Source organism: Petaurus breviceps, unplaced genomic scaffold, assembly GCF_028583685.1.
Source record: "Petaurus breviceps papuanus isolate PSGF00001 unplaced genomic scaffold, PetGlider_PUasm1.0 189, whole genome shotgun sequence".
Classification (NCBI taxonomy): Eukaryota; Metazoa; Chordata; class Mammalia; order Diprotodontia; family Petauridae; genus Petaurus; species Petaurus breviceps.
Genome location: NW_027185809.1, coordinates 7,893,046 through 8,015,672, shown reverse-complemented (window position 1 = coordinate 8,015,672; position 122,627 = coordinate 7,893,046). Strand labels below are relative to the sequence as shown.

At 40.6% G+C, this 122,627-nt stretch overlaps 1 protein-coding gene across 5 annotated transcripts; it reads left to right on the top strand.

The window, feature by feature from the left end:
- The first annotated feature begins 4,925 nt into the window (after window positions 1–4,925).
- MACROH2A1 (macroH2A.1 histone) lies at window positions 4,926–110,601 on the top strand. Of its 5 annotated transcripts, none has more exons than XM_069091876.1 (9): window positions 4,926–5,082; window positions 20,394–20,595; window positions 67,502–67,605; window positions 69,032–69,229; window positions 76,591–76,701; window positions 85,582–85,681; window positions 93,562–93,651; window positions 96,715–96,889; window positions 109,812–110,601. In XM_069091876.1, exons 2-9 carry the CDS (start codon window positions 20,424–20,426, stop codon window positions 109,975–109,977), a joined length of 1,116 nt encoding a protein of 371 aa, XP_068947977.1. In that variant the 5' UTR covers window positions 4,926–5,082; window positions 20,394–20,423; the 3' UTR covers window positions 109,978–110,601. The 5 variants fall into 5 exon arrangements, with proteins under 5 accessions (XP_068947977.1, XP_068947979.1, XP_068947976.1 ...); XM_069091878.1 differs by lacking the exon at window positions 85,582–85,681 and adding an exon at window positions 87,715–87,805 and having other exon boundaries at window positions 67,499–67,605; window positions 76,594–76,701; XM_069091875.1 differs by having other exon boundaries at window positions 67,499–67,605; window positions 76,594–76,701.
- The last annotated feature ends 12,026 nt before the right edge of the window (window positions 110,602–122,627 follow it).

Below are 122,627 nucleotides of genomic sequence, written 5' to 3'. Positions count from 1 at the left end.
GAGGAGTGGGGAGGGGAGGGCAAGGGAGAGAGGGATGGGGAGGGGAGAGAGGATAAGAAATAAAGGAGGCTTGGGAGATCTAAAATTGCATAGGGTTGGGCTAGATAGAGTAAGGAGCAAGGCTTTTGTTTTCCAGAATCCCCACTTTTCATGTGAGTTACAGAAAGAATAAAGAAAGAATACTTGAGCACAAAACCCATGAATAAGACATTAGAAGTTAGAGTATCCTAGATGGAGAAACTAGTAAAGAAGAGAATTAAATTAGCACTTCTTAGAAAGGGGCACTTGAATGTACATAAATGAATATTATTCAAAGTAAGAAACTAGATAGTTTCTTAGAGGGAAGGAAAGATTCTGTAACACAGTTTTCTGGGTGGAAAAGGATAGGAGGAAAAAAAATGGGCTGGGGACAGGGTAAGGGAGGCAGTGATCATAAGATACATAAAAGAAACAAATTGAAGTGCCTTGATGCTGATTTTAAATTTAATATGATAAAATTTAATGGAATAAAATACAAGTTATTGTAACCTTAAACACGAGTGGATTAAATGCCTTATTAGGGGCATTTTTGCTTTACTAAAACAAATGGGAATGATGGAACTGATAAGGAAACAAAACTCAATAAAAAATTTTTTGCCTACAACATTTTTAAAACACAGAGACACGTACAAAATGAAAATGAGGTACTAGAACAAGAATTTATTATGCTTTATACAATTACAGAAAAGGAGTTTAATTTATGATTTCAATAAGGCAATAATAAAAATAGATAATGTTAAGAGAGATAAGCAGGAAAACTACATTATGCTTGCAGGCACCATAGACAGTGAAAAAAGAAAATTAAATATATACACACAAAATAACAAAGTATCTAAGTTTTTAAAGGAAAAGCTAATGGAATTTCAAAAAGATATTAATAGTAATGATAACTATAGGACACTTTAATATTCTTGTTTAGAACTAGAAAAATCTAATAGAAAGAAAAACAAGAAGAATAAAAGCTGAGGAGATTGTTGGAAAAACTAGATTTGGAAAAACCTCTAGTAGTTTTGGCATATGGAATTGAAAATATATGTAATTCTCAGCATCATATTATTTACAAAAATTAATTGTGTCCTAGAGCATAACAAAAAATGTAAAAACACTAAATACATCACTTATAGATCACAACTCCATAAAAACTAGTAATCAATAAAGGAAACATGAGCAAAAATGTAGTCCTAAATGAAAGCTAAGTAATGACATGCTAAATAATTAATATACCCAAAAGAGGGAAAAGACAAAAACAGAAAACTAAAATTGCCAAAATAAAAAGTTAAGATGACACATTCCCTATTAATAGGAAATAAAATGGGAGTTCATTAGTCCATCCATTCATTCATTTAACAAGCATTACATATCTACTAGGTGCTGGAGGAGATTTAAAAAAAAGATAAATAAGACATAGTCTTTACCCTAAAAAGCTTATAATCCAGTAGAGGCAATAAGAGATATGGACAGAAGTAGCTATATACTTGTAATATAAAGGGATATATTGAGTCCATAGGAGAGATCTAAACAAAAGATTATTAGTGTAGAAGAGGAAGAGCTCATTCTAATCAGAGAACAGGTCTCTACCTCCTGGACAAGGCTGGACCTTGATGAATGGGTAGGATTTCATCATTTAGGGATGGAGGAAGAAATAATAACTACTCTTTCTACCTCATAGGATTATTGTGAGAATCAAATAAAATGGTAGATGTAAAAGCACTATCACAGAATGTATGAGTCATACAGAGGTTACCAGTTAGTCCAGCCCATTTCTATATCTCTCTCTCTCTCTATTTTTTCCACAGTACTTCTGACAAATGGCTATCTATCCTTCCTTTCTTTTTTTCTTTTTTTTTTTAATTTAATTAATTTGTTTGTTTCCTTTTAGTTTACAGGATTCAATTCCACAATTCCTTGAATTTCACATTTTGTCCCCCTGCCTCTCCTCCCCCCCCACCTCATGGCAGCTTATAGTCAAGTATAGGATCTGTAAATACTTTCACATTATACATTGGTCAGGTTATAAGGATGGATTGTACCGGCTGGAATGAAAAATGGTAAAGAGGACATAAAACCAAATAAGAGAACAAAAAAGATCAGGTATTTTGCTTCCACCTGGATATAAACTTAGTTCTTTCTCTGGATGCACATTTTTCTCTCCATCATGAGTCTTTTGGGATTGACTTATATCACTACATTGCTGAGAAGAGTCCAGTCTATCAAAGTTGGTCATCACACATACGTTGTGTCTGTAATTGTGTACAAATTTCTCCTGGTTCTACTCTTCTCACTCAGCATCAGTTCTTTTAAGCCTCTCCAGGTAAATATGAAGACTGCCTGCTCCATCTATCCTTCCTTTCAAGGAAGGGAAATTCCTGCTACATTTCTGCATGTCTTATCTATTCCCTCCTGTAAGTCCTCAGTCTGGGAGTCTAACCAATATGCTAAGGACTTTTTCACATTGTATGAATACCAATCAGCTATTCATCAAGTCATTCCTCACTCATTCTCACCTTACCTCCTTTTCCAGTCATATTTCTATCTGATGTTATTTCTGCAACTTTTACCAAGCATTTGGTGCTGGTAATGTTACAGCCTATTGATTTCTACCAAGTACCTCTCCATTATCCTTGAGGTGACCTGAAACTTTAATTCTTCAGAGACTGTGATAGGCTATGACCAAATAGAATCGTGAAAAGAATATTGATGCTAAAAGGATAAGTTTTTGTTTCCTGGAAAATGTTCAGGACATTAAAAATAGCACACAATTCCAAAAGACAACTTGCTCCCCTCCTTCAGTACAATTCTAGACTTAGTTCACTGTCCAATCACAGCTATTATTCAAGATATAGGTACTGATGGATCAATTTTATGAATTGACTAGCCTACGTCATATCATGGTCTTGATATTCTTCATCTATTGTTTTTTTTTTCCTGTGAGTAGTTAGGCCAAATTCTTTTGAGTGATTATATATCTCATTAGAGAACTCTGCTGTATTCCAGTGCCTGATGCAATCATCACATTAGCACCTGTGAAACAGAAACACCTGTTCTCACAATCTATCGGAAATACCTCTTTAACTAGTATTTTGTGAAGAATATATTTCATAACAGTAGGAAGTATCTTTGTCATAGCTACATCTTCCTATTTTATGCCTCCCTTGATAATAATAATTAGAGTGGAAAAGTTATCTGTCCTTACATTTTTCAAGCAGTCTCACATGATTTTAACATATGAACGGGAAACACTGTTGGAAGAGAGCCTTTTAGGTGACATATTGCTATACTAAATCAAATACTTTTTTATAGTCAATAAAAAATAAACACATTAGGATCTTGTATTTTTTGTGCCCTCCAGTCAATTATGTGTCTGTAGATGTGTTCTGTGGTGGAATATCTTTTGTGAAAGTTTGTTTTCCTCATCTTTCTAAGTGCTATAATTTGAGTGTCCATTCACATCACATAAAGATTTTGTAGAGATGAGAAAGGCATTTAGGTCAGTAGTTATTGACATTTTCTAGGTTGCCCTTTTGGAGTGATAATAAGAAGTAAAGAAGACTAGATGGCAGAGAGGTGACCTTCTAGTCAAGAAAACAGGAGTTAAATCCTGCATCTAACATATTGGCTGCATGACCCTGGGCAAATCTCTTACACTTTAAAAGCACCAGGCAACTCTGGGCCAATAAACTGCTACATTCATAGAAAGAAACTCTTCATCCCGCGTTCCTAAATGAAGGAAGTCAGTGGTCTGAGGATTGTCTCTCTCTCTCTCTCTCTCTCTCTCTCACACACACACACACACACACACACACACACACAGACTTTTCCTCAAGTATACGATGCCCTCTCTCCTTTCAAGCTTCTTGAGAATTTATTCCTCAGTGACCTTTTTGTATACTATGAATCTGAAAATCACAAGGAAGAGTGATTTCTTCCACTTCCTTTTTTTCCCTTTCCAAACCAGCCTGAGAGATGCTCAGTCTATAAGGCTTCTAGCAACCACCTTCAAGGAGTGCTCTGCTGTGGCACAGCGGAAGAACTGAATTTGGAATGAAAGGACGGGGGTTTGAATGCCGACTGCTGCGCGCTAGCTGTGCGACCTTGACCACTCAATCCTTTTTCTCCTCTGGGTTTGAGTTTCCTCCTCCACAAAAAGAAGGGTTGGACCAGATCTTCAGTCGGGTTCCTGGCAGCGCTAGATCCTCTTGTCTGCCTGGGGTAGGGTGAGTTGGTGATGCAGTCGTTTTCAGTTATTTCTGACTTTCTCCTGCTCTGGCCCTCGTCCCTTCCCAAGGATGGCTCTGGGTGAAGCTGACCTGTGTTTCTGAGCTGTGCGCCGGCACCCCCGCACAGACCCCCGACCTGAAGAGCAGCCGGGCCACAGTCGGAGGAGGCAGGCATCCGGGAGAAGCCCAGAGAAGGGCCTGAACAGAAGCAGGACAAAGGTGAAGGAATGGCAGCCTCCAGCACTGCCGGGGTGGCGAGGTGGTCATCTCCAGCGAACCCGGCGGGTCGGGCCCACAACCCGGGCAGAATGCAAGCTCCTCGAGGGCAGGGGCTGTTTTCTGCGGGCATCTTTTGTTTGCCGCCTCGGCGCCTGGCACAGCAGGCGTTCTATAACGCTTCTCGGCCGGAACCGGGAAGCAGCAGCAGGAGGAGGAGGAGGAGGAGGAGGAGGAGGCCCTCCAGTCTGCACAGCACCAGGAGCCAGGCTGTCGCTGCGCAGCCGGGCTGGGGTGCTCCAGGGCCTCGGGCTCGTACGTGAACGCGCGGGGCCGCGCATCGGGGAAGGAGGTGTGCATGGAGCGCGTGCACGGGCGCGCGCCGCTGGGGGAGGGGGGAAGGGAGGGACCGCCGCCAGCCGGACACGGGCCGAGGATGGGGATGTGACGAGAGGCTCGCGGTGCATTGTGGGAACTCCCACCGACTCTGCCGACTGGTGCCAGTTCACACGGCGGCTGATCGGAGAGCGAGGGAGCGCGCGCGAGCCCGAGGGAGGCCGGGGACACGCTGCTGCCGCCGCCGCCGCCACTGCTGCTTGGGGGCCGCTCCGTAAGTGATCGGCGGGGGGGGGCTGCGGGGGTCCGCGCGTTCCCGCCCCCTGGGGCGCCCGGCCGCCCGGCCGCCCCCTGAGCGTTCCCACTCCGCGTCCCGGGCGGCCCGGGTAGGGTGCGTTGTCCCCGACCCCGGCCGGCTCTGGGCGCGGGCCGGGGAGGGGGACAGGCTGCCCGGAGCCCGGGTGGGGGTGGGGGTGGGGGAGACCCCCGCTTCCTCCGCGCTCTCTTTCCTTGCTTGCACAGAAGCTCGCGAGGCCGGCCGCTTCTTAATTTTTAAAAATAAACCCGGAAACCAACTTCCTCAGGAAGAAAAAAAAGCAAGCATCCTCCCCCCCGGGCGCCCCCCCGGGGCTCTTCCCGCCCTTCGGGAAGCCCGGGCCGCGGGTGGGGGGAGGTCCCGCGTGGGGTGGAGCCCCGTGTCTCCGGCTCTCGGAAGGGAAGGTGCAGAACGGGAAAGAGGCGAAGAAAGGGGCTCCTCCCCTCCCCCCCCCCGAGCGATCGTGGGCCCGGCCTGGTGCTGAAGGTGCGGAAAGTTGCACTTGGAAGATGCGGCGGCGCGGCGCCCCGGAGTTCGGGGAGTGGGAGGGAGGGGGCTGCTGCGGGGGCCCCGGAACAATCCCGGCCGCGGGGCCGGGGCCCGAGGTGCCGCCGATCAGCCGCCCTGGCTGGCTCCCCTCCGGCCGGGAGGCTTGGAGCGCGTGGAGCCGTGGGTGGCTGCAGGGGCGCGGGATGGGGCCGCAGGCCGTGTGCCTTCCTTTCTGGGTAGTGGCGCTGACGGCTTCGTTTCTCCTTGAGGGAACCCTGCCGCGGAGCCCGGAGAACGGCGTCCCGTGGGCGGCGCGTGCTGGGCCTGCACGCTGGGCCTCCGCGGCCGACCCGCGCCCCCGGTCCGGGCCTTCCCGCGGCCGCCGGGCACGCCCCCGTTGCGTGGAGGAAGTTTAGCTGAAGACTGCGGCTGTGAACGCGGGAAGGGAGGGCTTTCTTTCCGGGCTTGGGCCCGCACTTTGAGGGCGCCCTGGAAGGACAGAAATGGCAGGGCCTCACAGCTCAAGGGGCTCCCCCTGCTAAGCTCAGACTCTCCCTGAAGCCCACTCGCGCCTGTGCAGCGGGTAGCTTGTCACCCAATTCTGCGGCCCGGGCCGCGTTTACCCACCTCACTATGGAAGCAAACCCTAACTTACTGTCCAGGGTGTATGGTGACACCCAAACGAGCGCCTCCGATGCCCCAGACTTGGCACCAGCCCATCTCTGCGAATCTAAAGCGAGTTTACGATGTCACGCCCCCTAAATTTCATGGCAAAGTGACAATGACTCTTTGTAAGAGCATTTTTACTCTTCAAAAAGTGTGCAGGATTCGAAAACGATGTGTTTCTTTCTCGGCTTTGCGCAGTGATAGTCAAACACAATCTCCAAAAATCTAGGTTTGTATCCTTAACTTAATAATAGAATCTAGCATTTACAAAGCACTTTAAGGCTGACAACAACCGTATAAGGCAGATGCCGTTATTACCCATTTTACAGATGAAGAAACTGAGGTTGAGAAGGTAAATGACTTGCACAGGACCACACGGCTGGTATGTTCAAGGCGAGATTTGAATGGAGTCTTTCTGCACTGTCCATTTCACCACCTAGCTGACACACATAGTCCTGGAAATGAAGGGTAAAGGAAGCATGAAATTATACCAGGAAGAGCTTAGACATTGAGACATCTTATTTTCAGACCTCAGAAATTGTTCGGTGCCATATAACAGACACAGACGGAGGATTTTAATGAATAGCAAGCTCAGTGCAAATCAACACACATGGCAGCCAAGACCCCCTAATTTCATCTTAGGAAACTCACAGTGCCTAGAACACGGGGTGCTAGATTTGGGCTCAGTCAATGATCAATCTCTTCTCTCTGGACCTCGGTTTTTTCCTCTATAGAATGGTAGGACCTGATCCTTTGGTACTTCCAAAGGTGTTAAGTTTTAGTCAGACAATATATTTCTTTTATTCATTTACCTAGAATGTATTGAGTGCCTGCTGTGTTCCAGACACCAAGCAGTGGATCCAAAAATGAAACTTCCTGTCCTCAGGGAGGTTACATTCTCTTTTAGTGCTAAGTACTACATTTTAGGAAGGAGATTAACAAGCAGGAGAGTGTTCAGAAAAGTGATTATATGATGAGGATTCTTGAGGTTATACCATATGATAATCATTTGAAGGAAAGGGAACAAGGACTTACAGCCAGCAAACATTAAGCAGCTACTTTTTGCCAGACACTGTGTGCATGTCCAAGGTCACGTAGCAAGTCAGTGGCACAAAGGGCCTACAACCTAGGTCTTGACTTGAGTCATATCTTTCTGAGCACAACCTATATACCTTGCCCTGGATAAGTGATGAGATGAAAAGTCATGATTTCTTTGTAATTAATAATTGAAATGACCATAACCTTTTACATATGTCCAGTACTTTGCACTGTATAGTTTTCATGATATTTTCACTTAGATTATCTCATTTAATCTTTGCAACATCTCTGTGACATATAGGCAGAATTTTGTCACAGTTGTGGGGGCAAAAGTGTTGTATAAACTTGAAAGCGCTATTGACTAGTATCATAGATTTAGAGCTTGAAGGGACCTTGGAGTCAAACCCCCTCTCATTTTATAGATGAGGGGGTTGAGTAAGGTTTTGACTAGCCTGTGGTTAATATAACTAGTATCTGATGTAGGATTTGAACAAAGGTCTTTCTGTCTCTAAGCCCAGTGCTCTACCAGCTACAACATCCAGCTGCCTTAAATATGAGTTATTATTAATAGTTATTGACTTTGAGATAGTAATTTTTTCGGGGGGAGTGGGGAAGGCAGGGTAATTGGGGTTAAGTGACTTGCCCAAGGTCACACGGCTAGTATGTGTTAAGTGTCTTAGGCTGGCTTTGAACTCAGGTCCTCCTGACTCTGGGGCCAGTGCTCTATTCACTGTGCCACGTAGCTGCCCCTGGTCAAGTTATTATAACATCAAGCTTGTTCATTTTCTTTACCTCTGCCACTGCCGCCAAGCAGTATAGTAGAACTTGCTTTACTAACAAAAACCAAAAGAAAAACCCCAAAATAACCCCCCCCCCAACAATAGCCTGATTGCTTTTGGCATTATTGCAGCTGTATCAGGAGATTGTCAGTTGTTTTACTGATCGAGGGTCAGTGGGCAGAGCACATAGCTGTAGAGATTGTAGAGTTTTCTGTCTCTTAGTTCAGAAGAATTCTCTGAAACCCTGAAAGAAAAGGGGTTATGGTGACCAAGTATTACACCCACTTCCGTATTTTGCTTGTGTTTTCCAATATCATCCCAGTTTCACTGAGACTGTTTGGTACAGTGAATCTGGAGGACCTGGGTTCAAATCCCAGCTTTGCCGCTTAGAATTTGTATGATTTTCAAGAAATCACTTTGCTTCTCTGTGCCTCAGTTTCCAGATGAGCAAAATTAGAGGGTTGGACTTCATAATCTTTGAGGTATCTTCCAGCTTGTGGTTCCAAGAATGTCTGCAAGCCAGTTTCCTCTATATAAGTTCACAAGCTTATGTCCTCTTGACTGATAATTAGAAGAAAGTCTAGGGGCGGCTAGGTGGCACAGTGAATTAGAGCACCAGCCCTGGAGTCAGGAGGACCTGAGTTCAAATTCGGCCTCAGACACTTAACACAAAACTAGCTGTGTGATCTTGGGCAAGTCTCTTAACCCCAATTGCCCTACCTTTCCCCCTCCAAAAAGCAAAAAAAAAAGAAAGTCTAGCTGTTCTGTGTGAACGGCTTATAAGAATCATTTAGTAGTCAAGAACCTTGGACAAGTATTATTGCCTGGGAATGATTTTTCACAGAAAATCTTCACTGTTCTGGGACCTTTTATTTGATGGGTTTCCTTTAGAGTGGATATTTTCCATTTTGTATTGGGGCACACCCTTCCCAAATGAAAGGAATTGGCGGACTGGGGATGGGGTGAGGAAATCACTTTGTGAATGACACATTTGCCTTAATTGAATGCAGCAAGTACCTCATGTGTAAGGCCTTGTGCTTGGGTCTGGGGACATGAACCTTACAATCTAATAGGGAGAGCATGGGGAAAGATAATACACGGCTCTGACTCCAGGGAGAATAGACCAGGTGACATTTGAAGTTATCTTGGGACGTGAAGTAAAATGGGGACTTTAAAAGATGGAGTTGAAGGGAGGGAGGGTTCGATGAGAGCCACGAGGGATGACATGTGTACAGGTGGGGACGGGAAGAAAGAGTGTGGGTAAGAGAACAGGCTCGTTCAGCTCAATCAGAGGCTCTCAAGGGAGTCCAGCATTCGGCTCTTACATTGCTAGGGAGTCAGGATCAGGCTGGAAAGTGGCATAGGCTAGAGTCAAGAGAACTGATTATGAGGCGAGGCTATTTGGGAATCTCAGGGATTCCTGAATTGGAATGGTTTTAAGGAGAATGGAAATGAGGACTAGAGGGATTTTTGTTTTCCTTTCTGGGTATTAATGTTTGATGAAAATTCCTGTAAGCAAATAAACATGGCTTGGGTGGTCCACACTGGTCTTACCCTCTCCTCTCTGTGGTAGATTTTCCAAGGCAAATTGAAGCTTCCTGTCAATTGGCTGATGTTCAGATGCACACTAGATTAGTTTTAAGCCCCAAATAAACAAATCAGGATGACAGATGTGTAGCAGGTAAAGTTGCAAACGGTGTTCTGAACTGCAGAATAACTTGGTTTTTGGATTATATATGTGTTGGGCTCACCTGTAGCAAGCACTTCATGGCTGGCTTCCAAAGGACTGTGGAGAGTTGACTGTAGGATACTTATCTAGGCAGCCTGCTTTCTAAGAAGTGTGTGTGTTTGTATGTGTGTATGAATGGGGACAGATGATATTCTTGATTGGTTGGAAAACTAGAGCAGGCCCCTATTTTAAGCCAATGAGAGTGACACTTTTTAACCCCAGCCCAGCGAGCGATGGTTATTGTACTGTATCCTCTGCCTCTTGGGAGTGACAACGGTGACACGGTTAATCATTTTGTATGATGGGAGTAAATGGAAGAGAATGTTGTAACAGGATTAGTGTCTCATGCTCCAGAATTAAGTGTCTCAGATTGGCCTTGGTGATTGAAGTTGATGGGAGGGTGACAAATGCTTGTGTAGAAAGTGGGCATTTATCCAACTCCATGAGATCATTATCCTGTGACAACATGGCTTTGATCTGAGCACTCGTCTTAGAGAATCTGTCATCCTTATAGTAGGATGTAATTACCTTTAAATAGCTGTCACCAATCAGACTCTAATCAATACTTTTATTTGTGGCAAATGTACAAGAATTAATTATTTGGCTAATAAAAAAACTTTATAATATATCTTTAAGCCATTTTGTAATTTGTTTTATTTGCTTCTTGCTACTTAGTTTAGGTCTTTCTAATAATGGAGTTAAATTAGCAAGTTTGAAAAAGCCCTTTATTTGGCTTTCTGTAAGAGAGAAACTTTTAAAAGATGTGCCTATTTGGAGACAACTTTAGGACATATTTTTGTTTCCTACATGGCTGGGGGAATCAACATATCTGGGTTCCAGGGGCGGCTAGGTGGCACAGTGAATAGAGCACCAGCTCTGGAGTCAGGAGGACCCGAGTTCAAATCCGGCTTCCGACACAACACAAAAACTAGCCATGTGACCTTGGGTAAGTCACTTAACCCGAATTGCCCTACCTTCCTCCCTCCAAAAAAAAAAAATCTGGGTTCCATTCTGACTGAGATATTCACTGTTAAACCTTAGATTAGTTTCATAGCTTCTGTGGGCCTCAGTCTCATGAATTGTAACATGAGAAAAGAATAATCTTTGGCCTACTCCTCTCTTTTACAAGTATGTGAGAAGAATATGTGAATGAGGCACTTTGAACTCCTTGAAGGAAAGTTGCTATGTACTTTGGAAGTAAAATTGCTATTAATGGATTCTGGTGTGGGCGTGACAGGCATTTCTCAATATGGTGTCCTGAAAAAGTCACACACATAGTATTGCTTAGAATTGGTATGTATTCCTAAAATTAGAAAAAGAAATCAGCTGAAAGAGAGGCATAGATGATAATAATTTTAAAGTGCTTCACACAGTGCTTGGCACATAGTAAAAGATATACATTATAATAATAATAAAGCACTGTCTTTGCAACAGCCCTATGAAGTAGGCAGTGCTGGGACTTGGGGCAAATTATTTAACTTCTCTTAAGCCTCAGTTTCCTCAAAAGTAAAAGGAAGGGTTAGGACCAGAAGATAATGTCTGAGTTCTTCCAGCTCTAAATTTAATCATTAATCGGTCTGTCAGTATGCATTTATTAAGCCCTACTATGTGTCCGGGAACCATCGACCTACTCTGTGTTCACAGATATGTATGAAATAAATACAGAGTAATAAATGTGCTCATGGCTGAAGGACTCAGGACAAGCTTCTTTAAGGAGGTGGTCCTTGGGCTGAGCTTTGGAAGGAGCCACGAGTTCTAAGAGGCTGAACATTCTGGGCATGGAGAAGAACCTCTTCTCCAAACAGCCTGTGCCCTCCAGAGGCCAAGGGGCAGGAAGTTCTCTAAGTATTCTGTCTGTCTGAAAGAAGAGAAGCTTAAGCAGCTGGCAGGGTAATATTTTGGTGAGTATCCTTGGACTTCCTACTGCCCTTGAAGATTTACAAAGAGCTTTACTATCCCATTTGAACTTCACAAGACCCTGTGAAGTGGGTGCTGTTTTTAGCCTCATTTTGTAAATGAGGAAAATGAGGCTGAATGAGGGCCACATATCCCGTGCATATATGAGGTAGGAGCGAATCTCAAGTCTTCCTGATTCTAAAGCTAGAACTCTTACTCCATCATCACCACAGGGTTGGCCACAATGTGGTAAATTCTTTTGAAAATAGCTTGCTAAAAACTCATGGAGACATGTTTATCTCCTTAGGTATTGTGGCATAGTAGAAAGAGTGCTGGATTTGCTGTCAGAGGACTTGGGTTCAGATCTCAGCTCTGCCACTTTCTGTTTGTACTACTTTGGGCAGCAAGTCATTTCACATCTCAGCCTCAGTATCGTCATCTGCAAAATAAGGGCATTAGATTAAATTATATCTAAGTTTCCTTCTAGCTTGAAGTCTGTGATCCTTCTGTATATATTAGGTGATGATCAGTATCATTGGAGGTAATGCCCATATTTATGAAATCATGGCTCTTCTGAAGTATTGAGTAAAAAGCATTTATAGAGCCCCCCCCCACTGTGTATCCAATATCAAGTCAGTTATGTAGAGGACACAAAAAAAGACATTTTATCTCTAGGATTTCATATTTCAGTTGGAGATATAATCAGTTAACAAGTATTTATTAGGTACCTACTATGTGCCAGCCACTGTATCAGGGATGGTATAAAGACAAAAGTAAAATGGTCTCTGCCCTTGAGGAGCTTACATTCTTTTAGGAGAAATAATGTATGTGTGTGTGTATCTGTATGTGTATATGTAGATATATCTTTATTTATGTGTACATATACACATATGTATGTGTGTGTATATGTGTGAGACATACAAGATAAAGGGTAATGGGAGGCAGGGATTAGGAGGAGCTTAATTTGGGAGACGAGCTTTGAAAGAAACAAGAGATTCTAAGAGGTAGAGGTGAGAAGTATAGCTTTCCAGGCCATAGGGCAAAAGCTTAGAGACGGGAGGTGGAACATCATGTATGAAGAACCATAAGAAGGCCTGTGGAGTGCACAAAGGGCAGCGATAGAAGACTAGACAGGGTGGAGCTAGGTGGTGAAGCTAAGGACTTTAGCCTTGATTCTAGAAGCAGTGAGGAATTCCAGTGGTTCCCATTGGAGCTTACTTACTGAGCAGAGGAGTGGCATGGTCTTGTCTGTGCTTTATGAAAATCACTTTGGTCTTGGTAGAGATGAGAGTCGAGGAGTGCCTGAGGTGTGAGTAGGTGGCTGTGGAAGGACGGAGAAGGGGCAACGTTAGCATGAGAAAATGAGAGAATGATACTAGACTGTAGAATCCAGTGTTGGAGTGGCTGCTTCGGACGGCTATCCCATAGTACGCAGGAGGGAAATGGAGTGGTCAGGGAAGGCTTCCTAGAGGAGGAAGGGTTGGAACTGTACTTTAAAGATGGGTAGGGGAAAATGAAGATATTTAAGAGAGAAGGAATGAAGAAGGAATAAAGAACTGAGAGTTAGGACTGAGACTGACAAGTGAAGTAAGGTCCAGAGTTTGGGAACAGGGTGCTGTTCGGTTGATTAGGTGGACGGGGGCCAGGTTATGCATGGCCTTGGAAGCTATTGTAGTTCTACTGACTCTGGGGCTCGTTCTTCTGTTCTGATGATGGGACAGTGTTTTTTAGTTACATAAATCACCTGATCTGATCTCAGTAGTCTAGTGCAGGTGGCAGAATGTAGCCTATTTTCCCCATCTGACCCGCAAACATACTGATCCCCTGTCTGCCACCCTCTTATTTGTGTGACCTCACCTTCCGGGGTTTCATCTATAAAATGAAGTTTGATCTAAGGACCAGAGAAGGTGAGTAAGTCACATGACTAAGGCTGTACAGCTAGAAAGTGGTAGAGCTGGCTCTGACCCTGAGGTCTCCAGACTTCTGTTCCAGTGTGTTTTCCTCTCTGGTGTCTGGTAAGGGTTGGAGAGGGTCGTCCAAAATACCCTCCCTCTACCTTTCTGTGTGAGATATACCCCTCAGGTTCCAACTATTCTGTGTTCAGTCAAGGTGAGTGATAATAAGTGTGCATTAGAGCATTTTAGGGTTTTCAAACCATTTTCTTGTGAGATACTGCAGGTATTATTTTCCTTACTTTACAAATTAGGAAATTGAGGATCAGAGAAGTTAGGTATCTTTTATTCTTGTCACAGCTAATTTAGTGTTAAAGCTGGAAGGGCTCAAATTTGTGGCTTTCCAAAACAATGGGGTGATTTTCTGTAATTGATTCACGACTAGGAAAAGTGTAGGGTCTTTGCAAAATAAATTCCTGGAAATGCTTTTTGTAAGTGATCACTTTGTTACAAACTTCTTCAGCTCCTCCATCTGACCAGGCGACAGACAAAACAATAGCTGGGCCAGACGGACAATGGCTATCACTGTAACCTAATGTCCAGTCACTTTCCTATACATACAACAATTGATGGATGTGTAGGAGAGCCGAGAGGGCTCTAGAGTGATTCAAGTGGGGAGGGTCATGAATTGCATAAAAATAAGTCTTAAGAAAAGCATGTAATTTCAGTTTGGAGTAGAGAGATAAACTAGGATCATCAGATTTAAGAGGTGGAAAGCACCAGCTAGGACCCAGGGGTAGGGAACCTGTGGCCTCGAGACCATATGTGGCTCTCTTAAGATTTCAAGTGTGGCCTTTTGACTGAATCCAAACTTCACAGAACAAATTGAGAACCTATCTAGGCTAGGGCTTCTTAAGCTGGGGTCCATGAACTAGTTTTTAGTGTATTAGATAGCAGTGTTTGAGAATAAGTTGTTTCCTTTGTAAGTCTATGTATTTTATTCATTTAAAAACATTTAAGTATGGGGTCCATATCACAGAAAAAGGCTAAGAATCTCTGATCCAGTACAATGCCCTCATTTAAGGGATGAGGAGAGAGGTAGGGAGAGGAAGCGAGTTGCTCAAAATGTCATGGGTAGCAGAACCAAGACTCAGACTCACATCTTCTGACCCTAGATGCTAGACTTGTAATTAAGATCTGGAGTCAGAGGGGCTGAAGGCCATTCATGACTTTGATTTCTTCGTTATATAAGTCTAATTAGTATCTTTTGTACATGCTCTGTAGGCACTTACTCTCCATAGGCACTTAGTTCTCATCAGTTGGAGCTGGACTCAAACCATATTACCCAACCTGATAGCATTCATGCTTCTGTAAAGCTGTTTGGGGAAGCAGCCCTGGGGTTGTTTGATGCTTTCATCAAAGATACTGTCAGTATGTGTTTAGATCAGTCTCAAAGATTTTGTAGAGATGAGAAAGTAGACTACATAGCTAGAATGTATATTCTGGTTACTCTTCTACAGTGACTAATTAATAATTCTATGTTAAGTACCTACTGTGTGTCAGGAGCTGTGCTAGGCACTGCATATACAAAGAAGCAGAACAGTTCTTTTCTTCCAGGAGCTTGTGGTCTATCAGCAGGAAATAATATCTATGTTCATAAATACATACAGAATCCGTGCCAAATAAATACCGGGTTATTTCTGGTAGGAAAGGCACTAGCTAGTGGTAAAGAAGGGCTGGTGATTTAAATGTAGAGTAGATCTGGAAGGAACTTTAGAGACCAATTAGCCTTCTGATTGAAGGGTAGGTAGATGGAATCCAGAGCGGGGAGGGGATCCATACAAGGTCACCCAGCAAGTTAGCCTTGGAGGAAAAAAAGAAAATATGCCCAAAGAAGGGCATTAAATAAATGCAGAAAGGTGAAAACACTGCCTTTATCTGTGTCTCAGTTTAAAGGGAAATATTTAAAAATCTGATAATAGAAACTTACTCTATAGATGCTTTGTTGTGAAACATGACCATAGAATAAGGGTGCTTGATTCTATGTGACTAATGTGGCATGCTGGTCAGACAGATGCCTTCTCTAGTTTGGTTTAAAAGTCTTGGAATGAAATGAATATAAAGTGGACTAAGCATGGAAAATACCCTCAAAATGCTGAAATTTGTCTACATTATACAAAATTGAAAGGAGTTAGAAGGTTACTGTTAGCATTTTTTTTGCTCTATACTAAATTTGGGGCCCTTTGGCAGTTTGAGGAAGCCTATGAACCCCTTCTCAGAATGTTCTTAATTGCATAAATTAAGATGCATAGGGTCACAAAGGAAACCAATTACATAATGGAATAAAATTATCAAAATTTAAAAAAAGTTCACACACCCTAGGTTAAGTACTTCATTTGATATGAAGGCAGAAGAGCTTTCTTTCCTAGATTGATTGCTGATTTGGTGTCTGAGAAGTTCAGCTTCAGGGAAGGATGTTAGGCTGAAGATACAGCAAGCCAATCAGAAAGATGCTATCTCTACATGCAAGAGGGAGAGGAGTCAGCACTGAATTTCATTCATGACAGGGGGGGTGCTTTGTTAGAAAGAAAGGTTATCATAACCCAACCCCCTTAACCTCTATAACCATGCATCCCCCTGGTGAGGGGTGATCAGTTTCTCTGAAACTCAGGTATATGGAATACAAAGACAGAAATTCTTCATACCCTTGTTCTTCTAGAGTTATGGGGGCCATAGTTTCTGAATCCTAAACTGAGACATATCTGAAAAAAGCTATTTCGTTTGCGACTCCTTATGTGAAGTACATTTCCGTTTCCTGAAATTGCAAGTGTACTCTAAGATCCTATAAGACAAAGGTTCATTGTCTTGCCTTACTGAATTGGAGCCTAAACTTTGAATATCTTAATTATTTATCTTAACTTTTTATGAACATTTAGCTAGTTTGGAGCTGTTGGCAAAAATTACTCATTCAGAGATAAAAAAACCCTTTATGCAATGTAAAAAAATTTTCATTTCTGTTAAGTCTGAATATATATAATTAAAATAGACCAGCCTTTGTTCTGGCCCACACACCTTTTCTTTGTCATATATTGGCCTTGACAGGCGGCTTAGCCATTCATTCCCTAGACCAGGTATAACTGTAAAGTTGAGGCAGAGTTTTTCAGGGCAAGCTGCTGGAAACAGATCCTGTGAATACCTAAGTACAGAATGAGCAAAGGACTTTAATTCTGGGGAACAAGGTATACTTCAGAGCATGTCAAGCACAGAAGTCTAATTGTTCCTCTCCTGAGCAGAGGTCATAGCTGTGATTAGCCAAAAGTTACCAGCCAAAAGGCAGCTATGACTGATTACTTAAGGTGGGCTCTGGCCTCGGGGATTGTTGAAGGGTGTTATGAGCTAAAGTCACAATTCAAACAAATAGCTAAACCAATTTCAGGAAATATTTATCACTTTTCCATATGCTTCTATTTAAAATACAAAATCACTTTCCCATTTTAAAAATTACTACAGTACTACATGACTTTTGGAAATTTCTAGTTGGGCTTATGGTTCCAAAAAGTATTTGCAGTAATACTACACAGAAGGTAGCAACTATTTATTCCAAACCAAGTTAGGATCCATAATATATGTGAACCGCACATTTCCTGCTTTTAGTAGGTAGAGGCACCTGTAAGTAGGGAATATTTTAAGTCACATTTATTTATTCAACAAACATTTTTATTAAGCATTCTTCACAGTAGCCTTGTGAGGTTGGTGGCTCAAGTTGCACCTTTGCATTGTACTATCTTACCTTTGTAACTCTGACTTTGTGACTTGAGTGCATTTAACTTCTCTGAACCTCAGTTTCCTCATTTCTAAAATGAGGGAGTTGGGCTAGATTTCCAGAAGCTCTAAATCTTGTGACCTGTCATTGAAAGTACTCTTGGATGGTGGTAAAGATAAAAAGTTGGCATAAGACACAGTCTACCTAGACCTCATAGTATTGTAAAGGAATGAGATGCATTGCATTTTGATAGACACTAAATATACACATTCTCATTAAACTGAGAAAGGCTTATGGTTATGAGAACAACCTTTCTGACAATAAGCCATGTTTCTGCTTTATCTAGTCTTTAGGGGACAGTTGACTCTTTGCCATCCTTTGGTGGATGGGTAGATAGATGTATTCCAAACAATACGGTCTGTTTCCTTGGACAAATACTTCTGGGGTTGATTTTGAACCAAGACTTGAACTGCCTTAGCTCCTGTCAGATTTGTGTGTCACAGAGCTCTGATTTTTCTAAGAATTAAGCTGACATTTAAACCAGGTCTCTCAAGGGACATTAGAGCCCCAAGGGAGAAGAATGAAGTATTAAAACAGATATTAAACATGTTGCATCATTGGAAAATGCCTGATACAGTGAACAGAGTGTACCTGGTAGTGCTGTTTATGAGACTGTAATTAGTGTTTTTTATAAACATTTATATTTCTTTGGCCTTCAGTGAGCTGAACTAACATAGAAAACTGACCCTCTGGACTGGTGGCTAAACCTTTATTTAAATGATGTTAGCTCCATTTCATAGATTAAGAAACTGAGCAGATAAAGGGATCATATGAGCTGCCAATAGCCAGTCAGTACTTCTGCTAAGAATTTGTATTCCGTGGCAGCAAGGTATAGTGGGAAGAATGCTGGATTTCAAACTGGAAGACCTAGGTTCTAGTCTTACATTTGCTATTTACCAATTGTGTAGATGAGTCACTTAATCTCAAAGTCTCAATTTTCTCATTTGTCAAATGGAAAAATAGTATTACACTCCCTACTTTCTCAAAGGGTAATTTCAAGGAAAATACTCTGTGAATTGTAAAGTGAACTACTTTTCTTGACACCGACTTTGTTGTTCCATCACATTTGACTCGAATGAAAAACCTGGGAGATAATTTCTGAGTAATTAATAATCTCTTAATTGATTAGCCTAGCTAGTAACCAATAAATTGATGGTCAGTGGTTTCTCTTGGTAACCAAAGATAAAAAACATGGAAACTGGAAGTCTTAATGTACTTTTGGAAAACACGGGATGCCCCTGAAAAAAGAAAGTCAACTCTGATTGGTGAGCAGTTAATGAGAGGGTAGGCATATTAATGAGGAGGTGGTCCATCTTCAGCTCCTTCTGCTGAAAATGTGGCTTGATCCTGAGACTCAAGTGCCTCCAACAATCTGGACAGGGGAATTCTTCTCTACCCAGAGCATTCTGCTTAGTTTTCCCCTTCATGAGCAGGCTTACCCTAAACTCCAGTAGGGAGGGAGAAGGGGGAGCAGTGGTGGACATAGGTTTAATGCTTAGGGGCTGAAATTCACCTAGATTAGCTTGTTTGCATTCTAAACAGAAGATCTCAAAGTTGGGTGGGGTCCTGCCCAGGATTGCTGAGCATGCTTCCAGAGGATTTGGGCAATCTTATCATCTACCAGCCTCATCTGTCAGCCTTCTCCTTTAGAGACTGCCTGACTGACTTCCAGGGGCTGGTCCCTGAATGAGGAAATATAGAGCAAAAACCTTAATCCTAATTTAGTAATTGGTTATTAATATATTAAAAAAAAATTTCCCTCACACTGGTTCAGGGTACCAAGTGCTTTAAGGAAACTAACAATTCAAAAAATATGAGTCTTCTGGGGGAGTATAGGATCATAGATTTAGAGTTGGAAGGGCCCTTAGAGGTCATCTAGTTCATCTCCCTCCTTTTACAGATGAAGAAACTGAAGCTCATAGAGATTAGGCACTTGTCCAGGATCACACGAAGTTTCAGAAGTGGGATTTGAAGTCAGGTCTTCAAATAAATTATGTTTATTCATTTAATAAGAACTTATTAAGGACCTACTGTGTTCCAGGAGCTAGGCTTGGCCCTTGAGGATACAGAATCAAAAGTGAAATCATTCCTGCCTTCGTAATATCTTATATCCTATTGTCCAAAGTCACATAAGTAGTAAATAAGTCAAGCCAGGATTTGAACCCAGTACTTTGGACTCCAAATATAGGACTTTCTTCTGTGTGACACTGTCTATAAGGTATGCTTTATGTAAGAACAATAATATTAACTGTCAGTCTTGCTGCTTTCCCCCACTTTGCTTCGCCTCACTGCTTACCTGATTCTTCAGTATCACCTTTATAAGGTTAGAGAAGTGAGAGGACCTGACTGCTGTTTCTCTCTGGACTCAGCAGGTATTTGGTAGAACCTTCAAGTTCAGGGTAGCTGTGAATTGAGACCTTGGAAGCTAGTTCCTCTTGCCACTTAGAGCCACAAGCATTAAGTTAGTCGTGGATTTTACGATTCAGTCATTCTTTCTGCCGGGGAAGTAGCCTCAAAATATGTATGGTCAGCAAATAGATAAGCCCTAGGTTTTAGTTCTGTGTAAATATAATGATTGAATAGAAAGCATAGAGAACCTAGCAAAGAAATCCAATTTTCTTTTTTAAGTATACAGTATAAAGGCACTTAAGGACAGTCACATCATTTTCATGGTAATATTTAAATGGAATGGCAAATAAAGTAAATGGATGTCACAGTGTCAGACGTGGAAAGTAGAATCATTTATTTAAAGGAGGAGGGAGCAGATTCATTCCAAGAGAATAAAGAGGACTTAAGTGTTTTCAGGTCTAGATGGCAGAACCAAACCCACTGTCTTTCATTTGCCTTCAGCTGGGCAGAGAGGAGGTAGATTATTCGGCCATGCATGTATATCCTGTTCTTGGTGGTCCCAGAATTGGAGTGGGTGATCTGATTGCATTTTCCCTTTGCCTTTGTAGTGTGCTGTTTCACATCCAGGAAGAAACAAGATGTCAAGCCGGGGTGGGAAGAAGAAGTCCACCAAAACGTCCCGGTCAGCAAAGGCTGGTGTCATCTTCCCTGTGGGACGGATGTTACGATACATTAAGAAAGGACACCCAAAGTACAGGATTGGGGTGGGTGCTCCAGTGTACATGGCTGCTGTGCTGGAATACCTGACTGGTGAGTCTGACTCAACTTGGATGTGAAGTGACCATCCAACAAGCATTCACACGACATCTGTTATGTGCCTGTCCTGGAACTCCATTGTGGGAGGCTGGGGATGGGGGTGGAGAAAGAGACAGGGGAGAAGAAAAAGCTCCAGAGTTTATCCTCAAGTTTATAGTCTGATCAGGGAGACAGGACTTTATGCACAAAGAAACAATCAGTGAATAAGACTTATATATGTTTAAATGCTAAAATGTGATACAAACATAGGTTCAGGAAAGAGGGAGATCAGTGTGGGCTGGAGAGTTTAGAGAAGGCTTGTAGGTGGAGGTGGACTTTGAGCTGAGCTTTGATGGATAGGGAGAATATAGATTGGCATAGAAAAGAGAGGAAGAGGAGGAGGGCATTTCAGGCTGAGATAGCAGCATCAACAGAGCCATGGAGACAGGGATAAGTGGGGTGTGTTTGGGGGACAGACCATTTATGTGGAGTGGCGCACAGGGGCATGTTGGGATAGTTGGAAAGAATGCAATTTAATGAACATTTATTAAGTACCTTCTGTATGTGAGACCCTGTAAAAAAAAGCCTAGGGTTTCAAATGAAGAATGCAATCTCTGTCCTCAAGGAGCTTGCAGTATGGATGAGGCATGTACAGAACGAGGATTTCACAAAGGAAGATGTGGTTACCACCAAGGAGAGCTCCAGACGAAGTGCTTGGAGAAAATCGAGGGATGGAACAGTAGCAGGAATCTCTTTAGGGGAAAGGATTCCTGTAGCATCCCACTAGTAAAAATTAAGCTCCTCAAAGTCGAGGACTGTTTCGTGTCTGTCTTTTTTGTATATTTTTTTGTCTGGACCTATGATTTCTTTAATAAGGGGAACTCTTATCTGCTAGTACAGATGAGCAGCTGTTGTACAAATTAATGTCTCAGACATTGACCATGGGAATAGAGAGGTTAAGTCCCTTGTCGCACTTATATGTGTCAGAGGCAGAACTTCAACCCAGGACTTTGAGATTCCAAGGCTGGCTGTTGATCATATTTTGCACAGAGTAGAAATGTAATACATGGTGATTGAATGTTTATTGAAATATTAGACTCACCAAGATGGGGTTTAGGTTCCTCAAATCTAACACACCCAGTTCTCCTGGAGACATGTTTTTGTTGTCCCCACTACTACTATTTTTGGCACTTGAGAAATACGGCATCACTGCTACAGGCTAGTGCGAACCAGCTCCTGCATAAAGTGCTGCACAAGGGGAGGGTCAGACCCTCTAGAGAAGACTAACCCAGGGGGAGGAGCAGCGGATTGGGAGCCAGGAATTGCTGGGAGAGTCACCCTTTGTCCAAAGCAGGAATCCTTTTTGACTTTCCTTAAGAGGGGTTATTCAGTCTGCCCAGATACATCCAGTGATGAAGAATTTACTACTTTTCAAGGCTGCCTATCCTCTGAACTTCCATCCTTATCTATTATAGAGGCAATTATTTTTGCTTGGTGTAGAAGCAGATTAACATAGTGGGTAGAGAACTGGCTTTGGGGTCAAGAAGAATGAAGTTTCAGTCTCACTTGTGACACATACTGTGTGTATGACCCTGGACTCTAAGATGATAAGTTCCTTATCAGGTACTGATCTACATAGATAAAGGGAGTTAATTGATCAGGAACTCCTTAACCCAATGAAATTATAGGCTAAGATGAAAAAACAGTACTGCAGCTCCTGCCTCACAGGGTTTTTGTGAAGGGCCCACATTCACCTATGTATAAGTGCTTTGAATTAACAGTCAAGTTTTAAATAAAGAAGATTATTAGATCGGTCTTAGGACCTTGGAGATCATGTATACATGATCCTCTCATTTTACAGCACTGAGACTCAAAGAAATCAAGGGACTTGGTTTGGGATCACAATGCAAGTTACCAGGTAGTCTATAATGGAAACCCAGGGTTTCTAACACCCAGAATAGGCTCTAAGCACTAAGTACTTGCAGAATGGTGTGAGAGTGCTTTGTAGCCTGCAGCATACTTTCAATTCACTTCAATTAAAAAAGCTTTTTAGATCTTATTTTTATTGATATCTTTTATCTTTACATCACCTTTGTTTCTGAACATACCTTTCTTCCTCCTACTCAGTCCCTTCTAACAAAGGATGAAAGAGAAAAAAAAACCAACTAGTGCATCAAATATGCGCAGTATATGTAATAATCCACAATTCCCCTCGTTCTCCCTGCTCCTTCTGCAAAATGGGGACAATAATATTTGCCTTAAAGATTTATTTTGAAGAGCAAATGAGATACTCTGTCATGCACTTTTCAAACTTTAAAGTGCTCTGTTAGCTATTAATTAATATTATTAGTTATTGTAATAGACCATATGCAGAGTAAACATAAATTTGAGCAGCTAAGGCGCACGAACACATGCCGGACACTAGGAATGACCTCATGTAGAGTTAGGCCTTGGTCAGTTATCATCCTGTTCTCTTCTTTCGTGCAGAGTTCATGAGCACCTTGCTGTGACAGAGAGCAGTGGGGGGCAAGGAGGGCCATTATTTAATGACTAGGCTTCTGACATTGAGAATCCTCTTACATTCTTTCATCTTTTTTTAGTGGGATGTTGGAATCTTGGGTTAAGGAGGGTGATGATTCACCTTCAAGCTTACATTTTAAATTCCCTTAACCAGAATGAAAGGAGAATCATAAATTTGGAATTGGAAGGTAACTTTGAAATCATCTAATCCAACCCCAATTTTACAGATACGGAAAGAGGCTCAAAGAGATTAGTGTTTGGAGTTCTCTCTCACTCTGCTCTGTCATTTTAGTGTCATTTAATTTTTGTTTCAGTGAGAACACTTTCTTTCAACAAATATTAAGTGTCTTATTATTTGCAAAGGCGTGTGAGAGGACACAGACGAACAAGACCTAGTCACTGCCCTCACAGAGCCCTTGGTTTAGTGGGGGTTGTAGGGAGGGCTTAAGACATGAACACAGATAAATATGCTATAAGGCAGCATGTGGCATGTCCCATATGAATGATAAAGACAAGAGCTTTTGGAACATAGAGGAGGGAGAGGTCACTAACTATTGGTGTTATTAGAGAAGGTTTCATAGAGGAGAAGGGGCAGCATTTAAATAAGTGGGGATGGAAGCAGAGGGACGAATGAGGCATTCCAGGCAGTGAGAGAACAGTATGAGCAAGACACATAAGGGAAGATAAGGCTTTCATGGTGGAAAGTGAGTACAGCAGTTTGGATGGGATATGGAATATATTCATTTGTTCATAAACAAATATTAAGTGCTTAAAGTATGCTGAATTACTGTGCTGCAGGAGACACAAAGTTTAAGTTAGCTATTCCTTCTTGGATTTTACAGTCTAACAGGGAAAGATAGGTAATTGTAACATACAGTATGACATAAGTGCATTAGAGACACAAAACAAGAAAAATAGTTGAAATAGAAATAGCATTGTAAGGTTTATAAAGCACAGTACACGTAGTATCCCATTTGACTTGTGCAGCAACCCTGTGAGATAGAGATAGATATTATCCCCGTTTGGAAGTGAAAGGAACAGACTTGGAGAGCTTAACTTGCCTATCTTTACACAGCTAGTAAGTACTGGAAGCAGGATTCAAACCCGTGTTCCTTTTGATTTGAAGTCTAGTGTTCTTTCTAGGACACCTGCCTTGTGAAGTTGGAGTGGGGCCAGGTGAGGGGAGGATTGAAGCCTCATAAAGGAAGATCTATGGTTTGGCTCTTGAGTTAGACTTTAAGGGTTGTTTGCTTTAAAACGAATCACCCCCTCCATGAAACCTCTTTCCTTTATCACCTCAACTCTAAGGAATTTTTTGTTAGGCAAAATGGAAAGGGTGGACATTCTCATAGGGAGCGGTGTGAACTAAGGCATGGAGGCTAGAGAGTATGAGTGTGTTGGAGGCAGGAGTTCTGATCCTTCTGGTTGGAGCTCAGAGCTTGTAGGAAGAGAGTATTATGAGATAAGTCTGGAAGGCTTAGGTATCACCCAATTGTGAAAGCCTTTTAGTTTTTTAAAGGAATTTGAACTTGAGTCATTAGGCAGTAGGGAGCCATTGAAGATTTTTAAGCAGAAGAGTGACATGACCACATGCATGTCCCTTAGTCCCATTCTAGTCTGTTTGTATGATCCTTTGATCCTGTGGAAGATTATTTTGGCTTCAGTGTCAAGGATGGATTGGAGAAGTAAAAATTATGTAATGAACAAGGTCTATAAGGAAGCTGTTGGATTAGTTCATAGGAATGTTAATGATGGAAGTGAGGGTGGGTCTAGAGAGGAGGAGACAGTTGGTGAAGAGGTAACATTGATAGGACTTGTTAACTGGGTGTGAGAGAAGATGACAGAGGAGTTAAAGATAAGGCTAGAGGAAGGTAAGGCTAGAGAACTAGGTTGAGGCTGGGTTGTAGACAGCCTATGGAGCTAGGACTTTGTCCAGTCATCAGTAGGGAGCCATTGTAGGTCGTTGAACAAAGAGGTGACAAGTGCATGTACCCCCTGGCTTTGGGAGATTTTGTGGGGAGGGAGAGACAGACAGAGACAAAGGGAAAAAAGGGTGGGGGAGAGGGAAAGGGAGAGGAAGAGACAGACAGGGGCAGGGGAGCATCCAGGATAGCTTGGATAGGAGGCAGCTAAAGGCTATGAATGCGAAGAACATTTCTCAAGCCTTATGCTATTGTGTTGTCCACTTTTTCCCCTGTCTGCAAGATCCTTTGGCAAGCACAGTGAAAGGGCCCCTTTAAGGATTGTTCTGACTCCTGCTGAACAGAAATAGTCGTCTAGAATCATGCAGCAGGCTGCTGAGTTAGCTGGGGGCATATCTGGCATTTGAACTCTGACTCAAAATGTAGTACTTTCTCCATTATAACACATTTTCTGCAATACATACAATAATAATGGATAATAATGGGTAATATTTTAGCAACTACTATGTGGCAAGCCCTGTGCTAAGTGTTTTGCACATTGTATTTCATTTTATCCTCACATTAACCCTGGGAAGTGGGTGCTATTATTATCCCCTTTTTACAGTTGAAGAAATCAAGGTAACAGAGGTTAAGTGACTTACCTAGGGTCACATAGTTAGTAAGTGTCTGAGACTAGATTTAAACTCAGGTTTCCTGACTCAAGACGTGTCTCTCTATATACTCTGCACTGTTGGCTGCCTAGTGAGGGATTTGTCAGGGGAGGCTTCTTAGAGGCCGTCTAGTCTAATACATATACTTATACTTTTATGTATATATTACATAAAATACTTATGTGGTCCAGATGAAGAAATAGAAGTCCAGAGAGATTAAATGATAGCCATAAGCTTTGTAGCCTCTGTCTAAAGTGAATGAGAATGAATGTTGGACTTGGAATCAGGCAGGACCTGAATCTATGTCCCATCTTAGTCAATCACTGGCTGCATAACTTGTCAGGTAAACTCTGAGCCTCAGTTTCTTGATCTGTAAAATGAGGAAAATAATTCCCATAGCACCTACTTCACTGTGTCACCACAAGGCTCAGATGAGATAAAGCCTGATGTGAATATTAGCACTTATTAATTGTTCCTCAGCGTCAGATGGTGTGGTGACAGGGCAGGTGTGACAACAGAAAAATCAGGGCAGAGGGTAACCTGGAGAATTGCAGTGGTCTGCTGGGCCCTCCTGCTGCTGTCTGAGGATATGAACACTGATGATTGGCGCTTTTAACTCATGGAAAGGCTGATCTTGAACGTGTCGGGGAAGACAGGAAATGAGAAATCATGGTTCAAATAGAGAGCAAACCTGAGATTGAGAGCAGTCAGGGTCACTAAGAAGAAAAAGACTCCATTCTCTGGGTTTATGTCAGTATTATCGGTAAATCTTGGGTTTTGGCCCGAGTTAGCCTCTTCAGGAAGAAAAAGTTGAAGTCTCAAAACATAGGATTAGATTCAGGTCTAAAAGGACCTTTTAGAGTCATTGAGGTTTCATGGTCATTGAGTTCAGCCCCATTTTCCTGAGGCCCAGATAAGTCAGTTGACTTGTCTCTAAGATCACATATGCTGTGTCAGTGCTGGAAAGTTTTATCATTGGTTGAATGTATTGGGGAAACCTGAGCATGCTCCATAGAGGTGCAGTGTGACTGAATCAAGATGTGTCTCTTCCCATCTATCAGCCTTAATTTCTTCATCTCTAAAATAAAAAGGATTTCACAAAATGGCCTTTGAGGTCCCCTCCAGTGCTACAAAAAAATTTAAGAACCTCTGCCCTACATTGATGAAATCAGAAGTGTGGACCCCCTTCCCCGCCCCCAATTTTTTTTAACCACTGGAGAGTGGAGAGTGCTGGGCCTAGACTCAGGAATACTTGAATTCTAGCTTCATACACTAGCTGTGTGACCGTGGGCAAGTTACTTAACCTCTCTCTGCCTCAGTTTCCTCGACTGTAAAGTGGGGATAATAATAGCACCTACTTCCCAGGGTGGTTGTGAGGATCAGACAAGATGATTTTAACTTGCTGAGCACAATGCCTGGCATATTGTAGTTGCTATATAAATGCTAGCCATTATTATCATTGTATTCTTGTTGTTGTTATGGGTAACCTCTCTAAACCTTAGCCAGCTCTTAAGGCTCAGAAAGTTACAAATAAGGTGGGATCTCTGCATCAGAAGAGGATATTTCCACACAGGTCCTTAATGTACATGTTCCATATCTATAGTTTCTCTCAAGCAAAAGAATATGGTGGAAACAGCAGTGACCTTGGAATCAAGAAATACTTGGTTCTAAATCCTGACTCTATCACCGACTAGTTTTGTGACCCTGAACTTCAGTTTCTTCATCTGTAAAATGGAGATCAGGACACTTGCATTACATACCTCAGAGAGATCTGAAAGAAAATCACACTGCTACTCCCTACAAAATTTTAATTTACGAAGTTGATATGTCTCTCTGGGCCTCAGTGTACATCATATATAAACTGATGGTGTTGGACTGGATTCTATGGTCCCTTTCTGCCCTGACGTTGTAGGATTCTAAAATGGAGATTTCCTGATTTTTAACAATTGTTCATTACACTATTTTTTGACTTTCAGGTGAAAAACATCTATTCCTGCCCTCCCCACCAGACCTTCTCTCTCCCCTCCCCTCCCCTCCCCCGCCCCGCCTCTCACTCTTTAACCATCTACTTTTCCCTAGATAGACTTCAATATTCATTTGTAAAGGAAATTAAATTCTACCCTTTTCTTCTCTCCTCTACACTCGTATAACAAACCTGGTAGTAGTAGTAGCTTTGGTGAAGTTCTGCATTTCAGTCATTAGTTTTTGTGGCCTTTCAAGGTTATATTGGAGAACACAAATAAATGACCTTTTTTATCCTCTTTGCACAATAGGTTAGTAATACAGAGTTTGCTTCTGATCTGAGTACATCAAAGATATATTAAAGCCATACCACATGAGTTCAGTCATAACATTGGATATGCAGAGTTTGAAGTAAGCTTAGAAGACATTTGGTTCAATGGCCTTATTTTATAGATGAGAAAACTGAGTCCCAGGAAGTTAAGTGACTTTCTCAGGGTGACACAGGTAGTCGGCATCAGAGGTGAGATTTGAACTCTGCAGTCCACTCCACATATAGACTGGAGCCAGGGCTGGTGATGTCCCTAGTTAAAGCGTTGGGAGAATTGTTGCTAAGAAATGGTGCTCTGACTGTTGAAGGTTATGGAAGGGACCTGAGACCACAGAATGTGAGAGCTGAGGGGCAGGCTAGTGCAACTTCCTCTTTTTACTAAAAAGGGAACAGGTCTGAAAAGAGGAAGTGACTTGTCTAATTATCACACACCTAGTCAGGCATTGGTGGACCTGTGACTCAAGAAGAAGTCTTTCTTTCTTTTTTTTTTTTTTTTAAAGCAATCGGGGTTAAGTAACTTGCTCAAGGTTACACGGCCAGTTATTTCTGGGTGTGGTGCTGAGTGCCTGAGCCCGGGATTCGATCTCCAGGTCGTCCCAACACTGGAGCCGGTGCTCTTACTCACTGAGCCACCTGGCCGCCCAGAAGTCTTTCAATAGCTGTCCCTTCCACATTGCTGTTTTCTCCATCATGTTTTCAATATGTAGGTCAGCATAAGAAATTAAATGGGAATTTTGGGGGAGTTTTGTGGAAACCACAGATGACATACAAAGGCCAGCAGAGGACACAGCCTAAAACCAAATACTTAATCTAGTTTTTACAATAAGAAACTGTAAACACTCCATAAAAGAAAAAGAAAAAATTCAGACTTCTTTGGCACAAAGGGAGGACCAAAAAATATAGGTCACGGAGGCACTGCGTCCCTAATCTCCACGATATGGAAGGTTTATCTGTACGCACTGTCGTACTTTTCCTACCACATCATCCTTATGCTCTCCTTCCCGTGAGTCTGCCTCCCCCAAGTGAGCTCGTTCTGTCTCTCAGCTAAGAGAAGTTGGAGGCAGCTTCAGTGAGTTCCAAGTGTTCTCAGTGCAGTCCCATTGCCCTTGGGATGTGCATGGGTCACCCAAGCACCACCTGTGTGTGTGTACTTTGAAGGCTGGTCACAAGGTAAGGGGGAGGGCCTGAAGCTGAAGGACCTGGTTTTGACTAATGGCACTGCTGTTTACCACCTATGTGATTGCTTCACCACTCTGCTCGGTTTCTCTGTTTTTTAACATAAGTGAGTTGAACTTGATGAGCTCTGAGGTCCTTTCCAGCTCCATATGACTGTGTGAATCTACAAACTGTTGCTAGCCAAGTAGATGTAGTCATAGCCATGTTACAGAATCCCTAGATGAACGAGAGGGAGGAATGAAAAGGATATTTAAGAGCTTGGGATGTTGGGTGACATAGTTAAAAGTCTCCCTCCTGGGGGGATTCCGTTCAGTTTTGTTGGGAGGGGCAGCAGTGTGGGCTGTGTTTGTTGTTCTGTAATTTGAGGCTAGGCATCTGTTTCTCCTCTGGTATGACTAGGCAAATCATCCATCTTGCTTGAAAGGAAAATACAGCATCTGGAGGGAACCTGTGTCTGGTGACCAGAATGCATCCTTCCAGAAATCCTTGTTACATGCAGATGGCTCTCTAGTCCCACCAAACCCTAACCTCCCAGATTTTTCCCAGACCTTTCCTCATGGAATATGATCCCTTCATATACCATGCATTATTGTCCATCTCTCTCAGTCACATTATGGTGTCTTGCTATTCTTTTAGTGCCCCTGTGGCATCTGCACCTTTCTCACATAATTTGCAGCCTTGCATTGCTTTTCCATGTCTTTGTTCATCCAGAACAAGATTCAGTTACTGTGGGCGAACAGGGACGATTGAGATGATATTCAGGGTTGTGGTCCTGGCCCTGGTGGTGACTTTTAAGGGTTTCTATCCACTCTATCATCTCTGCTTCATATTCTCCTGGTTGCTGTCCAGTCGTTCACTTGTGTCCGACTCATTGTGACCCTATGGATGATAGCATTGGTGCCAAGACCGTCCTTGGGGTTTCTTGGCAAAGATATTTCAGTGGTTTGCCATTTCCTTCTCCACTGGATTAAGGCAGAGGTTAAGTGACTTGCCCAGGTTACACAGCTAATAAGTGTTTCAGCTTGATGCTTTTTTGTAACATACTTCATAAAGCATGTTTCCTTTTTCAGGAAAAGGGAGCATTGACTTCAGTGTATTGTAGTTGAAAGAGCATTGAACTTGGAATCAGGAATCAAGCCCCAACTCTGCTTTTTTCTTTTTTTTAATAAACAGTGCAACTTTAGGCAATTTACGTCTCCTCTTGGTCTCAGTTTGTTCTTTGTAAAATGAGGTTCATGATGCCAGTCTTGTCTCCCAGGATTGTAGTGAGGCTCAAATGAGATTAGCCCTTTGGAACTGTAGAGTGCTGAATAATGGTAAGCTTTTAATTATGTTTATTGCTATTAGTCACTAAGCACTTATTAGAAAGCATGGAAGGTACCAGTTTGTGACATGTAGCCTGACTGACAGCTATTTGAGGTAGTCTTTCAATATGTATGTCTTGAACAGGTGCTTAAGATTAAGAATGAGCAGGGCCCAAAATTGGTTTAGCAGAAACAGAATCATGAGTCATAGCATTGGAAGGGACTTCAGAGAACATCTAATCCATACCTGAACCAAAATCCCTTCTGTGATAAGTTTACAGAGTAAGATCTCCAGAGGTGACCCATACCACTTTGATACAGCATTAATTATTGGGAAGTTCATTCAGTAACTGCCACCCTTGACCCTTTAGGACTGAACAAAGCAATCCATCTTCCACATGATGGTGCTTGAAATGCTGTTATGTCTCCACCTAAATCTCTTCTTTTCTAAGCTAAATATCTCCAATGTCATCCTTCCTCAGAGAGGTAGTTCTTTGGAAATTCTCCAGCTTTTCTTCAGAAGACAGGTGTAGGGTATAATATAACAGGAGTTTCCTAGGAATGTAGATTCAGAGTGGGAAGGGAGCTTAGAGATCAAATAGTCCAGTCAGTTCAATTTGCAGATGAGGAAACTGAGACCCAGAGTAGTGAAGTATGTAACCCAAAGTTACGATGTAAGTCGCAGAGTCAGGATCCAAATTTCAGATCCTTGGATTCCGAATCTCTCGCTACACGTCATGACATTGGTATCGTCTTTATCACTTTCTTTGCCCGGAAAATATGCTTTTCAGCATAGCCCAAGATCTCATGAACTTTTTTTGGCTGCCATTTTGCATTATTGACTGTGTTTCTCAAGGAGAACTATACAAGTTCTGTTAGAAGCTACATAAACCTTCTCAGTGATACGAATTTGTTGCTTCAGAAGAAAACCAAGCACTCTTTTAACAGTGATCTTCTCTGAGTGATGCTGTATGTCTGTGACTCATAGAGCACTATGATCTTAGAATAAATAACATTATAAATATCCTAAAGGGCAAAGAAAATATGCAGGCTGGGTTTAAGCAGGGTAATGCATATTACCAGTGGAAATATATGTAAGAAGTGGTGTAGAATAAGGGAAGACTTGGGATTTCATTATTATAGGATGTTCCAAAGTGAGGAAATGCCTCCTACCAATTCAGATTGGTATCTTCTCTGAAACTCAGTCTTAGATGCTTAAAAGTTAAATGACTTGTTTGGGGTCACAGTCAGTATGTGTCAGTAATAGGACTTAAATTCTATGTCAGATCTTCCTGACCTTAAGTATGGGTGTCTGTCCGCTAAACCATAACAGATATAAAGGGCACGTCTGTTATCATAGAGTTAGAATAAGAGAGGATTGATGGGCAGGCAGCCTGAGTGTTGCTGGGCTGCCCCTGAGAGCGAGATTACAGGAAGGTTTCTATTAAGAATCACAGTGATAAGGCATAAAGTTGTGGTTTTCCCACTTGAGGCAGTACTAATGAAATCATGGAGTAAGCAAAGTATGAAGTGTTTAGTGAATGTCTACTGTGTGCTTACCACAGTATTAGGAGTTGTAGGGGAGATTGAAGAAGAATGTGTCATGGTCCCAGTTCTTGAGTAATTTCTAGTCTAGTAGATGGGGTCACACATAGACTTGTGAGTTAATTATGACAGTATGGAATTAAATGCTAAATTGAATTTAATCAAAGCCAAACCTTGTGGTTAAGTCAGCAAGAACCCTTGTAGGTCAAAGAGTGCACAGAGTTAGGAAAATAGAACACAGAGATAGGAAAGTATAGAGAAAATCACACTGGATCTGTTCTGGATTTCAGTCTTGGTTCCCTTTCTTCTTGGGTGATCTTGGGCAAATCCCTACTTTTAGACCTGTTTCCTCAGTTTGTTGTGAGGGGGTTTGGCCAGATGACCTCTGATATCCTTTCCAGTTTTAAATCTACAGTCTTATGTCACTAGGATTTAAGAATCTGAAATTGAAAGAGATATAGTATTGGAGGCAGTGTAGTACAGTGCAGATAGTGATGGATTTGGTATCAGAGGGCTAGGGTTCAAATCTCATCTCCATCCTTTACTTCATATGTAACCTTGGGTAAGTCACTTAAGCTCCTTGGGCCCTTTCCTCCTTCTGTAAAATTTGGGCTAAGAAAGACTGGGGATGTGGACTAGATGATTTCTAAGGTCCATCTCAGCTCTAATGTTCCATGCTGCTCTGATTCATTTGTCTAACCTGGACATTATAGATTAATCTGTGAGTAATGGGATCGTTAGGGGAGTCTAGTACCAAGCTGCAGGAGAAAACCAAAGATCCACATATAAAGAGCTGTGTTTTGGCCTGTTTGCAAGCACGCTTTCATTCAAGGTGTAGCTGACCGTAAATCAGTGAGAGGCTTTTAACAGATGGACCAGATGAGGTCTGACTGTGTAGCCATGTGACTTACTTTAAAAATAAACAGACCAAAACTTGTATATCCAAATGAATGCCACCCTCTTGGGAGGCTGCAGATTCCTTTCTGTGCTTCTGACATTTGCTTGGACTACATCTGGACTCGTTTTTAACCAAACTTGCTATTACCAGCCCTCTCACATCATTCACCAGTCTTGGTTTTGAGTGACTTTTAGCTGCTTCCACAAATCAAATTCACTTCTGGATGGGTTTTGAAAATATTGTAGAGATTCCATCCTGCTCACCAATGTCTAGGTCTCAGTGTGGGTCAGATGCCCAAACAGTGAGACTTTTTGAGGCCACTATTAACACGGAGCAGCCATTGCTGGAGCGTCAGACCAGAATCCAGGCAGGGTTTCTAGGTTGCCTGGGCTGGGCTGGATTTAGGGAAGAAGAGCAAAGCCAAAAAGGCTTCTGCCATCGTATTCACTCATTCAACAAATATTTAGTAAGCAACTACTATGTGCTGAGAATTGTTCTCAGGGAAATGTAACTAAATCACAGCTCTTTCCCTCTCAGAGTTCACAGTCTGGAAGGGGGATAATACATATACTCATGTCAGTAATTACATTGTACAATTTCCTACATTATTCCCAACCAAGAAAAATTATGATAACTGCATTAGAGGGATCTACACAAAGTGCTTTGTGAGGTCTGAGGGGAAAGGTAATTGTTGACTGGGAACTAGGGAAGGTTTCATGGACAAGCTTAAACAATAGGTAGAGTTTGGATAGGCAGAGAGGAGGTGTAGAAGCCCACATCAGCAGAAGGCATGGGGGAGGAGGGAGGGGAGCAGGGATATTTCAGTGGGAGACAGAAGTCCAGTTGGCCAAGATTGAGGGATTTCGGGATCAGTGAGTCATATTAGTTTGAGTACTAAACTTGGAGCCGAAGAATTATTTCCTGCCCATGTGACCTTGGGCAAATCACTTTGGCCTTCAATTTCCCTAAGTACCAAATGAAGATCTCCAAGGTAACTTGCAGCTCTAATGATCGATGACATGTTTTGAAGGCAATTCCCAAAGTTGAGTCTAGAAATGAGCTAGGATAGCAGCATTAGTGTAAGTACGTGGCCCCTTAAATGAACGATTTTTGACTTTAGCATGACCAATGCTTAATTTGATGTATTAAGCCTTTAGAAGCCCTTTGCATATTTCCCACACCATACATTTATGGTTAAAATTTAATTCTCATTTTTGGTTTTGCTTTTTGTCTTCTCTGTAAACACAGTGAATTTCCCTTGTGTCTTCCATTTAGCTCTTCCCTTCCCCTTCTTTCTGTTGATCGTCCTTGTGATTTTTTCCCAAATCCCAACCCACTCTCCTTCCTTTCAGCACTCTGCACCCTCTGTCTTCTCTTTTGTATTAACTACTGAACGTAAGACTTCCTTAATGGGAGCCTAGTGTCCTTGGATAACAGAAGTAGTCTCTTCTGCAGCTGTCTGTAGTTAATTGACCTGAGTAATGTGTATTTTTACACACAGCTGATTCTTGACCCAGGGAACAATAGGTATCCCTTGGGTGATCTTCCAGCCACTTGACAGACTGGATGAGGTATACTTTTGAGCCTGATTTCATTTTGCAGTAAAACAGAGGAAAAGGTATTAATCATTAAAAATAGACCTTGAAGTCTGGTCTAAGCTAATAGAATGATCTTCTTTATTCCACATTTTAGCTTGCTTGACTTCTGATCTTTTAACTTGGGTCAGATGTTCTCTACCCTTCTGCCATCAGTTTTTCCGCTATTCCGCTCTTCTTCAATCAGGGCGTGAGAGAATTCTCTTGTCAGCACATCCTGCTTATACGGATACTTGTTTCAGTGAACATCCATCATTTCTGGGGATTCTGGTCTTGGGAAAGGAAGTAAATCCCCCAGGCTCAGAGAGCTTAGGGGTGGAAGGTATGTGTATTTGGCCCAGACGTTAGCTCTGAGACAAGAGGCCATGGTTAAATTTACTACCTCTAGACCCTAGTCACTCTAGTCTTTCCTGAATATGCTCATTGAATGCCACTTAACTAGAGCAGCGAAACAGAATGGGAACATCATTGGGTTTCCATGGTTTAATGCATTGGAATAGAAGTCAAGATATCTGCAATCTAGTCCTGATTTTGCCACAAACTCATTATGACTTCAGAGAGGAGAGGAAATAGGTCAGGAGAGATGAGGAGAGACATGGTGTGTATGGTAGGAAGAGTACTTAATTTGAAGTCAGAGAACTTAGGTTCAAATCCTGGGTCAGCTACTTATTACTTAGCCTTGAACAAGTCTGAATTTTTTCCTCCATAAAATGAAGGGTTAGATTAAAGAATCCCTAAGATCTCCTCCAACTCTCAAACGCTTCACTAATTTTTTTAAGATGGCATATATATCTGTTTATATATATGTACATTTGTATATGTATGTGCACGTATATACGTGTGTGTGTGCCTCTGTATAAATTTTGGAGCAGACCTGTTATTCTGTTAGTAGAGGGAACTCCCTCAAACTATGCAAGATTGATCCCTGTTTTGAAATTTATAGTTTTAGAGAGCTTCCTGGGGAACTTGGGAGGTTAAGAGGACTTGCTCAGGATCACATAGCCAAGATGGGTTAGAGGGAGGACTTGAACCCCAGGTCTTTCTAACTCCAGGGCTAGCTCTCTAATAGATGATCTCTCATTGTATGTGTATTTGTATATTTGTGTTGGTACATTTTTGTCTTTCATTGGGATGAATACTCCTTCCATCTATGTAACTTTAAATTCCTTTATATTGTAGTAAATGAGTTGTTGTGGTAAAAAATGGAGTGGAATGAAATGCTATAGAAAGTTCATCACTTGGCAGTCAACCTCATAGACATGGAGGAGACATAATGGTCATCTTATCCAGTCCTTTTGTTTTACATATGAGGAAAATGAGGCTCAGATAGCTCTTATGAACAGTTGAGCCGCTGATTACTCACACTCAGTTCTCCTGAACAAGAATCCTTCCTGCAGCATACTTAACCAGTAGTCATCTAGTTTTTGGATGAAGAAATCCAGTGAAGGGGAGGCAGCCTGCCTCTTGAGACAGTGATTCCATGTTGGGCTAGCTCTCCTTTGTTAGGAAGTTTAACTTAAATCTCCCTTTCTGAACTTCCACTAATTGCTCCTAATTCTGCCATCTGTGGCTAAGAACAACAAATCTAATCCTTATTCCTTTTTTTTTTTTTTAAAGCAATCGGGGTTAAGTAACTTGCTCAAGGTTACACGGCCAGTTATTTCTGGGTGTGGTGCAGAGTGTCTGAGCCCAGATTTGATCCCCAGGTCATCCCGACACTGGAGCCGCTACTCTTACTCGCTGAGCCACCTGGCCGCCCCTAAGAAATTGGGGTTAAGTAACTTGCTCAAGGTTACACGGCCAGTTATTTCTGCCTTATTCCTTTTAATATGGCAGCTCATCAAATGCTGTAAAGTAGCTACCATGACCTTCCTAAGCCTTATCATTTCCAGGTTAAATGACTCCAGTTTTTTTCAATTAATTTTTGTGTGGCTTGATCTCAAGGCTCTTCATCATCCTGGTTGCCTTCCTCTGGACATTCTCCAGTTTATCAGTATCTTTACAAAAAGAACTGACCACAGTACTGCCAATTGTATGACCATCACTTCCTTAATTCTGGATATTATGAGACTTAAATAAGCCTAAAATTGAATTCACTTTTTGGGCTTCCATATCACACTGTTGACTTAAATTGAGCTTGCAGGCCAATATGTTTACTGGTTCACATCCTGGATTGATCACTAACTAGCTTTGTGAACTTGGAAGAGTCACTTACTTGATTTGAGCCTCTGTTTCTTCCTTTTTCAAAATGGGAAAAATAATCCTTGCACTACTTCTTTCAGAGGCTATTATTAAGCTCACATGAGATCATTTATGGCAAGCGCAATGCAAATGGCAAAGCACCATACAAATGTGTAAAGGATTATTTAATTCTGGGCAAGACACTCAAACCTTAGGGGATACAGATGGTCACTGCTGGCAATTGTTTCCTTGCTAAGGAAGATAATCTTGAGACCCAGAAGAAAAGATAAAAATGGTTACCAGAAATCTTGCTGCCCTTAAAGGTGACATGAGTTACCAAGGCTAGAAATATATTCCAAGGCTCTGAAAGAATTAGATGTTGTAATTAACAAATTGCTCTTAGTGATTTTTGAAAAATCATGGAGAACAAAAGATGTTACATTATTGGAGTTGAAATCTGTGAATTGGGTGATAAGCTTTACCTTGATTACTGGAAAAATTATGAAAGTCACTATTAAAGTGATTGTTTCTGATAATTTTTCACAGGAAAATATTTCATATCAGTCATAGGAAGTGATTGATAGGAACCTTCATGAATTCACAAAAAAACAGGTCATGACCAGCTTACTACCTTCATTTCCTTTTTTGACAGTATTTTCACACATACATACACATATGTATGTGTGTATTAGATTGATAAATATGTACAGCTATCTATATCTTAGATTTCAGCAAAGTATCTTTCATTCTGTCTTTGTGGACAAGGTGAAAATGTGAGCTAGAAGATAGGACAGTTAGGTGAATTCAGAATTTGTAGATCAGCCAGACTCAAATAGTGGTTGTTTATGGGTCAATACCAATTTGGAGGGATTTCTTTAGTATAGTAACCTAGGGATTTGTCCTTGATGCTTATACTATTTAACATGATGTCAAAGAAGGCATTGATCACATGCTTATCAGCTTTACAGATTACATGAAGCTGGGAAAGATATCTAAATGGAGAGTAGAATCAGGATCCAAAATGATCACAGACGTCTAGAGTTGAGGATTGCATCTAAGAAGACGAAATATTAATAGGGACAAAATTTAATTTCTGCATTTGAGTTCAAGGATTTGACTTCACGAGGATGGAAATCATGGTGTGATAACAGGTCATATGCAAAAGATCTGGAAGTCTTTGTGGACCACAAGCTCAATAGGTGTCAGTTGTGTTCCATGATACTTTAAAAAGCGAATGAGAAATTAGACTGCCTTGAGAGACATAGTGTCCACAATGAGGGAGTCGGTAATCTTACTTTTTGTTGACCTGCTCACAACACAGCTGGAATATTTTAGAGAAGATATTGACAAGATGTAGCACTTGGAGAGGATCCTGAAATTGGGAGGATTTTCTCCCTAATTAGTTAGTAAGTTCTTTGAATGCTTCACGCAGAGTAGCTTGGCGATCCTTGACTATAATTGATATGCAGGCGTGATATTTTCTGCCAGTTATATTTTCTATAGAACTTACGTTCAAGACGGTTAAGAGGAATGAAAATGGAGTGGAAACTGGGTAGATGCAGGCCAGAAGAATCATGGGGCATGTGTGCGGATAGGAATGGCTTTCTATTTCTTATGTGGTTATTAGGAGAAAATCGCTGCTTCAAGTGATTCATTTTTAAAATGTTTTATTAATGCTTTGTTTTGAATGTAATCAAAACTGTCCCTGACGGCGCTCCCTGGATTTTCCCTTATGATAAATAAGCGCGTTTATACCCGCGATTCTTAGTTGGGCCGCTATTGTTCCTCGTCCTCCGTATGTTGCCATGTGAATGGTAGCGTTTGGAGACACCAAGGCTGTCATCCCATAGTGGAAGTAAAGGCGACTCTGGCCTCTAGGCCTCTGTCCTGGCTCATGCCCCTTGTCTTCCTTCTGAGAATTCACAGCTGCTTATTGTTTATCCTCTTTTCTTTTTTTAATTGGCAAAACCAGGCCAAACTTTTGTGACCAATGCAATATTCACAGTGCTGATGGCTACTGTAAATAGACCTGCATAGTGCTCAATCGCAAAATGTAGCAGACTCTTCATATAGAAGACAAAACAAAACATTTATTCAGATACCAGAAAATCCAATCCCCAAACCAGTAAGCCTATTCCATCATAGAGGCAAAGAAGTTAATAAGCCATAATAGCACAGAGATCCATAGCCTCCTTTAGCCTTCCCACAGACCAACATTTCCTCACAAGCCTAACTGTCTTTCTTGGGTGCATCCTCTCCTCCCTCCAGTCTCTAACTCTCTGACTCCCAGCTTCCTTCGGGTTATGCTCCACTCTTCAGCAAACTCTTCCTACCACAGGCTCCATGTGATTACATTCAGCCTATTGGGGACAGGGTATATCTTCAAAACAGGGAAGGTCTTCGAATTCCTTTGACTTATTAAGGAACAGGGAAGATCTTCAAATTTCCATTTCTCATGCCAGTAGCATGGCGTCTTAGCTCCCCCACATGAATGAATGAATAAAAAAAAATTATTATTAAAGACTTATTTTTATTATTAAAAACATTTGATAAAATTAAACATTAAATTAAAAATAAAAAAATTAAATTAAACATATTAAAAACATTTTCTAAACACTGGGAATACAAAAGTAAGATAGTTCCTGCTTTCAAGGAATTTTTGTGGGAGAGACCACAATTATATGTAAGTTTCTACTGAAAGTAAGATAGAAAGGGCTCATGGCCCTTAATGTACAGCCACAAAGCAGATGGATAGAAATGCTTCTTCCTTAATATAATTTCTTTTTATTTTTTTCTAATTTACTTATTTTTAGTTTTCAACATTCATTTCCACAAGATTTTGAGTTACAAATTTTCTCTCCATCTTTCTCCTACCCCCACCCCACTATAGTGAGCCTGCTGAATACCCTTTCCCTAAATCTGTTTTCTCTTATATCCTCCCCCATTCCCCACAAATTTCTAGTAGTGCAAGATGGATTTCTGTACCCTCATGCCTGTATATCTTATTTCCCAGTTGCATATAAAAAGGAGTTTTTTTTTTAACATTTTTTTTGAAACTTTGATTTCCAGATTCTTTCCTGTCTTCCCTTTTCACCCACCCTCACTGGGAAGACAAGCAATTCAATATAGGTTGTACATACGTAGTTAAGCAAAACATTTCCATAGTAGTTATATTGTGAAAGACTTTATTTCCCTCCATCCTATCCCATCTCCCACTTATTCTGTTTTCTTCTTTGACCCTGTGTCCCTTTTCAAAAGTGTGTGCTTCTAACTACCCTCTCCCCCAATCCGCCCTCCCTTCTATCATTCCCCCCTCTTATCCCCTTCCCTCCTAATTATCTGTAGGGTAAGATACCCAATTGAGTGTGTATGTTATTTCCTCCTTAAGCCAAATTCAGTGAAAGTAAGGTCGACCCATTCCCTTTCACCTTCCTGCTCTTCCCCTCCATTGTAACAGTTTTCTCTTGCCTCTTTTATATGAGATAATTTACCCTATTCTATCTCTCCCCCTTTCCTACCAATATATTCCTTTCTCACCTCTTACTTGTATTTTTATCCCTTCATATTCAACTGATCCTGTGTCCTCTGTCTGTGTATACATGTACACACATATACATACACTCACATATATATTTATACACGCATACATACATACATACATGTATGTGTGTATATGTGTGTGTATATATACTTATACTGAGAAAAGTCTCATGAGTTACAGTTACCGTTTTTCCACGTAGGAATGTAAATAGTTAAACTTTAATAAGTTCCTTATGATTTCTTTTTCCTGTGTACTTTCTCATGCTTCTTATATTTGAAATTTTCTGTTCTTATATTTGAAATTTCAAATTTTCATTAAGAATGCTTGAAAGTCCTCTATTTCATTGAATGACCATATTTTTCCCTGAAGCATTATACTCAGTTTTGCTGAGTAGGTGATTCTTGATTTTAATCCTAGCTCCTTTGACCTCCAGAATTCATATTCCAAGCTGCTAGATCTTGTGTTATCCTGATTGTGTTTCCACAGTACTCAAATTGTTTCTTCCTGGCTGCTTGTAATATTTTCTTCTTGACCTTGTAACTCTGGAATTTGGCTATAATGTTCCTAGGAGTTTTCTTTTTGGGATCTTTTTCAAGAGGTGATCGGTGAATTCTTTCGATTTCTGTTTTGCCCTCTGGTTCTAAAATATCAGGGCACTTTTGCTTGATAATTTCTTGAAGGATGATTTCTCTTTTTTTTTTTTTTTTAAAGCAATTGGGGTTAAGTAACTTGCCCAAGGTTACATGACCAGTTATTTTGTGTGGGTGTTAAAATATCTGAGTCCAGAACCGATCCTGGGTCCTCCTGACTCCCGGGCGGGCGCTCTTACTCATTGTTCCACCTAGCCGCCCCTAGGCTCTTTTTTTGATCGTGGCTTTCAGGTAGACCAATAATTTTTAGATGATCTCTCCTGGCTCTATTTTCCACATCAGTGGTTTTTTCAATGAGATATTTCACATTGTCTTCTATTTTTTCATTTGTTTGGATCTGTTTTATAGTATCTTGATTTCTTATAAAATCATTAGCTTCTATTTGCTCCAGTCTAATTTTTAACGAATTATTCTCTTCAGTGGGATTTTGAAATTCCTTTTCCATCTGGCAAATTTGGCTTTTTAAGGTATTCTCCTCATTGGCTTTTTGGGCCTCTTTTGCCATTTGAGTTAGTCTGTTTTTTAAGGTGTTATTTTCTTCAGTCAGGCTGTTGATTCACTTTACATGATTTTCTTGTATCATTCTCATTTCTCTTCCCAATTTTTTTTTCCACTACTCTTACTTGATTTTCAAAATCCCTCTTGAGCTCCTCTATGGCCTGCAACCAGTTCATGTTTTTTTTGGAAGCTTTTGATGCAGGAGTTTTGACTTTGTTGTCTTCTTCTGGTTCTGTTTTGATCCTCTTTGTCCCCCCGAAAAAGGATTCTATAGTCTGATTGTGCTTCCTCTGTTTGCTTATCTTGTCAGCTGATTACTTGACTTTTGAGCTCTTTGCCACGGTACAACTCTGCTTCCAGGGTAGAGAGAGCTGTGTTGCAAATTACTGGGGTTTTCACAGTTGTCAGAGCTATGAGGAGGGTGCCCTTTCTACAGTCACCACAAGCTCTGGCACACTGGTGTTCCTCACCCCAGGAGCACCATCCAAGACTGCAACCCAGATCCAAGCAGGTCAAAGCAAGAGCAGTTACCCTCTGAATGGTCACTTGGCTGCCCTGTGATCTGCAGGCCAGGAGCTCCAGAGGCAGCCATGCAGTAGCCGTTGTAGCCACCTCTAGTACAGGGGACAGGAGTTGGACCAAACTCTTCTCTCACCTAGTTCCAACAGAGTTCCCTACTGACCTTTTACTTTCTCTTTGGCTTTTATGGGTGGAGAAGTCTGGAAACCACCACAGGTGCCAGTGATTCACTCTCCTGAAGTCTGCTCTGGCCGGTGTGGACTGCTGGTGAGGGCTGCCCCGGGTCTGGGCCAAAGTAACTCATGCGGAACTGTGCTCACCTCCCAGCCCCATGTGATAGACCCTTCCTGTCAGCCGGCCAGGCTGCCTGCAGTGGGGGATTGGATTCTCTTTGTCACTTTGTGGGTTCTAGAGCTCTTAAATTTGTTTAGAGTAATTTTTTTACAGGTATTGGAGGTGGTTGGAGCAGGAACCCCAGCAGATTCCTGCTTTTAATCTGCCATCTTGGCCCCACCCCCAAAATAATTTCTTTAAAAAAAATTGTTTTTAAACTGAAGTTCCCCATAGCGAATGTAGAGCAGAATAAGTATTACATTCCATTTACCTGTCATAATTCAGTAGCCATTCCCCAATCGATGCTTGCGCACCCCCTCAGTTTCTAATTTTTTGTCAATCTGTTAAAATATTTTTAGTGATTCTGGGTCCTTTTGCTTCTTCTTTGATCTTTTTGGTAGAAGTAACACTGGGTCAAAGGGAATGTGCAGTTTAATAGCTTTTGAGGCATAGTTCCAAATTGCTTTTCAGAATGACTGAACTGGTCCACAACTCTACCAACAGTCCATTTTTTAACTAAAGTACCTGTTTAATCGTTTCTTTAGCAGTCCTTTTGTGAGTATAATTTTTATTGCATTTTGGTCCGTGAAAGATGTATTTATTATTTCTACTTCTCTGCATTTGTTTGTGAGGTTTTTATGCTCTAATTCATGCCCTAATACTTAACACTGGTCAGTTTCTTTGAAATTGCCATGTATAGCCCAGATATACATAGGCTTTTTTCTTCTCATTTAGTAATCTACACAAGTCTATCATGTCTAACTGTTCCAAAATTTTCTTTAGATCCTTCACTTTTCTTTTTTCTTTTTTGATTAGATTTATCTAGAAGTTAGTAGTTTTGCTACTCTCCCCGCAACTCATTTATCTTTTCTTTTAAATATCTGGAGTCTTTGCCATTTGGTCCATGTGTGTTTTGTATTGATATTATTTCATTCCCTATGATACCTTTTACATTTTAATTAAATTTAATTTTGCTGTTCATTTGTTGAAGTTCTTGATTGTTACCCCTTGCTTCTTTTACTTCAGCAGGAATAGAGTAGATTTTCCTCCAACTTTTTAACTCTGTATACTTCTTTCTAAGTGTGTTTCTTGTAAACAACATTTTACTAGATTTTCTTTTCTAATCAGTTCTGCTCGCCTCTGTTTGATAGAAGCATTCATCGCATTTACCTTCAGTTATTTTCCCTCCATTCTGTTTGCTTATACTTTTCCTTCTCTTTGTTTCCTGCCACCTTTTTATAAGAAAGAATAGGGTGGTAAGAGAAAAGAAGTGAGCTCAGCACCATTTTTCAGGGAATTGGCATATGTTCTACTTCTGTTCTTTTTCTCCTCATCTAGAGCCCAGTAACAGGTTGTTATCTGTTTTTTTATTTTAAACCCCTCTCTGAATACCACCCTTCTTAGTTAGAGTTTATTTTCAAGATTTCCTGAAAACTAGTGGATTCTCTCTTTTTCTCAGTTTCAGAGGCTGCATTGAATACACAATCTTTTTCTGTTTTACCCTCTGGTTTTAAGGGATCTGGACAATGTAATATTATTGTGGAATATATATGGGTTCTCACTCTCTCTTTCTCTCTCTCTCTCTCTCTTTCAGATAGTCCATTGAATCTTAACTGACCTAGAAAACTGATAAAGGAGAAAATAATTTGTTTTTACAATGGGATAAGTTACATTTTCTTCAATTTCTGAAGTCTTTTGACTTTGCCTTAATATTTCTTGCTGTCTCTTGGAGTTACTAGCTTCTACTTTGTGCGTTCTAATTTTCAGGAAGTTTATTTCTTGGGTAGGCCTATACTTCCTGCTTCAAGTTGTTAATTCCCTTTCCAGTTCTTTCTTTCATAGCTCTCATCATTTTTCCTATTTTCCCCCTAGTGCTCTAATTTCATTTAAAAAATCATTTAGGGGGCGGGGTCAAGATGGAGGAGTAGAAGCAGGACCTCCGCGGGCCTCCGGCTTCCACCTTCCCCAATCCTTGTAAAAGGGGCCTCTGCACAAACTTTGGAGCTGCAGAACCCACAAAATGACACAGAGAACCTAACGTCCCACTGAGGACAATCAGGATAACCCAGGATCCGGCAGCTTCTACACTGAGGGATTGAAGGGCCTGGAATGTGATATTCCGGAGGTCCAAGGAGCTGGGATTAAAACCAAGAGTCACCTACCCAGCAAAACCAAGCATCATGTTTCAGGGTCATTCAGTGGAATAGAGGCCTTTCAAGCATTCTTAATGAAAAAACCAGAGTTGAATAGAAAATTTGACATCCAGATACAAGAAGCAAGAGAAGCTTGAGAAGGTAAAGAGGGAAAAGGAATCATAAGCCACTGATGAAAGTTGAACTATTAACATTCCTACATGGACAAACGATAATTGTAACTGATGAAACTTTTCTCAGTATGAAAATTAGTTGAAGGGAATAGAAAAAAATACGTGTGTGTGTGTGTGTGTGTGTCTGTATTGGAGGGTATACGGGCGTAGTGAATATGTGAATATATGCTTACAGGTATACATAGATAGAGGGCACAGGACCAATTTAATAGGAAGGGATGATACTTAAAAGGGGAAATTAAGAGGTGAGAGAGGAATATAATGAGAGGAGATGGAGGGAGACAGAATGGGGTAAACTATCTCATAAAGAAGAGGCAAGGGAAAAGGGTTACAATGGAGGGGAAGAATAGGAAGGCAAAAGGGTATGGGTCAACCTGATTCTCACTGAATTTGCCTCGGGGAGAGAATAAAATACACACTAAATGGGTATCTCACCCTACAGGAAAGTAGGGGGAAGGGGATGAGAGGGGGGATGATGGAAGGGAGGGCAGGCTGGGGGGGAGGGAAGTTGGAAGCACCCACTTTTGAAAAGGGACGGGAGCAAAGTAGAGAACAGAACAAGCGGGTGGTGGGATAGGAGGGAGGGAAATATAGTCAGTCTTTTACAATATATCTACTATGTTATTGTTTTGCATTAGCCACACATGTACAACCTATACTGAACTGCTTATCTTCCCAGTAAGGGTGGGTGACAAGGGAGGAAGGGAATGAATCCGGAATTCAAAGTTTTAAAACCAAATGTTTAAGATTACATACACATATATACTCTTATTAATACTATCTTACATGTAATTGGGAAAGAAGATATACAGGCACTGGGACATAGAGATCCACCATGCCCTACTGGAAAAGTCTAAGGGGGTATGGGAGAAGATATGGGAGAGAGCAGATTGGAGGAGGAGATAGCCTGTCGGACTGCAGTTCTGGGGTTGTGGGTAGGGGAAAAAGGGGGAGAAAATTTGTAGCTCAAAATCTGGCGGAAATGAATGATGTAAATCAGAAGTTAATAAAGCATTTGAAAAATGAAAAAAAATCATTTAAACTTTTTTTTAACTTTTGCACCGTCTTTACTGAGAATTCTAGTTGAACTTGTGTCCAAGAAGTGTTTTTCTTTTTGGTGCTTTGCTTGGAGATGTTTTGGAGTCATTTATTTTCTTCTAGGTTTATATTTTGAGCATCCCTGTCTAATAGCTCTTTATGGTGGAAGTCTTCTTTTGTTTGCTGATTCTGCTAGCCTGCTTCCTGACTGTGGACTTTGTATTAGGATTGGGCTCTATATCCTTCTAGAGGGATTATCTGAGCTGAATTTATATCCTCTTAGGTTCTGCTTCTTTCTTGGGGTTTCCAGTGTTGCAGTGTTTCAAGTTCTCAGGGTTATCTCATGCTGGGTGTTGACAAGCTTTTAGTACTTCCAAAAGTGGTGTCATTGAGGACAAAGTCTAATCATTACCTTCCTGGTATGAACTCTGCAAGTTCCTGACCTGGGTTTGGGGTCTTAGTAACACTCCTTGATTGGGAGTTCCAATAGACCACTTCTGGACTCAGCCGTTATTCGCTAGCTGGAAGCTGATACTGAGTAACAAAATTGATCTGGAACTCCTACCTTGTCTTTTTCGTTGCAGGCTTGAGACTGGACTGGAGTCTAGAACCAAAACCCTGTTCAGTTCCTGGAGTCAGAGTCACACTTCTTCTGTTTGCTTTTGAACTTTTTTGTAACTCATTACAGTCTAGGGCCTTCTGAAATGTCACTCTTAGGCATAAATCCTCTCCTCAGTCCACCCTGGATTATGACTTGAAACTGGATAGTGAATGACCAGACTACCAGTTTGTACTTATTCCCCACAGCCTTGGAAGTTTGGGTCTGGGATTTCTGGCCCTGGTGCAGAGCCTGAGCCCTGTCTGAGTTCCAGTACACTGGAATGCTTCATACAGTTCCCTCCAGACCAGACTTCATCTCTAGGGTCCTGAGACCTGTCTATCTTTGTGCTGACCTGGGCTAGAAATATGACTGGCTGTGATTTTTTTTTTCTTGCATTTCCATATCAGGACTCAGTCTGGTACCTTTACTAGATCTTAGTGAAAGAGTTACGTTGGAAGAACCTGCCCATATTTCTTCCTGCTACTCTGCCCTCTTGTCTGTTCCCGTCCCTGATGTCATTTCCACCGACAAAATCATATCATTCTCTGTTGTTGAACCATTTGTCATTGGCTTTGTCTTCAGTAGGAGTGGCTATAGCAATTACAAAAGAAATTGCCAGATTTCCATAGGGGTGGTTTTCCAGGGTGATGGTTGTAGGCCTTGTTGCTATTAGGAAGCATTCCCATTCCCATGCCTCTTGGATTAAGGGCTTGAGGGGGGGACATGCTAAAGGTGGTAGTGGTGTTTTATTTCCCTTTAAAATTTGGCTTCCTCTCTCCTTCTCAGAGTACCTTGCTGTTTTCACCTGCCCTCTGGGTAGCAGTTGGAAGGAGTGGTTTACCTGTTGTCCACAAGTTTCTTGTCTGGATAGTATCTGTGAGAGCTGGTCTGGAAGCAAGAGTGGTGGTGTGGGAGGTGTTGCTGCTCATGGTGCTCTTGTGCTTGGAAATGCTTGGAGAGTCCAGCAGTGATATGCATATTTTTAACTTCTGCTCACCTCCTTCTTTACTCTTTACTCTAGAAGGCCCCAAGTCCACTGTGGTGTCTTTAGTTAGACTTGTGAATTGTACATGAAGTAAGACATCTTGGATATATAGTCTTGTTTGGAAAGCCGGAACTAAGTGAAAAGTTTCAAGTCTTTAGTGGTTGGGGAGGGTGACTTTGGCTTTTGGAGGATATCTGTCAACTGAAATGCCATAGTCTGCTTAGGTGTATCCACTTGAAGGTTTCTTTGTCTTATAACAGAAAGAATACTGATGGAATAGATACACGGATTCAAAAAAGAATTAAAATAATAATTTAGTACAAGTCTATCATTAAGAATTTAAGGGAAGCAACATCAGACACATTGGAACTAGTATGATAGGTTGGGAAAAAGCATTTGGTTTGGAATCAGAGGACCTAGGTTTGAACCTCAACACTGTCACTGTGTAAGTTAGGGCAGGCCATTCTACCTTTCTGCATCAGTTTTCTCATCTGTACAATGAAGGGGCTGGACTGGATTAGCTCTAAGGTCCCTTAAAACTCTAATCTCTTTTGGTCTCATGATCCTTAACCTGTCACCACTGGGAAGGATTCTCATGCCCTACCCAAAACAATCCCTCTTTGCTTCCCATCAGACAGAATGTGGAACTGAACAGACCCTGATCCAGCAGGAAAACTCATGTTCTCTTGGTCTTAGAAGCTGAGAAGGCGGCATTCCCAGGAACTCTAGAGGACTTGCTCCCTTTGTGGCCTGGGTGAGCTGCATCACTCCTTCGTTAAAGTTTTCCCTGTTCCTGAGAATACAGAGAAGCAATTAGAGAATGAGTAACTAAGGAGGGGAGGTCTTTAGGTGATAAATGCTGTGTAAATTCCATATACTATGATTATACTATCATATGTCTTTCTCCAAAAAAAAGAAATGTTTTAGATAAGAGTTTCTGACCTTGGACCTGACTGTGACATTATTGCTCATGTTATTAGCGGTCCAAAAAAAAGTAGAAATCAAGTGTTTACGTTTGTCAATGCTGTATCAGTGATAAGACAGCTGGTAGCTGCTGGAAGAGCAACCAGTTACCTTAAATGTTTCAAGAGATGGTCTTTCCTTTCTGCCAAAACAGCATGAAATGAGCAGTATTTTTTAAAGCAAAAAGGTAGCCAAGGGCTGAACAATCTAATTGGGTTGTAATAGTATTATCTCAGGTTGGTGTGTGGGAATCATTAGGGTAGAGGGTCTGCACTCTTAAAAATCTCCCACGTGCCTTGAACCATTGAAGATGATTATTAGAATTTATTTTTGAGATACCAGGTCCCTCATGAAGAGGAGAAAAGAAACCAGTACAAGTTTTGTGAGTAGTCTTTCCAACTATTGTTCCATCAAAATATCAACAACTAATAAAAATATATTTATTATCCTCTCTCCCTAGCTATTTAAGCCATACTAACATGTTAGGAAAACAAAACCTAAAGTTCAGACCTATAAATAAATACAGTTGAGGGGACTAGCCCTAAGGGGAATATTAATCATAGTCCTCAAGAAAGAGAGTCTTTTTCTTTTTTTTTTCTTTTTCAAATCAACAATTTTATTTCCCTTTTGAAAGCCTAAAAGTGGTCTTTAAAGGCCTCATAGTATAAAATATAGTTAGTGTGCTGCCTTGCCACACTCTACAATACCCTGCCTTTGTATTCCCTGTCCCCCAAGTTTGGAGTGCTATCGCTCCTCACTTCTAACTCCTGGTTTGGGGCTTTTTTTTTTTAATTAAAAAAAAATTTTTTTAATTAATTTGTTTGTTTCCTTTTAGTTTACAGTATTCAATTCCACAATTCCTTGAGGTTCACATTTTGTCCCCCTCTCTCCCCACCCCCCCCATGGCGGCATATAGTCAAATATAGGATCTGTAAATACTTTCACATTATACATTAGTCAGGTTATAAAGATGGATTGTATCAGATGGAATGAAAAATGGTAAAGGGGACATAAAACCAAAAAAGAAAAGGAAAAAGATCAGGTATTTTGCTTCCATCTTGATATGAACTCAATTCTTTCTAGTTCTTTCTCTGGATGCACACATTTCAGGAGAGTCTTCTACATGGCCTCTTGTTTGTCAGGGGTTTTTTGCAAAGCTGCATGAAACGACTCCTTTCTCCGTTCCTTTTCCTCTCTCCCCTCCCTTCCTTCTTTTTTTCTCCCTTTTTCACCCTTCTTCCCGTTTTTCCTTCCCTTCCTTTCTCCCCTCATTTCCCTTCCTTCTTCCTCCCTCTCCATCCATCCATTTATCCATTCATTCAGCAGACATTTGGTAAGCTTCCACTAGTGTGTAAAGCATGATCGTCAGGATTTGGGAGCCAAAGAAAGGAAAACCCTGCCCTCTTAGAAGTCATTGTCTAGTAGAAAGGTAAAATGGAAGCATAAGTAACATAGTATACTCGGTAAGGATATCAGTGAGGTATAAATATTTCTTTTTCCTCTCGTTTCCTTCCCTTCTCCTATTTCCTGTGCCTCCAAATACTCAAGTGATTTTTCCATTGTGCCAAGGGCAGGGAGAGAGGGGGAAACATTGTGTCGTTGTTGGCTGTGTTGATGGTTGTATTGTTTCTGTGGTACAAAGTACTGTTTTTTCTATATACCTGTAATATTTTCATTGAAGGGTATAATAGATGGCTACCAGCTTTGGTGTATAACTCTGCCTTGGGTTTTGGGAAGTAATGGTAGAGAGGAGAAGTAGGGAATATCTTTGTGGGGGTTTTTTTCCACCTCCACTCTCCTTCACTCCCTCTCCTTTGGATATTCCAGCATCTCAATAAAATTCGGATTTTACTGGCTGGATAACAATGACTCTGATACAAAATTCACTGCCTGCAAAGCTTCATGCACTACCTGGGAAGCCCAGGAACATTTGCAGCTTCACCAAATTGATCCTAGAGATATTGGTTTCATATTTTGGTTGAAATTCTGAGTTATTGCCCTTGGAGTAATTATTAGCCAAGGTTAGTCTTTGGTTAACAATTTGTCTGTTGATCCTTAAATCTGGATATTGACTACTAAAAGTCAGTATCAGTGATTTATGAGAAAACAAATATATCATCAGTGTGGTACCCATAGCAGCTGTTATGAATATGGAAATATATTTCCGGGGTTGAACTGCAAAATATAATAAACTCTTCCTCAAAAAAGAAGCCAAGATATTTATTCAGATACCAGAAAGCCAATTCCACCATGGTAACAAAGAAGTTTATACATATCACCAGTCCATGGAGCACCGACATATCCATGCCTTCCTTCTGCTAGGCCTCCCCACAAACAAGCTCCCATAGGCAAAATTCCTCCCTCTCTCACTCATGTTAGCTGTCCAGCCTCCCTCTCTATTCCACCCTTCCTGCTTCAACCTTTGGCAAGCTTCTCCCACCATGGGCTCCATATGACTCAAGCTGTGGGCTGGGCCAAAGCTCAAAGCAAGTCACATGGGCCTTTTAAGGGGCAGGGAGGATCTTCAGATTCCCTTAACATTACAACAAGTCTTCTCAGCTTGAGTAGTATCACTTTCTAACTGCTGATGGCTGGACACAGTGGATAGAGGGTTGACTTTGGAGTCATAAAGACCTGGGTTCAAGACACCTGACACATACTAGCTTTGTCATCACAGACAAGTCACTATCTTCCCTGTGCCTCTGGCAATTCTTAGTTTAGGGGAAAGCATTCTGGGTTTGGAATCAGAGGGCCTAGATTCTAATTCTGATTTTGCCATTCATACCTATGTCAGTTTGGACAGGCCACTTAATCTCCCTGGGCCTCAGGTTCCTTGTGTAAAACAAGGTGTCTGGGCTAATGGTTTCTAAGGCCCTTTCCAGTTATGGTCCAGTGTAGATGTAGACTGGCTTCATATTGTATCTGTTTCTTTGGTTCTTCCCTAATTTGAAGTGTCTTGGAATGATGGATAATACAGAGAGAGCACTGACCCTGGAGATACAGGATCTGGTTTCAAATCCTACCTTTGATGGTCCTTACTGAACTTCAGGGAAGTCATTTAAACTGCTGCATCTTATTTCCTCATCTGTAAAATGGAAGGATTGAACTAGATGGCTTCTGAGCCAAGTGTCTTTCAGCCCTAAATTTATAATCCTACTTGCAGTGGTCACATATTAAAAGAAGGGGCCACGGAACTTTGGGGTTAGCTTGGATCCAACCTCCTCGTTCTACAGATGAGCATACTAAGGTTTGGAGACGGTGGGTTACACAAATAGTACATCTTAGATCCGGGATTCAAAGACAGACCCTCTCCATAGCTAGTAGTTTTTCTCATGAACTGTAATCTTTTTTCTAAATTACAGTTTGCATTAAGTAAATTAGTGTGATTGGTTCTGGTTTTGGTATTCCTGGTCTAAGTCCCTCTGAGGGAGGTCAGCTTAGGGCCCTGAGTAGGCATCTACAAGTGCAAACTTCAAAAAGTCTTGGATCAGAGCAAAAGAGGTGGATGATTTCTTGGAGCCTGGGCTTCCAGATAGGAATGTCCTAGATGGCAATATAGCATGCTTCAGGGAAGCTTCTCCCAGACATTACAGGATACCCTGTGTTGTTCTCACTGATCTGGAAGTGAGCCCGTAACCATCTTGGTCTTGGAAGCCCACTTCCTTCACATATTCACAACCCATCCCCACTTTATTATATAGAATGGTGGTGGCTATGGTGTTTCAGCTTCCTCTTCACTTACATAAATGTTACTCTGTACGCTAGGGTATGATGGAGGAAACAAGATAAAGAGAAGACCCTGACCAGGGAGCTCACAGTCATAAGACTCACACACATGCAAGATAGGCAGTGATGTAAGATAGAATAAGTGATGAATTGTGTGGTGTAGACAACACGTGCCCCTGGAGCTCAGAGAAGGGAAAGGAGATTAGTGTTGGTTGGAGTGCTGGGAACGCTTTATTTAGAGAAGCAGCCTGGTGCAGCAGAAAGAGCCCTAGACCAGCAGTTAGGAGACATAGCTCTGCCACTAACTAGCTGTGTGATATAGAGCAAGTCACTTTTCTTTGTTGGGCCTCAGTTTCCTTCTCTGTAAAATGAGAGCATTGTACTGGATCTGACAGAATATGATTTTAGAACTTTCAAAAGAGGATCCTAGTAGGCAGGTGTGTAATGCCATGCATAGAAGCTTTCCAGAAGAATGCTACTGTGAACAGCTTTTAAGGTTCTAATTACACAGTATAGTGATCACTCTATTCCATAACAAATCAAAGCAAAACTTTCACAGAGAATCAAGGTATGGCATTCACAATATTACAACTTATCACAGAAAAATCACAATATAATATTCACAACATAGTCTCAAAGTAAAATAGTCACTCATATGTTAACTCAGTCACTTATCAGTAGTTTCAAAGTACATAGTCAAAGTCTCCCACTCTTGGGGCAAACTCTTGATTAACTCAGTGACTTATTCACCAATCAGTTACTAAGTATCATACACAAAACTCTCCACCCCTTAGGTTACTAGTAAACTATAATTCCATAATTACTCAGTACCCAAGGAGAAGTCTTTTCATCTTGACTTGGGGCCTCTTCTGAGATTCCCTGGATCCCCTTCCATGGTCCCAGATTCTACCTGGATTTACTAGACTGTCACCTGGGTTCAATGGCAGACAGCTCCCAGTTCCTTGTCCAGCTCTCTGGGTAGGTCCTGCTCCACACTGAAGTTCACAGGGTCTGGTCCATGTCAGATCCTTCACTATTGCTGCTCCACGGAATTCAAGGCTCAACCAAGCCACAAACAAAATCTCAGCATCTTGGTCATGCTTCCTCAGTCACCTGGGCTCCGGGCTGCTGGGATCCTGTTCAGAAGAAGATCCACCACCACAAGTTCTTAGGACTCAGTTCTCCATTCTTCTGTAGCTGTTCTGCCACCAGCTCTTGGTATCAAGGAAATTCTGACTGTGCCTCTCTGGGGCTTTTCTTATATACACAGCATTAGCTTTCTCAAAACCCTTTCAACCAACCCCTTCCTGTTACATCAGTAACAGGAGACTCATTCCTTCTGCTCCCCTAATCAGAGGCTTGGTCAGTTACTAAGTGTTAAGTACCTGCTACTTTTGCCAATACAAAGGGATCTTCAAATTCAAATTACATTACCATTACAAGGTGCAAATTACTTCTGGAATTTTTGTGACAGACAGGGAGATGTTATAGTCAGTACTTTTAGTTGACTCAAAATTATGTAATACAACAGTCATAAAATTAAAGATGGAAGAAACCTTAGAGATCATCTGGTTTAACCATATCATTTTACAGAGGAAGTAAACTGAGGCCTGGAGAGGTTAAATAAGCTGCTCTCGATTACCCAGAGAGCACATTTCAGTAGGACTGGGACTCAGAGCCAGGACCTCTGACTCTAAATCAGGGCCCTTTTCCATGTTGCTTGTTTCCCTGGAACCTTTCTGTTCTCCTAGGAAAGGGAGGGTTTGGATTTTGCCTTATAGGATAAAATACTAGACCTTCAGTCGGAAGAACTAGATTCAAACCCTAGTTCTTCTGTTTACTAGTTGTGTGGCCATAGGCAAGTCCCTTCTGCTCTGAGTCACATTTTCCTCATTTATTAAATAGAAATAACGCTTGTATTATTACCTATATTAATGAATAATTATCAGGAAAACATTTTATAGACCTTAAAGCACTGTGTAACATACACACATAAGTAAGCATGAACCAGAGAGTTCTCCATCCTGTCTCTCTTCTCATTTCTTTCCTCCAGCTCCTTGAATTCTGTGCTGGAAAGGATCACGCAGGGCTTTCCTGTCAGGAAAACATTGGATTGAGAGTCCAACAACCTGGACTCTACACTTACTAAATGTATGATTTATGGTGATACCCTTCCCCTCTATGGACCTCATTGGGCCTCCTATGTAAAAGTAGAACTTTGGACTAGAGCATTTCTGAAGTTTCATTCAGCTCTGGTTCCTGCTATCTTCTGAGATCAGCGGGAGAGCTGCCAGAGCTGCCCGAAGGAGCAGCTGGTGCGAGAGGAGAGGCTCAGCAGAGTGAGTGAGCCAGCCAGCCAGCACATGGGGACTCCAGCAAAGTTTCCATCTGTTGCATAGTAACCCTCCCTCAAAATAGAGTTTCCTCCATGCTTACTTCTCTTCAGCATTATGGGAAGCTTAACAGTCAGAAGAAACCAGGGCTTGGGTTTTAAAAATGACCGCAAGTGTCTCTAGGCAGCTTTCAGTGTCATCTTTTTATTAATGCTTACTAAATGTGTACGACCTGTGGGTGCTTATTCCAGGTTACATGGATGAAACAGAGGTGTATGGCATATAGTTTCTGTCTTCAAGGAGCTCATAGTCTGTTGGGGAGAAAAGACATACACACATAAAGAAATAACTAATATGGTACAATGGAAAAAAGCTCTGACTCAGGACGGGCTTTAAGTCTTGGCTATTCCTTTCCATCTTTGTGACCCTGTGCCAGTCACTTGACCTCCCTCAACCTGTTTCCTCATCTTTAAAAGGAGGGAGTTAGACCTAGATGACCAAAGTCCCTTCTGGCTCCAGCTTGTGCCAAGTACCAAATAAGACCATACAGACAGTGAGGCCTAAGGGTGTAGAGACTGCAGAAGATTGTGGAAAGATTTCATGACGATGTGATCCTTGAGAGATGGACAGACATTTAAGTGGGTGGTGAGAGAAAGGAACGGCATTCTAGGTCAGGAGAAATGATGTGAACAAAGGGATGGAGAGAGAAATGTGAAAGGTGTGGGGGCCCAATCAAAAGGCCAGTCTGGGTAACATAGAGGGTTCATATACAGGAGCAGTATGGAATGAGATCAAAGAAGTAAGGTGGCACTAGGTTGTGGGGGGCCTTGAATGCTAGGTGAAGAGCTTAGACGTTATCCTCTCAGCAATGGAGAACTATTGGATGTTTCTGAGAGGAGAGTAAACTGAGTTTGAATCCTGGCTCTATCACTTATCCATGTTACTACCTTGGGCAAGTCATTCAGCCTATGAAGGCCTGAGCTTCCTCACCTGTAAAATGAGGTGGTTGGACTAAATGACTTCTATCCTGTGATGAAAATCATGTTTCAGAAAGATGAATCTAATAGTGCCAGATGAGTTGCAGCCAGGAGGAATGTTAGGAAAGATGTTCATCTATTCTCTACCTTTTGACCATTGGGAGGGGAGAAACTGGAACAAGGGTGCTAAATGCCTAGCCCGTAGATTCTCCTGATTCATATATTGGAGAGTAGCCACATCTTTGGATCGGAAAGTTTCAGAAATTGCCTTCTTAATCACCAAGCTCATAGTGCTTCACAATGAAGCCCAGCAAACCAAGAAAGAAATGAAATTCAGAAGTTTTGTTAGAGACAGAGACATACCATGTGGTTAGTTTCCACTCCAAGGAACAAGATGGATGGGGAGTTTAAGACCAAAAGCTTTGAATGAAGGAAATGAAGGTGTGATCTCTGTCTCTGGAATCTTGCTGAAGTGGTAGTAAGGAGAGTTGCTTCTTTTTCAGTAACGGTTTATGAGAAATCCCGGATTGTTCTCAGTTTTCAGCAGATCTCTTTGTGTCGTACCTGCCCTTCTCTTCTGAGATGAATGAATGGCAAAAGTTTGCAGTTTGGTATTTCAGTAGACAAATATACAAATTAGCCACTTCCTCTCAAATGAGTTTAGTCTTCAAAAGAAAAAGTTGATTCTTAGGGACAACAGAGACCTCCCAGATGGCTAGAGCTCAAAAATATTTTCCTCAGACTAGCTGGTGTTGATGAGGTCACCTCCTCCATTCCTTTTCTTTACTAATAGTGATGGCATTTGCTGCCTCAGCAAATGTGGGGTGGGCACTAGCCAGTGATTGGCAGCTGACACCTGTCAGCTCTGACTCTCCCCTCATGAATGCAAGTTTGGCAAATGCAGAAGAAGGTCAGGGACTAAAAACCAAGACCCCAACTCTAAGGAATAACGAGCCTGCTGGGCCAAGACATACACTCTGTGTTCAATCAAGTCATGTCTGGCAGCACTTAGGTTAATCAGGTTCAAGTGCATTTTTTCAAACATATGTAAACCGTTAAGAGTAACAGCCAAGTGTAAACTATCAAGGCGAGGAAACACCAGGTTCTCTATTGCTCTCCCTTCTTCCCCCACAATGAGACTGACACACACTCTCCCTCTCCCTCCCTCCCTCTTCCGTCTTTCCCTCTTCCTCTCTCTTCCCTCCCTCCCTCTCCTGTGTGTATACCTGTATGTGTTATATATATATATATATATATATATATGTATATATGTATGTATATATATATATATATATATATGTTTGTGTGTGTGTGTGTGTGTGTGTGTGCTAGAAAATCAAGTCTGCCAATCTCAGATTGTGCTTCAAGGAATTCCTAAACACTTTGGAGATTTTTTTTAATGAACCTTTTGTTGTTTAACAGGCATTAAAATAATTATTTTAGAGTATTTTACTACAAGAGTTTTGCCAGAGTCTGATTTAAACTGACTAGTTCTAGTGCTGTGGAAAAGTTTGAGAACCACTGGACTCCATGACCTCTGTGCTCTCTACCTTTTGTGATAAGTAGGTGAATTTAGAAGTGGGTGGGTGATTAGGCTATGTTCACCTTCCACATACTGGTTATTATTGTTGTTATTGTTAGTAATAATTGGCATATTTATGCCTTTCAAGGTACTTAGGCGGCTTTAACATTGAGGCTAGTTGCTCACTAGCCCCACCAAGGACAGAGCAGGAGAAATCATGCTTCAGTTGATCAGGCATAACAAAGCCCTGGTACTTTCTTCAGTTCAGAGTATCACAATACAGGGACAGTCTCCTGATAATAAGAGCAGTGAACTAGCAGTGTTGTGCAGAATAAAAGACATGAAGACAAGAAGAAAGAATGTGACCAGGACCTCGTTTATAAGTGGGGGACAATTCAATTTGATCTTTGAAGATTTCCAAATTCTCTCAGTTGCCTAGAATTCTTTGGTTGTGTGGGTCAGACAGAATGAGGGGAGGTCATCTAGTCCAGTGATATCAAGTGCTAAATTGTACGTAAGGATTCCTATAGGTCACATATTAACTTAGGAAACTGCATACTAACATTATCTTTGTTTTTATTGTATTTTTATTTATTTTGTTAAATATTTTCCAAGTTCATTTTAATCTGATTGTAGCTGCACTTGGGAATGTTGCAGGCTGAATGTTTGACATCTCTGATATAATCTATTCACATATCATCTTCACACCTAAGCTTCACCAGCTGAATGAATATACATCCTGTTTTCAGGGACTTTATTTTTATCATGTTATTCTATACCTTTACCGTGCCAACCTATTGGATAGCTAGCTAAAGTATTTATTAAACACCTACTGTGTTCTGGGCTCTGCAGTCTTGAGAATAGAAATCCAAATAAAAAGACAGCCCCTTCCCCCAAGGAGCTTATGAGGATAGCACATAAGAAGGAGTTTAAAATGAGTTATTTGCTCAACCCACATCTTCTGACTGACTTCAAATCCAGTCATTCACTCAGCAAGCATTTTAAAGGTCTGCTCTGTGCCAGGTGCTATGCACCTTTTAAGGATACAAAGAAGTCGGGGGCCTTGCCCTCTGTATGTCCAGTGCTCTTCTACAGTACTGCAGTGAAGACCCAAGTCCAGGGTGTAGCCCAGAGGATTGATTATGCTGTGTGTATGCCCTAAGGGTTGGGTGACTTTGAGCTTGGAGTTAACTAGGACTTCATCTGTAAAATGGGGATGATAATAATTCAGCAACTCTCATGGAGTTTGTGAGGATCAATGAGGTTCTTTATATTTATATGTATGTGTGAGACTTCATAAATCTTCATATATACTTATATTTGCGTAGAACTTTGTAAAAATTTCACGTGCTTTATGCATGTAAGCTCTTAGGACAACAGTTCTGGAGGGGTCTCAGATGAGGCACGAGTACAGGAATGCATGTGGATCCTTCTTTAACTACTGAGATTTGGGAGAGTCCGAGGGGATTGGAGGAGACTGTAGTTAGGGGAGGCATGCAGGAAACTCTACAGTCACCCTCAGATTGGGGTTGATTGGGTTAAAACCTTCCGGAATTGTGTGAAACAATTCTGAACTCAATAAACTGCTGATGGAAGGTTGATTAACTTAAAGAAATACAATAAACAGATACCTTGTCATGTTGTTGGCTTTGTAGCAAATGCCTGTTTTCTCCTTGGGATTACAACAGCCTTTGCTTTTCTTTGATTTCAAGATGTTATTTTCAATTTCTCTTTTGTTACATGAGTCTCTTCAAACAGCTCTGAAAAGGCCCCTGACTTTTTCCTATTGGAAGGTCTGTATTTAAAAATTTGGCTTGGCCTCAACACATCACCTGTTAGTTGTTATGAGCCTAATTCTGCAAACCATGACTTCATCTCCCTAAAGAGAAGATAGACAAAAGGCTTCAATACAACAGATATGGTTTAGTTCAAGAAATTAAAAAAAAAAAAACACTAAACTTAAGGAAAAAAAAAAACCAAAACCTAAGCCTTTGGTCTCTGAATGAACTCGGAAAGTAGACCTGTCAAAGGTACTCACATTCTGACAGCTGGTTAGGGGCTGAAAAGGCTGCCAAATCACACTGTTATTCAAGGCTGCAGGAATTTTTTCAGAACAGCCTTTAAAATATCATGTTCAATGAGGCCAAGGGACATTTAGGCCAGTGAGGAATCTGTCAAGATTGCTGCTCTGGGGAGAGAAAAGGATGCTGTGTCTCCTAGGCCTGGGGTCACTGCAAATGATGCAGCTGGCAGGTCATGAAGTGTGGGTGAGCTTGGGCCAATATAGATTTTAAAGCTAACGGAGCTGAAAGGAGAGCTGCCTAAATCTAGTGTGCTTTTGCACAATAAGAATTAATGAGATTGAAGAGAACTTCTCATCTTTTCAACCTGTCTTTTTAGCTACAACTTTTCTAATTGGTAAACTTGCCCCCACCTTTTTATTCCTTTTAGACTTCACCCCAGGTTCTAATAGGTATGAAACAGCTCCGCGGTGGACATTTTTTATAGAAAATGAATAATTTTTCCTTAGCTGAAGAGTGGAGTAAAAATGACCTAATAAAGGTAGCCATGAACTTGCTATACCCCGCATGAGGGGTTCTGTTTTTGTTTTTGTTCTCTTCCTCCTTACTTTTCCTTTGTTCTTCCATTCAGGTTCCTTTTGTTCCAAGAAGAGTCACTTGTAACACCTGAGAATTCTTTCTCAAATTTTATCCAAAAGTTACTTACTCCATTAGTCTCTGCAAGATGAGGGTTTTGGTCTGTGAATCCTGGGGTATTCTTGGCTCCTGAGATTCTCTTTTGCCGTAATCCAGCTACAGTCAGGAAATTCAAATATGCACAAAACCTTCCCCAAAACAAATTAAGTGAACTTAGGAAAACCTTCCCCTAAAAGAGTTTGGGCTCAGTTCAAGTTTTAGGCAATAACTGAAGCTGGTTCTGATTTAATGCAAAACAGTTCACCTCCTGCTGAAAATCACCAAGGTTTTGGTAGAGTTGATGCAAATGGTATGTAGAATCATTTTGGGGAGCAGAATTTGGCTGTTAATAATTTAGTGTGCAGTTCAATGCCTGAAGTCTCTGTGACCTTGTGTCTTGTTAGAGCATAAAAAGGAGGGGCTCGCCCATTTGCAGGAAAACAAAGCCTAGAAACACCCTTTGCCGATCTTGTTTGTATTTTGTGTCTCTCTCTTTTCCTTCCCCCTCTGTCTCTATCTTCTTTTTTGACCCTCTCCTCCTTTTCTCCTCTTCTCATTCCTCTTTCTTATTTGTCTCCTCCTTCCATAATTTCTCTTTCTCTTTCTCCCTCTCTCTTCTCATCTCCTTTCTCTCCCTTTCAACCCTCCTCCTTTACCCCTTTTCCCTTTCTTTTGCCTTTGTGCCCGTTGTTTTTCTCACTCCTCTCTTTCCCTCTCCCTTCTCCCCCTGCCCTCCCTCATCCCCGCCTTTTATATTCTCTCTACTCCCCTCCTACTTCTCCCTCTTGGCCTGCACAGTGCCCTCCGGGAGTGAGAAGGGAATTGTCACATCATGTTGAAGCTGCCAGCATTTGGCATCTCCTTCCTTTTTTTCTACTCTTTTATAGGCTGTTTGCTGCCTTATCTCTTACCAGGGAGGCACTTTTACGTCCCTTTTTTTCTACAGAGTGCGGAAGGAGACTGTGTTAGAAACTTGGAAAGGACAGCAGATGTTTAGGGGTTTGTTTTGTTTGGGGTCTTTGTGCGCATTTTTCTCTTGCTATTGTGGAACATTCAGCCATCCATATAGGAGGAGGAGGGGATGGGCGTGGAGTGTGTTTTTGAAAAGGTGTGTCTTGGGGTGCTGTCTTGTGTGTCCCTTGATGAAGGGGTTGCTATAGTAACTGTCCATCTGGAAAAAAAAGTGCCCGAGTAAACAGTTAGAAACGCCATTGCACAGCTATCAGAGGGTAACTGAGTACTCTTTGTGTAGACTTCACATCACATAAAGGAGTTCCCAAATTCATGTGGAAAGGGAGAATCATGTGGGTAGGGAATATGCCTGCTTACTACTCTGACAGGCCGTTACCTCCGTTTGGACTCCATTTTGTATTATTTGATTTTGGATTCCATTTTGGATTGTGTTGTAGACAGATACGCAGTGTGAAACCGTTCCATGCTGGATAAGGTTCACAATGGCCCGTGGTAGTGGCTCTATTTATTTTGGAGCCTCAAAATTTTTGTTGTTCCTCTGCTTCTGGCATTTTTAGGAGTTAGTGAGAGGGTAGATGATGATCAAATAAAAGTATGTGATGTAAACTGTCATTTGAGAAGTTTGTGGGTGAAATGAAGAAGAATGGAACTGGAAGCAATCTAATAGATTATTTAGTCCAACCCCCTCATTTTGTATATGAGCTAACAAACAGATGGAGAAGGTTTAAGGAACTTTCCCAAGATTACAATAGTATGGCAGAGCTGGAATTATAATACAGGACAAATGATTCCAAACCTAGCACCTTATTCTTTTTCAGGTTCCCCATGTTGCAGGACTAAATGCAGGTCACAACTCAGAGATCCATAGCATGGTAGAACAGGAAGTGACCCTGGACAAATCACTTCTCTCAGCCTCAGTTTCCTGATCTGTAAAATTAGTGGATTAGATTTAATAGCCTCAAATGGGTCCCTTCCAGCTCTAAATCTATGATTCTTTTATTATAAGACTTGCATGTTATTTATTTCCCAGCTAAATAACTAAGATTCCATTCTCTTCATTTTGCAAAAGAAGGAATTAAGGCCCCCAAGGACTTACTGAAAGTCACTCAGAAAACAAATGGCAGAGGTAGTACTTGAGTCCCAGCATTTGTGTCTCTAAGGCCAGTGCTTCTTTATTATACAGGGCAGAAAGGACCTGTTTGTTGGAAGGAGAAGATGGAAGAAACTGAGAGGTTATAAACATGGAGTTGGCATCTATCAGTAGTCAGGAAGAAATGAAGTCTAGGGCAATAAGGGCAAGACTTAGACTTAGGATAGGAAGATGTCTGCATCTTACTCTGAGTTTGGAGGAAAGTCATAGAGAATAGGCATAGGAACTGTCAGAAATATGTTTAGGGGAGAAGGATGGTGTGTATGAGAACTTGCATTAGATTGCCTCCATTTTTTAATAAAGTAAAGGTCAAGGTCATTTATCCAAGAATGATGGGAATGGAATTGGAGTTTTGAGGACTTGGGGAAGGTCTGGAATAGGTGCTGTGTGATGATGTGTGCTAATGAGTCAACAAAAGATAAATAAAAGGATTCCCAGGTGTGAACCCTTCCTTTTTAAACAAAAAAAAAAAAAAAGGGGAAACAGATCTTTACGAGGGTAGAGCCGTACAACCAGTCATCATCAGAATAGAATCATCTCATTCCAAATCTTTCTCCAAAACTAAGGCCCAGAACCATGTGAATTCACAGTATAAGTTGTCTGCATAGCTTGTGTGAGAAAGGAGCCTCCAACATAGCAGACTTGGAAGGGAGCCTAGGTTTTCCCTGAATTTTAGGAAAAGGGGATTTGGTAGCTACTTTCCCTCTCTTAGAATATCTATATCCACTTCCATGGTTGGATGTTTTCAACTTCATTGCCATTAAATAAACACCATCATAAGTATTTCCCTAGTAAAATCACTGAGGCTGCTGAAGTTTCAGCAACAGGGTAAATAGGAAGGACAGAACAGACAAATGAGGATTGTCCCTGGATTCCATGGTGTCCCTCTTCAAGCCACTGAGCTGTCTTTTCTTACCTTTCTACCTTCCCCAGCCACTTGCTGGTCCCATTCTCATGAAGGAACTATTTTCATACAAGTACGAACATCAAGCTGCTCATTCCTATTCTTTTCACCTCTGGGCTTGACTTTCATTAGCCATGGTTACATTGGGTCCTGTCAGTGTCGGAATCAGTTGCTCTCTTTCTTGCATACAGTAATAGAGTAAAGAGGTAGGAGAAATTTTTTTTTTAAGCACAACTCTTTCTTCTCTAATTTCCCCCATAAATTCCTTTCTTTTTTCTGTGTCCCCTCCCTTTCCTAATTCTTTAAACAGTTCCAGCTTTGCCTCTCTGGGTCCTCTTGCAGGGAACCCCCTAATACTATTTACCAGACAGGAAAGAAAGTAGGACACCTCAACTTCCATTAACGGCCATTAGAAAACCGTAACTTCAAACTGAATTTCCTGCTGAAGGAACAGGGTTTAGCTGAATCACACTTCTGTGAGTGCAACATTTTCTTTTTTTTTATGACAAATACAGCATTCTTTAGGGGTGTGACGCTCCCCTCCCCCCCACGTCCCCGTTCATTCTTTGTTTAATTCTTTAGCTGTGTACTTGCTAGCCTAGCCATGCACAGAATCACAGGATAACAGATTTAGAGATAGAACAGACCTTTGAAGCTATTGAAGTCCAATTCTCTCATTTTACAAATTCGGAAATTGAGACTGAGTGAGGTTAAGTGACTTGCCAGATCACAGCTAATAATTGACTGAAGTAGCATTTCTATCCACATCTTCTTCACTCTTTTCACCACACCCACCTACTTATGCTGATAACATCCGAAAAATATTGGTGCTCAGCTCCTCCAGGTACCTGTTAAAAAGAGACAGAAGTCATCCACATCAGGGAAAGAGAGACAAGACAAGACAAACCCAATAGAAAAACCTTTGAAAAACGTCTCCTTGTTTCCTATCCAGGGTGACTGTACAGAGCCCAATAGTGGCAGGTGCCCGTCCTGTAATTTATCTAATTCTTGTTTGCTAACCCAAGTGTCAAAACTGTTACAGTATTTTATTTCACTACCTGGCAAATTGTGCTTAAGCTGCTTGGGACACCTCTGTCAAGGGAGCGAGTAAGTTTGCGTAATTGGTGCTTCACTTAATGAATGGAAGAGAAATATAGTCAAAATTGATCTGGCCAGGAAACTTTACCAGACTTTGTTTCAGCATATCTGATAAATGACTGGTCACCTGAAATTGGTTAAGTGACCAGAACCATTGCCCTTTATATCTTGATCAATGGAGCAGTTACATCATTCTCTACTTAACTGAAAAGGGACATGCTTAAAATGATTAGTGGACCTGGTGTGGCCTAGTAGAAAGAGCGAAGGTCGTAGAATCGGGAAACCTGGGCTTGAATGAATCTCTGCTTGGACATTTATTAGCAGGCAAATTACTGAATATTTTGGAGCCTCATTTCTTCTTTTATGAAATTATAATAATGATCCTAAGACTCCCCACCTCATAGGATTTTTGTGAGGAAAGCACTTTGTAAATGTTAAAGCAGTTAAAAAATGTGAGCTGTGAAAAATAAAGAAAACATAACATGTTGGTTGAATTGTGTTGATAAGGTACAGAGGAAAAGGCCTCTTCCAGTTACTCTATTGTAAATCTGTGAACTGAGAGGGACTTTCAAAGACTCTCTCCCTGTTCCAGAAAAGTAGAATCAGTGGGTGGCTAGGTGGCACAGTGAATAGAACCCTGACCCTGGAGTCAGGAGGGACCTGAGTTCAAATCTAACCTCAGACAGTTAATACTTACTAGCCATGGGACCTTGGGTAAGTCATTTAACCCCAATTGCCCTGCCCTCCCCCGTCCAAAAAGCAAAAAAAAAGAAAAGTAGAATCATGATGTCATCTTTTACTTTCATCTCATTTCATTTCTGTGATGTTCCTTGTGATGCTTCCATGATGATCCTTGCCTATTAAGTGTAACTCCCATATGGGTTTCCTGAGTGGTTTTGTTTTATTCTTGTGGGGCAGGTCTTACACTTAGGACACGCACGCACATAAGATCGTAGGATTACAAAGAAAGCCAATTACATTGATTTGCGATTATCAATTTTTTTTTAAGTTTATGGAGCTAGATTCTGATCTAGTCCAACTTCTTCATTTTACAGGTGAAGAAACTGAGCCCCCAAAAAGGAGAAGTGACTTTGTGACTTGCCTAGGGTCATAATATAGCTTTCAGGGCTGGAATTTGAATTCCTTTGAATTCAAATCCAGTGTTTTCTGTTACACTATGCTGCTCGTGGCAGTTCATTTACAATCATGGATGAGGTCCAGAGAAATCAAATAACTTGCACAAGGTCAACAAGCTCTAAGGAGAAGTTATAATATCCAAGCCTTCTGACTCCAGATCCAACATTGCTTCCACTTCATCTTGCAGAAATTTTGTTATTTTGGCTGTGAAATTTCTTACTGACCCGTGTTTATACAAAAAGGAATATTTGTAAACAGGCAATCTAATATGTCTTTCACTTAATTGAATGAATGAACATTCATCCATTCATATATTAAGTATCTCTTAACTTAGTGTGTGCAGATTTCTGTGTTGAGAATTATAAGTTAGGAATACAAAATTTAAATCAGACCTGGCCCTCCTACCCTCTTGGACTTTATAGTAGAGTAAGCAGGGTAAAACCTGTTCTGTTAACTCTGACATAATGATTGTGGATAGGTTCATTAGAGACGTGAAGAATTCTGAAACTCAAGGAAAAGTTTGTTAACAATGAGAAGGATTAAGAATAGCCTAACTTCATGGACCAAATAACATTCGCATTGGGTTTTAAAGAGTGGGTGGGAATCATCTGATGAGAGTAGGGACTTCAGGAAAAGAGAAGAGAGTATGAGTAAAGAACTGGAGTTGCTATAGTACACTGTGTTCAGGATACAAAAAAATAGCACATTTTGGTGGTATTGAGGGAAGTAATGTTAAAATAAAAGCTAATATTTATATAGCATCTGAGAGTCTACACATTTTACATAAATTATTTCACTTGATCCTTAAAAAAACCCACCTACTTCATAGATGATATATGTTACATCATGTTGTGTTATGTTAGGTTACTTTATGTTACTGTTTTATATTCCCATTTTTCAGACTGAGGAAACTAAGTTCAGGAGAGGTTATCTAATTTGTCCGGGGTCACACAACTAGTAAATGGCTGAGTCAGGATTCATATTTAGCTCTGTCCTGAGTGCGCACTTAGTCACCAAACTACCTAGGGAAGCTACAGCTTCTTGGATACTGGGTAAAGGAGTATAAATTTTACTCCATAGGAAATAGGAAGCCACATTTTTGAATAGGAGAGTAATATGACCAAATCCTTGCTGAAACATTTAAAAAACACACGTTTGATTATGTATCTATACTGATATGTCTGATTTTTTTTTTGCTTTTTGGAGGGCAATTGGGGTTAAGTGACTTGCCCAAGGTCACACAGCTAGTTTTTGTGTTAAGTGTCTGAGGCCAGATTTGAACTGAGGTCCTCCTGACTCCAGGGCCAGTGCTCTATTCACTGTGCCACCTAGCCACCCCATCTCTGATTTTTCAATTGTGAATGCTAATGTTTTTAAAATGTGGTCATCTTGGACTTAGGATAAAGGGCTACAATTAATGAAATGAAGAATAATATATACAAGGTTCCTGCCTTCAAAAAGTTTACAAGAGAAAGAAGATATAAATGCATGAAAATGTGGTTTTTCATCACCTGGCTTCTGATGTCAAGATTGGTCTTTGCGTTTAATATAAGTTCAGCTACCTCTTGTACATCATTTACATTATCATATAGTCATATTGATCTCCTGGTTCTCTTTGTTTTGTGTCAATTTGTAAAATTCTTCCCATATTTCTATGAATTCGTCGTATTTTTTATTTCTTAGGGCTCAGTAGAACCCTATTTAATTAATAAACCCCAAGTACTTTCCGAGTTGATGAGCATCTACTTTTCATTTTTTTTTTTTTAGCTTTATTGCTACTCTCTCCCTCCAAATGACAAAGGTAAAGAATATGTTTTTCATAATTTAGAAGGATACCTAATTAGGGGCAGCTAGGTGGTACAGTGGATACAGCATTGGCTCTAGAATCTGGAGGACCTGATTTGAACTCTGACCTCAGATACTTACTAGCTGTGTTACCCTGGGTAAGTCATTTAACCCTGATCACCTCCAAAGAAGAAGAAGAAGAAGAAATATTCCTAGTTATGGCTCTGCAGAATGAAGGACATTGGCATCTATTCCTAACACCACAGATACTGGAACTTGTGCTAGTGGCTTTTATAAATTTAGAATGCAAGTATTTAGTTTCCACTGAGGTCTTTTTTTGATACCTTTTCTCTTTCCTCTCTTCTCTTTCTTAACTCTTTCCTTTTCTGTCTTTTGAGCTATAGAACTAAGAATTGTATGTAGTTTTTATTTAGATTCCACCAATAAAGACAATTCATCTTTTCCAACCAGAAACCATTATAAACTTATTGACAGACTTGACATAACTGAGAATCTCTTCAAAAAGCCAAGTTATTCTAGGACTCATCATAAACTTGCTCTATTTCCTTGTTAATAGGGCCCTCTCTTTTTCTCTGAAGACAGGTCTTAAGTCAAGAACACAGAAAAAGGTTAAACAGCAGAGCTAACATGACTTCTAAAAAACAGTAACAGATATTTATAAAACAATAGATGCCTATTTAATAAATATTATAGTAATAATATGCTTGTAATGTTTATTTCTATTATTGTCATTATTTGCTATGATTTATGTGTAAAATTTAGGCCAAAATGCTGAGCACAATAGTAAAGTCTATATTGTCCTTACAAAGGCTGTGTGTGCTCATTCAGTCGCTACTTAACCTTCATAGCAAGGTCCTGGAAGATAATTTTCTCATGTTACCATGTTGAATGATAGTTGTTAGAATCAAGAAAGAATGAGACATTTGCTCAGAACTGTGAAGTTTCATGAGGTAGTCAAGCTTCGGTGCCTAATGGAAGAATTTTCTGTGTATGTCACAGAGGGGGTTTTTCTTCTGTGATACTCACCAAGAGCCATGTTCTTCTGCCTCTCCCCATCCACAGCAGAAATTCTGGAATTGGCTGGGAATGCAGCGAGGGACAACAAGAAGGGGAGAGTCACTCCTCGACACATCCTTCTGGCTGTCGCCAACGATGAGGAGTTGAACCAGGTAGGAACATGAGCCGAGGGCGCGTCTCAGGCAGATAGTCTGAGGAAGTTGTTCCAGCAAAAATCGTCCCAGTTTTTTTTTTTTTTTAATCATTTTGCCCTCCTCCAAAGCTTTTCCATGTCTGCAAGTTCTAAAGGATGGGATCTGCATCAAGGCTCACTGCTTTGATTTCTCTTTCATTTTCATGCAACCTCATGGCCTACAGGCCTGGGCTAATTTTCAGTTATTGAACCCACAATTTTAGTAGATTGTATTTAAGAGATTCTCCTGTTGAAAAACTTACTACCTGTAGTCTGAGTGGTGTGGGCTGCATTTTTATGTATAAAGCTTTGTTGTATTTAAATTTTTTTTAAACATTTGGCAATTATATTTTAATCTGGTTCTGTGCACTTGGGAAGGACCAGGAGTTTATACCTCTGCTGTGGTCACCTTGCTAATAATTAGCCTCTCTGGACCTAACTGGTCTGCTCCTTAGGCACCAGATGTGTATAATTTGTCAGGTGCCTCTTAGTCAAATCCTTCCTTGCCGACTGAAGGTTGTGCTTCTCTGGCTTAGGCTTGGAGATCTCGGCATCACCACCACTCCACAGTCAGATATTAAAGTAGAATTCAAGTATAGGACTCTTGAAGGAACAAATCCACACTAATAAATGATCATCTTTCCTACTGAAACGTATGATATACCAGACAATTCATGTATCGTGCTAATTATAGAAAGGTCTTGTCTTGATTATACAGAAGGAAAGGGAGGAGGCTCTGGAACATTGGTGTGTTGCAAGTGGCTCATACCTGGTCATGAGAGCCCATTGCTTCAGAAATTGGCCAGTGCTGCAAAATCAGGCCTTAATTATTATTTTCTTTTCTTGTAAACTTAAGAAAGTAATAGAAAAAAAAGTATTAATGTAGATTAATCTTAAAAATGTGTCATGTGTACCTTTTTTTTTTTTTTTTGAGAGCTGGTTATTAAATGTTTACCAGCATACTTCTAAAGTGAAGTGGAATAAGGTATGTGCAGTTTGAGGAAGGAAGAGTACAATGTAAATGTCAGTGCTTGGAACTGTGTGTATGACAGTGGGGCAAAGTGTAGCATTTATTAAAAGTAAGTTCTTAAAATCTCAGAATTAGAAGGAGCCTGAGAGATCTTGTCGTACAGTCTCCATTTAGGAATACATGACATAGCTTCCCTCATGGAGAGGTCACTGGGGAAAGAACACTTTTTTTTCTAATTCAGAAACTTTTCTTCTGGCCCCAGTTCAGTCATAGGGCCTTTCCCTTTTCTGGGCCACAGTTTTAGGTGATCCCTAAGTTCCCTGCAGTTCTGATTTTCCATGGTTTTAGGATCATGATCAGCTTCCGTATGAAAAAGTTGTCATTCTGCAGGCCTGGAAACATTGATTAATAATGTGCCCCTCTGATTTGCCGGCAGCTGTTAAAGGGAGTTACCATCGCCAGTGGGGGTGTTTTACCAAATATCCATCCAGAATTGCTAGCAAAGAAGAGAGGATCCAAAGGCAAGCTGGAAGCCATCATTACTCCCCCTCCAGCCAAAAAGGCCAAATCTCCGTCACAGAAGAAACCTGTGTCAAAGAAAGCAGGGGGCAAGAAAGGACCCAGGAAAACTAAGGTATGCTGTTCTGCCAAGCCACTGTGGGAGACATGAGCCTTATAACCCTATTCAACCCAACATGCATTTATTAAGCCCTTTCTGTGCACAAGGCACTGGGGGGGAAGCAACAGCAAAGTACCACTTAAACTGCAAGTATGTCCTCTAGACTGAGGGAGTCTCTTCTGAACTTTGGATGAAATAAATTTAGGGCAAATAAAAGAAAGTCCTGCTTTGTACAGTAACTGATACCTTAGGGAAAACTTTATCCCCAAGACTGGTTAGAGGCAGAAAGTCAAAAATGGGTTTAAGGAGTTGGACACATTTGTGACTGACGGAACTGTGTATGCCTTCTAACACCATCATCTCTCTAACCTTCACTGGTTATGTCATGTAGGACAGCCAGCCTCTTCACATCCTATCCCTTGGTGTCATGTTGGATACAAAATCACAAGTTGCCTATGGGGCAGCTAAGTGGAGCAGTTCTTCTGATCCCATATAGATTTCTGCCTCTGGCTGTGGCTATTCATGAATTTTCCTTCAAGCAATCTACATTCCTCAAAAATTAAATGTCCAACATAAAAGAGAGTGTGCTGGTTGATTACTCAAGGGGGGAAATTTACTTTCAAAGGAATATGTTGGCCCCTTGAAAAATAACTTTTCCCAGTTGTCACTACTCATTGCAGTGACTTTATATCTCCCAGTGAATGGGAGCATTCCCAAATGTCCCAGATGTTTTCTTCATTGGAATGTTATTACTCCAGCGTCGATGAGAAAAACACAAATGCTGCCCAGACATTTAGTGCCATGTCTTCCTACTCAGAGAATGAGGGAAAGGTCCTAATGGTTACTGGGGAGTGGGGTAGGTGGGGGGATGCTTTGCTCTTATGAACAGACTGTTCTGCTGGATCTCCTAAAATACAGATTATGTTTGTTCTTTTTTAATTTATGGAATAAAACAAGCAAATTAGAATGATTTGCCTTTTTCTTAGTGGGAGGGTTGGTGAGCATGAAAAAGTTTCTACAGATCTGAATTTTGGCTATCCAGACTACTTGTAGCATTATATTTTCTATGGGGAAATATCAAGCTGACTCCTCATGAAACGTAGCAATCTGCTTATTTTTGATCTGCCCAGAGAGGAGCAGCTAAAAATGTACTATAAGCACATTTGTCTTATTTTCTAGGTCTGTGACTTCCATTTTAAATCAAGAGGCCTCATGGGTAAAGGGGAAACTTTTCCCTTTGCCTTATCAAATGCATTTTATTGAGTTGGGCACCACAACACTTGAGCTTAAAGAGTGCATAAGAGGCATTCGTTCTAGCCTCCTGTCTCTTCTTTGGCCAATGAAAACAGCCCAGTACATCCTGCTGGCTATTATGTTTTGAAAATCTCTTCTCCCAACTCCTTGGCAACCTATTCTTCTTTTTAAAAAGTGCTTTATTGATGTCTTTTAAAAAAACAATCCTTCTAATAAGGGGACAATTAAGCAAAACTTACCACAAAGCAGTTTGAGAGTGCATGCCATATTCTGCTTCCTTTACCTCCGCCTCTTTATCTGACAGGATAGAACTGTGTTCATAGGGTAATCATTTATTCTTCATAGATTTAGAGCTGGAGAGGATCTTGCAGGCCATTTTGTCCCACCCCCCCTCATTTTACAGATGTGGAACTGAGACCCAGAAAAGTTAAGTGACTTACCCACAGTTACACAGTAAGTAGCAGAACCTGGGCCCCAAACCAGGTCCTCTTGCCTTGTGTACCACATTGCCTCCAAGTAGATAAATACAGCTAGGGGAGCACAGGGCCTGGATCTGAGATTTCGTTGGTGCAGGAACTCTGAGGGGAGAAAACCTCTTCTGAGTCATCTTGGGACCTCTTGCAGTTTATAGTTTTGGAAAGTGGCCCAAGACACTGAGAGTCAATGGCTTGTACAAGGTTACTCAGCCAGTATGTGTTAGAGGTGGCATTTGAATGTTGGTATTCCTAACTTAGTGACTGGCTCTCTACTGTGATATCCTTCCTTACACTATCAGTAAGTATAAAAAAGCTATTTCAAAATTCCCTAAGTGGACAAATCTTAATTTCTGTTTCATGGAGACTATATGGTTCTCTATACAAACCCAGAATGTCGGAACTGTAGGGGATCTTAGAATCACAGAAGATGAATGGGAGAATTAGGTCTGCTTCTACTTCCCCAGATGAAGATTGGTTACTTATTTCAGTTTCTACCAGCAAACAAGGTCTTTCTGCTTCCATCTAGAATGAGGTCCTGTGGAAGCCTAGACAGTAATGGCTGCCAGCCATTCCTACAACATGGCCAGTAAAGACTTTTTTTTTTTTTTAAGAAAAAAAATTGTGCCCCCTCCTGGATATCTTCCATAAGCACAGCCAATCTTTAGTCTCGGTCTGGTCTGCCTATCTAATTATCGGATCATAGAGCTGGGGCAGGAGAGGGCCTTGGAGGTCATCTGCTCCAACCCTTCTCATTTCACAAATGAGGGAAGTGCAGCTCTGGGAGTTTATTCAGTAATTTGCCCAGTGGGGACGTATTAACAGCAGGACTTGAACTCATGTTTTTGTAACTCTAAGGCCAGCTTGCCACCAACTACCTCATGCTGCCTGTTCTGTTATTGTTGTTTTGGGGTGGTGGGGTGTTGAAGTGGGGTTGGTTTTGTGTTGAGATGGGAAATGAACAGTTCATCTTTAACTTAGAGAGTTGCTGAGGACACTGAGAGGTTCAAGTGACTTGAACTACAGAGAGAGTGTGTGTGTGTGTGTGTGTGTGTGTGTGTGTGTGTGTGTGTGTGTGTCCTCACCTCTGCTGGAAGTATGCCAGAGCCCCACTCCATTCTAACCCTTGGACTCACTGTCTGGGTAGGGGACCGTCTCCCCTGACTCCAAGGACCTCGGGACCTTACCATCTACCCAGCCACTTCTCTTGCCCAGTGACTTCCTGACTTTTTTTTTTTTCCTATGGAGGGCAATTGGGGTTAAGTAACTTGCCCAAGGTTACACGGCTAGGTTTTTTGGTGTGTGTTAAGTGTCTGAGGCCAGAACCAAACTGGGGTCCCCCGACTCCAGGGCTGGCGCTTTACTCACTGCACCACCTAGCCGCCCCAACTTCATGACTTTTCTATCTTCCATGGACGGAACATGAACATTAGCTCCCCTTTATTTGTTGTCTCTCAGCTAGAATGTGAACTTCTTGAGACTAAGTTTCTGTTTGTCTTGCTAGTGCTTAGCTTCTCGTAAGCACTTAAGGAGTGCTTTCCCATTCTGTTCCATATATGCCCCAGGCAGGACTGGAATGGGCCCCTTTCCAGTTCCAAGACTGGCTTGCTAACCACTGCACCAGCTTGCTTCTTTTGTCTTCTGTAGAGTCTGTTTCCCTTAGAATTTGTTAATGTCTCTTTGAGTGGAGTCAAAGTAAACTTGGAGAAATTTCTTCCATGTAAAACTCATTTCTTTCAGGGCAGTGAGGTACTTCCCATAAAACAACAGTTTGGCAAACCTTTCCCAGACCACCTGAGAATTGCCCCAAGCCTTTTGAAAGGGAAACGCAATATTGAATAACGCACTAGAAGTTATTTCCAGACTTGAATTCCACTTCCCTCAGAAGTCCCCTAGGTGGTTCAGGGCTACTCAGGGATTCCATGGAACGTTCCATGCTTGTGCTTGCAGAGTATAAAATTAGCAGATTGAACTGTTTCTTCTTCTCTTCTCCTATGTGCAGTTGAGATGATTTTTTTTTTATGGGTAGGTGGATCCATTCTGAAGTTTATGAGAAGCATCCAGATCCACTGTTTGTCTGAGAGATTTCCCAGCTCTGGCCACCCGCTGAACAGCCTCCCATCAGCAGTGGGGCTGTGGTTGAGTGACTGGTCTAAGTTGCTCTGCACAGCAGTTTAATTTTTTTGTATTTATAGCTTCACTGTTGCGTGTTTAGTCCAGAGCGAACTCTCTTAGATTCCTGAATCCTGGAAAAAGCCTGCCTAAGGAGCTAAACAAAGTCTCTGGCTCTTTGTTGTGATTTCAGAATCCAGCCCTTGGTCATTCCCAGTCCCTCCCCCTTGACCTCCAGGTGTTTTTAAAAATTTATTTATTTTTTCCCATTGCCTTTCTCAACTTCCAGACCTTCCAAATCCAGGCATGTTTTCTTTTTGGACTAGGACAGAGGAGAGAGTGGTGGGGAACATTTCATGGTGGGGCTATATTTAGAGCTCAGAATTTCTACTAACCACACACAAATGATCATCCCCAAAACTCCACTTTTTCCTTGATTACAAAAGCAGGAAGTCTGTAATGGTGGTCTGTTTTTCTTCCACACAATAAAACACATTGTCTGCTTACTGTACCAGTATTTGGCTAACGTTAAACCCTGAGGGGAATTGAAATTGGACCTGTGAACAGCTAATTTTCCAAACATTTGTTTAATGTGAATTGTGGTGTCAGCTCCCAGAAATCAGTGGAAAACCCTGCTTTTCCACTCTTCCTGTTCCTAAAATACCTTGTCAAAGGATACTTGGAATGCCTTCTAACATTCCCAAACACTTGAAGGGAAAGGGCATTGCTCCTTATCAAGTGTCAAATCTTGAATACCAATGCACCATATTCTTTTTCAATTCCATGTCATTTAAATTTTTTTTTAAAAACTTCCAAGTCAAACAGCTGAATCTGTTATAATGGACTCCTGTAAGCAGGTACTGAAATTTGTCATCTATATATAGATGCTGTATTTTAATCTGGTTAGTTTCAAGCACTTCATTTTTTATAATTGTCTTTGAATTTAAGCATCATTATATTTGTGTGTGTGTGTGTAAACACAAATAGATCTGGGAAGATCTGGGTTCAAAATCTGCCTCTGAAATGTACTGACTGGATGACCAACCAGTAAACTGCTTAACCTCAATAGCAGTCCAGGGCAGTTCTCTAGTACTTTTTTAAGTTGTAGGTCGGATGCCACCTGCATTGAAAGGAGTTCTCTGCTCCAAGAATTCTTTATCCCAATGAAATTACAGATCTAATCCCTATCTATATGGGGACATGAATTGTATGTATAAACTTTATATGCCTATAAAGTTAAGGAAAGGAACTTACGGATAAGGAAGGATAAATAGCATTTATCTATTATTCATGATTATTCATGAGGAATTGATAATCTACTAATGTGAAGAGGGTTTTTGCCAGAAATTAGGGTAAAGATAATTTTCATTCAGAATCTTTCCCTTTACCCAGTGTAAAAAATCAGATATTTGCATCAGTTCTTCCTTATCACAGACTGATCAAGAACCTGGGTGATCTTGGTATAGTTACTCTTTTTTGGAGGTATAAATAAATATTCCAACCACAAATTTAAGGGATTAATATTTAGGTGAGGGTGATAAGAAAGTTAATATGACTCTGGAAAAGCAAGCACAGTTTCAGGACTTCTGCTGCCCCTTTGGTGCAATTTTACTCCAGAGTCAAACTCTTCCCACATGATTGACAACTGAAGTTGTGCCATCCAACAGAGGGAATCAAGAAAAGGGGCATTTGCTTTTTAAGTTTGTAAATCTAGACCATAGGTCAGCTAAACCTTTGAGGAGTTGAAACAAAATCTGGAATTGGATTTCAAAGTCACTTAGATTTCTTTATAGGATCATAGAACTAGAGTTGGAAGGAAGAAGGTAGAGAAACAGATATTTGTTAAGCTCCTACTGTGTGCTGAACACTTTAAAAATACTTAGTTTAATTATTTAAGCCTCACAATAATTCTGGTGAGGTAGGTGCTATTATTCTCCCCATTTTATAGTTGAAGAAACTGAGGCAAACTCAAGCCAGATTTCGAACTCTAGGCCCAGGCCTCTAGGGGACCTTAGAGGTCACCTAGTCCAGCTTCTTTATTATGAGGCTTTAAGTGTTCAAAGAGTGAATGGCAGTGTTTAGATCCAAGGTCAAAGTTTCCTTACGGCTGCACCACTGTCTTACCCTTTTAATTGATTGAAGGCCTATGAAGGAAGAAACTGACCCTTTTAGAATCTACAGTGCTGTCCCCTCTTTTGCATAGTAGATGGAAAGACTGATTTGGAATTTGGAGACCTGGGTTTAAATTCTGGCTCTACTGCTTACTACGGTTGGGCAAGTTGATCTCTTAGATCCTTTCCAGCACTAAGTTCTAGGAGCTCTATTATTTAACTGCTAAGCCTCAGTTTCCTCAGGGGATTAAACTAGATTATCTCTGAGTTTCATTCTAGCCTTAAGTTCTATAGTCATGTTTTCTGATAATAATAGGCTCTCATCCATTCTGTTCTCAAATGCCACCAACCTGTTCATTCAACTCTCAGTTAAATGCTAAGCAGAGTATAAAAGAGGCAAAAAATTACTCAAGAATCCATTTCTGTTTTATTAAAATTCACATGAGATACATGCAATCCACTTTGTACACATTAAAAGTACCATCTTGGGTGCTGTTCTCAAATTCCTCATAAACTATGCCTCTGGTGGGGCATTGTGTCCCAGCTGAGCCCTTGACTAACAGCAGACAGATCACCTGTGGAGCAGGTAATTAATATCTAGATTGTTGACTCTCCGAAGTTTGGGGATCCAGGCACCATTCACATCACCCTGCTTTACCTGTTTTGGCTGAGCACTGTTAAAACATCCCAACTAGAATTTGTAGAGCAGGAGCATTGGTTCAGGTGAGACACTGATTGGGGAGATCATAGGCAAATCACCGATTGTGGCCCAGAACAGAAGTGTAGATGTTGCCATAAAATGAGGCAAACCAGATTATTTCTGGGTCACCAGGAAAACCTGTGGGTACACACACACAAATCTTTATCTAACCTATTAATGCCTAAAATGTCATCAGATTCATTCATCTAGATCAAGGTTTTATGAAAATGCAAATACCAGGGAGAGCTATCATTTAAGTTATCAGTCAGTGACATCTTTCTGTGAATGAATTTATCACATACTTTCCTAAGAGTGGATTTTGATAAGAGGGAGGAAGCTGAGAGTAGGATTAAAGGCATGGGGCATCTGATAGAGACAAGGAGGGACACTGGTCCTTGGTTCATCCTTTGACAATCACTGGTAGTATGTCATGGGCAGAGTGGGAATAGTACTAGATTTAAAATCAGCAAATCTAGGTCCCTAATTCCAGCTCTGCCACTTTTTGCTTATGTGATACCTAGCCTCAATTTCTTTCTCTGCAAAATGAGGGGTGTTGAACCATATAAACCTTAAGGTTCTGCTCAGCTCTAAATTTAAACCCTATGATTACATTGTTCTGTTGATTTTGTAGTGAAGTGCTACATGCCAGCCTCAGCAGACAAATGTTCAGTTAAATGAGAACCTCCTCATATGCAGATTTAAACTAATCAACTCTATTTATGCAAGAAGAAGCAGGGAGAAGTCAGCAAAGCAGCCAGTGCAGATAGCACGACAGAGGGCACTCCTGCTGATGGATTCACCGTCCTCTCCACCAAAAGCCTGTTCCTCGGCCAGAAGGTATGCTAGCACTTTTCAAAATTGAATGAGCTATTGGACAGACGCTCAAGATTTTTTCTCTCTTGTACACACACACACACACACACACACACACACACACACACACGAGGCGTGATCTGTCTTGTTTTGGGAACTTTGGGGCCCTATGGTACCACCATGATTGAAGGAAGGACTAGATTTGGTCCCAGAGGAACTATAGGTGTCTGATCTGTTGGGAAAACATTGAGGGAAGCAGGAAGACTTGGAAATATCGGTGGGAATATTGAAAAAGAATGTTCAGGAAACTGGGGAGCTGTGGAGACAAGGAAAAGAGTGGACATTTCAAAGATAAGGGATTGAGAAGCCGATATGTATATTATGTGGTCGGCAGATCGTATGAGCTTCCTCCTACAGGTGGAACTCTGTCTAAAAGATAGACTGAGAGTTTAGCCAGAAGCAAGAAGAATTCTTGGCAGGAAGCAAGGGAACAGCTGGTGGGTCACTTAATCACATCTGGAAGAACATCACATTTTCCAATACAGTGGTCTTTCTCACCTAAACGGTGGTTGGTTCTTAAAAAATTGTGTACTGGGTAGTTTTCACTTCCTGACGTGTCAATTTATAAAAATCCTTATCGTTTGCTTTTTAATCTTGTGCAATGTATTTTCAGTTGTTCTGGTGATGCAGTTTTGCAAAAGATGCCACAGTTTGTAAAACATAATTTATTTTTATAACAAATAAAAATGATACCAAGAGCTTTTAAGCTTAAAAACATAATGGTTTTTAACACTGCCTTAAAAAATATAGTGAATAAAAAAGAATTAGTATTATATTCAGATCATTTCCTTTTCTGAAAATTTAAATGATACAATTTAAGGGTTGAATTTGACCTTTTTTTTTTTTAAACAAAAATATTTAATTTTGACATGGCATCATTTGTTAACTTTCAGTATTTTTGCATCATAAATGATTCAGTCTGCTTTATCATGCCACTGAGATTTCTCCTTTGAACCCTTTGTTTTTTTCAAAATCAAGTTGTACTTATTTATTTATTGTAGTTTTATGCTAATTGAGTGTTGTAAAACATAACCACAACAGCTTCTGTTTTGCAAATGCTATTTGTATTTTTAGTGCAATTTTTTTGGGGGTAAAAAAGGCATAAATTTTATATTTTAAGGTGTAAGGGTTTGAAAATTTTACTTAACATTTTTATTCAATTTATGTTTTGTATTGCATGAAGTAAGAAAGTCAACTGATTGGGTATAGTTTTATATCCTTTTACTTGTTCTTTGGGCAATAGATCCCAGCTTAATGTGACTCTGATACAAATTACCTTGATTGGAATGAGGGGTGAAAAGTGCTGCGACTCGAGCCCTGCCACCCTCCCCCTAGCTTGTACTAAGTCCTTGACCCAAATGGAATTTCCAAGACCTGGTAACCTGTTAAGTACATGCAGATATAGATCCCTTAGTGTTCCACCCCTGCCCCCCATCTCCCCAGTTCCCTTCCCCTGCTCTGGCAGCTTGTCCCTACAGCCTCTTCTGCTTGCTCCCATCTTTGCTGTTTACTTATAGCTAACCCCATTCCTGCTTTGTGTCAGAATTTCTCACCCTGCCTTGATGAATAGGGGAAAAAAATGCTTCACACATAGCTAAATAGAAATTCTTTATGTGTGTGAATGGTAAGGAAAAATTCTCCCTTTCCCCAACTCTTCTATTTCATAAAGAAATTGAGAATCTGGCTTGTCTGTCTCCTTCCTAGTTATTTGTTAGCTCCTTGGGTGAAGGGACTAGGGGGTCTTCAAATTTGCTTAAGTACAGTGCTTTACATGTAATAGCAAACAACCCAGTTCACTTTTTATTTTTCTTGAGCACAGTATGTAGGCTTCCATGCCCATAAAAGAACCAAGAGTTTCTTCTCCCATGTAAATGGATTTATTATTCAAACATTCAAAAGTCTGCTGAAGATGAGGAGAGAAAGAGGTGGGACTTGTATACGAGTCATTTAAATTCGTTCTTCCTTCTCATTTATGTTTCATTGCCAGGTTCCATAGAAATGTCTTTGCTATGAGAAAAGGATTCTTTAAACGGGCAAAACTAGTTAATGCCAATTGCAAAACAGTGTTCAGGAGCAGCCAGACAGAGTGCATGGCAAGCCTGTAACTTGTACTGTCACTGTTTAAACTGTTTGCAGACATTTAATCGACTATTATTTAGAAAATGGGGAAAATATAAGGAGCCTTGTTAGAATATAACAATGAAATCAGTATTTCTGTTTGACTGTTTAATGCTTGGAAAGAAAGTCCTTGAAATAACACTCTTCTTTTAATATATATTTCAGTTAAGACTATTGGATGCTTTAGGACACATGCAGGTAAAGTTTAGTGCCAGCACTCTATGCCACAGAACTTTTCTTCTGTCCAAATTTGGAATCTGTAGACCACGAGGGGCATCAGGTTGTAGTGCTACAGGGCCAGTTATCAAAGTAATGAAGACATGGGTTCAGCTTCTGCCTTTGGCATATGCTGGCTGGGTGATCCTAGGCAAATCACCTAGTTTCTTAGTGCTGTAGACAACTTTTTAAGATTTCTTAAATTGCAGGATAATTGTTGCATTGAATTGGTGAAGGATGTTTGCACACTAGGAATTCAGTACACTGCTGAAATCAGTTTCACACCAATAAATAATAAAATGCTAAGACTGAATTTACTATTGAGCCTCTCAGCAAGTGTTTTGTTCAGTGCTTTGAAGGTGTTAGAAAATTATCCTTAGCATTTTAAAGTTTTGTGCAGTTACTGAGTTGTACTCCCATAGTTTTCATAGAATGAATTGTATTTGGACTACCTCCAAATCACAACTTCAAAATAAAGACTGATCAACACAGGCAAAAATTGTTTACCATTTGTTTCTACGTATATTGAACATAGGAACTAAAGATACATAAAAGCCAGCAAGAGAGACCTATTATACGACCTTCTTATGAAGCAGTTCACTGTTAGACATGTATGGATAATACCATTTATGTGACACATTAAACTTTGCGAAACACAAAGTTCACAATTCTACATTAATTCTGAAGATACTGATACTCTGAGCGGTTAAGTGATTCGAGTTCACACTGACAGCAAATGTCCGAGCCTGTTATTAAACCTTGGAATTTCTGACGGCACACGTAGTTCTCGTTTCGCTAACCTGCACTGCGTCTGTGATTCAAATCATGCCTCCCTTACCCACTGCCCAAATATAACCCCATAAAGTAAAACAATATATAACATAGTTCATTATTAGTATGACTGTTCTCTACTCTGATATTAATATTATAAAAGGGTGCTATTGTTCCTGAAGGCAAAAAAGCCTTCATTCTCACCCCTTGTGGTATTATGCAAAGAAAGAATTTTACATTTAATAAAATTTTATTTTGACAAGGGATTTTCCGGTCATGTGTCCAATATAACAATTAGACAAACAACTAATACCATATATTCTGAACCATAAAACAGAGATAATTCTCATTGTACTTCAAAACATCATTAAAAATATCCAACTTTCAGATTTAGTTTGCCTTTTAATTCGGGCAATTTAATTTAGCCTTTTTATCCTACAGGCTAATTTTGGTTTTAGGAAAGATTTCAGAAGTATCACATCAGTACAGTTTCTATACATATCCTCTGTACTGCTCAAGTCCTATTTTTCAAGTATGTATCATGATTTCCCATCTGTGAAGAGAGAAGCTGGTGCCTCCTGCACATGGCAGGAGAGTTGGGCTACAAGATGCTGTTTGGTTGCTACAGTTCTCTGTTGGTTGCTAAGCTACTTAACATGAAAAAGCAAATGAGTTTTGGAGACTAGAAGTTAATTGTTCTTGTTAACGATGTTTTACTTGACATATTTAAATCCCTGAAATAATTGCTGTAATTATGCTTTAAGTTTTTAACAAACGCATATAAATATTGCATTGTAAAACTGTTGTGAAAATGAAGGCAGTGCTGTGATATCGAACCAATTATATGCCTTATTTTTGTGATTTCTGATGCAGTTGCTGCTTACGAAGTAGTCCCTTTGCAGAGTTTTTAAAATCTGATACTTCATCGCCAAAGAGCATCCAACATAGATTTCCATAAATTACTGTCAAATGATAGCAAATTTAATTTAATAATTTTCTTAGCAGAGTTATTAATACTTTTTCAGAACAGCCTAAGAAGTGATGAGTCATTTCTTACAAATCTTCCTGATGATCACTGAGCAACCTTTAGGACCCTCAACTCCTCAGTTTTCTCTTGTAGTACTAGACTCTTTTCATTCCAGATTATGGAAAGACTCGTATGTTCCCTTCCTGAAACTGTGGCTATTTCATCTGTTGTATTTGAAAATTTCCCTGAACAACCCAGACAACAGACAAGGCAATTTCAGGGAACTTTGGTTGTTGTGTCCATACAGAACAAAGTAAAAGCTTCTTATGTGGGAGATGCTGCTTGGAAACTCACAGAATTGCCTCAGCACTTCCATCATCAACATTGTGAAGGCCTGGTGGCTATTGGATATTTCATGATACCCCATTAGGCCTATTTATAAGAAGCTCAGAAAAGTAAGAGTGATCAACTTTCTCCCCACCATGGACACACATTCAGGGAGCCACTTCTTCACTAAGATGAACAAACACTACAGTCAAGTTGTATTTCCCATAATGGATTGAAAAACAGAGGCCCAAGAGGATTGGATTTTTCCTTTGGGGATGGTGGAAAATGTTCTACTCTGTGTGAGTAATGTAGGAAGACAACACTAATTTCACCTAAATTCCTCTTTCTCAGAGAATTAATATAAATCAGCACTGAACCAACATTACAAAAGAGTATTATCAGTATCTTCCATATCTTTTTTATTGATCACTCACCTTGCTTTCATAAAATCTGCATTTATATACAAAGGGTATTAAGAAGAAATAAAACTTTTCTATATATTGCAACCATATCTGCATATGGTAGCTTCAAATTTCAATACTCCTATGTAGATACCATTGCCTTAGATCCGTTAACAAGCTATTTCAAGATCTGTTCCAGATAGGCATGGTCATTGTCTCTAAGTAAGACCATGTGATTCTTAATGGGCAGAAAGCTTGTAAAGACAGTTTTCTGTCACTGTAATGGATAGATCTAGGATATTTAAAATGGTTCACTCTGTTTTCTACATTGAAGGAAGAGAAACTAATAAAAATATCATTCCATTTCACCATAATGTCTACAAATGTTTTAGTATTCATTTCAACTAATGTTTTATTTCACTGTCTGCCACCCAGCCCTGTTCTAGATGTTTTGGGGAGTACAGCTGAAGATATGGTCCCTCCCCATCAGGGAGCTTACATTGTAGTTAGGATATTTCTCTCTCTCTCTCTCTCTCTCTCTCTCTCTCTCTCTCTCTCTCTCTCTCTCTCTCTCTCTTTCTTTCTCTCTCTCTCTCTCACACACACACACACTGTAGAGACAAGTACAAAAGAATATTAACCTAGTACTCAGTTGAATATAATCTAAGTTCAAAAATACAGAGTGAAGACAAATGCTATGAGGTGGTCAATTTATAATTCTTATAAATTGACAAGGTCAATGTCATTTAGAACCAATCAGAATTAAAACCATGGACTCCTTGTACAGGCAGCAACTTTGAGAAGTCATCCATGGTGTCCTTCAGACATGACTTGACTTAAGCCCTGATTGCCCTATGAGAAGCCATCTTATTTTTTATAAACATACCAACCTTTTTATGTCATCCTTTCCTGGGGTGCCTCACAATCTCATTGGCAGGAAATTACTCTTCATGTCTAGCCTAAAGTTCCCCATGTGGCAGTTTTAAACTGCCTTGTGGTCCTGTTCTCTTCTACACAACTTTCTGGGGGAGTCCATTGTTGCCCATTCCAGTCCTTCCTAGGGTAATCAGAGGGTGGTCTTCTATTTTCTGTCTTTAGTTCTCTTATTTTTGCCTCCTACGTTTGCATTTTTTATGAAGGACTGACTGATTCATGGCTGGTCTGTTATGTGCTAAGGCATTGAGATCTTCTTGGCCATACCTGCTCATGCCCAGCCCACTGCCTTTGTTTCTGTGCACTGTTTGTTCTCTCTGGGTGTGTCACTTGTCTGCTGAATTTCATTTTTTTCTTTACAATGTGCCAGTTAACCAAGGTGCCTGCACCTCTTTTCATTTACTTCTTTCCTCCCTCCAACCCCTCAAAATAAGAGCAAAGAAAAAAGCTTTATTTTAAGGTATATGTTCTTTGGTCTGTCATCCAAGTACATTCGAGAAGCCTTGTTCAGTTATAATCCATAGTGATGAGTAATGACGACCCCCACATTGGCCAGATGTAAAGACAAACATCTCCACACCACAGCTGTAAATTGTCTTTGGAGCCTCATGGCTTCAGTTTGTAATTTCTGTCCCTTTACCAGGCCAGGATATAAGATTCTACCCACATTATATTCCATATTCTCAGCAGAGAATCCAATTCCACTAAATGTAGGCAGAGTCAGTCTCCCTAGGACAAAGCCATCTCAAGGCTGGAGGGTATTTTATAGCTTGGTTGAATTGGATCCTACATAAATAACCAGCTTTCCTATGAGGCATTTCTGAACACAAAACCAGAACAGTTTTATATAACTGGAAAAAAGTGTGAATTTCTAAGGATTTAAACATGTATGGTTTTAAACACATACAAAAATGAGTAATGTGATAGATATAGTAAAAAGTGCACTGATCCATACCATGCCAAATGAAGTATTTCTTTCCCTTTTCCTTTCTCCCCTCTTTTCTTCCCTTTCCCCAACCTTGAAACAGTGTTTCTTTGGTATTGGCTTAATTTGAGTTTTTTGGTTTTGTTTTGTTTTTTTTAAACAGCATTTGCATGTTGTCAGATTGCAAGACTCAAATGATATCATTTGGAAACAAGCACTCCTTGTTCGCAGTTGTGCATGTGTTTAAGGCACAGTAACCATTAAATTGCCTCCACATTTCCTACCCAATTGGTAGACCCATAGTTAACAAGTGTTAATCTTGACTTTCTTTAATGCCATTTGTTCCTATGCACAGGAAGAATCCTTCGGATGAATGAGTGAATGAATGAATGAGAATCATCCCAAACTTTTTTCCCCCCCCAAAACCAGGACCATGGGCAGCTGAAGTCCCAAGTTGCAATTCTTTATTTGAGGGCCACCCCTGCCTCCCCCCAGTCGCCACACATGAGTTCCAAGAAACACATTTGGGGATCTCAATTCAAGGCCATTTGGAAAAGTGTCTTAAACCACTAAATGTTCAAACTGAAAGCTAGTCTCCTACCTCTCTAGTTAGTAATTAAAAGTGATTCCCACTGTCAGATGGCTAGACTTGCCCTGAGCCTGGGTCTGGCATAGTTACATAGAGTGTTTCTACTACTGTCTTCCTAAGAAAGGATTACTCTTAGTCTAAACAGGGTCCTGATTTTGAGAATGTGCTGACTACTTCTGGGAATCATAAACCTGGGTTTATGTTTCTGATGCTTGGAGTGTGTTGGGCTTTTGTTTTGTTTTGTTTTCAATAAAATATTTGGCTCAATAAATTCAGAGGATTGAAGCCTAAGCAGCAGTTGGCCCTATTGCTAGCTTTCTGCTTCTCTGATAGGATTTTTACTTGTTTTCCCAGAAAACCAGGATAAGACAGCTCTGGCTAGAGTAGGTTCAGGGTGTATTGGGATGGACGTACTCTTTACCATCAATGGATCATCTACTTTTCTGGAGAGGCCCTACATTTCTTTAAGTAAATTGATGCCCACAGTTCTCATCATCACCCTGGCTAGAATATTTCTCAGCATCTTTTTCTGGCATTGTTATTTTGCTTTGGCATGATTTTTGTTCCTGAAATACAGGGCCAAAGAGTTAACATTGCATCTAAAAAAAAATCTTCCACTTAAATACTCATGTCTAACAAACAATAAATAGGAAAGTGACACTAACATCCGTAGGTCTCTACCGTAATTCCCAGCACCCCACTAGTTGCTGAGTTTACAGTGTAAAATTTCCCCTTGTACTTAGATACTCGATGTTGCCATGGAAATATGATAAAAGGATGGTCGTGAGCTAGAATATAAAGAAACTGATTTCTTGGGTAGAAATACACTTGCCAGAGGAACATACCCCAGAGGACAAGTCAGGACAGTGGTGCCCAAAGAATTTGGCAGATTTTAAGATAACTGCTTCTTGAAAAGGTGCTGTTTTTCCTTTTCCCCTTGGTTCTTCCTGGAGAAATCCAAAGAAACCTGATGAATGGGCAGGTGAAATTAGGTGTTTCTAAGCAACAGACCATTATACCTCCTAACTGGTCCCCTTTCTGAGTCAGAATAGGCTTCCTCCCGGATAGATGGGAATAGCACCTGAGATATATGATAGGTTTGTTTAACATGGCAGTGCCCACCCCATCCCTGACTAAGTCAGCCTGGTCCTGTGAAGCCACTAGGAGGGACAGGAATTCAGTGACATTGTGCTCTCATAAGGAGGAGAGATTTTGAGTCTCATGATAGTGATTTTCCTGGACAAGAATCTCTGGGATGACCAACATTGCCAAAGGCAATATAAGTATCCAGTGCACTTCAGACTTTGCTCAGGCCCCCATATTAACATCATTAATGTCTCTGTAAGGCTGGCAACTAAAAAAAAACCTTCCTTTCAGCATCCTGAGTAGCATTTGAGTCTTGTGTTTGAAATGGATTCATTTTGAGCACTGATCCTCCCCATCCCAACTCCTGCACCCATCACCAACCTTGTTTGTGGCCTGTACTTTGTTTTGAGTATTTGTTACTTCCATCTGTGTTGCAAGGCTCACTTCTCTGCAGCTTTTCTGTGACTTCCCAGCTGTCCTGTTATTTCCCACCTCATGCTTTTCTTTTCAGCTGAACCTTATTCACAGTGAAATCAGTAATTTAGCCGGCTTTGAGGTGGAGGCCATTATCAATCCTACCAATGCTGACATTGACCTTAAAGATGACCTAGGTAATTGGGGGAATGGGTTTGGCACAACCAGCTGTCAGATGGAAAACTATGGAACCCAGAATTTAGCTATTTAACAACTTTTTCTGTAAAGCAGTTTAACCCAAATTCCCAAATCCTAGGCTGATGTCTGAGCCTGCATAGCTGTGTCCAGCTTACACCAACCTTAGCCCAGGTATAAGGGACTCAGTACATTCCATTGATTCTGATTGGCATCTTCTCACCTGATTGCAAATACATTTATGTCTAAATTCTTTTCCATAATGATCAAACTGACTGTTGGCTTCTTGGGGTTGGGGGAGGGGGGATTTTTTTTTAACTGACTGAAATACTCAGGTAACAACAAAAGGAGAGTTTCTCCATTCTCACCGTTGTTACAAAGGATATTCAGACTAAGCCTGAAGATTGAAAGCCTGAAAATTGAAGAGTGGAAGAGAATGATACGATGTGGCTACAAATTGTCGTGCTGGCTTTAATTAGCAAACAAAATGACTTTCTCAGCATTTATTATCTGCCTTCATTGTATTGTCTTTTACATTGGAAAACAGTATAATAATAAGTACCATCTACTTAGAGCACACTGTGGCATCAAAGAGTGAATTTGATTCAGCAGATTATGTGCAAAGCCCTGCTTTAGGTGTTGAGAATACAGAGAGAAGAAACAAGAGTGTCCGTCTCCCCCACCCACCTCAGAGGCCAGGAACTCACAGTCACCAGACGGGGAACAGCACATACACAAGTGAGCAATAAAATAATTTCAAGTTGGGGGGAGTCAGAGAAGGCCTCATGCAGGAGGGGGCCCTTGACCCTACACACCTAGAGAAGGTGTGCCAAAGTCCAAAGAGAGGAATTCCGGCTCTTCACAGAGAAGTTATTTTGTGAAGAGAAAACAGCTATTCCATACAGCACCATAGACCAGACAAGACATCTGTGAGGGAATGTAGATGGGGCTATGCGTATCATCCCCATGCTTAGAAACACACCTTAGCCTTCACTGATAGGTGGTAGGTTATTAGCAACATCTCTGCTCCCTTAAATGACAGCTTGTGGGAATGAAGATAGCCTTCTCCCTCTGGCTTTGTCTGTGGTATTTCCAATACATCAAAGAAAGAGCCTAAAAGGAGCTCTTTTCCAGTAAATACAAATTTAGGAATTCATTTTATAGTAACAGTGCTAAATACCTATTAGCTTTTTTGCCTCTGCTTTTATAAAGCATCAACTTACCTTAATGGAAGAATTCTACTATTCTACTGTTCAGATGTTGTGCATGAACATTTTTGCAAAAGTATAGGAGTAGACAAATCTAGAAATGTTTACTAAAGCTAACCCCATTTCAGATATTTGTATCACTTAACTTATCCAGATATTATTTTCAATGAAAAGACAAAGAGAAGGGAAAGCGGCACCAATAGAGTATATCTTTAAAAATGCAAAATATATTAAAGCAGAATTGGCTTAGATAAATGGTAGACTTGAAAAATATATATTCTACTCCACTGGAGAAGAGGGGAAATTACTAGTTCTCTACACATGAATATACTGTTTTCTCAGTTTAAAAGAGAGGTGCCTTGAAGGCAGACAAGATGATAAATGTCACAAGGATAAAAATTAAGGCCTGTGAGTTTATTGCTGCTGACAAAATGGAGAAACTCGTTATTTTGGTTGGCCTGATGATCCGCAATTAAAAAAAAAACAACATGCCATATTTTAGTATCCTTCTCAGTGGGATGCCAGTTTTATAGGTTTCTGCAAAGTGAAAGGGGTGTTAGCCATTTAAAAAAAAAAAACTTTGGAAATGATCTCATGTGATTTTTTCAGACCTGTCATTCAAACATTTAATTGAAACATGTCACATTTGATATCCCTCCTCCTCTCACCCCCATCCACACGTGTACACACAACTCGGATTACCGTTTTGGCTCATACTTTGGAATCCACCAGGTAGGTCCACACTTCATTGGTGCGTTAGTGAATGTACAGCCTATGCATGGGTCTCAATCCAACCCAGTTGATCTACATTTGTTTACCTGTTATAGTTGCAAGTTGTACAGGCTGATATTGCCACGATCGACAGTGATGCTGTCGTTCACCCGACAAACTCTGACTTCTACATCGGTGGTGAAGTAGGTAATGGAAAGCCCAGTGCTGCGGAGTTTGTGTGTGTGCATGGGCCATCAGCCACAAAAGCTTGATCGTTCTGATAGCTATGCAGGGCTGCATTCATCTTGCACTTCCAGCAGTCCTGACTCATGGGGTCTTAAAAATGAAATACCCTTCTTCCAAAGTCCCCTGATCATAGCTCTAAACTACATTCCCTAGGCTCAATGTAAAAGGCAAAAAGACCGGTGGTGATGGGCCATGCAGCCATCAGATGGATGCTTCTGGTTAAGGAATCAGGCTTTCCAACACAGGTTCCCCGTTTAACTTTTGCAACTCCTCCCCACCCATAATTATGACCATCTGGGATCCTGTGATTTGGGCCCACTCTCTGACAGGCATACCATCGAGATGACCACCTTTTTTTAACCTGAATAAAGCTTTCAGAATGGCTTCACAATATCATCATAGTGAATTGGAAGAGAAAAACTCAATCATCTGATTATAAGTATAATTTTTCTACATGAAACAATTTGTTTTCATCACAGAATTGACTCATTTTTAATCTTTATCAACCTTATACTGGGTTAATAAGCTATTTTAACATCATGGAGATACTACAGCCTTAGATTTCCCAAGAGCTAAAGGAATCAGAAGTGAATCCATAGTTCTTTGTAATATACAGGCATCTCTCAATGTGTGGAACAGATATGGGACCAATATGTTCCTAAAAACATTCATGGTTCTTTGTACTTATGTCCCCAGTGCCTAGCATAGTACTTGGTGCATCATAGTAGGTGCTTAATAAATAAATACTTGTTGGTTGATTGATTAACATTACTATATATTTAACCTCTCCAAAGACATTCCAGAATCCTAAATTCTGGAAAGGACTTTCCTATCATTTGTTAATTTAATCGGTCAGCAAATGTTTTATTGAGCCCTTTCTATGTATCAGTTGCTTTTCTAGGTTCTGGAAGAGTTGTTTACTTTGGGTTTACTGGTTCCAAAGGGTTGGAATAAATGATCTTTAATATCCTTTCCAACTCTTAAATTCTATGACCACTTTATAAGTGTACTAAATTGCCTTATAGTGAGGGATACCTGTACAGACATGCTAATATAGCATATTGTGCATAAATGCTAGACTTTGGGCGCAAAGATAGCCCCCAAAATGTAATAAATGAAAGTTATTGAATACCTAAATATCAGAGGTGGCTAAAGATAATGAGACCTATAGAAATATTTAACACTGTCTCCAAAATGGCTATAAACCAATAGTCTGGCTGTCCTGTTTTGTTCACTGTTGCTAAAGAAAACATAGTATTTATGGAGTGTCTCCATAGATCATTATCCATAGTGTAATTGAAGTTAGTTAATCCCATAGATTCTGGTTTCTAATGCAGCATCTAGGAAGAAAATATTAAGCAGAGTCTGGATTAGATGAGTCTATTATGCCAAAATTAAATCCTAGTGTAGACAATTAAAATAAACTGAAATCCAAGTATGAAAAAGGAGATCCGAACTTCCTAAGGCAGAAGGGCCAAAGAGACAGGAGTTTCACTCTCACTTGACCAAATAGAAATGTGATGAGAAGGAAATGGTCATTTTACAAATAATAAAACAATTTAATAATAAATTTTACAAAATTAATAGCTCTGTACTCAATCCATAGTGACTAACCTGTCTCTTTTAACCTGTACCCAAAGACAGGGCCTCTAGACACATGGTACCTACTAAATTATGCTTTGGACCTAGAAGGCCACCTTCTAAAGTACCAGTTACTCTGAGACCTCTTTTGAACTTTTGAGCTTTTTTGGTTCAAAAATTGAAGGGATCAAATTAAAATGATAAAGGGATTAAAAATAATAAAATAAAAAGGGATTAAAAAATAAGGCAGTTTGTTAATTTAAAATTTATATACTTTTCATTGAAGAGAATGAGATTATTCAAATTCTTCCCAGATAAGGTAATTCCAAACAATCCTTGGGAAGACAAAAATTCCCTACATTCTTTCCTGACATCCATTTCCCAGTACTATGATACTTCTGTGGCCAGATGACACAAAAGCCAAAGGAAACCCCATTAACCTTAATGGGACCAGTTTTCTTGAATGATTAATTGAAATACTGGCAAAATAGTGGTGGCAATGATACCTTACATTCAGTAGTTTTCTATTTTAAGAAGGGCGTGTGTACCTTCATGTACAATAGTTCAGTCTCACGATTGGACAGATGAAGGAGTAGTCCCAGGGAATTTGAAAGACTTGCTGACGGTCACACTGTTGGTTGATAATAGAGCCAGGTTTAGAATATGCCAGCATGGGACCGTTTGTAGTAGTGATGCCTGGTGACCCAGTTTAAACCAGAACTAAACCAGATCCATACTTAATCTCCACCAAACCTGATCTATACTTAGACCCCATTTGGGTCTAGCATCTGCTTTGAAGTGAGCCTGTTTAAGAGTCAAAGAAACCCTTGCCTGATAATCTAATTTCTCACTATTGATAATAAATTCCCAGGTCCCATGACTGCTGGAAGAAGAAATGAACCTGCACGAATGCTTAGCTTCTGATGATTAACTTGGATCACCTAAAGTTCTTTCTAACAGTGAAATTTACCACAGGCATAAAGCCTCAAGTCATCTAGGCCAAAATTCTTTCTTAGGCTGTTCTAAGTACTGTAATACTTATTATGCTTGCTTTGTAAGCATGAGATAATGCTCTTATTCTCATGAGAGTAACACATAGTAATGCTTGGGAGGAAATAAACCAATTGCTTTACCATTAACCCTGATATTAGACTAAAGAAGCAAATGCTCTTTGTTAAGAATTTTGACTATATAGAAGAAAAATGTCTGTCTAATTAAAAAATACAAATGCATATGTATTCGTACATAGCTATGTGTAGGATCAAAGTGGACCTTGATTGTGTGTCCTCAGTTTTGGATAGAATTCAGACATCACTAATACTCCATCTAAAAGCAGTTTAATTTTAGTTTCTTTTCCAATTAAAAAAATAGGGCAATTTGTTCATTTAAAACTTACATACTTTTGGGGTGGCTAGGTGGCACAATGAGTAAAGCACCGGCCCCGGAGTCGGGAGGACCTGAGTTCAGTTTCAGCCTCAGACACTTAACACACACACACAAAAACTAGCTGTGTAACCTTGGGCAAGTTACTTAACCCCAATTGCCCTCCAAAAGGAAAAAAAAAAACCTTACATATTTTTCATTGAATAGAATATTGATAATAAAAATATCTGCCTAAGAAATAGTTGTAGAAAAGAAGGCACTTATTGTAATGCTATTCTTACCATTTTCTAGTCTAGAATTACGGTTTCATTTTAGTTTCCATAGTTACAGAATTTGATTCCTTTACCCTAGAATGTTTTGTCTCCTCTCAAGTCAAGCTAAGGTATAAGGTGAAAGTAGTACTATGCTGTAATAATAGTTCACATCCATATAACTTTTTTAAGCTTTGCAATATATTTTGCATATATTATCTGAAGTGAGAGCAATGGGTACAGTCATTCTGGATGTTAGGGTGTCAAGTGAATCAAGGCTATGGTTTGCATCTTTCATCTCCATAGTGACCTTGCCTCAATTCTCTGGTCATAGCAAGCCTGTACTATGTAAGTGCTTATCCCTCATTCTCTACTATTCATTGCTACCTTAGTCAAGTGTCGCATGCAAATCAGAGTTCCTGCCACTTGAGCTTAAGATCAGTGGAACTCAGAAATCTGTATTGCGTAGTGCCTTTTGTCCCATGAACTCTGCTATTGAAACACCCTGTTGCTGCTGCCTTCTGAACTTTAGTGTAGAGGGAAGGACTGGATTTCACATAAAGAATCTTAAAATGAACACCTCTCTCTCTGAAAGTCAGCCCAGGACACCAGGTTAAAACCTTAATGTCTCTGCCTTAAGGAGAGTTGACTGGGGTTTGATTTTTTAATAGTCACAGCATTGCTTGCAGATTTCCATACATATGTCAGATTTCCTGATATAACTATAGCTTTAACCCCAAATTCTACTTGTACTGAAGCCATTTGTCTTTTTATTTTTTTCATCCATGCCGGGAGTTTTTCACCCATGCAGTCCACCCATTTTGGGTTTGTGAACTCCATGTGAATAAGGCAGATTTCTTTAAAACATCTAATATTTGTTTTTGTAGCATATATTCAAAGCAAATTTGGGATAATTCATTCCAGTGCCTCAAAAGCAAATCACCACAAACTTGTGTTGTCTTTCATTTTTTTTCCCCCGAGTGAAATATAAGTAAGTAGTTTAAAAGGGTGTACTTCAGGAAAGTAACTTTAAGATGTGCAAAACAGGAAGCAGAGCTTTAAAAAAAAAAAAAAAGGCCGAACTTTGTAATTCAAAGATGTTAAGTATCATCGCCTTCTTTGGTTTCAGTGACAAAAGTCCATTGTCTTTTCTAGCTGTCCCACAGAACAATGCTGTGGACCGGTTCTAAGTATTTAACATTAGATTGTAAGCTCATATTTCCACTTAGAAAAGCATCCCCCAGTAGAAGGGGAATGTAGAGCATAGGATCATAGATTAAAGTTGGAAGGGATATCATAAATTGCCTATTTTAATCTTCCTCCCTTCATAGATATAGTGACTTGAGTAGAAGAGCCAGGATTTGAACCCAGGACCTCTGGTTCCAAATCCTGTGTTCTTTGCACCACTGTGTTTTCCCTAATTAATTTGTTTTAACCAAACAAGTGAGCAGATTTACTGCTTTTATATTTTAAGCTTGAATTGTTGGAAACTCAGTAATCATTCCAATCCATCACCAAGTATTTTTCAAGTACCTACTATTTGTACAGAAGTCATTTGTCCTTTTATTTTTTTCATCCGCACTTGGAGTTTTTCACCTATTGCAGTCCACCTATTTTGGGATGTGAACTCCATGGGAATAAGGCAGATTTCTTTAAAACATTCAATCCTTATTTTTGTGCTATATACCCAAACCAAATTTGGGATAATTCATTCCAGTACCTCAAAAGCAAATCACCATGAACTTGTGTCATATATATCATGGGACTGTGCAAAGTGCTGGGAGTGCAAAAAGTCTTTATATAATAGAACATCTTTAAGCTCTGTTTCTTTCTTTGCTCATCTTTACATATGATGATTGGGGGGTCATTAATATAATTTAGGATATCTTGTCTGGGGCCATTTTTGTATTTGCCTATGATGACAACTGCAAAATAAGAACTAAATCATTTAATAATTTGTGGCCATAAATTGATTAAAAAAAAATCCTTGATGATTCCCACCAAACATTGAGGTTCTCTCCTTCTCTAGGTTCTGAAATAGAAGTTGGATGTTTGGTGGAAGAATGATAGGATTCTTTCTTATTATTTTAAGGAAGGAGGAGCAGTAGAAAAGCCCAGGTGGGAGCAGGACTTCTGGCCCTGTATAGATTCTTTTCTGACAAAAACAAAGCAAAGCAAATGGGAATGGGCCTGCACAGAAAGGGCCTCCTGATGACTTAGGCATGTTTGAGACCAGCCAGAACTAGACTCAATAACATCGGAATCCAGGTTTAACAGAGACAGGAAGAGCAAAAGGCAACGTGAAAGGTGCTCATTGGCTGTCTGGGAATGGCTTTGAAGTTTTACATTAACAAAACTAACGTTTAGTTCCTATTTTGCAGTCCTCCCAAAACTGAGTGGGTCAAATCGTTTTGTAAAGTAGCATGGTAGCTTGACATGCTACCGTGCTTGTGGGTCCAAGTGATGCAGCTTACAATATAATCAAACACTATCCTCATTTAGGGAATACCCTGGAGAAAAAAGGTGGCAAAGAATTTGTGGAAGCAGTGTTAGAGCTTCGGAAAAAAAATGGTCCATTGGACATCGCCGGAGGTAAGACTAAAGCAACGCACTACCGATTTCTAGGTCTTTGGTTCTTGCTCCCCTTGAGTGCGTTCCTCAGCAGTGCCATCTTTATTCCTCATGAAACACTTTTACAGAAGCCATCCTAAATAGTTCCTTTAGAGGCTCAAAATGAAAATTGCAGTATGATATCCATCCCATCCATGCAGTGTAGTGAAGAGCTGTTACCTTTACAACACAGAATTTTATTGTAGGCATCGAGTCCAAACTTAGAATACATCAAACCATATTTAAAAATGTGATTGCTCAAAACAGTTGATGAGTTTTTGTAGATCTAAGATTCTGAATGGAGTTTGGAAACAAAAGAACACTGCCAACATAAGTTCTGATAAATTACAAATGGCAGTATGTAAACCATCTGTAAAGCTGCTGATTAATTAATAAATGTTGCAAATTAATAATCCTCATTCAGATACCTCTGTTTATAATCACAAAAAAATAAATAAAATCAATTATGATTTGCCAGTTAAACTCCTCCAGAAAGAAAGGAAAAGGGGAACGCTTATCTTTGAACTACAAAACTTTTCATTAACTGCTTTAAGTTTTTTGGTTTTGTTTTTCTGGTCCTTACAGAATCCCCTATTTAGGCCGGTTTAAAATCTGAGGTTGAAAGAAAATTTAGTTGAGCATACAGTACAAACTTTATATTTATATTAGTACAAACTTTAATCCATATGGGTGATGACAAAGTACAGTGTGACCCAAGTTGCTGGATGTGAATGTACACAAAATGATAGCTCTGGTACTAGCAAGCCATTTGCACCGAGGGCAGCTCTTGTCCAGGGATCCTATGGTCTTGCTATTTCTGACAATGCCGGTTCCTTATACTTTCTCTGTGGTTACGTAGGACCAAAGCTCATCAGGATGAGATGGTGGAGGGGTTCCTTCAGGTAATGTGAGTATTTGTAGCATGAAGCATTAGGCATTATCTTGTTCATGGATTTGGTAGTGATAGAATCAGTTTCACCCTTTTTTTATTGCCAGAGGAAATGAGGCACCATGTTGGGCTTCATGAAGTTCTTAAGTTCATGCGGTTGGGAAAGCCACCCTACTACAAAGTCATATGCAAAGACACAAAGGTTCAAAGTAGACTACAGAATGTCAGTTAGGGTCCCAGAAACTGTCAGCTCTAACCCCTTTATTTTACACATTAAAAAGCTTAGTCCCAAAGAGGGAAAATGACAGACTAGAACCATGGCTAACACAGGAGTAGAAGACATAGTCCCAGCCCTTGGAACTTTCAGACTAGTTGGGAAGAGAATGCCTGCACTTTACACAACAGTCTGAGAGCAAACATGAGAACTGGCTGTGTACCGAGAGTTTATTTGTAGCTTAGTTGTCTGGATCTCAGAACACGTTTTCCAAAAGGAATGATGTTTTATGTACCAATTTCCTTCCTTCCTTCCTACCCTACAAATGCACTTTGAACCCATAAGGTAAGTCAGGGCTGGGGAACTTCAAGGCCACACATGGCTTTCTAGGTGTTTGGGTGGAACCTTTTGACTGAGTCCAAATTTTACAGAACAAGTCCTTTTGTTTAAGGGGATTTGTTCTGTTAAGTGTGGATTTAGTCAGAGGGCCACATGTGGTCTCAAGGCCATAGGTTCCCCGCCCCTGAGATAGGTGAACAATGGCACTAATTATATCAGTAAGCTCAACCACCATTCTTCACATTGTTCCTATAGGGTTTTAGTTTCAATTCCACAGACTCCACAGGAGAAAAGACTTCAACTTATAGAGCTTTCCCTTTCCTACCAATGCCTCAAGCACCAAAATCCACCCATAAGAATGAAAATCTTTCCCACCTCCTCTTCAAGCTGGGGCACTGAGACAGGGCCTTTAATAGTGATTTTTGGACAGCAGGAGATTCTGGGTGTTCATAAATAAGGGATAGCCAGTATAATCAAGTACTTATTTATGGACACCTTACTGTAATAACATCATTAGGCATCTGTATTTTTCCATTTGGTTTATATTCATTTATAATTACTCACATCTCATTCCGTGGTACCTAGAAGGACCCTAAATCTTTATCTTTGGGAGAGGATTCTTCATGATTAGTAAGATAATGAAGGAAGGAAGGATTCTTAAGACAGAGGTATCACTGAGCATGGGCCATCTTCTGCTGAAATGAAATGATCCTACCTAAAGTGAACTGATTAATGTCATCAAAACTAAACAGCATCATTTATTTGCATGGACTCCCAAGACCATTAAATAATAGAACCAGTGAAGCAGGATATTGGGCTATTTGTTAGACTATAAAGAAACAAAGGTGGTTTTCCTAATGTGTCTTGCATCAACATATCAGCAAAATTTATTGATCACACCTCGTGATTTTTCAAACAAACCCATTGGCAGCAAATGGAACCAGTGGGTACAACCACTTTGAACACCTTAAGGGGTTATTAGTCTGGCATGTTCGGTTCATTGTGGTTGGCCCTGAGTAGCTGTTCTTTATAGTAAGGGGATTGCCATGCAATAGTGGAACCCGTTCCTGGCAGTAGCTCAGGGAGTGCTGAATGCCATGTTTCCAAGGCTGTGCCTTGGCTGGTCAGTGCAGTTGTAAATGACTGTAGCTAAACATGTTTTACCAGCATGGGAACCTAGGTTACAAAAGTAAGTACATTAGAGGTGCTCTTGTTCCCTCTTCACATTCCTGACCTCAGAGAACGAGCATAGTTTTTAAATAGGCGTGCGGCACTTCACCATTTATATAGCCCCTTCACATGCATTATCTCACTTGACTGGTTCAGCAGTTGTACAAGGGAACCAGGGCAAGGCTAACATCCCCATTTTTACTGATAAGGAAATAGGGCAGGAGAGAGACAGAAACACTGAGCCAGGGTCACAGAAGCCAAGATTAGAACTCAGTTCTTTTGAGCCCTAATTATAGCCATCATTCCATGACGTATTTGCAGGTGGTTTAGATTTAGGGCTGAGTTGTTATTTTTAACCCCATGCACACATGTAAATTGCTTTTTTATTTGCAAAGGGATGGGAGCTAAAGGTCTGGGTTCTTCTTCCCACCAGCGGCCGTCAGTGCAGGCCATGGCTTGCCCGCCAAGTTTGTGATCCACTGTAACAGTCCAATATGGGGTTCTGACAAGTGCGAAGAGCTTCTGGAAAAGACAGTGAAGAACTGTTTGGCCCTGGCAGATGACAAGAAGCTGAAATCAATTGCATTTCCATCAATTGGCAGTGGCCGGTAAGAGAACCCACTAGTCCAAATATTTGTGCCAGAAGATAATTCTCAAGTAATGCATTCATTTATCCAATCATTGAGGGACCGATGTGGATGCTGAGCTGGGTGATGAGAGGCAGAAAAATGAGTAAGGCAAGGTCTTGATCTTCACATGGTTCACAGTCCAATTGAAAGGGTAAGACATGTGAAAAGTTAAATAATTCAATTTCATTTCATTTCATCCAGTAAAGGAAGGACTTAGTCCTTACATCTGGGCCCTATGCTGTGTACTGAGAAGACAGATTTAAAATAAGACGCAGTCCAAGTTCAAGACATGTGCACGTAAGTCTAGTGCAAATCAGGTTTTGATAAGCATAGAGTAAAAATTAAAGGAAGCCTGGGAGATTTTAGGAAGGAATAGTCTCTTCTAACTGGGGAATAGAGGGATGAATTGAGGAAGGCTTTGTGAAGGATGTGGTACCTGAGCTGGACTTTGAAAATGAGAAGGATATGAGTAGGTAGAGATACATGGGAAGTTTTTCTGGGCCTGAGTGACAGCATCCTCGAAGGCCCAGAGGTAGGAAAGGGAAGACTCTTGCAGGACCGAGGAGCACTGAGTAGTCAAGTCTGGCCTATGCAGTGCCATCTGCTACATGCCGTGCACAGCGCTGGAGAGTTAGGTTGGAGACTGACTGTACAGGGCTTTCAGTGCCTGGCCAAAGAGGGTCAGAGTGCAGACCTTCTGATTCTGTGAACGTCTCACTTTTTTGTCTTGATGTCCCCCTCAGTGACCTTAGGGTCATTGTCTTGGAATGTGGTCTGGCTGTGCAAGGAAACTCCACTAAAGACAGAATTGAAAGCTAACTGTTTCCCTACCATAAAAGATGTTTTCTGGGTAGATGGTAAGAGCATTATTTGTAGTATTTTGGGACCTCATAGGTCACCTGATCCAACTTTTTCCCATAGTAGATGAGGAAACTGGGGCCCAGAGAAGTTCATGACCTGCCTGGGTCACACAGTAAATGAGCATAACTGGGATTCAGACTGAGGCCCTCTCACTTGAGAGCTAGTGTTTTTCCCAGCCCATTATGTTGCCTGTTTTACATTGGTGGTGTACTCTATTTTCAGTGGGCTCTTTTGCTTTCCACATATTGAAACCCTCTCAGTATTATCTAACTGAACATGATCTAAAAAAAGCATGGATGTAGATGTCACTACATTTAGGAGCCCTTTCAGTTGAGAAGAAAAGTGCATTTTATAAGATAGGAGGAAGTCAACAAGCTCCTGGTAGAATAGACTTTATTTGCAATTAAGGAGATTTACAGCACGTAACGTAGACCCAGGCCCAGAGTAGATTTAGAACCACTTTCCACAAAGCAGTCTTGTAGGGGTTTAAAATAGCATGCCTCTAAAGTCTGTTCTTTATCACTGAATTCACTGTGTTACCTTTGATAAATGAGTCAACTTCTCTGTCTCTTGGTTTATTTATCAGTAAGTGAGATTAATAGGGTTTACCTTCCTCATAGAAGTATTATGAGGCTCCATTAATTAGTGTTTATAATGCACTTTGATAAATGCTGATAAAAGGTGTTTCAGATGTGAGAGGTAATATTATTCTTTATTGGTAGCAGTATTTTTTTCCTTTAGCTATTGAGAAAGCTTTTAATTGAATTATGAAAATTAATTCCCATAAAAGTACATCTGTTATTTCAAGCATATTTACATTTTTTTATGGAGTAAAACATTTTTAAAAAATAATAAATTGAAAAACTTTTAAGATCCACAAGTGCCGAAGGCACCACATGTGCACAGCTGTTCTGTTACGGACATCTGTCAAGCAGACATCACCTTATAAAGCCATGTAAATAGTTTCATTCCCTTTCATGACTCAAGAATGGGATTACACCAAAGCTGTTCAAATAAATCATGTTGGATTTTAGGAGGGGAAATAAAAAAGCTTGTTTGTGGCATTCAGTGTCTCCAGCATAAAAGTCATGTTGGGATTTAAAAAAAATTAAGTCCAGCATGCTAAAGGAAAGACCTGGCGATGGCATTCTCATATAACAGTATTTTGATATCCTCAGTCTCCAGCAGCCGTAACAATTGCAATACTGCATGCATCAGTGTGTATTCCATACTGGACATTTGCCTCAGATGATTTCTTTTAGAATGTGCTTTGGTTGAATAAAGACCAACATTGTAACATGGGATGCAGGAAACTACCTTTGGCATCTAGATATCCTGTTTCCAGCCTGTTAGACCACAATATTTATTGAACCCCCCACTCCATGTAAAGCCTTCCTGGGCTCTGGTTGATATTAAGAGGGTGCACACACTCTCCTAGGAGAAAAACACAAGAGTAAATTTGCTCTCTTTTAGTTAGGGGATTTTGCATGAACTTTTCTTGAATTTATGAGTTCTGAGAAAGCCAGTTTAGGACTCTATTCTCCTTTCCATTTGGCAAGTGTAGGCCCCACAGTCATTTGCATGGTAGGTTCTCCAGATCTTTTGACCAGGCAGAGACTGGGTGGCAGGAGGAAACATTTCAGAATTCTTTCACTCTATAAACTCAGGATTATAGCTAGTAGGCCCCTCCCTTGTGCCTTTGGCATTTGGGCCTAGAAGAAAAGCAAATTAGAGAAAAGGCAGAAAGAGATCACAGATGGAGAATCATGGCACAAAATGAGAGATAATGAATTAGTATTAAGTGGTGGTGGTAAAAACATGTGGCATGAGACTCCACCTATCATCACTGACTATTTAGGAACTCATGGGACATGAGGGCATTTAACATAGCAGCTTTCTCCAAGTTTCCGTTTTTCACTGTTCGAAGAACTACCCTTTCAGAACAAGCTCTTTGTTTTATTATTAAATAAGACACTTTCTTGTGAAAGCTGTGAGTATCTTAAAAGTAGCTTCAAATTCACCCAAATGCGAGAGCCAGACCAGGATACTGTTGAAGGCATCTCCAGGATGTAGGGTGGTGGCAGGACCTCGGTCCATTTGGAAGAGCAGCATATACAGCACAGGCTCGCATTTCCTTTCTTAGACATCATAGTCTCATCCATCTCATAAACAGCTAAAATTATGGAGAGTGTTTCTGAGGGCTACCCCCCGGTTGTACTTGAGCACACTGTGGAGGGAGGCAGGAATGGGTCATGGTATGCATTCCCAGGGAAATGGCCTCTATATTTCTGTGCCAATGAATGTATCCTCAGGATGGAATCAGCTTAATGTGTAGCCTGCATGCACATCTTGATGGGTCAGACAGAACTGAAAATAAGCACCAAATTAGGCAGGTTGACACTAAATGACATATATTTGATAGACTCAGGACTAAAACAATAAAGCCAGATAAATTTCTTTGTTGTTGTTTGGTGTGGAATTATGATTTCATCAAGGTAAGGAATTCTTGGTATATTAACTCCACTGATTGACAGTTTCACAGTAGATCAGAATCAGAAAGATCTGAGTTCAGATCTTGCTTTAACAACCAGCAATGCGAGCCTGAGCAAGTCACTTAACCTTTTAGCCTCTGTTTTCTTCTCTGTAAAATGGGGGTGGCAGTAACAATAATAATAAATAGTACTTACCTCCCAGGTTGTTGTAAGCTCAAATGAGATAACACATAAAGCACTTTGCAAACCTTAAAAGATAGCCATTCATATAATAATTGTTATTGTTGTTATTGTTATTGTTGTAACTTATAGTCTTAGGGAGTTATCTGGTATGCTGGAAGATTGTAACTTGCCCATGTTCACACAGCTTATATGTGTCAGAGGCCAAACTGGAACCCATAACTTCCTGACTCCCAAGCTGGCCTGCTAGCCATCCTGCCTCTCCAGGGCAGTAAGCTTGGCAAATGTCTATACTTAAAGAGATAAGACCTTTAAGACCCACTTATAAAGTGGTCTTCATATAAAAATAGATAAAGAGGTCTGTGGACTGAGGATAATACATAAGTGTCATTTTCTCCATAATTGAAGGACAAATTACTTAGGAATTTGGAAGTCATCTAATCTAAACCTGTTACTTTAGAAAGAAGAAAACTGAGTCCCAGAGAGAAATGATATGTCCCAAGTGTCAAAGCCGGGATTAGAGCCCTGTTCTCTTGTCCCGAGTTTCAGGACACCAAGCTGCCTCTCCCACTGAATGAACTGTACAAGTAGTTGGGCTCTGCACTTTCTTCCCAATGCCCTGACGCTTTCATTATTCACAAGCAGTGAGTACTCTCAGAAATAGGAGACTACTGTGTTTGACTCACAAAAATAGGACCCAAAAATGCTGAGCTGGAGGCAGAGATGTTTTATTCACTTAACCAAAGAACAATTTGCGCTATATCCATTTAACAAACTCAGCAACTAAACGTGCTACATAGAGCACCTTAGTTCTCGTAAGTAGCTGTTGTAACAAGAGACAAAGAATAAATGATGTCTGAGATTTTTGTGATCCTATGAGTGAAGCTGGGTTCCTCAGGAGACTTACTGTCTAGTTAGACATGGTGCACAGCTATAAAGAGATAAACGCCAACGCCGGACAGTGTGTGCTAATTCCCTAATAAAAGAAGTAGTAAATAGGAGTTCAGAGAAGGAAGAGATCATTGTCAGGAAAGGCCGCCTGTGTGACTTTGAGAAGCTCTTTTACTCACTTGGACTCCAGCTTCCTGTCTGGTCTGAGATCTGTCAGGTGAGAGGTTTGGGCTGCATGATCTCTGTGGGCCCTTCCAGCTCTACAGTCAATCATGAAGGGGATTGTTTTGGAAACTGGACTTGCAGAATGGGATAAGATTTGAAGAGGCAGAGGGGATGGGGAAGATCATTCTAACCAGGAAAGTGCAGGGTGGGAGAGCTGGGAGAATGACGAAGAGACCAGAGTGTCCAGAGCAGAAGGTGTCCAAGTCTGAAACTGTGGGTTGGAGCCATTTTATTTTTATGGTAATTAAAATGAAGATATACCAGTGTAATCACAGGCCCTGTCTGCAAAAAAGAATAAGAAAAAGATTAGCAGTCTGACAGGTTGGGTAGGGAGCTGGCCTTGGAATCAGGAAGAGGTAAATTCAGATCCTGCTTCTGACATGGCAGCTGTGTGACAGGGGGTAGGACCCTGCACCTCTCAGAGTGCCTGTCTGAGTGGCAGAGTAGGTGTTCATCTGTATTGAGAGAAATCGCATACCCTAACCCTACCCCAGTCTCACCAAAAGAAAAAGGAAATGGTGACTCTTCTCTCCTGACATAGATGTCATAAAAATAATTTCATATTAAAAATCACCTTAAGCCCACTCTAGACACAAGCAGGTCATTTGGGGATTCTTTCTTTTTACTTGATTATACATAAAGGGCTTCTTCCCATTGTCATGCTTCTGGGGTGTTAGTGGAGGCATTCCCTACAGGCTGAGAAGTGAACCAGAGTATTCATGTAACTCTTTCTTAGTCATATAGCAAGGACAGAGCAGTTTGTGCCCCAGATACATAGAGGACCCAAGAAGGAAAATTTGATTTTCAAAATTTCAAAGATCTCTCTACTTAAAGAAACACCAAAGTACTGAAACTCAGCATCCAATAAAAATAGCCAAGTAATGCTAATAGCTGACTTTATTTCTTGTTTTACAGCAAGATCTCTTCATTTTTTGTGTGTCATGGGCCTCTTTGGCAGTTTGGCGAAGGCTATGGGACCCTTCTCAAAGTAATGTTTTAAAAATGAATAATAAATAAAATACATGGAATTACAAGGCAAACTAGTTGTGTTGAAATAGTTATCAAAATATTCAAAAAACAAATTCACAAGCTCCAGATTGACACCCCTTGCTCTAAAATTTGCAAAGTGCTGTAGATACATGAGATTGGAGCCTCACAACAGCCCTGTGGTATAGGGACTGCAGCCGTTCTTACCCCCATTTTATTCAAAAGCCATATCTAGTACATAAGACTGCAAGGATCCCCTCTTTTTTGTGTCAGTTCACAGTTTTAGGTAAAGTACATGGGTACTTATTCAGTTCACCTCCATTTTATGGTGAACAGATTACTTTCCACACATCTCATCCTCTTGAAATCACTCTCTTCAGGGATAAGATCAAGTATCATCTCTATAAGAGATTGCACTATAAGTGTGTGTGTTTCTTCCCAGAGCAAGGTGAAATCATTGAAGAACTGTTTTTCTTTTTGTCTGGCAAGATAGTCCTTCTGAACTGAAAACACTCTGTGGAAGTTATTTTCTGACATTATCCCTCTTTGAAAAAAAATCGGTCATTCCAGGTCTCCCTGGGACTGTACCCCCATCTGAAAGGATGAAAAGAATTTGTTTTTGTCATAAAAACCCGTATTGGACAGCAAGAGGGAAATGTTTACTATGAAAGTGGTATACACCTTGGAACACATTTCAGGAAAACTCTTGTGAGACTGTTCTGTTAATAAATCCTTACTAACATTCATTCACCAGTATTCTGTGAATGAGATCATATGTTTCCTCATGGGTGAATATGATAGTTTTTGGTTACTATGTTGTGCATGCATGCATACACATACGCATGTACAGTACCCAGAAAATGTTCCGGATTTACGTTCCTAGACATAATGTGGAGCTTCTGCTTTCTCACCTCAGCAAGAGTTTCTCCAGTGTTCACCGTCCTGGTTCTCTCGGACCACAGAAGCAGATACATTTTGAGGGCTTAGATTGCAAAGCAGACACTGCTAGTATAGGAGTGGATTTAAAATAACATCCCTCCTACCCCCTTCTCTCTTTGCTTTGAGTCTTTTCCAGCGATTTGAGACAGATGCAATTAAAAACACTTAGTGAGGGGCAGCCAGGTGGCTCAGCGAGTAAGAGCACCGGCTCCAGTGTCGGGATGACCTGGATCAAATCCGGGCTCAGATACTCAGCGCCACACCCAGAAATAACTGGCCCTGTAACCTTGAGCAAGTTGCTTAACCCCAATTGCTTAAAAAAAAAACACACTTAGTGAGGGTCTATTAGAGATTAGCCTTATGTATAAGAAGGGATCTTAAGTATGGTCCTGTTTTATATCAGTATCCAAAGATCATCCCTTGGGACCAGGTTAAGAGAACAGGTCTATGCAGCCAAAATGATCTCAGACATTCAGTTCCCAAACTCTTAACTTGATTGGAATGGCTCAAATGATGGAGGAGCAGATAGGTCAAGTAACCTGGATACAGGATTGTAAATCATTCGGTGATCAGAGAGCCCTTGAGTACTTACTAGATGCTTGCCTCTTGTGTCAAAACAAAGAAATAAATAACATAGCCCCTTACTTATATAAACAAGGCCTGATTTACAAGTTCATAGATTAAGGACTGTGAGGCCATCCAGTCCAGTACAGATCAGGAACCACAATTCCCCTAGGGGTTAAATGATTTGTCCAAGGTCACATAGATAGTAGCTAATTTGAGATTTGAACCTAAATTCTAAGATTGCAAATCTAGCATTCTCTCCACTGTAGGGGAGACAAGATGTAAAATGGTTTATTTTTTAAACATTTATTGAGAACTTGGCAGTGTAGAGAACTGTTAACATGTAGTAGCTGATGGCCGAGTGCTGCTCACAGGACACAGAAGTCTGGTTTTTAGGACGTTTAGTAACATGGTAGCTCTCTGAGGGCAGGAGGGACTATGAGGTTTTTGTCCACAATGCCTGGAATATACATGGGTACTTCATGAATGCCTGTTGTGTTACCCAGCCTTCTTTTCTGCCAAGTGTCACGGCACATGCCGGATGAAGTTGGAATAGAGGTGGCCCTCCAGCTTCAGTGAGAACCACACACCACCTTAAAAGCAGATCGTATCAGCATAAACCAGAGAATAAGGGGGTGAAATCCTGTTCCCCCTCCCCATCAGCCGAGGCCCCTGCTGGGCACTGCAATCACAGCCAACAGTTTCCCCCTTAATCAAGGAGGTATTTTGAGACTCAACAGGAACCCAGCCTGATCCCCACAGTGAACAGAGTTTTCTCTTCAGGCATGTGTTTCTAGAGCTCCTTCCCACATCCTTGGCTGCTGGTGGGTCCATTTATGTCTGCAGTCCTGGGAAGGCTTCCCACTCCCTACCAATCCTGCCTCCTTGGGTTGTTCTCACAGCTGGTGAAGTTAATGGAATCATTGTAACCTGATCAGGTACTCTAAGAGGCAGCTGTACTTACGGCATGAAAAAAATCTTTCATTCTTTGTGTGACGCTTAAATGATCTCTTATTCAGATGGTCTCTACATGACCCTCAACAGCACTTACCCCACCCCCCCAAACCTATGTTGGCTTAGCTCAGGAATGGGGCTGTGTAGACCTAGTGTGATTTTGCCAAGTCCTCAGCTAGGGAAGACCCCTGGGAATGAGAGGGAGCAAGCAGTATGGTAAAGAAGAAAGCACTCCCAATTTGAGTTCAGAGTCTCTGGAGTCAAGTTCCAGCTCTGCTTATTCATTACCTTTGTGACCTTGGACAGATCATTCCATCTCTTCAGGCCTTGTGCTCCTATAGAATGAGAGGGTTGGACTGGATAACCTAAGATCCATTCTAGTTCTAAAATTGATTCTATGAAGGGGAGCTTAGCTGCCTGTGTGAATGATCAGATCTTCCATATTTACTCCCACCATCACACATGGTGGTATCTTTAAAATTAAATACTTGAGGCATCTCAGAACATGTTCAGGTGACAAAATGGGGGAAAGAAATCTTGGAAAAAGTATAGTTGAGCTAGATTCTTTCATATATGCCACAGACGTCACCTTCCTATTTAAAATGGCGTGCATTATTTCATTTTAAAATGAATCAGGAATAGAACACATCTCTTTTTTCCCCTTCTATTAAAATCAGGCTATTATAATACATGCTTGGAAAAACTTGAGTAGAAATGGTTTTCTAAAGAAGGGGGGAATACAGGCAATGGGGTATAGAAATCTCTTTAGTCCTACAAGAAAGTAAGGGGGAAGGGAATGAGAGGGGTGGGGGTGATAGAAGGAAGGGCAGAGTGTCAGAAGGGGTAATCACTACACTGCCATCTTGGGGTGGGGGGAAAGGAGAGAGATGGGGAGAAAATTTGGAACTCAAAATCTTGTGGAAATGAATGTTGAAAACTAAAATTAGTTAAAGAAAGGGGGGGGGAGGGAATCATTCTATCTTCTTTGGGGGTATGTCTTTTCCATCCCAGAGTACTAACTGATGATATGTGCCAATTAGTTTTTCCACCTAGAATTCCAGGACTTGTCTCTACTACCTTCTCTATGTCATGATTATATAATCATAGATAAAGAGCTGGGAGGGACCATGGAAGTCACCTCTTTCCAGACCTCTCCTCTTACACATTAGGAAACAGATACACAGGTAGTGAGTAGTGGAGCCAGGATTCAAATCCAAGTTCAGCATTCTTCCAACTGCACCATGTTGCCAATCCCATGGAAACAGTGCCCCAGTAAAGAGAGATTACTTTTCAAAACCTACCAGAGATTCTCCATTCAAATGAATACTTCTCTCTTCAGAGTAGTACTCTTGGGAGACAACATGCTGCCTGCTTAATCCAGTGATACTGCTTTTTCCCACAACAGTTCCAGATTTCCCTTTTGGGAACTGCCATAAAGGGCCCAGGACACAGGCTTTTGAATCTTCCATGGTAGCAAATATTCCTCCTTTGAGGCTGGATTTGATTTCTGGAAATAGTCAGAAACCCTTTGGAGCCTGCCAAGTCCAGCATGTGATCAAGCTTGTAACAGTGTTTTCAGTCCAAAATGGAAGTATGACTACCAGTTAATGAGATGGCTTGCAAACTGACTATGGATGAATGAATGATTTCCCAAAGGGAAGTCCAGAAATGTTTTAGGCAGTGGCAGCATTGTTGGGATGAGTGTACAGCCTTCCCAAAGGTACATCTTAAAGAACATAGTTCATTTCACCAAAAAGTGTCTACCACATGCCAGGCCCAAGTGAGGCACCATTGTCAGAGAAAAGGCCTTGGAACCAAAAAGACCTGAGTTCAAGTTTCTCTTCTGAAACATGCTAGCTGTGTGACCCTGGGTAAGTACGTGCTCCAGGTGACTCTGGGACTAGAAGCGGCAAAAGATCAGTGGAATCACTATTCTCACCTCTGACCCTCTGTAACAAGCACTTTCCTAAATATTGGGAATTCAGAGAAAAAAAGAAAACAGGACCTTCCCTCAAGGAGATTACATTCTCCCATGTTCTTTTGGATGTATAAATTTGGGTATCTTAAAGGATGATCATGGCTTTAGTCCCACCCAGCCCATTTGTGAATAATTGCACTAAACCTGTACTTCCCTGCAAGGTTTTACAAAAAGGCCATCCATCCAGAATAGTCATGGAAAGAGGAAAGGGGGAGTTGGTAATAAGCATTGATGTAGCGCCTACTGTGAACTAAGCATTTTTACAGATTATGTCATTTGTTCCTCAGAACAACCCTGAGAGGTAGGGGCTCTTATCCCCATTTTACAGTTGAGGAAACTGAAGCCCACAGTCACACAACTAATAAGTATCTGAGATCTGATTTGAACTTGGGCTTCCTGACTCCAGGCATATAAATATGTGTTTAACTCATGCTTTGTACTGAAAATTGAGTGTCTGTGCAGACAGAGCCTAATGTAAGTTGAACCCTAGTGACTGAGTCCTTACGTAGGAAAACCAGTCCTAGACTGAGCACTTAGCAATCAGAATAATTCAACAAATATTTATTAAATAATTATAATATGTTAGGCACTGTTCTGGGCACTGGGGATGTAAAGATAAAAATGAAAACATTTCCTGCTTTTGAGGTTACTTGGGGGAAGCAACATGTATCCAGATCAATAAATAGAAAATATATTCAAAGTAAATGTAATTTCAAGGGCAGATTTGGGATGGGGTGGGGGAGAGGGTGCAGGATGAGGAGGAAGGAAGGAGGGACAACTATTTGGAAATACCAGGAACAGAATTAAAAGACTTTGCCTTAATATGATAAAAAAGTATTTGTCTAAAAGCCACATCGAGCATTACTTGCATTGTGATAGAATATAGGCTTCTTTAGGATAGGGATGGTTTTTGAGAGAGAGGGTGGTAAGAGATCTGGCCTTGAAAGCAAGGAGACGTGGGTTCAGATGCTGCTTCTGCTGACACATGAACCTGAGCAAGTCCTTTAAGCCCTTAATATCCTGGGCACTTTCTAGAAGGTGGCAACCTGCATTAGCAGAAGGAATTTTCTCCTCTGGAAATTCCCAACGTGAATGAAGTTATGGGTCCAGTGCCTTTCCAGGTGTAGTAATAGATGTTTAACAAATGCTTGCTGAATGAATGAAGAAACTCCAGATGTTTCCTAATAAATTGGGAGTGAACAAGGACATACACTGTCACCATTCCTATTTGGCATCGTACTGCAGGATGACCAAAAAAAAATGTAGGAAGCAGAGGTAAAGTTGTCCCTCTTTGTGGACTTTGTGAGGTTGACTGATGCTTGCCTAGAACTGGCAGCCCTGTTTTCATCTGGCTTTTCTCCTAATCTCAGTTTGGACCTAGCAAGATTTATCTTTATAGTCTTAGTCCCTGGACTTTTGTGATGGGTTTCTTGCCCAACCATGATTTGAGATAGCTTGGTATATGAGAGTCGTACATGGAGCACGTTTAGAAGAACAAATCGCATAGGAAATATGCTAAATTGTTAAATTTCCATCCATCTTGGCACATAACCAAAAGGAGCAAATCAGAGACGCCCACTCCAAGAAGGGCCTCATTTGAGACAAAAATCAGCAGTGGGAGAATTAGGAGCAGAATTGTCTACGAGTTCTGCTTTTGGCCCTTGTATTTGTGGACGGCATTTAGAGAAATGCACAGAAACTTACCCACCCACAGGGTGTAGGCTTATGGCTTCTAGCCTTTCCTGTCCTGTGGTTCTGCTCCACAACTCTTGAACTTGCTTTTGTGGAGTATGTTTATTTTGTTAAAAATTAAATTGAATTAAAAGAACTTTTGTGTTGAGAATTGAGTGATATACCCTGAGAATTAGGTATTTTGGTCGTTTTAGTGTTAGCATGCCCACAAATCTTCAAGGCCCAAATTGGCCTTGTATGAGTATATATAATATTATTGAATGATATATGTGTTGTATAGTATTATTCTGTATGGGTACGTCTGAGGTGTAGTAGAGATCCTGGGTCTTATTGAATAGAGTTCAGGAAAGTTAGATCTATGAGCATGTCTTGCCTCAGACCCTGAAGAAGCCTTCTGTGCCCCTGAGCAAGTCATGTAAACTCTATGTGATTCAGACAGAATTTGCATTGGTAGAAGGAGTTCTCTTACCAGAAATCCCCATGCTATTGGAATCACAGCCTTAAAATGCTTCAGTTTCTGGGCATCTAGACTCTGTTTAAGGAGTCATAAGAGACCATTATGGTACAATGGAAGTAACAATGCCTTATGATTTTGCGGAGGTCTTGAGTTAGAATTCTGGATCTGCTACTTACAACGGTGTGACCTGGGACAAATCATTTCTGCTCTAGGCCTTAGTTACTCATTTGTAAAATGAGAAGGTTGGATTGAGTGGCCCTTCCCACTCTGTATCTATAAGACTCTAAAACACTTTGACGTCCGTTTGGGAAACGATAGGGCAGAGTTTGGGCTATCGGAAGAGCAGCACTTAGGTCCTCACTGTTCATTTTCTGTCGCATTCATTCAGCAAACACTTGAGTACCTGCTGTAGAGACCAGATATACTGGGCAAAAATAAATGGTCTAGCCTTGCCCTTTCAGATCTCAGTCTGACACATACGCATGAAACAGCACAAGAGAATAGCATCCTAGCATACCAGACCAGTAATTCAGAGGGTCGTAGCTGAAAGAACATCTCACAAAACATCTGTAGCTAGCTCATGGGAAGGCAGAACAGCAGCTGCTACTTTTGACCCCAAGCCTCCCCCCTCCCACATTTGGGATAATCGTAAGCTAACTGGTATGCTCTCTTCCTTCACAGAAATGGTTTCCCCAAACAGACGGCAGCACAGCTGATCCTGAGGGCCATCTCCAGCTACTTTGTGTCCACAATGTCTTCATCAATCAAAACGGTTTATTTCGTGCTCTTTGACAGTGAGAGTATAGGGATATATGTGCAGGAAATGGCAAAACTAGATGCTAACTGAGTTGAAAGAATTAGAAGCAGCCCAGACTCACGTGGTCCTTTTCTCCAATTTAAAATTAAAAAGAAAAAAAAAAGTTTTTAACTCCTAATTGTGAGGCAACACCCTTTATTTTCAGTTTTGCTCATCTAGGGAAATGAGGTTTGGTTTTTTGTTTGCTTTTTTTTGTTGTTTCTGTTTTTTTGGGTTAATTTTTTTTGACCTTTTAAAATGTTTTATGTTAGCACTGATAGTTGGCGTTACTGCTGTTAATGCACTGTTTCAGCCCTTGTATGAGTTTAGTGTAATCTAGGAGATTTTATAGTTTTATTTTAATGAAAACCAGATTGATGCAGACAGTAGTGGGAAGTACATTGTCTTTTACATGTGGAAGAAACCAGGAAGCCCTATTTTGTAACTGTGTTGTGGTACGTAATCCTACGTTGCGTGATGTTTCTTCTCATCACATTGTTCTCATTTTTTTTCCTAAAACAACAACAAGAAAAAAAAACAAATCACATCGAATTCCTGTTTACTTACTATCTTAATGATGGATCTGGAAATGTGAAAACAGAGAAGCCTGTTGTCCTTAATTATATTTGCAATTTGGAATTTGTGTGAATTGATTTAGTAAAATGTTAAACTGTTTCTGTGCCTTGGTGTGTTTTTGGGTAACTATATCAGAGGCCCACGACTAGCTTCTCACAGTAATTGGGGAAGGATGTCAGGCTCTAGGAATGACCTGGATTTTGCTTGTCTTGAGAAGAGGACAGGCAGGGCCTCATTCCCTGGCCTCCATTTCAAATCTCAGAATGCATAGCCCATCATATCCTGAAAGTTCAGATAATGAACCCTTTTGTCTTAGCTGCATTTCATACCTCACTCTTATATACTAGCCATGTAGGTCAAGGCCCAAAGGCTCAGGAAGAGACCCTTAGCATGGACTTGTCCCCGCAGCCACCCACTTACAGTTGCAGACCAAGGTCTCTAAAAACAAGATTCACTATGTCTTTATTGGTATGATTTCTCAGTGAGAAGCAGTTTAGTATAGAGCAGTGCAGTACATAAAGATCCTTGCTGCATATTGACTTAGAAAAACCACATGTTAATATTATCTCTGTTCTATTTTATTTTATTTATTTTGTTAACTATTTCCCAATAAATTTTAATTTAGCCAGGGCAGCAATGGGCTTCTTTTTGACACCTCTGATGTAAATCTACCTTCCGTATCTAGAAGGTGGGGCTTTAAAGTGCTGTCCCTGGCCTATACAAACTTTGTAATTGTGGGAGCTTCAAACTTCTGAGGCCCCAGCAATTCTCCAAAGCTGAAAAATAAACAGCTTCTAATCTGCATTGGTTAATAAAATTTCAGGTCTCTACTTTCATTCCTCCCACACACACACACACAAAAGCTATTTTCATGCTCGGGTATTTTGTAAAAATCATCATGAATGCTTGAATTTAAAAAAAAAACCTCTTGGAACAATTTTGTTTCTATTGTTTTCTCATTGGAAAAGACTCTGATGTTGGGGAAGATTGAAGGCAAAAGGAGAAGGGGACAGCAGAAAATGAGATGGATGGATGATGTCGTGGAAACAATGAACACGAGCTTGGACAAACCTTTGGGAGATAGTGGAGTTTAGAAGAGACTGGCTTGCTGTGATCTAATGGGATCACAAAGTCAGACACACCTTGAATGGCTGAACAACCACAATTATTTGTTTTTTAAATGCAGGCCACTTTGTCCTCCCCTACTCTATCTGGGCATACACATTCTGCCCGGTCTGCATCTACTACCTTTGTAACCTTGGGCAAATCACACAATCTCTCAGAGTTCTGTAAAACAAAGAACTTTCTACAGCTGTGGTCCTTTCCAGCTCTACAGCTGTGGTCTTTTTATTCTCTACATGCAACAAACAGCTACACCCTGGGGAAGGTAAAAGTTCACCATCATCAAGAACTCTTAGAAGTCACACTTCATTTTATATGACGGGGTTGAACTGGAATAATCTCTAGGGACTTGCCCAGCTCTGAAAAAAACAAACAAACAAAAAAAAAGACTTGTGATTGTCTCCTGTGGATCTTACTCTTAAACCATATTTTATAGGTTAGAAAAATATAATACGATGTAATATATTTCATTTGGGTGCTGATTTCCTCTCCAAAACAACCAAGACATAGTGCAGCATTTGGTGATATCATATTAAAGCTAGAAATATGGCTTGCTGAACTGCTCTTTAAATAGCCAGTTTACTTATTAGATCTATTCATTGTGCTTCCATGGTCTCTGCTAGAATTTCTGTGTAACTTGTAACCAAAGTTATAAGCGTTACCCTGTTGTTACCAAAGCATCACATTTTTCCCCAAAGAAGAGAACTTTTTTTCTACTCCTTAAGATGTTTTTAAAATGACAAAAACTTTCATTAGTGGATGTTTTTGTGACTCAGCTGCTGATAATTAAGCAGATGAAATTACTTTGTAGGAATATAATCAATAGAATTTTGTCAGTTGGTGGAAGGTTTGGACAGAACAGGACTTCTGAGATCTGGGTTGAAAATGGACACCTAAATTAGGTCAAAGATCTAATTAAAGTTCAAATGTGCCTGTCCTGGAATGGCACAGCATTCTTTCCTGGATAAATCAAATCCTGTATTTTGTAAAGACTCCACTAGATGTCGCTAAAAGGACTGAAAAGTAAATGATTTGTCCATGTGTTCACACAAAGGCATAATTTGTGTGGATCCTGTGAAGTTTGCAGTAATTATTTACCATAATTACCAGAGGATATCTGAAGTTTCAGAAAAATGAAGAACGCATTAACTCTTTATGTGAATGTGGAGTTGCCAATATGTCACAGTAATTTTAAAAGAAAATGGTGCCCAGAACGGAGTGCTGGGTTTTGAGCCAGAGGACATGAATTTGAATTCTGTCTCTGCCCTGGCTCCCTCTGTGACCGTGGACAACATTTTGCCTCTTGGACTTCATTTTCCTTATCCATTAAAGAAGTAGATGGTTTCTAAGATTCCTGACAGTTCTAAATCTGTGATCGTATGATGTAAATATTGCCATCTGTTAGAGTCTGTACTCAGGACCACAGATTGAGAGTTGGAAGGCACTGCCACATTTTACAGATGAGAAAACTGAGGCCCAGAGAAGCTAAATGGCTTGCCCAGGGTTACGAGCGGTAGAGTAAAGGTTAAAATCTAGTTTCTCTAACTCCAAATCTAGTAGTCTTGCTACTACTCTGTGCTGATCTCTACACCACAATTAAAATTATTTAACAAAATGACTTCAACAGTAGTTACCTCAGGGCTAAGGGTTTGAAAGAAATGTTTCTTCCTTTAAAAAAAAAAAAGACACCCACACCACTGCAAAGAAATTCTCATAAAACACACTTTTTTTTTCTAGCCTGAAGACTAACTCAACAAAGGAAAATGCACCACAAAAGTAATTTGCTTCAGATGGGGAGAAAAAAGATCCTGTGCATTCTGAATAACTTTTGCTAAATGTTAAAATTTGCTTTTACAGGAAAATTTAGATAGATATCTACATTTTTTTTTAAAAAGGAAAGAATGACTTGTACTATGTATCTATGGCAGGTGAGTATGCCTGTACAAATGAATAGTCAGAAACACATAGAATACATGGACATACTATGGTATTTACCTATGTTTGTTTCAGTCATGTCCCAGTGCGTTAGGACTCCTTGGAAAGTTTGCCTCCTGAATGAAAGCCCTGCAGGTTATGAGTTACACTGCACTCGCAAGAATAGAATTGATAAGATAATCAGTTCATCTGGGTAGTTCTAAGGGGAAGAATCAAAAGATATACCTGGAATCAGAAGAGATCTGGGTTTGAATACCTCCTCTGATAATAGCTTTGTGACCATTGACAATCCTCTTAACTTCCCCAACCTCCATTTACCTATCTAAGAAACTGAATATATTATGCCTATTGTAGCTACCTCTAGGTTTGTTGTGAGGGTAAAATGATACATGCTAAGCATTTGGCAAACCTTAAAGCAATATACAAATACCAGCTATCAGTAATGCTTTTTCCTTCGTGGGTTTGGTTTTTTTTCTTTTTGCCCCAAATTGGCAAGTTAAAGTTGATTGTCTCAGTTGTCTCTTTAAATGATCTCAGTATCTTGATAGGTTTTGTTTAAGGTTTAGGCAGCAGAGAAGCAGCATTGTCTTTGTTCTGGACTTGACTCCAGAGAAATCCCTGGGCTAAACTGATCCAAGGATCTTGCCAGTTCAGATTCTGTGACTGAGAATCACTGTAAAGCTCTGTTCTGAAAGAAGGAAAATGGCACATCTGTCTTTTAAAGACAGGGTTCCATCCCATCTGTAGTCATAAATACACAAGCATATACTGAGTGCTTTCTATATGGAGCTTTATAAGTGGCAAGATAACCTGCCCTCAGGCAGTATCCTCTCTAATTATGAAAACAAGGGTCCTTACCCATACACGCAGTGATAGTAATATTCATAACTAATTTGAACTTACGGAGTATTCTAAGGTTTATACAATTTTCATCAAAGCAATGCAGGGAAATAGCACAAGCATTTTACAAATATGGAGACTGACATTCAGAAATTAAGTAACTTGTTCTGTCACATAGCTAGAAAGTATAATTAGAGGAATCATGTGCCTAAATGTGTAGTATAGATAAGTTCTGTAAGCTCAGGGGAAAGAGAAATCTAGGTGGGCTGGGTTAGTCAGGGAAAACTTTGCAGAGCATGTGAAACCTGATTTGGACCTTAAAAACAGACATAGAGGAGAGGGGAGGACATTCCAGATGGAAGAAATGGTATGAGCAGAGGTGCCAAGGCAAGAGTCCAAAAAGCCCAGGTTGAGGGACTGACGCAGAAAGACATCTTTAGGCAGATGCACAGTAAGTGGTCAAATTTCCCATTTGCATTTGTGATTGGACATAAATTAGGATGTAATGAACTCTGCACTATGTGAGAGCCATGAGTCAGCATGTTCAAATGCATCCTGAGATGTGTAACTTTAGATCTGCCTTGTTTTCTATTCCAACTTCTACCAGAATTCTCTCATCTTCTGGGTTGTCCATCCATGTGATTTGTTTATCTTATAAAATTACTCCATCACATTTATGGTCAGACTGCAGTGTTAGGTCATAGCTGCACTTAGCCACTGACAAAAATATAATTTTATAGAAAAGAAGGAAGAAGGGAGGGAGAGAAGGAAGGAAGGAAAGAGAGGAGGGAATTAAACTGATTTCAGTTTTCTCCAAAGTTAATAAACATCAAACTTTTGGGTTCTAGTTCGCCAAATTGATGTTTCTAACATTCAGACTTAAGAGTGAAGGGAAAGCACATGCTTGTATTTGGATGTGGGCTATCTTTTTTCTGGGCTCTATACCACTGTCTCTTTAGTTATTCAAGAAAGATAAGAATGCCATGTAGGAAAGAAGAGAAAGAAAGAGAAGAAAAGGAAGAAAGATGGAAGAAAAGAGGAAAAAGGAAGAAACAGGAAGGAAAGGAAACAAGAAAAAAAGACAAAAATATAAAAGGAAGGAAAATAAATGGGGAAAGAAAAAGAGAAAGCTAACTCTAAATGAGTTTGTTTGAGGTCAGTTTCTTGGGTTTATTTTCTTTTTCTCTTTATACCCTGTACCCATTATCTTTGACATCAAAATGATATCATAGGAACCTACTGACAAGCCTCATGGTAAAAGTTCTCATTAATCCTTTTCTCACACACCCCTCTGCTACTCAACAAAGGTGTGTAAATATATTGGCTTTTCCCTGACCCCGGCCTGTGGGGTTTTGTTAAGAAGATTCTTAGGAAGACCTTCCTTCCAAACCATGGCAACATATTGAAGCCCTTTTGGGTCCCCAAAATTCTAGCCTGTGACAGAATTAAGATTGTCCCAGGTCATGTATATAAAGCACTTTGTAGACTTTAAAATGGTAGAATTGTCATTATGATTTTTCATCTTTAAGGAGTTAATGAGATAAAAATAGTTTGGAGTTGTCACTTTCCTATTTTTTTTTTTTAATGTTTAATGCTTCAGGCACTATTGTGCAGGTGGATGAAATCATTTTTTTTTTTAATTGAATAAAGTACTGGCATACAGACTCATTTTCTGTGGACTCACTAGAAGCACCTTTAGGGATAACTCTAGTGGCTAGCTTTTTCTTTCTTTCCCCATTTCTTTTCCTTTTGTTGACCTTTCTCTTTCTTCCTTTTCTTCTCTTTTCTCTTTCCTTTCTCACTTTCTATTTCCTTCCTGTCTCTTCATTTGTTTTTCCTTCTTTAATCCCTTCCTTTCTTTTTCCTTCCTTTTATTCTCTTTCTTTTTTTCTTCTCTTTTCCCCTGTGGTGTTTTTATCTTTCTTGACAAGATGACAACGATAATGGAGATGATACATGGACATGAATATGTATACCTATGTATTGATGCCTAAGATTCTCCATCTCTTACCAGTTTATGCAACCTGGTGTCGTGCTTAAACTGGCCTTGAAATCATGAATACCTGAGTTCAAGTTTTACCTCATATGAACCCTGGCTATATGACACTGGGCAGGTGTTTTAGCTTCAGGGCTCTAGATGAACCATTAAGACTAGATTTCTCTGATAAGACCACATCTGGAGAATTATGTTTAGTTCTGAGTGCCACATTTTGAGAAAACCATTGATAAGCTAGTCACTGTCACTAGTGACTAAGTGACTAGCTTATCAAGAAGGGTAACCCAAATGACTAGGAGACTGGAAATACTAGAGAAAATTATTTTAAGGAACTGAGGGTATCCAGTTGGGAAATGAAAGAAATTGGGTGAGATATCATAGCTGTATTTAAGTTTTTTAAGGACTTCCATGTGGAAGACGGATTAGCTTTATTCTGTTTGGCCCCAGAGTTCAGAACTAGGCATAATGGTTGGAAGTTGCGTGGAGGCAAGGTAAAGAAGAAAAAAAAAACCAACTTCCTAACTACTAGAGCTGTCCCAAAGTAGAAGGGATTGACTCAGGAAGTTGGGGACCCTTATTGGAATGTCTCCAGGTGAAAGATGGAAGACCGTTAATTTGGGATGTCATAGAGGCAATACTTGAACAGATACAGATTATATTCAAAGGCCCTGGAGGTTCGCTCCAAGTGGGAGGTTCTGTGATTTTCTTGGAATCACAACAAAACTCCATGAATATTGCTCTGACCTGTTTGGAAATGAACTGGCCTGGCCAGGCAAGGGTGGACAGAGCTTTCAAATTGATATTCTTATATCAACAACATCACAGAGTCTCCCTGTTACACCAGGGACTGTTTTTGTCTTTGTTTGTATCCCCAGAACTTGGCATAGTGCCTGGCACGTAGTATACATCGGACTTGACTTATGCCAGAAGGGAAAGGAAGGCTGTTCTCCTATCAGCAAGGCAGCCTTGCGTGAGAGAGTGCTACATATGACTTGCAGTCAGTGGCGCCCAGACTTAACTGGAAGAAGAAACGGATCGAGGGCATTCAAGTCTCAGAGTAAAATTACCCTATTCCATAATATTCCCATAACAAAAGTTGTCATGCCCAAAGGTGTAGCAGCGGTAGCATAATTGCTGGGCCCGAAGAATGCAAGTAGGGAGAGGACTGAATTTACATCTCTGCTGGGAGGTCAAAGGCAGACACTAGCAGCTCGAAGACTTGGAAATTGCCACCAATTCCTTTCTGTCTTGTCCTTTGGAGATTTACTTTGCTCTTCCTTAGAATCCAACTTAATGCCTCTCTGACTCATGTGTAACCATTATCCCAGCAGCTTGCTCCTTGGTGGGTGACATTGGCCTTCCCTGGAGTCTTCCCCTGGGCCTCACCGAGGACATCGTCACCAGCTCTCACTGTGGCTAGCCTACAAAACCTCCTTTGGCCTTTACGACCCACCCCTGGCCATCCTAGCCTCATGTTCCCATTGCCCAGGCTAAGTGGGAGAAATTTGATATTTTTGTACTCAGAATGACTGGTCTTCTTAGGCTTAGGAGAATAAATTAAAACTGAGCCCAAGTAGGCTCAGCTGCACTGGATGGGCAAATTGATTTGCTTTACCATCTGGGAGATTAAATTCCACTGCCAAAAAATGGCACCAGCGTAATTAGCTGTCAGTCAGGCTGCAAAGAGAGGCTGGGGAGGATAATTGAAACCTTTGCAGCTTCTCATTAGGTTCTACAGGAGTCTGATTTGCCAATTTCCACCTTTAGGTGGTTCTATCTCTCAGAACCTTGACAGAAATTGCACTCTGGCTGCACAACGCATTCTTCTGAAAGGAAAATAGGAATATTGTGCAAGGGCAGGATTAATTTTATGTAACTTTCACTTAACTCAATGTGCTTGTAATATATTTGTCAACAGCCACTGACAGCTCCACCAGGATTTAATTATGGGCAAATCCAAACAACTGGAAGAAACGAGCTCCCCATGTCTGAGAAGTTTCACCCTGGTTGCCTTCTCATCCAAATCCCCACACACTCCATACCCCACACAGTGAAGTCTGCTCCCACCTCCCATGTTTTACACACACACACACACACACACACACACACACACACACACACACACACACACACACCAGTTTAGTTGGGAATCCTGGAAAACAGGCTATGCCAGGCATGCACTTCCTCTGGGTAGCCCAACAGAAAAGCCAGGAAGGCTGATTTCTCTGTGCCAGACTAAAGTTAGGTTGCAGTGAGTGCTGAATTGGAGGGAGCTGGTGGACTTGGACTTTTCTCCACTCTAGCTCTGGACTGTCCCAAGAAAGGACAGAAGTTTTGTCAGCCACACCAATATGGCCAGTTGTGGTTAAAGATGTGAAATGGAGAAATTGGTCTTGGACTCTGCCCTGCTCCCCACCAACTTCGCACTTTCTACTCGGAGAAGCATTGTGACAGTGCAGGTGGAGATCTGGCCTCTGAGGCAGAAAGACTGACATAGCCTGGCTGGGTGACTGTGGGCAAGTTTTACAGCTCAGTATTCTAGGCCACTCTTATAGACTATAAATTACAGAGAAGGTGCTGATTTGCATTGGTGGAGGGAATCTTCTCATCTAGGAGGTCATTTCAGACCCTAATGTTCTAGGCCCATCTCTTTCTTCCTTATCCCAAACTCAGCAGGTCAGAGTGATCTGAGTTATTGTATAGAGACAATAACAGTTCCAAATAAGATTCTTATAATTATAAAATCCTAGAATCTCAGAGCTGGAAAAAGTATTAAATAAGCTGATTTCTCATGGCACGTGGGAATCCCCTCTACCTATCCTTGACACAGGGTTATCCAGGCTCTGCTTAAACATTTCCAGTACCAGGAAGATCGTTACCTGACCTTTTCCTTTATTGAAAAGCACCAATTGTCAGAAAGTTCTCCCTTATAGTGAGTATGATGAAATTCCATGGGATGCCCACTCTTTGCTCTCCCTCTGCCCTCTGGTGTCTAGGTAGAAATCTCTACAAGAGATAACAATTCTGGGGGCCACAAAAAGTGGTAAAAATTCTTTTAGGCAGAGTTTACATCCAGCTTCCTCAAATCATCTTCCCTTCTTATATAGGCAAGGCCAGTCTTGAACATGAATAATTTTGCAAAACAATTTCAACATTTATTAAATGTGCTTAGTATATGCAAGGCCCTATGCTAGGCACTTGGGATGCAAAAATAGATTTTTTTTTAAAGTTACCATAGAATGACTATTATGTATTCAGTGCTTCCATTTATAAGTTCAAACATGATTAATTACATAGGATTCTTTATACCAACTACTTAATCAGAATACATAAACAATACCATTGTCGCTATCACTTAAATGTCATTCTATTTCTTTATACATTTATGTTTACAATTTAATTCAATTGACTGAAAATTTGATTTTTTTCAACCTACAATTTCTTTCAGCTTCCTAATGACATTCCATAATAAGGGATAGATACTACCCCTTCCCTCAGGCTAACTAGAAATTTATGACAACTAATTATGTCATTGATCATGAGCAATATTAATATTTCAGTGTCCTAGGCAACTCTCTAAGACTATATATATTATCTTAGATTTGATCAGAGTTTCTACACCAAGGAGCTCCTTATATTCATGACATCACATTCAGCCTTATCCCCACCCCACATTCCATTTGACATTTGTATAGCCCTTTGCAAAGAGTTTTCCTTACAACAATATTTGAAGTAGGTAGTACAAATATTATCCTTATGGATGAACAAACTGAGTCTCAGAAAAATTAAGTGACCTCTGCTATTATTCAGTCATTTTCAGTCATGTCCAACACTCTGTGACCCCATTTGGGGTTTTCTTGGCAAAGATACTTGGCAAAACTTCCTACTGCAGCTTATTTTAAAGATGAGGAGACTGAAGCAAACAGGGTTGACTTGCCCAAGGTCACACAGATAATAAGTGTCTGGGGCCAGATTTGAACTCATGAAGATGAGTCTTCCTGACTCTAGGCCTGGCACTCTCCACAGCATCAGCTAAATGTCCCTAAGCAGCCCCTGCAGGGGCTACCTAATGGTAGTGTTTCTTCTGCTAAACTCTGTTTGGCATAATTGTTCTGTGGATATTTTCAGATTATTGTGTTTTTTCCACCTATAGATATTCCTTTCTGAATATACCCCTCCCCTTTTCCTGCCCAGCAAGTAACAAAGATTAAAAAAAAAAAACAGTGAACCCAATTGAGCGACCCAACACATGGACCTTGTCTGATAGTATGTGCAGCATCCTAAACCCATAGTCCCCTGCATCCTCAACACAAAAGAGGGAGGTTCATTTTTCATTTCTTCTTCAAGGTCAAGCTTGGTCATTATCATTACACATCATTTCATTATAATTATACCACATTATTTTCCTCATCCTGCTTAATTCATTCTGCCTTGGTTTACATAGCTTCCGTTGCTGTGTCTTATGGCACAGTAATATTCTATTAGCTTTAGTCACCACAATTGGTTTAACCATTCCCCCATAAAGATATACTTGACAGTGGTCCTGCCCTCAAGGAGCTTACAATCTACTAGGGAGAAAGACATTTAGACAAATACCTATGATGATAGGGACAATGAGATAGAAGAGAGGTCCTGGAAAAGTAAAGCAGTGAAGTGTCACTCTTAGATGGAGAATACAGGAAGGCTTCATGGAGGAGATGTATCAGACCTAGAAGGAAGGGAAGGTCTTCGAACAAAGAAAGGTGGGAGTAGAGTCCCTTCTAAGCATGGGGGATGGTGATGACCAAGGGTCACATCAAAATAGAGTGAGAGACGAGCCCGGGTCTGGAGGGTGGTTCAGTTTGTGAAGACTGTGACATGGATCAAAAGAAGCCGTATGAGAATGCTGAACAAGTAGGTTAAAGCCAAACCACGGGGGCGCTAAATGCTTGGGGCAGCTAGGTGGGTGCAGAGGCTAGAGCACTCGGCCTAGGGTCAGGAAGACCTGAGTTCAAATCTGGCCTCACACACTTACTAGCTGTATGACCCTGGGCAAGTTACTTAACCTTCTTTGTCTCAGTTTCCTCAACCATAAAATGACCTGGAGAAAGTAATGGCAAATCACTCCAGTATCTTTGCCAAGAAAACCCCAAATGGGGTCACAAAGAGTTGGGCACAACTGAAAATGACCAACAACCACTAAATGCCAGTGTCGGGAATTAAACTTTTTCAGCAGACGATAGGAATCCACGGAAGGTTTTTGAGTGGATAAAATCAGTTCATATTCCCAAGAAACCTCCCACTCAAGAGCCCTACTTTAGTGCTGGAAGCAGAGGATAGAATAGGATTCAATTCCATTCTGTTCAGTGATGTTTACTGAGCGCTTAAGATGGGTCCAGCTCCCTCTTCTGCTTAATCATCTGGTTGATGAAATAAAGTCCCCAAAAATATAAATTCAAACACACACACACACACACACACACACACACACACACCTTCATCAAAAGACAGTGACTGAGAGTGGTTTGTTGTTTAGTTGTGCCCAACTCTTTGTGACGCCTTTCAAGGTTTTCTTGGCAAAGATAGTAGTGATTTGCCCGATCATTCCCTTCTCCAGCTCATTTTACAGATGAGGAAACTGAAGCAAATAGGGTTAAGTGACTTAGCTAGGTTCACACAGCTACTAAGTGTCTGAGGCAAGATTTGAACTTAGGTCTTCTTGACTCCAGCACTCTAGTCTCCCAGAGTAGTTAGGACCATTTTAAAAAGAAATGGGCTGACCTCCTGCTTCATGCTTCTACCCTTTACCCTCCTAAAATATTTATCGTGTAACAAATGGCATATTGTAGTTATTCATGTTTGTGTATTATCCTATTAGACAAGAAGCCCCATAAGGGTGGGGATTTTGTCTTGTCTAAACTTTACATCTCCCCTGGTGCTGAGCAAGGCATTATACATGTTAGGTGCTTAATAAATGCTTGTTTATGAGTCCCCCAGGAACTGTCCACAGCGTATGGGACCTCTCTGAGTCAAACACCAAACTATGTAGGTGAACTGTCTGTGGAAAGAAGACAAACATTGGTGGTGGAGTGACTGGATACTCACTATTGCCCATAAAATTCTGATTTAAGCAGGGTCGCTAACGGAATGTAGGAGGCTCGGTGCTGCAAGGAGGGCTCCCATTGACTGGATTATTTTCCAGTATCTCCTGGCACATTGTCTTCTTCTGAGGACTATATATATATATATATAT

Coding starts and splice junctions, on each gene's coding strand:
- MACROH2A1 (XM_069091874.1), top strand. CDS start 20,424: ATGTCAAGCCGGGGTGGGAAGAAGAAGTCCACCAAAACGTCCCGGTCA. Junction 76,702..85,581: donor GCCTGTTCCTCGGCCAGAAG/GTATGCTAGCAC, acceptor TTTTCTTTTCAG/CTGAACCTTATTCACAGTGA. Junction 96,890..109,811: donor CCATCAATTGGCAGTGGCCG/GTAAGAGAACCC, acceptor CTTCCTTCACAG/AAATGGTTTCCCCAAACAGA.